Below are 144,179 nucleotides of genomic sequence, written 5' to 3'. Positions count from 1 at the left end.
ACTATTTCAGAAGCGACTAAATATTAGACAGTCATTAGCAAGCTTCTGTGCAAAATATTCTAAACAACGGTTTGAAAGAGCATCAAATGAAGTCCTGATATGAATTAACATGTGCAATCCTTACATGAAGGTGGAACATGAGTTGGGTGATTGGAGAAAAGGGGAGAAAATGACAAGAAAAAAAGAGATTTGTATTCCCACCCAAAATAATTAATCTTTGATTGTCATCTGAAAACTTGCATGTATCTATAGTACTGCATTATTCTAACAATCCCGATATAGAAGAACAATCTTTGCATCAAGCAAGAAAATCATTCCATAAATGATTTCCACCCATTTAGTGACTTCAGGCAATGTCAAAGACACTTTTCAGATTCAATTTTTACATTGGAATGCTACTGGTTGATATGAATATCGTGTCTGGTGGCTTTCAGCAAGACCTATCTATTCAGTTTATTTAGAAATACTTCCACAAACCTATTAAACTTCTGCAAACTTTTCTCAATTATACTTAAAAAAGAAAACATCCATTCAACTGGCTTCTGTCAGCTATTTAACTGTGATTTCTGCAGCTAACCCAGTCAGATGCAGGGATGAACATTTTGAAGTAGTCCCACATAAATTTCTTTCTTTTCAAGTGAAGTCCTTCACTTTTCCAGCATACAAAAAGCTGAAGAGCATGCAAAAACAATTGTGACTGCACAAAACACAAAAACACATGCATTCAATTGTTCCTTTTTCTGCTCTTACTGCTAATCAAAAATTGTAAAACCCATTGAACGAATCAATGCCTTGCAACAAAATTTCACAGGGATGCTATGTACATAATGTCCCTGGTGTGCAGGTCTCAATCTTCTGACTCTTTGTTATTATTAGAAAAAGAATTGGAATTAACTTTATTGCCACATGTACTCAAATGAGTAGAGTGAAAAGTTTATAAGTTGCCTACTTACAGCACCATCTTAGATGCAAAGGTAACTAGGTACAACTTCTTCAGCTATAACATCTAAGAAAAACAGAGAAATAAAGAATTCAGCATTGCAGAAATAAAAGTTCAGAACACTAGTCTTCCAACCCAGACCGTACGGGCACTGGGCCTTGGCTCCAGATCATGCCGAACATCACCTCAGGGTTTATGAGCTGGGAGATTGCTCTGGAATCACATTGAGACTGGGAGTCCACACTGAGGTCATGGAAGGCTGAGAGACTGCCATGTACCAGTGAGACAGTAATCAGGTGTCATTGTTATAACACAAAATGAGGTCTAACTTTACACTGGAGTCCTCTGTCATCTTGATGGTTAATGATCACTGCAAAATGCTCACTTTCCTAGCCTTCAGTAAAGTTACTAGCCTCCCCTTAACTCATACTCTTCTCCTGTGTGCAGCAGTTCAACGAAATCATGAATGGTTTTGCTTCCTACATATTTGGCTTTGTTCCACCCCATATTTTCACTTCTAATTAAAATCCATTTTTTCACTTACTTACACACAGCTTATTTCCTTGATCCCATAAATGTTTTATTAACTTGTCTGTTTTACATGAAAGCTTTGTTTATTCACCTTATATATTCTAATAAACCACACAATATGAATACTAAAAATAATTCCTTTAGAACAGACAAGCTCTATCATAATATTTTGAAATGTTTATTTTAACATAAATAAATGAATGACGTGGAATAACTTCCTTTCACAAAATTACAATTTTGTGAAAGTGTGAAGGAATAAAACACTACGTTTTGGCTAATGTTAATAATGTTTGGTAGACATTAAATTAATTTTCCTTGACGGTGTGTACTGAAAATGCCAGGATGAGGCTTTGTATCTACTTTTATTTGGATCAGGTTGTTGTGTTTTCCAGGGAAAGTACCTTGATTTCATAAAACTCTCATGATTCAGTTCCACATACTGGTAGGATTCCCATCAGTGCAAGGAACAACTGGTGGAAAACATGCAGCTCTGAATACTCCATATGACAAATAAATACAGAACTGCAGATGCTGAAGATCTGAAACAAAAACAGATGGTGTTAGAGAAACTCAACAGGTCTGGCAACATCTGTGAAGGGAGAGCAAAGTTAATGTTTTGAATCCACTGACTCTTCTTCAGAGTGCTCTGAAGGCATGCTGAGTTTCTCCAGCAATATGTGTTTTTATACCCCATATGACAACCTCCTTCCAAATTGCGCATTGTATTAAAATGCAACCAGTGTGAGATGCCGATCAGCTCATCCTGCATACTTGCCCTTTAATTGAGAAGTTTTGACCGTGTGACATGACATGAAACTAAAGATATGTCTCAACCATATGTCATTGGAGAAGGAAGGAAAATTCCTCCCAACCTCCATCCTATATTGCAGCGTGAGGTGTGAGCACAAAAATGGAAGGACATGGCGAAGGACAGCCAACAGCAAGGGATGAAAGGCACAGCCTATAATCTGGTGCTTTAATGAATAAACGTTTATACTCTAAATGAAGTCACTTGACACTCTCACATGATTCCTCAGTATTTGTCTATTTCTTTTATCCTTTGGCACCATCCAATTCCCAAATGTTTCTGAGCGTGGAATAAAAAAACCGCTTTGAGCTTTTTATGAGAAAATTGAGTTTTCAAATAAATGTTATGATTCATAAATATGAAACAAATATATATTTTTAACAGAGTTTTGAACGTTCAAGGAAATATCGTCATGCAATAACAGATCCTTCCCCCTCCTTTTATTTTACAATTCCTACATGCTCCAACCATTGTGGTTTCAGCAGAGTTGGAAGCAGGCTGCTCATAGCCCTGCTCTGAGATATTCTTGGGTGATAATTTGTGAAGGCCTCATTAAAGATAGCACAACTTACTCCTGGGCAGGGGCAGACTTGACCATCAGTACATGACAAAGAACTTGTAATGCCCTAAGAGGGTGAGTCAAGGGCCAGGAGTGGAAGTGATTTTGCAGATTCACCATTTTTATAATCATTTCTATATCTTCCCTTTCATGGCCCACTAGCCAGGACCTGGAGAGCAGTTTGATGCACTTCAATGAAGTGCTGAATGACTAAGGTGAGGTTTTTCTCAATCTGCAATAAGGTGACAGTCCGATAGCATTCATGAAAACCATCATGCACTTACTTGCTGCTCCAGAATAGTCGTCTTCAGATATCGGCCCTAACACTTAGCATCTGCATTCCACTGAGCAGAATTTGGAGGGTCCTGTCCCCTCCAGCAGTATCTAATCACTAATAGCCTGGCCACCAACACTTACCCCTGCTCACGGCTGTGTGCTACCATGAGACCCAACTGCTTACCTTGGACACCTGACCATGATGTGTGCATCTGAGCTGACAGAAGGTGCATGTGTGCCAAGTGATAGTTCTCCCTCAGAGAGAGTGATTGCTTCAAAAACTTTCATCTTCCTCTTGAACCAATCTTTGAGCGACAACTGAAGGGACCTGTGGGAGACAAGTTAGAACCAACAAGTTAGAAAGCGTTTGTCATCATTGTGCAGGTTATCACATGTCAGCGGCTGCTGACCTCAAATCAATGTGCTATGTAGCTGTATTCTATTCAATTCTGTCAGGAGATAGCTGTAAATAGGGCCATTAGTGAACTAGGCATTTTGTCTAGGGCTGCATAATTTAAGGGCAGCAGAAAACTGCTAGATTTGTTTTTAAAAACCCTACATTTGAACCAAGTGTTTTAAACAAATTAGTCGTATGACTCATCATCAGTAACCAAGGGGAAAGAAACTACAAATCCCATTATCATGAGACATTGCTCCATGTTGACATCACATCCAATGCAGTGATGCTCAATTATATTTAAACCACCTAAAAAGAGAATAAAAATGGGTCACCAGTTGCAAGTTTACCTGACAAAGGAGCAGTACTCTGAAAACTTGTGATTTCAAATAAACCTGTTGGACTATAACCTGGTGTCATGTGACATCTGTTGTTATCCACTCCAGTCCAACACTAGCACCTCCACATCATAGGAATTTAGTGGGTGTAATAGGATTGATAGAATTTAAATTTCATTGAGAGATCAGGCATGAGCAACAAGTACTCATCCAACTGCAGTCAGCATGAGCACAGATTCAGATCATTTCTGATCAGGTCAGTGATTTGTTTTTAAGGTTTACTGCACTACTACTGCACCTATTAATGACTGTGATAGTGAATTAATCAACAATTAACCTTCAATCAACTACTCACTCATTGTTTTGATGTGTTCACACCACAAGAAGATTCAGTTCCTAATTTTGAAACCCTGATCCCATACATTAATATGCTTCCAATGTTTATCCCTGGGTTTCTGTGACTTTCTTCCTCTTAGCGCACACTCACACCCTGCCTCTGTCCTTCAATGGCCTGACTTCCATTAAACCTTTCTAGAATTTGGGGTTTTAGTACCAGGATGGAGGTTCACCGAGGGCAGCAAATGCCCTTGCCTCAGCCTTGGCTAGGAACAGCTGCCTTCCCACCAACTACACACTCACCCATCCCTGCAGCCCCAAATTGGGGTTCATGTGGTTCTGGGAAGGGGGGAATGAGCCTGTGAGGTTGGGGGGTTTACAGACTAATTCACCAAGAGCATGTGTTCAAATTCCATCTTGGCAGCTGACAGAATTTACATTTAATTAATAAAATCTAGAATTGAAAGACGGTCTCAGTAATGATGAGTATGAAATTATCATTAATTGTTGTAAAACCCCATCTGGTGCCCTAATATCCTTTAGGGAAGGAATCTATTATCCATACCCTGTCCAGCCTACTTATAAGTCTCAACCCACAGTAATGCAGTAAACTCTTAAACACCCTGTGAAATGGCTTAGCAAGACATTCTGTTCAAAAGCAATTAGGCAACAGCAACAAATGGTTGCCTTGCCAATCATGTCCATATCCCATTTTATTTTAAATCTCACTATCAATAATGGCCACTTGTGCCAAAATCCAACTTATTTTCCACAGCATTCCCCTCTGGAACTATCAAACTGGAGGAAACGGAAGGTTGCTTCCGATTTCCTACCTCTCCCTAGTTTTCTGCATTTGCTTCTGCATTGAAAAAAAAGAAAGGACTTATGAATGTGAGACATTAATGTTCCGTGAGCGTGGAAAGTCAACATTTGAAGAGGGTCACTACAAGGGCTGGATGTTATAGTAAAATGAAGTGAATGTGGAGGGTCACATGCAAAATGTCCTGGCAGGAGAAGCGATGTCACCTGACAGCTATGGAAGACAGAATGAGGGGTTTTGTGTTTAAATATATCAAGTCACTTACACTCCCTGTTCTTTACTTCAGCCAATACATGAGGTGGAAATGCAATGAAATATTATAAAAAAAATAAATAAACACTGAATTGACTAATTACAATTTCCAATTTGCACATTTAAAATCCTTCTGATGTCTCTATTAGATGTTACAAGCAAATGCAATGTTGTATTTACAAAGTGCATTACAGCACTGACCTCTAGTGAAACAAAATTAGCATCCTTGTTTCCCATCCAAAGCTAATATCAGCTTGGATTAATAACAATTTATGGAAGAGACAGTGTCAGGTATTAATCATCGTCTTTCTCACATTCTCTGATGCTGTTCAAGATGTTTTGCAATTCCTATTTGTTACACTCAATTTAGAATCCACTTGACTTGGCCATTTTTAAAGATGTGTTTCATAGTTGTAACAATCTTGGATTAAATATATTGATTTCTATTCTGCATAGATAATTAGCTTAACGTAATGTGGCTTAAAGTCACAATTTTTAACAATTTATTCACAGCTGTGGTCATCACAGCTTAGGCTAGCATTTATTGACCCTCTCTAATTGTCCAGAGGTCCAGAGTCACAATTAGGCCAGACCAAGTAAGAGTAGCAGTGTCCTTCCCTAAAGAATGTTAGTCAGTTTTTCTGGCAAATAACAATGGTTTCATGGGCATTAATAGACTCTTAATGCCATATTATTTTATTGAATTCCACCATCTGCCACGACTGGATTCAAACCGAGGTCCCCAGAATATTACCTGGCTCTCTAAGTTAATAATCTGGCAATAATACTACTGAGCCACCACCTCCTCTGTACTGAAGCAGTAGAAGACACAATGCTCTACAGTAAAACAGCCAATTGTTTCATCATCAGTTAAAAAAATTCAATAACTAGTAATAACTAACACAAGTAGTAAGGGCAAAGACATCTAAAATGATAAGGGGATGTAAGGGTTTGGCTGGGGTGAGGCCTGCCAATCAGTAGGATATATTCAATATTAACTTCCCAATAAAATCTGAAGGTTGTAATCAGGAAAACAATGAAAGTAAGGAAAGCATTGAAAGTGAAGGTTCCATGAAAAAAAAATCCGTGCTCTGCACATTTTACCCATGCTCCCCCTCCTCTCGCCCACAAAATTAATGAGCCTTGTTCCTCCTGTACCTTAGCCATCACCCAATGCTCCTTCTATCTATAATGGACCAATAATGTTTTTAAACTGCTGGGCCCAAAAAAGACAATGGCACTCCTGATTCATCGTGAGACACCAATAAAATGCTTAAAAGAGTGACTTCATTGTCAAACAAGATTTGTTTGTTATGTTATGTCTCATATCTAGTATACAACATACCTTTAAGAGATATGCTCACAATATCATCACTGTATCATGGCATATGACCTGATGGCATATAGGTCTCAGTTGCCATCTTACTGGGGTCACTTACAGCATGACATGCTGAGGGAAACTGCTATACTTTATCACTGAATTGCTTAGTACTAGTCCAGTTTCAGCCATGCCTGTAATTTTAGTGGATGTAGATCCCAGAATCTATAATAAAATTCTACTGAATCTTTCTGTACTATATGACTTACTGTGTTCCAAAGCTAACAGAAGTATCACCTCACCAGGTGTGAATATCCTGCTAAAAGTAGACATCCATCACTGCATCTATGGCAGATCACGAGGGCAGAAGAAATCAAGCTTAATAGTCATGTCCAATTGTAAAAAAAACTCCCAGATCCCAGATATCACATAGAGCCTACATGGAATTGACACATTCGTTGGCATTCATGGTTTTGAAACAGTACGATAGTTACTCAATTAAGCCCAAAAGGTAAAATCCCCAAATGCTCTGAACCTGAAGTAAAAAGAAAAGTAATACTAAGAATACATACAATTCAGTCAGTGCCTGAATGCAGAGATACAGTTTTATTCCAAATAGAATTGTCACAGTTAAACCATAGAGCTGTCCTAAAGGAACAGAGGAACAGAGCAAAATAGCTGTTGAATTTGTAGGAAATACATATTGAATACATGAACAACTAAAATCATTGTCAATGATCAAACTGTTGTTCTCATTTAATTTTAGTTTAGAATCTATCAGTATGTTTTTTAAACCTGAAAAGAAATAAAACAGAATAATTAAAATGAATCCTATTTCAAAATCCCAATCCTGCTGCAACTTTTAAGTAAAACAGGGTTGCGAATATAACTATAATCAATATAAATAATAATAAAACATTACAGGTAGAAGCAAAAGGGAAAAGCATACATATTTCTCCAGCTGCAGCAGCCAATAAACTCAGCATCTAGCAACCTAAATAAAAACCAAAAGAACTGCGGATGCTGTAAATCAGAAGCAAAAACAGAAGTTGCTGGAAAAACTCAGCAGATCTGGCAGCATCTGTGCAGGGAAATCAGAGTTAGCATTTTGGGTCTGGTGACTCTTCATCAGAACTGAGAAACTGAGAAAGGTCACCGGACCCAAAACGTTAACTCTGATTTCTCTGCACAGGTGCTGCAAGACTTCCTGAGCTTTTCCGGCAACTTCTGTTTTTGTTTCTGTCAAACATCCCACCAGGACACTGATTGCAGTTCTGTACACAGCAAGAAGATTTCCTGTTGTCCTATTACAAAGACATGGTTATTTCCTACAAACTCCAGTAGAGAACGAAATAAAGGCTTTACACATTTGGAAAACTGAATGGATTTTACAAAATTATTAGAGCAATTTAATCCATTGGTGTTTCTTTACATACTCAAATTCATTGGGTTTCCATGAGTGGCTAGATGTGCAAGATTAAGGTTATCTTATACTTATTAAATTAGGCTGCGCTATGACAAAATGCACTATGACTTAATTCACCGGTAAAACAATTTAAGTAGATCTGAATGAACACTGAGAGCTCTCATGAAAGCTACATTTCAATGTATGACACACCATCAACAATTTGAGGCAATCAGGAAAATGAACTTCACTTATTGTATTTCAATTGATTTAAACAACGGCTACATACGTGGAAGATAGGAACAGGAGTAGACTATTTAACTCCTCAAGCCTGCTTTGCCATTCGGTATAACAATGGCTGATCATTAAACTCAATACCCTAATCCCACCCTCCTGCCATATCTCTGAATCCCTTAAGCCATAGTAGCGATATCTACCTCCTTCTTGAAACACATCATGTTTTGGCCTCAACCACTTTCTGTGGTAGTGAATTCTACAGGCTTCAGATGAATACATTTCTCTTCATCTCCATTTTAAACGTTTACTCTTTTTCCTTAAGCTATGATTCTAGACTCACCCACCATCAGGAACATCCTTTCTGTGTTAACCTCCCCATTCCAGTTACAATTTGATAGGTTTCAGTATGAGCCCCACCCTCATTCTTCTAAACTCCAGTGAATACAATCCTAACCAATTCAATCTCTCCTCAGACATCAGTCCTCCATTCTACGAATCAATTTAGTGAACCTGTGATGCACTCCCTCTCTAGCAAGAGCATTCTTCCTCAGATAAGGAGACCAGTAACTGCACACAATGTTCCAGGTGTTTGCATCTGTTTGGGGAGCGGGGCACAGCATTATACAAACATGATGCCAAATATTGTAGACCATAGCATCATTCCTGAAAGAGGCTATTTGGCACCTTGGAAGAGTGATTTAGCAAGGCTGCCTCATTTACTGTCCCTTTTAACCCTCCAAGTTTTGTTTTCTCTTCAGGTATTTGGGTAATGTCTTTGAAAGCCACAATTGAATTTCCCTTACCACTAGGCAGTGAATTTCAGGCCTTAATTATAGACTATGTAAAATAATTTTTCTCAAGCTTTTTTTTTTGGCTCTTTTGCCATTAATGTTTAGTATCTTTTTATTCTTGACCCTTCTACCAATGGGAACAATTCCTCTTCATCTACTCTGTCTATACCCCTCATAATTTTGAGCACCTCTCCAAATTTTTTCTCAACCTTCTCTTCTCCAAAGGGAACAACCCCAGCCTTACCAATCTATTCACTTTGATTCCTGGAATCATTCTTGTAAATCATTTCTGCACCCTCATTCAAATCTTGTCATTTTTCCTAAAATGCAGTGTGCAACATTGGACGCAATTGTCTAGCTGAAGCCCAGTGAGTGTTTTATAAAGATTCATTGTAACATCTTTGTATTTGTACTCGGTGCCTCTATTTATAAAACCCAGCATCTGTGTTTTTTTTTCTCGTGGAAGGTGAGCATCGCTGGCTGCCCAGCATTTATTGCCTGTCCCTAGTTGCCCTTGAGAGCTGCCTTCTTGAATGAGTACAGTCTGATGCTGTGGGTTGGCCCACAAGGCCATTAGGGATGGAATTCCAGGATTTTGACCCAGCGATAGTGAAAAAATAGTGATATATTTCCAAATCAGGAAGGTAAGTGATTTGGAGGGGAACTTGTAGGTGGTAGTGTTTCTGTGTGATATTTTAACTATTTGTTTTCAAAAAGCCTCTGAGTACATATACCCACAGGTTACTACATTCCTGCACCTCTTTTAGAATTATTTGAACTAGCTCATTGCCTCACAAACCTTTTCCAACTGTTACCCCATATTAAGGTTTAAAAATGGGGGCTGAACAAAGAGACCTTGGAGTGCAGCTTCATAGCTCCTTGAAAGTAGACTCGCAGGTAGATAGGATAGTGAAGAAGGCATTTGGTATGCTTTCCTTTATTGGTCAGAGTCTTAAGTACAGGAGTTGGGAGGTCATCTTGCAACTTTACAGGACATTAGTTAGGCCACTGTTGGAATATTGCATGTAATTCTGGCCTCCTTCCTATCGGAAAGATGTTGTGAAAGTTGAAAGGGTTCAGAAAAGATTTATAAGGATGTTGCCAGGGTTGGAGGATTTGAGCTTTATGGAGAGGCTGAATAGGCTGGGGCTGTTTTCTCTGGAGCGTCGGAGGCTAAGGAGTTACCTTATGGAGGTTTATAAAATCATGAGGGGCATGGATAGGATAAATAGATAAAGTCTTTTCCCTGGAGTCGTGGAGTCCAGAACTAGAGGGCATAGGTTTAGGGAGAGAGGGGAAAGACATAAAAGAGACCCAAGGGGCAACTTTTTCACGCAGAGGGTGGTACGTGTATGGACTGAGCTGCCAGAGGAAGTGGTGGAGGCTGGTACAATTGCAACATTTAAAAGGCATCTGGAGAGGTATATGAATAGGAAGAGTTTGGAGGGATATGGGCCAGGTGCTGGCAGGTGAAACTAGATTGGGTTGGGATATCTGGTCAGTATGGACGGGTTGGACCGAAGGGTCTGTTTCCCTGCTGTAGATCTCTGTGACTCTATGACTTTATGATTCTATAACCCCGAGAGTAAAAAAGTGAAGGGGAGGGATTTGTCATTAGAATTGGAGAGCTATGAGTATAGAGAGCAGCTGTGGGGGCTGATGAGTTGTGAGAATGGGGAGGTTGGGTGCTACAATAGGCAGCTGTTAGAGTGGGGCACCTGTTTAAACTAATTTCTCAGGGTGTTCAGAAAAAGGATCAAGCATCAAAGGTCAGCTAGATATGCAGTGCCAACAATGATAAAAAATAGTAAGGATTTACAAGGACTTTGCTGTTGTTAGTTCTTGGTTAGACCTATGCACTGGTTTTGACCAGTTCACACAGTTTCATTCAGTTGCTGAACAAATATGCAAGCTCATGTTGCAGTTCACCTGGAGTCTAATCTGTGGACGTAAAGTTAGACATGTGTTAAAGCTGTAGAAATTAAATGACTAGTTTCAGTCCATTACAAAACATGATTCTAAAACAGATTTCAGTCTGGAATCTGATTTGTCCAATAATAACATCATCTGGAATCATGACAACTTGATGCCAAACCTATCCAAACAGAGCAATCAACAAAGTTAATAATGTTAATCTACATAGTTCAGACAATAGAGTAGAAGTCAAAGGACCAAAAGAGATATTTAAATGCTAAGGACAATGCAGAGGGAATTGAAGGAGTCATCCTTCGTTTAAAATAACTAAACTGACGAAAGAGTTGACCAACTTAGATTTTTCAGCAGGAGGCATATGAGAGATGTCCTTATAAGATTAATGTTATAGAGGCAGTAAATCTTTAAATTGTAAGATTAGTCAAGTGTAAACTAGCAAAAGATAAGGTTGTAAGTTTGCTTGCTGAACTGGATGATTTGTTCTCAAACATTTTGTTACCATGCTAGGTAACATTATCAGTTAGCCTTTGCTTAAGCACTGGTGTTCTGTCCCGCTTTCTATTGATGTGTCTTTGTCTGTTGTGGTGGGTGATATCACTTCCTGTTCCTTCTCTGAGAAGTTGGTAAATGGGGTCCAAATCGATGTGTTTTTGATGGAGTTTCGATTTGAATGCCAGGCCTCTAGGAGATCTTGTGCATGTCTTTGCTTAACCTGTCTCAGGATGGGTGTTGTCCCAGTTGAACAGGTGCTGCTCATCATTTGTGTGTATGGATACTAGTGAGAGTCGGTCATATGTTTTGGCAAGTTAGTGCTCGTGTATCCTGGTGGCTAGTTTCCTGCTTATCTGTCCAATGTAATGTTTGTTGCAGTCCTTGCAGGGCATTTTGTATATGATGTTCGTTGTGCTGGTTGTTGGTTCAGGGTCCTTTAGATTCATCAAGAGCTGGTTCAGAACGTTGGTAGGTTTGTGGGCTACCATGATGCCTAAGCAAGAAGACACAGAGACCCTAGCCGCACTACTATTCATTAAAGACATCTTGGAGATGACAACCAGACTACTCCGGCACCTTGGCATCAACTTACCAACACTCTGGACTTCCCTCCTTAATGGTATTGTGAGTCAACCTACAGCACATGGACTGCAGCAGTTCAAGAAGGGAGCTCACCATCACCATCTTCTCAAGGGAAACTCGGGCTGGGCAAGATATAGTGGCTCAACCAGCAACACCCACTTTTCATGAGTGAATAAAAAACATTGGGTGAGAGATCAGGAGCAGAGAGTATTGGCTCATTGGTATTTTTCACGCTGGAAAAAGATTTGTAGTGGAGTTCTCCAGGTGTCAGCACTGGGATCCTTGTTTATCCTGATGTATAAAATGATCTGAGCTTTGGTGCACAAAGACAACTTCAAAACTTGCAAATGAGAGAAAAGATGGAGAATTGTAAACTGAAAGGAAGATCACGCCAAACTTCAAAAAGATATTGATACATAGCTGGAGTGGCTAGATAAATACCAAATTAAGTTCAATGTAGCAACTGGAACTAACTTGCTGAGAGAACCAACACAGATGTGATGAACAGAATGGCTTCCTTCTGCACCATAACAATTCTGTAATTCTGCTTCGCCGAGATATACATTAAAATGTGCATTTTCTCACCCAAAAACCACAATTTCAATCTCTTCCTAGATACAGAAACACAAATGAATCCCAAGGTAATACCTCCCAACTGATTATGATGAAACATTCAATTACGATACAATTAATCTTGTCTTAGTGATCTCAGGCATCAGAGAATCTCCATTCAAACAACAAAAAGTACCAGCTATTAAAGTGTGGCACAATGTAAGTGCAGTGGAAGACAAGATCAGAGTAAAGGGCTTCTTTCTGCTGTTTTGCGATAACTGCTATTTCAGATGTCACAATTGTGTAATTATAATGTTTACTTTGCAAAAAAAACCCAATCTCTCTCTAAATGGACAGAAAGAGCATGAAAAGATGGTTACCAGGAGACACGTGTCTGTGTCTCGTTGAGTTGCTTCAGTCAGAAAGACAGATAGGCTGATGTTTCATCTCAACATCAACCACTAGGGGAAATATATAGAATCCATTTAACTCTTGGACAATACAATGGTTTATTCTAAAGTGTGATGATTCAACACTTCTGAATAAAACTGGAAGCTGAAAGATTCTCACAGGTAGTTCCAACTTAAGTGATTTTGCTTTATGGAACAATGATCCTCAAAAGTTATTATAACAGCAATCTTAACTTGCAATCTGTATGAGGCAGACTGAGACACCATTTAAACTCAGCTCCCAGGAAGACTCTGACAAGTATCCTCAGAGAAACAGTTCTGAACCAAAAGGAGCTCAAGGAAAAGGGTTTTCAGTATTCGACCACACTTCCACCGAACAAGTCCAATGAGAGTTTAATCTAGATAAATGTGAGGTGCTCCATTTTGGTAGGGCAAATCAGGACAGGACCTTTTCATTTAATGGTAAGGTCTTGTGCAGTGTTGCCAAACAAAGGGACCTTTGAGTGTAGGTTCATACCTTCTTGAAAGTGGAATTACAGGTGGTTGGGATAGTGAAGAAGGCATTTGGTCCATTTGCTTTTATTTGTCAATATATTAGGTTGGGATGTCAAGTTATAGCTGCACATGTAGTGAGGCCACTTCTGGAAAAGGGTGTTTAATTCTGGTCTCCTTCCTAAAGGATAACTCGTGTAAAACTTGAAAGGGTTCAGAAATATTTTACAAGGATGTTGCCAGGGTTGCAGAGGTTGAGCTAAAGGGGGAGGCTAAATGGGCTGGGGCTGTTTTCTCTGGAGCTTCAGAGACTGAGGAGTGATTTTATAGCAGTTTTTAGTCAAGGTCTTTTCCCCACGGTAGACAAGTCCAAACCTAGAGGGCATATTAGATTAGATTAGATTAGATTACTTACAGTGTAGAAACAGGCCCTTCGGCCCAACAAGTCCACACCGACCCGCCAAAGCGCAACCCACCCATTCCCCTACATTTACCCCTTTACCTAACACTACGGGCAATTTAGCATGGCCAATTCACCTGACCTGCACGTCTTTGGACTGTGGGAGGAAACCGGAGCACCCGGAGGAAACCCACGCAGACACAGGGAGAACGTGCAAACTCCACACAGTCAGTCGCCCGAGTCGGGAATTGAACCCGGGTCCCTGGCGCTGTGAGGCAGCAGTGTTTAAGGTAAGGGGGGAAAAGATATAAAAGGTACCTAAGGGGTAACTTTTTCACGTAGAAGGTAGTGCACATATGAAATGAACAGTCAGAGGACGTGCTGGAGGCTGGTACAACTACAACATTTAAAAGACATCTGGATGGGTATGTGAATAGGAAGGGTTTAGTGGGAAGTGGGCCAAATGCTGGCCAATGGGACTAGATTAATTTAGGATATAGACATAGAACATAGAACAATATGGTACAGTACAGGCCCTTCGGCTCATGATGTTGTGCCAAGCATTAATATTAATCTAAGATCAACCCAACCTACCCACCCCTCATTTTACTGCCATCCACGTGCTTGTCCAGAAGTTGCTTAAGTGGCCCTAATGTATCTGACTCTACTACCACTGCTGGCAGTGCATTCCACGTACCCACCAATCCCTGCATAAAGAACCTACATCTGACATCTCTCCTATATCTTCCTCCAATCACCTTAAAATTATGACTCCTCGTGACAGCTATTTCTGTCCTGGGAAAAGTTTCTGGCTATCTACTCTATATATGCTTCTCATTACCTTGTACACTACTATCAAGTCACCTCTCTTCCTTTTTCTCTCCAGTGTGAAAAAACCTGGCTTACCCAACCTCTCTTCATAAGACAAAATCTCCAATCCAGGCAGCATCCTGGTAAACCTCCTCTGGACCCTCTCTAAAGCATCTACAGCCTTCCCATAATGAGGCAACCAGAACTGGACACAATATTCCAAGTGTGGTCTAACCAGGTTTTATAGAGCTGCAGCAAAACCTTACGCCTCTTAAACTCAATCCCCCATTAATGAAAACCAAAACACCATACACCTTCTTAACAACTCTCTCAACTTGGGTGGCACCTTTGAGGGATCTATGCACATGGACCTCAAGATCCCACTGTTCCTCCATAATGCCAAGAATCCTGTCTTTAACTCTGTATTCAGCATTCAAATTTGACCTTCAAAAATGAATCACTTCGCACTTCTTAGCCCAGCTCTGCATCCTGTCAATGTCTTGTTGTAGCTTGCAATAAACCTCGATACAATCTACAACACCACCAACCTTGTGAAATCGGCAAACTTACTAACCCACACTTCTACTTCTTTATCCAAGTCATTTATAAAATCTACAAAGAGCAGAAGCTCAAGAACAGATCCCTGTGGGACACCAATCTCCAGGCAGAATACTTTCCATCCTTACCACTTGCTGTCTTCTTTTGGCCAGCTAATTCTGTATCCAGACAGCCAAATTTCCCTGTATCTCATACCTCCTAACTATTTGAATGAGCCGACCATGGGGAACCTTATCAAATGCCTTACAGAAATCCATATATACCACATCCATTGCTCGACCTTCGTCAACTTGTACCATCATATTCTCAAAGAACTCAATAAGACTTGTGCAGCATGACTGCACTATTCGCTAAGTCCATCGTACCAGTGTTATAACACGGCGGTGAATCCTTCTGCTAATTACACCAAATACCCAGAAAAGCTCACCTTGCTTCATAGTCTGTTAAAATATGAGTGACAGAGAACTCCTAACTTGCACTATTTAAAGAAAAAAAATCAATTTATTCTTTAACTCTAAAAGTGAACATTAAACAACAACTTTTTACAACTCTAAGTCTTCTTTCTCCTAACGGCGTGTTATCTGCCTCCAACTCAACAACAATACACTGTTCCACTAAACCCCCTATTAAAATTACATCAACTTAATTTTCAATACCCTACAGCAGCTGTCACCTCTGATGTCTGTCTTCCTCTGTTTGTAGATTTCCCTGGGTCGGCTTCGGTCTTTTGCTGCAAAGATGTTCCATATGAAAAGGTACCTTTGACAAAGAATGTTTTGCTAGCAGTTACTCGGACGATGGGAGTTGGTTGTCTCTCTGACTAACTCTCAAAATGTCTGCTTCTTTATACACCAAACATCAGATTGTCTCATTGGTTCAATATCATCAAAAACAATAAATTCAAATTCAACTAGGTTTTAGTTTCTTGGGGCATAATTTAAACTGATTGGTTAAATTCGAACAGTTATGAAAACATAGCAACCAAAACTCAGGTATTTGTTTCACAGCCAAATGTTACATATTTTAAATTTTCCAGTACACTCTGAGGCTGCTGGTCAGTCAAATGACAGGTGCCTGCAAGCTCTCAGGGCAAAACAACTTTCACTCTCTCTTAAAGGTACAGTACACACCTTCAACTTCATAACACCAGCAACATCCAACTATTTAACTATGCAGGTATCACTGCTGCTGAATCCAAATTCATATTTGGAAAGAGCACCTGCAAGCAAGTATCAGATTGTAGTGATATCAGGCTGATCTGTAATAAACTAACATTTGATCTTTAAGTGAACAATTTTGCTGGTCATTTTTTTTTAAACAAGAGCATTCAAGAAACTGCCAGGGGCTAAACAAACTATACAAATTCAGAGCTCAGGGATCACACAGTGTGGTCATGACACAAACATCCCAATTGTGGGTAATGTTCCTCCTCCACTTCTCTGCATTATGTTGTCCACATCAAATAGCAATCTAGCCTATGGCAGTTTTGGAAACTCAGAAATAACAACAGATTCAAGCCATGTCAGGCGAACATGCTTTAAATGCAATCCATCACATGATGACGTAGATGAGACATTGGTAACAGATGGTGAGGGTGGGAGTGTAGATAGAGGGCTAGTTGAGCACACAGGACAAGAAAAACCTAGCTCCAAAGTGTTTAAGACTTCTTGGAGAGCCGATAAATATTCTAATCTGAAAGTAGATGTAGCACTTTTGCAAATCTTAGCAAATACACCTGCCCACACAATTTCAGTGTGAAATTTCAATGTGATAAGGTCTTTCATCTCAAAGCATGCCTTGTATTTGCTTCTATGCTGTTTCTTCTTAGGGATAGTATTAAATAACTGGGCTCTTAAATTGCTTCCTTTATATCAGACTTTATTTATTGCTTATAATCTTCCAGATCTCCTAATTGTCTGTGTGCTCTGGTCAACTTACGGTTTAACATTTAACCCCCTGCATATTAAAATATTGTACAAAATGTACAAATTATAATACAAATATAGACTGTAAAAATTGCATAATGACACTATTCATTGACTGCTGGTATGAGAGGTTGAAGTTTTCAAATTGCTTGTCGGGTACATATTGTTTGGATTGTTGGATGAGACATGGCTGGGCAGGTGTTTTGCAATGTAGAATGATGCCAACAACATGGGTTCAATTCCCACACCCCTGAATTCTCCTTCTCAAACTCATCATCTGTGCAAATGTTCAATATTGTTGACCAGCATAAGCATCTTTATATTATTTGCACTTTTAAATCTTGAAAACCCATGATTCAGAAGATCTGACAACAGAATGCATAAGGAGTCACATGACACTCTCCATTTTACCCTAAATTAAAGTAGCCATAATCATACCAGATCATAGGGCTGCTATGTCACCAGAGAGAGAGATGATTGGTGATGGTTTAACCTGGGGGTCACCATGCCTCGTGGAAGAGATTGACAAGGAGATCCTTCATAGTAACTGCAGGCAATGTGGGATTTGAACCAATGTTGTTGATGTCACTCTGCATTGTAAACCAGCCAACTGAGATAACCAACTCCCAAATTAAAGACCCAGCGTTTTGGGTGCTGTGGGTCTTCCGCGGCCCAGAAATGTTGTCCTGAAACTGACAGTCTGAGCCAGCAACTTCAGACCCAGCCATGCCCCATTCCCTCTCAGCTGACAGGACTGAAAATTCAGTCTATAATATTTGATGAGGAAATGCCGATGTTGGACAGCTGTGGACAAAGTAAAAGATTATATAGCATCAGGTTATAATCCAACAGGTTTATTTGAAAGTACAAGCATTCTGAGCACTGTTCCTTCATCAGGTAGCTCATGGGGCAGGATCATGAGACACAATTTATAGTGTCATGCAACTGATATGATGTCTCGAATAAACCTAAATTGCTGTTAAGTCTTTCATCTTTTAGAATGGGTTACATGTTTCAATTTATTAATATGTAAATCCCAGAACTTCTTTCAAGTCACTTTCCCAAGATAACTTAAGGTTTTATAAAAAAAAGTAACATCTCAGCTCAGACAATGTATTAAGGTGTGAGGTTAGAGTCTGTCTGTATTCCAATCTTGAGTCAGACTGGTTCTATTTCCAAAGTAGGAACTTATAAAATGTCACATGGATTGATTGCCTATAGATTGTGTGCTTTTTGAACAAAATAGAATGTATTTGCAAATACAGTTCTACAAATGCAAATTCACTCCATGATCTTACATGTCTGTGTGCATGCATGTGAGGGGGAGAGGGAGAGAGAGAGAGGAGAGAGAGAGAGAGAGAGAGAGAGTGTGTGTGTGTTTGTGTGTGCAGAGTGTAGTGTGACATAAACTCTTGATCCTGATTGAGGCCATCCTCATGGTTATCGAACTTGGCTATCAGCCTCTGCGTGGCCACTCTGCGTTATTGCGTATCCCAAAGTCCGCCTTGGAGGACGGTCACCTGAAGATTCCCTGAGAAAAAGATTCCCTTATTGATGTAAATGAGATATAAGCATAAACTTGGCTCACATTTTCATTTTTGAAGACTTCAATAACACAAGTGCTTTGATTTTAATTATTGTCTTTCATGTTGGTTTATTTTTCATTCCATTCTACATTATTAATTAAGACTTGTGCCCAGTTAAATTATATGTAAACAATATGCACTTCCTTTATAAAATTGCATTTCCTGTACAAAATTAGCAGCACCTTCCATTCTGACTCTTAGATTCTATACTGCACTACTTCTACACTATCCAACCTCCTCATGATTTTTAAAACTTCTATCAAGTGTCTTGTCAGACTTCTTCTCTCCAAGCAGAACAGTTCCAAGTTCTTCAATTCATCCTCATTCCCATTCTGGAACCATTCTTGTAAATTGCTTCTGCATGCTTTCCAATGGGTTTCTATCTTTTGTCTAATGTGACACACATAATCATATACAATTCTTCAGTGTCCATACAAATACAATCTCAGCACCTTATTCTTGTACTGTATGGCCCTATTAATAAAGCCGAGGATACTGTAGGCTTTATTAACCACTCTGTGTGTTCTGCCACCTTCAGTGATCTGTGCATATACACATACAGGTCTCTGCATCTGCACCCCTATAAAACTGTAGCTCCTATTTTATATCATCTTTCAATATTCCTCCTATCAAAGTGCAATATCCATCACCAATAGGGACTCAATAGCACCACTTCTGACCAAGTTGAACAAATCCTGAAAGACAACTGAGAAATAAGAAAGAGATGATCACCTTATTGGGATTGTATTATAGACCCTTTCATACTAAGAGGGAAATTGAGAAATAAACTTGTAAGGAGATCTCAGCCATCTGTAAAAATAATAGGGTGGTTATGGTAGGGGATTTTAACTTTCCAAACATAGACTGGGACTAGTGTTAAGAGTTTAGATGGAGAGGGATTTATTAGGTGTGTACAAGAACATTTTCTGATTCAGTATGTGGATGTACCTACTAGAGAAGGTGTAAAACTTGACCTACTCTTAGGAAATAAAGAAGGGCAGGTGATTGAGGTGTCAGTGGGGGAGCACTTTGGGGCCAGCGACCATAACTCTATTAGATTTAAAATAGTGATGGAAAAGGATAGACCAGATCTAACAGTTGAAGTTCTAAATTGGAGAAAGGCCAATTTTGAAGGAATTAGGCAAGAACGTCCAAAAACTGATTGGGGGCAGATGTTCGCAGGTAAAGGGACGGCTGGAAAATGGGAAGCTTTCAGAAATGAGAGAATGAAAATCCAGAGAAAGTATATTCCTGTTGGGTGAAAGGAAAGGCTGGTAAGTATAGGGAATGCTGGATGACTAAAGAAATTGAGGGTTTGGTTAAGAAAAGGAAGGAAGCATATGTCAGGTATTACAGGATAGATCGAGTGAATACTTAGATGAGTAAAAAGGCAGTAGGAATATACTTAAGAGGGAAATCAGGAGGGCAAAAAGGGAACATGAGATAGCTTTGGCAAATAGAATTAAGGAGAATCCAAAGAGTTTTTACAAATACATTAAGGACAAAAGGGTAACTAGGAAGAGAACAACGCCCCTCAAAGATCAGCAAGGCAGCCTTTGTGTGGAGCTGCAGAAAATGGGGGAGATACTAAACAAGTTTTTGCATCAGTATTTACTGTGGAAAAAGACATGGAAGATAGAATGTAGGGAAATAGACAGTGACATCTTGAAAAATGTCCATATTACAGAGGAGGAAGTGCTGAATGTCTTGAAATGCATAAAGGTAGATAAATCACAAGGACCTGATCAGGTGTACCCGAGAACTCTGGGAAGCTAGAGAAGTGATTGCTGGGCCTCTTGCTGAGATATTTGTATCATCGATAGTCACAGGTGAGGTGCCAGAAGACTGAAGGTTGGCTAACGTGGTGCCACTGTTTAAGAAGGGTGGTAAGGACAAGCCAGGGAACTATAGACCTGTGAGCCTGACCTCGGTGGTGGGCAAGTTGTTAGAGGGAATCCTGGGGCACAGGATATACATGTATTTGGAAAGGCAAGGACTGATTAGTGAGAGTCAACATGACTTTGTGCATGGGAAATCCATGTCTCATAAACTTGATTGAGTTTTTTGAAGAAGTAACAAAGAGGATTGATGAGGGAACAGATTTAGATGTGATCTATATGGACTGCAGTAAGGCGTTCAACAAGGTTCCCCATGGGAGACTGGTTAGCAAGGTTAGATCTCATGGAATACAGGGAGAACTAGCCATTTGGATACAGAACTGGCTCAAAGATAGAAGAAAGAGGGTGGTGGTGGAGGGTTGTTTTTCATACTGGAGGCCTGTGACCAGTGGAGTGCAGCAAGGAACGATGCTGAGTTCCCTACCTTTTGCCATTTATATAAATGATTTGGATGCGAGAAGAAGAGGTACAGTTAGTAAGTTTGCAGATGACACTAAAATTGGAGGTGTAGTGGACAGCAAAAGAGGGTTACCTCAGATTACAACAGGATCTTGATCAGATGGGCCAATGGGCTGAGAAGTGGCAGATGGAGTTTAATTTAGATAAATGCGAGGTGCTGCATTTTGGCAAAGCAAATCTTAGCAGGACTTATACACTAAATGGTAAGGACCTAGGGAGGGTTGCTGAACAAAGAGACCTTGGAGTGCAGGTTCATAGCTCCTTGAAAGTGGAGTCACAGGTAGATAGGATAATGAAGAAGGCGTTTGGCATGCATTCCTTTATTGGTCAGAGTATTGAGTACAGGAGTTGGGAGGTCATGTTGCGGCTGAACAGGACATTGGTTAGGTCACTGTTGGAATATTGCATGCAATTCTGGTCTCCTTCCTATCAGAAAGATGTTGTGAAACTTGAAAGGGTTCAGAAAAGATTTACAAGAATGTTGCCAGGGTTGGAGGATTTGAGCTATAGGGAGAGTCTGAACAGGCCGGGGCTGTTTTCCCTGGAGCGTCGGAGGCTGAGGGGTGACCTTATAGAGGTTTACAAAATTATGAGGGGCATGGATAGGATAAATAGACAAAGTCTTTTCCCTGGGGTCGGGGATTCCAGAACTAGAGAGGTTGAGGGTGAGAGGGGAAAGATATAAAAGAGACCTAAGAGGCAACTTTTTCACATAGAGGGTAGTGCGTGTAGGAATGAGCTGCCAGAGGATGTGGTGGAGGCTGGTACAATTGTATCATTTAAAAGGCATTTGGATGGGTACATAAATAGGAAGGGTTTGTAGGGATATGGGCCGGGTGCTGGCAGGTGGGACTAGATCGGGTTGAGATGTCTGGTCGGCATAGACAGGTTGGACCGCAGGGTCTGTTTCCATGCTGTACATCTCTATGACTCTCTGACATACTGCTTTACTGGGTTTATGTTAGGTGCTGAGGCAACCAGCAAGAGGGAACCAGTTGGCCTCGTCCTCACCAATCTCGCTGCTGCAGACCCATCTGTTCATGTCAATATCAGTTGGAAAAACACTCCTCATTACCTTGAGAATGCCCCCCATCATGATGTGTGGCACAACCTCATGGCATAGATAACTGACTTTGAACAGACCTAACAACTCAAAACTAGGCACCTACAAGGCACTTCAGGCCAGCAGCAGCAGAAGAACTGTATTCAGCCATGATCTATAACCCCACGGCCCATTTGCTCTCCTGATTATGTGCTGTACCTGCATGCTAACGTTTTGTGACTATTCCACTAGAGCCCTTAAATTCCTCTGCTTCTCCACTTCTTTATTGTTCCTGTCCCAAAGTGAAAACCTTCACATTTTTCCAGAATATTTGCCAGATATGCCAAATATCCACCAGATACTTGCCCACGTCCTTAAGCTATCTATATCTGTGTGCAGCATCCTTATGCCTGCATCACAAGATACTTTCGTCTCTGTCTTGTGTCATCTGCAAAGTGTGCTCCCCTTGTCTGAGTCATTTATGTAAATTGAAAAAAATTGAGGCCCAATACAGTCACCTGCAATAGTTCAATCACAACATCCTAACCAATCAGACAGACACATCCATGCATACTCTGATTTCTGCCAGCCAGCAAATCTTCTGTCCCATACCTTGAGCTTTTATTTTCATTATACCATTTGATGAAGCATGTAAACTTCTGGAACTTCAAGGATATTGCAACTACAAGTTTCTCTTTATCTACAGTGCATGTTATTCCTTCAAAAAACTCCAATAAGTTAGTTAAACATGCTTTCCCTTTGACAAGATTATGCTGACTCTCCCTGATTATCTTGAATTGTTCTAAGTATTAAACTATAATCTCTGCTAGTTTTGAAGAAGAGTCACTAGATTCAAAACATTAACTCTGTTTTCTCTCCATAGATGCTACCAGACCTGCGAAAATTCTCTAGATGCATGGATGATACTTTCCCTGTTTGGGGAGCCTAGGACTACGGATCGTTGGAGTTGTTTGATTGCCAAGATTCACCACATCAATGCAACATTGCCTCAGCACAAAGAGACTCATTCTAATTTCTTGAAGTCAAAGAAAATTTCAAGCCGAAAGATAAACTTGCTTATTCGACTTTTGGCTGATATGTTGACTTAAGGAATTCAATGGCAACTTCCTGGAGAACCATTGGGGTGTACTGACAGGTCGATATATAATCAGAGCCTCAGAAGACACATTTCTGCACTCAGCCATCTGACAGGCAGGAATGGTGGCAAGTCTGTCCACCATGAACATCTGTACATTGTCAGGAAGAATTAATTCCTCATAAGTCCTCTGGCTGCAGGAATGATATTGAGGAAGGAATGGGATGTCTGGCTGTGACTGCTGTTCAGTGACACTGAAGTGTCATTGAGATTACAAGATGGAGGCACAGCTGTATCAGTGTAGTCAGAGAAGGACTAACAGTGGTCAAATGATAAAGAGAGATATCACGAACAGGGAATGCTCCCTCCTATCTATTTATGTATACATTGTAAATGTATAATAAAAGGTTCCTGTTCAATACAGAATCCCAAGATCAGGGTGGGGGTGATAATGTGGTTAGAAGGACAGGAGTGATTAAGGGAATTATGGAGGCATGTTCGTGTTTATGAGATTGGGACTGTTGCTGATCATGAGGAGATTCAATGAGGGAGTAATAGAGAAGATTGTAGAGATGGGAGCTTGTTATTTTGGGAAGAAACTCTCCTATCCTACCTATTGCACATGCAGTGTTTCAAGACACTTACTCTATAATATAGCCTTTTTCCTCGCCTTATATCTGAGGCCCTAGAAACCAATCAACTGTAATGAAAATAGAAACATGATTAACCTCGAGGCAAATAACTTCCTTAAAGCTTTAAAAGACCAATCTGCTTCCTGGAAATAGATTGGTTGCTCACCTCATGTCCTATCTTTGGTAAAACTAGAAGCCTGTGGTTCAAATTGAGTAGAGTTTCTGTTTCAGATTCATTTCCACCAAATTCAAACCCATCACCATTACCTTCAGAACTTACCAAAAGAAGGTTTCTTAGAGGTGTCAGCTACTTACATAATTAGATTTGACGTTATATGGAGGGTGATGCTAAACTAGCTTTGAGGGGTTTTTTTTTACAGAATCTTTCAGATCTTCTACACATTTTCTGAACAGATTTCCTCATCATTCTGTCTGAGGAGTTGAGTCTGTGCAAGTGTGTCTCAAGATTGCAAAGATCTCTTTGCTTGCCCATAGACTGGAACATAGTTCATTTATAGCTATGATAGTGACAGCAGTGTTACGCACTGTTTAGCTCATAGCTGGCAGTACAAAGTAACTACAGTGTAATTTATAAAATGTATTTCTTTGTGCTTAAATACAAGCAGTACATTACGATCAGGTTACAACTGAAAAAAAAACTGATTTGCAACAAGTCATTAAATGCAACAAAACCAAGATTTGAATTTTCTGCCTCAGCTGGAAATGATCTTGTTCTATCCTGCACAGATCTCTCATGATGATCTAATGTGAAATGTCATAAGGGGATCTACTCATCCTCCTCAGCACCACACACAAACTAATTTATTCTTTTGGTTATTGCTTTCAAACAGGACAGCAATGAGTCGGAATAAAAGTTAATTTTTCCATAAATCCTGCTCTCAATTTTAGGCAAAGATTTTAACCTTTATTGGGAGTGTGTGGTTTGTTAAAATTATTGCTTTCTAGATCTGGACATCAAACATAGCCAGTTCTGGCTTTGGATACCATTTATCTAGTCCAGTTTGGCAGGTACTTATTGGTACTTAACATCCTTACGAAAGATTAATGAGATGCTTTCAAATTGAATTTTCCTTAAGTTTAAAACTAATGGTTCTGATATTTATAGGAGCTACTCTTAACAGTGGTGACCATGGTAATTAGCTCTCAGTCAGAAAAAAATGAAACTCCAGAATTGCCTGCTTCCTCAGATAGTGAGGGGTTTGGGGGATGGGGAGTGCTGCATATTATCTCAGTGGGCCAAGGGTGCCTCTGGACTAAGAATGGGGAGGTCGAATCGTAAGGAGCGTTCTGCTCATAGGGAGATCCAATCTTGAAGAAGTCTAATCTTGGGTTGTTCTGATAGTAAGGAGGAGTCTGGTCATAATGGGTTGTGACTACAAGGTTGGGGATGTGTTTACTATTAGAAGTCAGTTCCAATAACAGGGTGATCTGACAATTTTGGAGGGTGTGTTTGTAGCAGAGTGGACTAATCATGAGGTGGATATGAGACTCAGGGATTGATTCTTAGGGAGATTCTTCAGGGCTTTGATTGTGGTCTCTGGTGTTTTTGCATGTTCTCTAGGGGAGGACTCTGACCAAGGATGGCAATTTGATTGCAGGGGCCTGATGATTGGATGGATGTCCCTTCATGTGAAGACAGTTTCAACTGCAGACACGTTTGATCATTGTTTGGGAGATTCGTGATTATGAGATAGGAGTCACTGATTGCAGGAAAAGATCTTTATATTACAGAGAGTGAAGTTGTCAGAGAGGGGCATTTGATGACAGAAATGATCAGAATAGTGTGAGCAGTAGTCTGAGCATACAGGTGGATCTCAACTTGTGGGTTTTTCCGATCATAAAGGATCTGATCACAGGTTTTCATCTAATCATAAAGGCAGTAGGATCTTCGGATCAGATCGGAGGCTGTGACTTTGTTGGCTCTCAGCACGGAGGGTGAAATCCAAAGGTGGGCAGGAAAGCAGGTTAGCCAGTGGCTTGAGGTAAAAGGTGTTTAGCCTTGATCATATTACTGCTGGAAAAACAATTAACTCTTTCTTGAAGCTGTTGGGTTTCTTGAGGATTAGGAAGCCCAGCTGGCCAAGGTTAGACCTGGAAAACAAATGAGAGATGCAGCCACATTATAACATTTAAATGGCTGATCTACTTACCGTGAGCTATTGTTGTTTGTCACCACCCCTCTCATTTCTGTGAAAACCAGCAGTATGTTGATAAAAGAAACACCAATTTTCTCCAGTACAGATTTTTCAGAGCTTTATAAAACGTCTAATGCAATAGAGGTGAGTTTAAGCCATATTTCAGATGGACATTTAAGCTTGTGTTTGCTACATCTAAGTAAAAACTCACTTATTTCAGCTGATGTCTCAGTTCCCTCTGATAAACATCTGCCAAAGACTGCATCTGTGGATAAAGCTTCTTTTGTCACACTGGAATCTTTCAAGTTTACATGATCAAAATAGGAGGATAAATGTGTTTGACAGCATGTCACAAAAGTAGGGCATTCCATATCCAATGCAGTAATATCAGCTGTGGTGGAATCAAAAAAACGTACAAGAGTGAGGTATTCAGCAAACATATCCACAAGAAAGAGGTGCATAGAAGATAGGCTGAAGTTGCAAGGAGTACCACCCATATCACAGGATTTACAAACAGTGGTTTAGCTTCTGCAGTCTGCAGTGCTTCTGCCAACAGAGTCTTTCACATCAGGAGATAACAAATGGCTGCAGTCTTCAGGAAGGAGACCTGCTCACTGGCAGACACGCATTACCAGTGACTGGACATCAGGGTCACCCTCAACTGTTTTGCTTTGGGTTCCCTCCACCACAAAAGAAACATCAGCCTAAATTTTTCACTGACCAGACAGTTGTCACTTCCAGTGTAGGTGGGAGTTGTGCGAGGGGACTATGTAGAAATTTTCCACCAGGCAATTCTTCTGCGCTACGATCTCTCTGAAAGTCAGCAATTTAATCCAAGAACCCCACTCCTGGTAGCACTTTGATTGGAGGCAGATGTTCGCAGGTAAAGGGAGAGCTAGAAAATGGGAAGCCTTCAGAAATGAGATAACAAGAATCCAGAGAAACTATACTTCTATCAGGGTGAAAGGAAAGGTTGGTAGGTATAGGGAATACTGGATGACTAAAGAAATTGAGGGTTTGGTTAAGAAAAAAGAAGGAAGCATATGTAAGGTATAGACAGGATAGATCGAGTGAGTCCTTAAAGAGTATAAAGGAAGCAGGAGTATACTTAAGAGGGAAATCAGGAGGACAAAACGGGGACATGAGATAGCTTTGGCAAATAGAATTAAGGAGAATCCAAAGGGTTTTTACAAATATATTAAGGACAAAAGGATATCTAGGGAGAAAATAGGGTCCCATAAAGATCAGCAAGGCAGCCTTTGTGTGGAGCCACCGAAAATGGGGGAGATACTAAATGAATATTTTGCATCAGTTTTTAATGTGGAAAAGGATATGGAAGATATAGACTGTACAGAAATAGATGGTGACATCTTGCAAAATGTCCAGATTGCGGAGGAGGAATTGCTGGATGTCTTGAAATGGTTAAAGGTGGATAAATCCCTATGACCTGATCAGGTGTACCCGAGAACTCTGTGGGAAGCTAGAGAAGTGATTACTGGGCCCCTTGCTGAGATATTTATATCATTGATAGTCACAGGTGTGGTGCTGGAAGACTGCAGGTTGGCTAACGTGGTGCCACTGTTGAAGAAGGGCGGCAAAGACAAGCCAGGGAACTCTAGACCGGTGAGCCTGACTTTGGAAAGGCAAGGACTGATTAGGGATAGTCAACATGGCTTTGTGCATGGGAAATCATGTCTCACAAACTTGATTGAGTTTCTTGAAGAAGTAACAAAGAAGATTGATGAGGGCAGAGCAGTAGATGTGATCTATATGAATTTCAGTAAGGCATTCAACAAAGTTCTCCATGGGAGACTGTTTAGCAAGGTTAGATCTCATGGAATAAAGGAAGAACGAGCCATTTGGATACAGAACTGGCTCAAAGGTAGAAGACAGAGGGTGGTGGTGGAGGGTTGTTTTCCAGACTGGAGGCCTGTGACCAGTGGAGTGCCACAAGGATTGATGCTGGGCCTTCTACTTTTTGTCATTTACATAAATGATTTGGATGCGAGCATAAGAGGTATAGTTAGTAAGTTTGCAGATGACACCAAAATTGGAGGTGTAATGGACAGCGAAGAGGATTACCTCAGATTACAACAGGATCTTGATCAGATGGGCCAATGGACTGAGAAGTGGCAGATTAAGTTTAATTTAGATAAATGCGAGGTGCTGCATTTTGGGAAAGCAAATCTTAGCAGGATTTATACACTTAATGATTAGGTCCTAGGGAGTGTTGCTGAACAAAGAGACCTTGGAATGCAGGTTCATAGCTCCTTGAAAGTGGAGTCGCAGGTTGATAGGATAGTGAAGAAGGCGTTTGGTATGATTTCCTTTATTGGTCAGAGTATTGGGTACAGGAGTTGGGAGGTCATGTTGCGGCTGTACCGGACATTGGTCAGGCCACTGTTGGAATATTGCGTGCAATTCTGGTCTCCTTCCTATCAGAAAATGTTGTGAAACTTGAAAGGGTTCAGAAAAGATTTACAAGGATGTTGCCAGGGTTGGAGGATGTGAGCTATAGGGAGAGTCTGAACAGGCTGGGGCTGTTTTCCCTGGAGCATCGGTGGCTGAGGGATGACCTTATAGAGGTTTATAAAATTATGAGGGGCATGGATAGGATAAATAAACAAAGTCTTTTCCCTGGGGTTGGGGAGTCCAGAACTAGAGGGCATAGGTTTAGGGTGAGAGGGGAAAGATATATAGGAGACCTAAGTTGCAACGTTTTCACACAAAGGTTGGTACATGTATGGAATGAGCTGCCAGAGGAAGTGGTGGAGGCTGGTACAATTGCAACATTTAAGAGGCGTTTGGATGGGTATATGAATAGGAAGAGTTTGGAGGAATGTGGGCCGGGTGCTAGCAGGTGGGACTAGATTGAGTTGGGATATCTGGTTGGCGTGGACAGGTTGGACGGAAGGGTCTGTTTCCATGCTGTGCATCTCTATGACTCTATAACTCTAATTTGAAGGGTTATGACAAAATTAAGTAAAATTGCTACTCAGCAAAAGTTAAAGTAGTAAATGCATAATCATAATCCGGAGTAAATGTTTAACTGACCCTATACCTCGCACATCCCCAAACAACATGTCCTCTAGATCATTTACACCCTCCAGACCCTGTCATGACAAATATCTTCACCCCACCTGGACCCAACTATCCTTCATTCACTCCAGACCCAAACATCCTTCAGCCTTGGAACGTGTGTCCCATTTAACAATTCTGGTCTTCACCCCAGGGACCAATCCAGACCTATCCCTCTTCACCCTCTGGGACTGCTCTAGACTGACCAGTCTTCACCCCCTGGGACCTGACACTCCTTCAAACACTCACGTAACCCAAACCCCTTCACTCAGTCTGGATAAGACCACCTTTACCCTGCTCCAGACCCAACCATAGCTTCCCTCCAACACGCCATCCCTTCACCCCCAGGACCAGATCGCATCCACACTCATCCCCCTGAGATCCATCTCCCTTTCTCCCACCTTGGACCCCCTTCCTCTGCTCTGAACAAAACCTCAGTTCTCCCCAAGGAGTTTTGTTTTACTGCTGATTAAGAGACTTTTTCCATTAGAAGAGTTTAAAAAGTCAATTTTTGGAAAGCTTTTAGAATTCTTTGTTTTTTGGCTCTTATGATATGGTATGGAAGTAGAGGTTTGTTGTTTTCTCTCAAATCATAAGAAAGACCTGAAGAGTACAGGAGAGAACTAAAGATTTGTTCACTTTAAAAACCAAGTATTGAATAAAAATCTTGCAGATTACATTATTGATTAAATATGTTTAGCAGATGTTACATTGTTGTTTCTTACCTTGTGGAACAAGAGCATGAGGTGCTCCTGCAGATTAGAAACTCACATTGAATTTTATTTGTCAATCTAAAGTGGAAACCTTATGTTTCATGGGGTTAGGTAAACACGTGCTTTGTCTGTATGTGAATGTTGCGGACCAATTTCCACTCACAATAATGTGTTTGTTTTGGCAGAGCTTCTGCTTTTAGCATTTTTCCATTAAATTGTGATTTCTGCAGTGAATTAAAATTGGCTTAATACTTTAACGCATAATGTCCAAGACATCAATTAAATTAATAATTATAGGAGGGGACGAGAATTTAAATAAATAAGAGACCTAAGGGGCATCTTTTTCACACAGAGGGTGGTACGTGTATGGAATGAGCTGCCAGAGGATGTGGTGGAGGCTGATACAATTGTAACATTTAAGAGGCATTTGGGTGGGTATATGAATAGGAAGGGTTTGGAGGGATTTGGGCCAGGTGCTGGCAGGTGGGACTAGATTGGTTTGGGATATCTTGTCGGCATGGACGGGTTGGACCAAAGGGTCTGTCTCCATGCTGTACATCTCTATGACTCTAAACCAACTTTCAATTTTCCAAATTTTTGTGTTGCACAACATTGGGAATTATGCTTAATAATTTGTACACGTATCTAATGGGTACTTATAAGCCTGCTAAATGCATTTGACTGCACATAGAACAAGGGTGATTTACATGATTGAGGTACATTATCAAACTATGGTGTAACAGTGGGAAATTTACGATTTACCATGTAAAAATAATCTTTTTTAACAACAATCTACTATGATTGCATCACAGTTGTCAAGTACGCCCAATTCAAATTTGGTTTGAAATGAAGATTTTTTTTAATGACATCTGCAAAGTGTGCAAACAATTATTGAAAAAACAGAAGGCAACAACATGTGCCAAAACCTCTCAAAAACTAAATATGCAGGACTTTTATCAGCACAAGCTCCTTAATTCTTTAATGTTAGTTTTAAATCAAGAAAAATAATAGAAGAAACGTCAAAAACAGTTTTGATCTGTAAGCAAATAAGCAGAATGGTAAACGCCCTGAAGATACTGAGAATGCAGAACATAATATATCAATGGGGCAGATTTTGTCAACAGCAGCAACTGGATGGTCTTGGTCTTTAATTAACTGTTCAAAGATTTTTTGAAGGTTATAGAGTGATGATTTGCTATCATCAGTTACCCATCTCAAATCTGCTCACTTCTAGCTTTAACCAAAGTCAGATGGATGATGGGGAGAATGTGGCTATTTAGACAACAAAACCACTCCTAGGAGTAGGATGATCATTTTAATATAATAGTTGTAGTTATAGTGCATATATCAGATTTTAGATTAGAGTGGTGCTGGAAAAGCACAGCAGGCCAGGCAGCATCCGAAGAGCAGGAAAATCGACGTTTCGGGCAAAAGCCCTTCATCAGGAATCAGGGCTTTGGCCCGAAACATCGATTTTCCTGCTCCTTGGATGCTGCCTGACCTGCTGTGCTTTTCCAGCACCAGTCTAATCTAGACTCTGGTTTCCAGCATCTACAGTCCTCATTTTTGCTATGTATCAGATACGTCTGTCTTCCTGGTTTAAATCTGGACAGACAGTTTTCCTGGGCCTCAGAAAGCCTGGCAGGTAAAAGGAGGAAAGGAAAGTTGCACGGAGAAGGTACTGCATGTGGGTCAGGAAAAAGAGGCCAGAATTGCACAGTCACAGAATTAGTATGTAAATTAGCTCGCTGAACTTGAAGGTTTGCTTTCAGACATTTCGCCTCCATACTAGGTAACATTATCAGTGAGAGTCTCCAGTGAAGCATTGGTGGTATGTCCTACCTCTATTATTAGGTCTTGGTTTCTTAAGGTGGATGATGTCATTTCCAGTTTTTTTTCCAAGGAGAGGTAGATAGGATCTAAATTGATGTGTTTATTAATGGAGTTCTGGTTAGAATGCCATGCCTCTAAGAATTCTCATGTATGTCTTTGTTTGGCCTGTCCTAGGATGTGTTTGTTATTCCAGTCAAAGTGGTATCCTCCTTTGTCTGTATGTATATAAACTAGTAACAGTGGGCTGTGTCTTTTAGTGCCAGTTGGTGTTCATGTATTCTGATGGCAAGTTTCCTGCTAGTTTATCCTACATAGCGTTTTTTACAGTTCTTGCATGGTATCTTGTAAATGATGTTAGTTTTGCTGGTAGTATCTAATGGATCATTTAGGCGCATTAGTCGCTGTTAAAGTATGTTGGTAGGTCTATCAGCTACTATGATGCCAAGGGGTCTGAGTAGTCTCGAGGTCATTTCTGATATGTCTTTAATGTAAGGTAATGTAGCAATAGTTTTTGGTTGCATTGTATCTGCTTGTTTGGGTTTGGTATACAGTAAAACCTATAATTAACACAGGAGCTAGTGCCAACACATTGTCACTATGCGTCCTGAAAGATGTGTACTTCAGTAAGTGGCACTCCATGCTACAGTGCACAAGAGACTGTCTCATAATGTATGGTGCATCACCAGTTCTATGAACTGGCAGAATCACAATACAGTGCCACTATACAAGCTCATCTTGGTTTCTGAAATCTTCCACTTAGGAGATACCAATGGTTCATCAGTGGTAAAAGTACCAGCACACGTCAGTCTCAGTATTGTCACAATTCATGAGAGTTAAACCACACCCATTGTGGAGTAACAGATTATGGGTTTCAAATCAGTCAATAATCTCCATGGATATGGCTTTGAACTGCAACATAAACCAGATACCAGGATGATTACAGTTGCCAGACTGCCGTATTACTCAACCTACACCAACTGCCACATTACCCAACCCACAGAAAGGCCAAGTAATTCCTCTTGATCTACCTTTTGTTGCTCTAGACTATGAAGTTAAAGATGTTCTCAAGGTTGATCTGTGGCACTTTGGCCAGTGCCAGAATGAACAGTTGCAATTGACAACAACTGAAGATGAGCGACTACAAGACTTGCAAAAGATCATTATCCAGGGATGATCCGACAGTATTAAAGAAGAGTTTGGGAGAGATTTTCATCTTTTGAAAAAAGATATGTTGTTTTATGTCTTCTGGTCAGTATGACAGTCTACCTTTAAGAGCCATGCTCATGGTATTTCACTGTACCATAAAATATGATCCGAGGGTGTTAAGGTCTCATACTCCATCTTACCCCAAGATCACTTGAAACATGATATGCCTTTGAAAGCACACTGCTCAGTTTTCTCTAATAGCTGAATGTTAGCCCAGACATTTTGTGCTTGTGAATATAATGTTTCTCCATAACCATCAGCTGGAATAAATGTCTTTGTATTCTTCAACCACAATACGCCACCCTGTTTCTTGTGTTACAAGGGATAACATAGGCATTGATGCATCCAGTGAACTATCCTGCTGGAGGCAAACTAACGCCACTTATCTGACTTATTTCATAATGATAGTGAAAGCTGTTAACTTTACTTACGCAAATCAGGACCATTGTGGTTTGATTAAAAATTGCTTCATCTACATTTGGAAAAATGGCCACTACACCTCAACTGCTGTAATTTATAATTGGATAAATTGCATACTTCCTTACAAAAATGGGCATAAACGGTGTTATATTGTATGAGATGTTTAATCCAACCACCATTTATTATCTTTGACCTACAAAGGATATTGTTGAATATAATCACCATTGAGAGAATTCTGTCTGGAGAAGGTACAGAAGCCTGAACACACGCACCAGCTGATTTAGAATCAGTTTCTACCCTACTGTTGTTAGAATACTGACTGGACTCACATAATCTTAACATTCGCCTGTACCTGTATTTTTGACTTTGCCGCTATTATTTACTATCTATGCTACTTAACTCTGTGATCTACCTGTATTGCTCACAAGATAAAGTTTTTCACTGTGCCTCAGTACACGTGACAATGAATTCAATTCAATTCAATACAGACATTCACTCCCTTCAGCCTTCTGATATGACTACAAAATTTAACGACAGAACAATTTTTTTTGCATCAGGACAACATTTTCATGCCATATGGTAGAATTCACAAAACAGGTCAGTGTTGTCCATGGCATTCCCTGGCATTACTACATTTACAGGAAAACCTATTAAACACATACCAACAACAGAAAATAAAATCAGAAAACAATGCAGTTATCCCAAAACAGTCTGAAGATTAGACCAGTAAGAACATCAATACTTAATGTTACATAAATAATTTAATATACTGGAAGACTATGCAAATGTTTTTCTCAAAAAATGGTCACTTCACACTCAAACCAAAAGAAAAGTCAACGTGACAAATTGAGAATAACAATTATTGATAGGATATACAGAAATTAATTACTTTGGTGAACAAAATCAGTTTCCAAATGGCAGAAGTAGGCTTTCATAGTTTCCAATAGAATGGATGTGATTGCCCTGGAGATGTGAATTTTTTTTCCTCCGGTAAGTGGAGCAAAAAGAAAAATGTCTGGCATTAAACCTCCATTTTAATTCTTATGTTTTAAATATAAAAAGGATGTTAATTCTGAAACGATTGGCTGTACAGATCAGGTAAGATAATAAGTTGAACAGAACAATTTATACTTTCATAAAACCATGACAGCCAGCCCACGCAATCAGTCAATTCAAATGTCAGTTACACCACATGAATGCTAATTACTCGCCCACCATTTTTACAAAGAACAGATTCCCACATGTACTCTAAAATCGTTAACCCTGAAAAATTGATTTAATGGAGATTTCCCTAGAGAATGAGAGCGGATATGTGGTAGTGCTACAGAGGTTGTAGGAAAGCATGCAAATGAAGTTAAAATCCGTCATAGTTTTCAAACAACTTTCAGTTGGGGGATTAAGAACACTGGCTGTGTTGCTAACTATAAATCAGTAAAACCAAGCTAAGAAATACCTCAGACTCACAAAATAGAAATGTTCCTTTTTTGTTTGGTGGTAATAATCAGGAGTAAATCAAATCAACAGTTAGGTTATCAATGATCAATTATCATTTCAACACAATAATTTAAAAAAATCAAATATCTGGAAGTGATATTAACCCAATATGCATTGCAGAAATTTTTAAATGGACATTTAAAAATTCCTAAAGAACTGATGCACCAAAAAATAGCCAAGATCACAACTTAGAAAATATTTTAGCTTGCTAACTGGAGTTTTCCATGTCCAAAGAAATTTGAAATCTCCATCCTTCCCATCCCCTCAACTCTTCCCTTCCTGAACACAACAAATTTATTTAAGGTCTGAATGTTACAATAGCCTGAGCCTCATTTGTGTAACATCAACTGAGTTTCATACTCACCTTGCTACCCACTTGCCCAGGATTAAGATTGTTCTCCAATGTGAGAGCCAAGCGCCAACATATGGCATGAAAATGTCCTGATGCAAAAGAAATTGCTCTGTCATTAAATTTTGTAGTCATATCAGAAGGCTGGAGGGAGTGAATGTCTGTATTGAATTGAATTGAATTCATTGTCACATGTACTGAGACACAGTGAAAAGCTTTGTCTTGCGAGCAATACAGGCAGATCACAGAGTTAAGTAGCATAGATAGTAAATAATAGCGGCAAAATCAAAAATACAGGTACAGGCGAATGTTAAGATTATGTGAGTCCAGTCGGTATCCTAACAACAGTAGGGTAGCAACTGATTCTAAATCAGTTGGTGTGTGTGTTTATACCTTCTCCAGACAGAATTCTCTCAATGGTGCACCTATAAAAGTTGGCAAGGATATTTGCCGTCATGCCAGATTTCCTCAGCTGCCTGAGGAAGGATGCCATAAGAATGCTTCAGTTCATCCAGTAAAATTTGGTAAGAAAATGGCATATGCAACTTTGGCATTACATTACGAAGTGCTAAACTGTTGAATTCAAAGTACCACAGTTTAAGGAATGCATTACAATCAATGCAGGCCATTAATTTAAATAGCTTAAGCAACAGAAACCAAATTATTTACAGCTCAGTTTTAAATCTACCTATAACATCATGTTAAAATGCAAAACATTTTCCTCTGGACCTGATCCTTATATTTAATTGCCAGTCATAAACCAGAAGCATTACGATTATGGCTGAACTCCTCCTCTATCACAGGCATTTTGCTTTCCAACTTGGCTCAGTTTGCAGTTACAGCATTGCCAAACCTTAAATTTCTAAACATATTTGTCTAGTCAAGAGCCACAAATCCTCTAGTGTTTCATTTATAGTACACAATAAGCTCCAAGAATATGCAGGTGGTTAATAGATACAGTACGTGTACATCCTTTATCAGAACAATTGTGTTCTTCAGGCAGATCATTACCACCAACCATGAATTTAGGCATCCAAATCCTGGCACTTTTCCAGAGGGCAACAGATGCCTCAGAGATGACTAAGAAGGTAATGTTAAAAATACAGTACAAGCTAACAGCTAAATTTCCATGTTGGTGAGCTACTCCTGACTGCAGTGATGTATTGAAGGTAGGAAGAAGACTGAGATATGAATTCATTGTGTTATAGATCAATGAACTATGAAATTTTCTAAAAAATAATACATGTGCAGAAAACTAGAGTTTAGCATCAACACTGTAAATGAAGAAGCTGATTGGCAGTTTGTGGATGATGTTGCTAAAGAACTGCATGCAGTTGAGAAAAACAAAGACCATGCTGTTGACCATATCAAGAAGACAGAGTTGTGATAGTGCTTTACAGCCATTGTCACAGTGGATATAATTTTTGACTTTGGGTAGTGCCAATTCTGTGCAGTGGCAGGGATTGAAACCTGAATGGGGATGTTCAGAAATCGAACTGCAAGGAAGATCGCTGTGAATTTAGGAGGCGATAGCATGTACACGAGAGGAAAGGCAGGTTCGCGATGTGGTGGTAATTTCACAAAACAGATGGTAAACGGGCATTTTTGAGAAAACAATCAAGATGGGTTTTGAAACTACAAGGAGAAGTTCAAGAGGCTGAACAAAGGGAGAAACTTACAACTTGGCCCAGGAAAGAGACAGTCAACAATTTAGTGGGAATAGGATCAAAGAGGCAGGAAATGGATCTCATGAACAAATTGATCTTGGGTGGGTATCAACAGAGATCAATATAAACCAGAGGGAAAGACATTACTTTAAGGTTTAGTTGGTGTTTGGGAAGAGTGGGATGGTGGGTTGAGGTTTCATGGGCAAAAAGATGATTAAGGGGAAAGCAACAGAGGCAGCTGAGCAGCGGGTTCCTCAAAAACAGTGTAGGGACTGATTGTGGTAGGTTCAGCAGTGAAGGTGGTTACTGAATTAGCAGCGGCAACAAAGAATGTGGTCATACAATTTATGAGCTCTCTCTCTCTCTCTCTCTCTCTCTCACACACACACACACAAATAAATTTATGGGGTGAATTTGCATTTGCAGAATTTTATTTGCAGATACGTTCTAGTTTGTTCAAAAAAGGACATGATCTCTAAACAGTCAGTTAATGTGGCATTTTACAAATTCGTACTTTAGAAGTAAAATCAGACTGACTCCAGATTGAGATGCAAACAGACTTGAAACATGGCCTCACACCTAAAATGCATTGTCTGACTTGAGGTGTCACCTAATTTTTGGGCAGGGATTTACATATTAGCCAGTTGAAACCTCCATCTCCATTCTAACTGATTAAAGACTTAATAGCATCTAGGTTTGTTCAATACATTCATATAAATTGCATGACCTTTTGATCTTTTGCTTATAAATTCTGTGTCTGATGTATTCTCTCTCACTAGCCACCTGAGGAAGGAGCGAGGGCTCCAAAAGCTTGCAGTTTCAAATAAACCTGTTGGATATAACCCAGTGTCATGTGATTTTTCACATCTTTCACGATCACAAATAGTTTACACTAGGTATTGCATAGAGTGAAATTTAACAAACAACAAAAATTGATTGAAGTACAGCAACATTAAAATAGCACATACAATGATCCACATGTGCTTTTCTGATTATATTTGAGTTTCATATTTGAGTCCCATTTATCATACAATGTTATGCAATGAAAGATGTCCTTGAAATTATGTAGCAGTCAATTGCACTCAGAAATGTCTCAGTCTGCTTCATGTACACTGCCAATAATTAAATCCCCTGGGTGAGAAACAAGCTCAGTGAAAAGTTAGCCTGGCTCAGAGATGCTGGTAGCTGCCCAGCAGATTTTAACTAACAGGTCTCAGCAACAGAGAATTCCTGCTGGATGTTATTTGTTATTTTAATTTAACTGCATATCAAAAGATTACATTGTCATTAAAGTGCACTAAATACAAATTTGTATTTACTTAAAATTGCACATTAGTTGGTTAAATAGGGAGAATAAGTATGTGACTTTACATAAATAGAACAACTTCTAATAAAGCTGGCACCACATGAGCTGAACATCATTGTACGATATAAATTACCACAACATGTTCCCAGGTTATAACAGCCAACTGAAATGATTGGTAATTAGCCTATGAAAGAGATGCAGGAGAGTGAGCACTGGTACATCTTGTTCTAGATGGGCACAGCAAGCATAATAAAGCTCTACTAAAATCAAAAATTATGGGCTGCCTTTTCTTGGAAATGTTGTAAAGTACTGCTGGTGAACTTCTCATCCCATAATCTGAATGAATAATGCACAAAGATTACATTGGACTGAAACTAAATCATGGATTAACTGCTGTGCTGCCAAATTAGAAATAAGATGTTGATTTTAAATGGTTATTATTATTCTAAAAGTATCATCTGTATCACTCTTCATCTTCTGAATGTATGAATGTAGGATATAAAGTTTTAGATATCTCATTGTATTATGTTTGATTTATTTCAGTGTCTGTTCCACAGATTTGTGGCACTAAAATTCAACATTAATGTTGAATCATAAATAATTTAAAAATAATATTACACTGCTCCATTTTATGAATTGCATTATTTCCCCATTAAATATATGAATTTATAGGAACTTTAAAATCTGCACAAGTTAGAAGGGTAAGGACATTGCTAAATATCCCCAGATTCTTTAAGACTGGTCATTTCCTCGACTAATGTTATTCACAAAAAAAAACAAAGAGTAAACATAAATTAAACAAAACTTCAATTTTTCATTTTCCTTCATGTAGTAAAATATAAATATAAAAATGTTGAGAACTCATTGTTCTTTCTTATTTAGTCTCTCCATGTTCCAGGAAATGTGGTATCCATTTAGTAAAGTTTGACATTGTAATTATTTATTACAGACTGAGACTGCTAATTCATGATGGATGTTGGGCTATGTCTCAGAAGTAGTGTGATAAACTGTTAAGAAAAATGTTCATGAGGTCATCAATATATCATGACATATAACCTCAGTCTCCATCTTACAGGTCTCTTTTCTCTTGCAACATGATAGAAGACGAACAACAGAAGTTGCAACATGTTTATTTCCTCCTTCCTCACTATTAAAGGCCCCAAACACACCTTCCAGGTGAAGTAACGATTTACCTGCATCTCACTCAATATGGTCTACTTTATCTGTTGCTCACAATGTGGTTTCCTTGACAATGGGGAGACAAAACTCAAACTAGGTGCCTACTTTGCAGAGCACCTATGTTGTGTCTGTAACAATGACCCTGAGCTTTCATTTGCCTGCCACTTCAATACACCACGATGTTCTCTGGCCAACATCTCTGTCTCAGACTTGCCGCAGTGCTCCAGTGACAGGGAGCACAAGCTGGAAAAACCACATCTCGTTTTCCACTTGGGAACTCTACAGCCTCCTGTAACCAATATTGAGTTCAACAATTTTAGGGCCTGAGCACCTTCTCCCCTGCCCTTACCCCAACACCCACACACCAGACCTTGTCATCACATTGACTGCTGCCACAAACAACCCATTGTCAACCTCTCATGGCCTCCATTAGCATCTATTCATTCTCCCTGGCTAACCTTTACCCGTTCCTTTGTCTTCCCAACATGTTGCGCTCTCTCTCTCCCTAAGTTCCATCACCAACTTTCATTTACTCCTCCACCCCTCCCCCTATCCCATCTTCAGCATATATACATATCTTTTCCAAGATTCATATCAGTTTTGAAGAGGGATCACTGGACCTGAAATGTTAACTCTGCTTTCTCTCCAGATGCTGACAGACCTGATGAGTTTTTCCAACAATTTCTGCTTTTGTGGCCAATAATTTCCTCCCTCCCTTGTTAAACAGAAGTGTTACATTAGCCATTTTTCAGTCATCTGGGACCATCTGATTCCTGTGATTCCTGAAAGATCCATCACCCATATTTCTATAATCTCTTCATTTTGGGGTAGGGATAGCCCATCTGGTCCAAGTGATTTATCCACCTTCAGACCTTTTAGCTTCTCCTTATTGTCACCTCTGCCTCTGAATCTCTTGTTGTTCTTCTGTATTACTGGTGACTTTCACGGTGTAAACTGATGCAAACTACCTACTCTGTTCCTCCACCATCTCTTCACTTCCCATTATACTTCTCCAGCCTTATTTTCCAGTGGTCCAATGTTCTCTCTTGCCTCTCAATTGCATTTAATACATCAGGAAAAAATCTCTTGCAATCTTCATTTATATTACTAGGTAGTTTAGTCTCATATTTCATCTTCTCCCCACCTATTTTTCTTTTAGTTATCCTCATCTGGTGGCTTCACCACATTTAAGCAATCCCTGACTTCCTTGTTGCCTCATTCCTTAGTAAGTCATTTCTTCTTGGAATGAATTTCTGCTGTTTCCCAGAAACTTCTGTCATTGCTGTTCTACCATCTTCCCTGCTAGGCTCCCTTTCTAATGAACTCTAGCCAGCTCCTCCCTCATGTCTTTGGGGTACCTTTACTCAATTCCAATTCTACCTTCTCCCTCTCAAATTGCATGATGAATTCTATCATATTCAGGATTCTAGCCCCAAGGGGTTCGTTCATCTCAAGTTCCCTGATCAAGTCTGCCTCATTATACATCACCAAATCCAGAATTTCCTGTTGCCTATTGTGGTCAAATATAAACTGCTCCAAAAACCATCTTCTAGACATTCCATAGCTTTCTTTTCTTGAGATGCAACCATCAACCTGATTTTCCCAGTCCACCTGCATTTTGAAGTTCCACATCATTATTGTAATAATGCCTTTCTTACATGCCTTTTCTACTTCCTGACATATGTTCTCCCCAACATCTTGACCACTGCTAAGAAGCCAATACATAACTCCCAGTAGGATCTTTTTCCCTTTGCAGTTCTTCCACTCTACCTAAACAGATTCTATCTCTTCTGATTGTACATCGCTTCTTACTATCAATTTCATTTCATTTTGGATTAACAAGGTGATCCCGCCCCTTCTTTCTATCTGTCTGTCCCTTCAATAGGGTGTATCCTTGGATATTTAATTCCCAGCCCTGTTCCTTTGCAGTCATGTCTCTGTGGTACCCACAACATTGCATCTGCCAATTTCAATCTGCTCTACAGCTCATTTACATTGTTTCATATCATGCATGCATTTAAGTACAACACCCTCAGTCCTGTGTTGACCTCCTTTTCCCATAGTTCTCCTGCGTTTGCAGATGTCTAAGCTTTTCCATACTTTCTGTCCTATTACTTATTTTGAAAACTTTAATAACTCTGCTGAGTACCCTCCCTACTTTGACTTTTTTCTAATTTTCCATTCAACTGAACCTACCCCCCACTATTTAGTTTAAAGCCCTATCCTCGGTCCTAGTTATGCAATTTCCTAAGACACTGGTCCCAGTGTGATTCAGGTGGAGCTTGTTCCATCAAAACAGTTTGCTCCTTCCTCAGTACTGGTGCCAATATCCCATGAATTTGAACCTGTTTTTCCCTCATTTACCTCTTTAATCTTGTTGACCCTGTGCCAATTAGCTTGTGGCTCAGGGAGTAATCCAGAGATTACAACCTTTTAGTTCGACTTTCTAATTTAGCACCTTATTTTTGGTACCTACGTGGGCCAAAACAATTGGATCTTTCCCCTCCCACTCCAAATTCTTATGCTGCCCAGATGAGATATCCTGAACCCCGGCATCAGGCAGACAGCACAGACATCACACTTTCGATCCTGACCACAGAGAACAGTGTCTCTTGACCTGACTATAATGTCCCTGATTAACACTACATTTCTCACTTCTCCCCTCTGTTGAAATGCTTCCTGTACCACAGTGCTTTGGCCCATTTGCTCATCCTCCCTACAGCCGGCTCCACACAGGGATCAAAAATCTCAAACCTGCTACACAAGCTCAAGGGCTGAGGCTCCTTTAGCACTACCTCCTGGATCCCTCTACTGGTCTCACTTGTAGTCCTTATATTATGAGAGCCAACAAAGGTATCACAGTGTAATAGTGGTGGATATATCACATCAAATCATGTCATGGTGGCATACTATATCCACGGATGCAAGGTTCTATCTTGTTCCAAGTTACACAATTGAATTCTATTTGATATTATTGGATATTATTTGTGAATTGCATATAAAGGAAGTCTTGCAATTTAATTGCTCTTAATCATATCTGTGAAATGCTCCATATGTAATAGAATACTTTGAAGTTCACAGCACAGGAGGATCCTATTGCGAGGAAGGAGAGATTCAATCATTTTTGGGAATTATGATTGACAGACGCATGTGTTATCATAGCAGAATTCCCATTCTGATTTGAACAGTGCCAAAGAATCTTTAAGATGTCTTGAATAGATTAGGAAGATGGGCCGCAAAATAACACACCTCTTTAAAGTTACATAACCTCTGATAAATGCAAAAGACACCGAGAACAGTCAGTCTAAATTACTCACATTCTGTAATAGTAGATAGCCACCTGGTGGTGCAAAAAAGATACAATTTATCCAGGCTTTTCAGCATGTTCTTCAGGACAATTCAGAAAATAGCAATCTAAAGGGTATATCAGTATTTATACCACACGAGGGGAAAGTATTGTTTGGTTGAAAAGTAGACTCTGTGATGTAAGGTGTATGACTTATAAATACTGTAATATTGATCTACAAGATGCACTGCAGAAATTCACCCAGACGTTTCTCAGACCGGACCTTAAAAACCTATAGCAACTGCCATCTAAAAGACAGAGGCAGCACATACATGGGAACACACTATATGCAAGGTCCCCTCTGAGCATTCACTATACTGACTTGGAAATATATTACTATTCCTTCATTGTCACTGGTCAACTTCCGAGGACTATCTTGCTAATGAAATTGTTGGTCTATCGACACCAAATGGACTGCAGCATTTCAGGAAGGCAGCTCACCACCATCTTCTTAACCACCATCAACTATCGATGGACAATAAATATTGGCTTAGCCAGTGACGCTCATAGCTCATGAATGAATAAAAAAGACATTTTTAAGTTTGAATTTTTGAATTTAAATTAGTGACATAGGTTTTCTGTGTGTTTGAAAGTGTTTAATGGTTAATGTGCAAGTATTTCTGTAGCTCTGGGGATTTATTTTAAAACATGGTATGAGATAAATGTTTCCTGGACAGTAATGGTTTGTGCTTACATGAGAAATCACCAAGGAACAAAATAAACCAGTATTCAACTCCAGTTCAGAAGATCAGAACTTTTTTTCTTTTGATTGGGCAACCTCCAAAGCATAGAAAAAAAGACTTTTTGGTACCAATTTAAGCAGTTTTGCAGGGTTCTTGAATGAAGATGAATGTGTAAACCAGTTGTTCTTAAAAAAGGAAGAAGATACTGGATGTAGGTTTGCTCGCTGAGCTGGAAGGTTCATTTCCAGATGTTTCATCACTCATTCAGGAAATGACATCACCACAGGAGATGACATCACCAACCCAAAGATTATATACAAGCATATAAATAAAAAGCAGGAATTAACAGCAGTGCTTCGCCTGGAGGCCCACTGAAGATGTTACCTAGTATGGTGACTAAACATCTGGAAATAAACCTTCCAGCTCAGCAAGCAAACCTACATCTAGATCCTCAACCTGAGCTACAAATCTTCTCAAAACTTGCTAAGGAAGAAGATAGTTTTGAATTTTTTAAAGAAGAACTTCCTTGGTAGAAACTGCTTTGTTAAAGTTCCAGACCAGAAGTGCTTGGATAGAATCCTGAAGGGGTTATTTGAAACTGTAAAATTTAAGCTCAGCTACATGGATTATTAGATTCTCAAGGCTTGACATTGAAGCTACAATTGAATTATGTCTTATAGGGATGATAGTGAAGGGGATTCTCTCTGGTGGTGTGAGTAGGGTCATAGAGTCATAGGGATGTACAGCACAGAAGCAGACCTTTTGGTCCAACTTGTGCATGCCAACCAGATATCCAACCTAATCTAGTCCCATTTGCTAGCACCTGGCCCATGTTTTATATACATATAAATGGTTTGGTTTATGTTATTTAAATGCATTTGCTTTGCATAATAATCATCATTTTATTGTTAAAGCCAATCTGCAACTTTGTATACTTAAGAATCAGTGAGGCATTACCTCGCAAAACCAAAAAGAGAAACAAACCAATATCTATCATCAGATTCAGAAACAAAGAGCACAAGACATGAAACAGGCCTCTAGCTCTCAGCTCTTACACTCCCTAACACCTCATACACTCTCCATACCCCATCCATGTCAACTACGTCCTCTAGTCACCATCCATGCCAACCTATAATCCTCATTTCAGCTCTGCTTTGATTCATCCTTAGCAAACTATGCACCCCCCCCCCACCCCCATGGCCACATATTTATGTCAACTTTTATCCCCACCCATCCTCCCAAGTATTTTACAGCCCCTATTCAACATAGTGTCAATATAACACCAACACACTTAGTATTCACCCCATGCTAAGATTTTATTGTATAAAGTTCTTAATGTCAATTACAATCTTCACTACGCTGAAAAGAACACTTCCTGCATTTTCATTCCTTCAAAAAGAGGAAAGTTTATATCAACAAATGGTTCTTTCATGTGTATAATTCCTTTTGAACACAACAACTCGGGGACTGAATATTATTCAGATTGGGCACAAAAGACAAAAGAAAACTTGGACAATGAAGATTGGGGGCAACAAATCAATATGTTAAAAACATGCAAGATTCCAAGGCACTTGCAAGTCGAGGACAAAGTGGGAAAGCTAAATCTTGTGAAGTTTATACCACCACCAAATGTGAAAGGATTATCAAACTACCTGCGCATTACAGACTCTAAACCCAGAGGTAGGACGATCAGCATAAAAGTCTTTGGATTCATGCTCTAAAGCCCTGAACAGTTGGAGCACTTTTCTGAAATTATGCTCAAAACAGACATTGTTTATTAAAGCCCACAGGCATGGGATTCATTCAGTTCTTTAATACTTGACTCATTGTCAAGGCTGTGAAGTTAGGGATTCATCCTTGAAGCCACAAAAAATCAAAAATCATCCATTTGGACTGCAAAACATCAAAAGAAAAGCTTTCAGTACAGCAAAACAGAGCAGCATCACTGCTATTACTATAACATAAGGTCCCCAAGTAAGGAAGATAAATAATCACATTAGGAAGACATGGCAGAGGAAATAACATTGCCAGAAAGATTTCATTTCACAGATTGGATAAATTGAACACAGTATTGAAAATCTTGGTGGAAACAATTCTTAAGATGCAGAATAGCTTCTAAATTAGATTCTAAATAAGAAATTGAATAAATAAGTACACTTTGACCTACAATTGGGGGTATATTGATGATGTTATAGCTCATCAAGGGGTTAAGAAAATTAGATATTTATAAAGAAGTACTGAAAGACTTTCAGAATTGTTTTAATCTCGGAATAAATTGAAATCTTGAAAGGGCAAGACTTAATAGGAGAATTCAATATCTTGGTGAATCCACACATGATTCCATTGATAAATTTACAGAAGACTGGTAAAATACAGTGATCATCATTTTAAGTCAGAATTCATAAGGGACAGAACTTTTGTTGGAATTACTGATGATTCTTTGTCAGATTTATTACCATCAAAAGATGATTTGTCTATGGAGAAAGCAGTTCAGATAGTGAATACCACAGAAGTCAAGAAGTAACACAGGTCAATCCTAGGGTGAACAGCTCAACCATGGCACACAAGATCAGCAAAATTCTTTCAACTCATAATGTGAAAGACCAAACAACACCCACAAGAAACTAATACACCTGGTAGGACAGGCACTAGACCCTAAAAGTTCTTGTCAGTGCTGTGGAACAAAGAATTCACACAGACACAGGTAGTCTCCAGCAATTAAAACTGAATGATTTTTCTGTCACACAATAAAGTTGCTTTCAGAAAATGTGCCAAAATAGGACTCAATCATCAGAAAACAAGAAGCAAATTGGTTATTTACACCATGAAGATAATAAGGTCAAACAGTCTACAATTGATTCAAAACCTAAGATATTCGTAGAGGAAATAAGTGATCAGATCATGCATTTTGATAAGCAGTTGTTTATATCAATGGTCATCTCATGAATTACAAGTTAAATCCCAAGCAAACATTACTATATTATCAGACAGTGAGCCATTGTTGGTTTGATTTGGTTTGATTTATTGTTGTCACATGTACTGAGATAGTGAAAAGTGTTGTTTTGCAGGCGTTCCAGGCAGATAGTACCATACAAAGTGCATCAGGATGGCAAAACAGAGTGAAAAATTCAGTTTTGCAGTTGCAGAGAATGTGCAGAGAGAGAGAGAGAGAGAGAGAGAGAGATCAGAACTAACATTTCAGAGGTCTGCTCAACAGTCTGATAGCAGCAGGGAAGAAGCTATTCTCGAATCTGTTCATATGCATATTCAATGGTCCAGGAGTTAGGCTATGAGCAATATCCCTATCTGGGCATCAGCATATAGCAGAAATCTATTTGTACTTCACAATCAAGCATACTCAGTCTTGAGTAGGAATGTGTATCATGACATCATTCTTGTTAAAATGGCAGAGGTGTTAAATCAGATAAAGCTTATTGGTCAAGGAACAACTGCTCAAGGAGCAACCAGTCAAAGGTAAACCAATGGAAGATTTCATTGAGTTCCCTCGACAAATGGCAAAATCCAAACAGAAAGCAGAACAAATTTAGATTGGTTATGTTGCCAGAATAAACTTACTTCATAACATCAATGAGGTAAGAACCTGTGATGATACTGGACAATTTGGTAGAAATGTTTTCCACTGCTGTCAAAACTGAAGAAAATCCAGATTGCAAGAATCAAACAGTTTGTATGGAAACACAAGTAATGAGATAACCAATATACAACACATCCCACTGAAGTCAATTGACAAGTCTATACAGATATAACCAGCAGTGCAACACAGCTTTGTAAACAAAAAGCTATGGCAGATTCAAGTTTGATAATAAATGCTGAGATGACTTGGAAGTGACAAGTTTAAGCCAAATATTTGACTTCCTTAACTTATCAGGAAGCATCTTTAGTAACTGTAAGTGATAAAATACAAAAGTATCAATCTACAAATAGCAGAACTGAGGACAGGAATGTGTTGGTTTTACTAATAATGAAATCTCTGGAGTAAACGAGGATGTACAACTAAATCAACAAATTGAATTAAAGAGTCTTCATATTTCAGCACAAATCTACAGGCAAATTGACAATAAATATCTGCTTGCCCAGACTAAAGATATAGTGTGTACAGTTCTGCATGGCTTCCCAGTTGTTCCTGTCCTCTTTCACAGTGGTCTTGGACAATAGAGATGGGAGAGACATGACCATCTGTTACCTCTGGTTGAGCTGAATAAGGCCTTCAAGTGCTTTGAATAAAATAAAACTCCCAAAAATAAGGACATAGAGTCCAAGTTGTAGTCAGTTTTGTTGGACTTGATTGGCCAGGACTTGCTGGAGGTGCACAACAGAATGCTTCTGGCAGGCAGCATGTGCACATCTATGAGGAAAGGTATCATCACCCTCATCTACAAGCGCATTGGGGTGAAAGGAGGAAATCAAAAATCGAAGACCAGTCCCACTGCTGAATGCAGATGACAAAAACCTGTCTAAGGTTATCACCAACTGGGTCAGCAGAGGAAGAGACAGAGCGACGCGGGGAAAAAGGAGGGCAGCACTGCCCAAACAGGAAAAGACGATCCCTCTGAGGGGATTGGTAAAGACCTCCCCCCACCTGGTGAGAACCAAGAGGTACCCACCGGCCCACAGCTCCAGGTAACTGGGGAGTAGCGGTCCTATGACAGCCCCGCTGTCAGTTGGAGAACTGGACTGTGCAGACCCTGGGCTTGACCCGAAGATACCAGAGTGGGGAAATGGCCCCGGCGTGGAGCTGGACAGCTACCTCAGCCCTGGGAGGGTCCAGCAGTTTGCCGTCACCACAGGGATGCACACAGCTACCCCAACGAGGCAAGGCCAGCAGCAAATGGACACTGGTAACCTTGTAAACTGTTAAAATGGGGATAAGAATTGCCAGCATCAATGTGCGTAGCATCAAATCGGCTATGTGATGTGTTTCTCCGATGGCCTTCCTGGCCAATGTTAAAGCTAATGTCCTGTTTCTGCAGGAGTGTGGGATACCACACCTCAGCAGCTACAGGAGATGACTGAGCTTGTGGGCCTATGGGCCGTCAGTTTGGTCTGGGGCAACGATAGCCGCGCCTCTGACCTGGGTATCTTGTGAGGAGGCAACTTCACCATTTCTGAGGTTAAGGAGGTGGTGGGCGGGTGCCTCCTCATCACTGATGTCATGTACAGGAATGCTCCCATGAGACTGATTAATGTGTACACCCCAGTGGGTAAGAGTGAACGGTTGGCCGTCCTGCAGCAGCTTCCACTGTTGCTGGCTACGTCCAGGCTGTTCATTCTGGCCGGAGACCTCAACTGTATCATTGATGCAGATGGACGATCCAGCGGGGGGCCAGTAAACTGGACACCACGTCCAGAGCACTGATGGACACGGTAAAAGATGCCAAGCTGCACGACATCTTCAGCACCCCTGCAGATGGAGCACAGCGTAGATACACCTGGTCACAGGCAGGCGGGTCTATCTGCTCAAGGATAGATTACCTGTTTGTGTCCCAAACACTCTTGGTCAGATCCACCGACATCAAGCCGGTGTTCTTCTCTGACCACTGCCTCCTGCTGGCGGACTGTCACCTACAGGACGAGCAGCGGGCTGGTAAGGGAACATGGAAGCTGAACACAAAGCTGTTGACCCCGGGAAACATTGAGGAACTCAAGAGGGACTACGCAGGTTGGAGAACCATGAAGCCCCTCTTTGAGTCCCCAGCAGACTAGTGGGAAACAGTAAAAGGAAACATCAAGAGGTTCTTCATCCTCAAAGGTGTTCAGGAGGTGAGAGAGAGGCGGGGAAAACTGTCCCAGCTCCAGGAAAGTATGCAGAACCTGTTCCTGCTGCAGATGTTGGGGGTCGATGTCATGGAGGATCTCCAGGAGGTGAAGGGCCAGCAAGCCTCGCTCTTTGGAGGCCTCCAAGATAATCTTCCGGTCCAGGGTCTGCTCGGTGGTGCTCACGTTTCTTCTTCCAGAAGGTGCACAAAGAGAGCTCCGTGCTCAGCATCCAGAAGGAAGATGATGGCTCGATAACGTCATCTTATGCTGATGTCATGAGGATCAGCAAATCCTTCTATGCCAGTCTGTATGACCCGAAATCAACTGACAGCGTGGCCTCCCAGTCGTTCCTGTCCTCCATCACGGAGGTCTTAGATGACAGAACACGGGAGAGGCTGGACCAGCCACTATCTCTGGACGAGCTGACCAAGGTCCTTGAGTCCTTCAAAAAGAATAAAACTCCTGGAAGCAACGGCTTACCGGTCGAGCTCTATTCCGCTCTGTGGGACTTGACTGGCCAGGACCTGCTGGAGGTGTATGTCAATATGCTTTGGGCAGGTACAATGAGTGAATCCATGAGGAAAGGCATCATCACGCTCATCTACAAGTAGAAGGGGGGAGAGGGAGGAACTCAGAAATTGGAGACCAATCTCAAAGTTGATTGCAGATTACAAACTTTTGTCAAAGGTTATCGCCAACCGTGTCAGGTCTGCTCTGGGGTCGGTGATTCACCCTGACCAAACCTGTGCTGTACCAGGCAGGAAGATCGCTGAGAGTTTTGCACTCCTCAGGGATACGACCACCTACGTGCAGGACAGAGGGTTGGACACCTGCCTCATCAGCCTGGACCAGGAGAAAGCCTTTGATAGGATATCACACAGGTACATGAGAGATGTTCTCTCCAAAATGGGCTTTGGGGAGGGAATCTGCAATTGGATAAGACTGCTCTACACCAACATTGTCAGTGCAGTCTCAATCAACGGGTGGGAATCAGATAGCTTCCCAGTCAGATCTGGAGTTACGCAGGGCTGCCATCTCTCTCCTCCCTTGTTTCTGTGCTGCATAGAGCCATTTGCCGAGTCCATCAGGAAGGATGTGAGCCTACGAGGGGTGACTATTCCTGGCAGCGGGGGCCTGCAGGTTAAGGCCTCCATGACGTCGCCATTTTCTGCTCAGATCCACAGTCCGTGCACAGACTGATGTGCATATGTGACCAGTTCGAAGGGGCCTCGGGGGCCAAGGTAAACCGAGGCAAAAGCGAGGCCATGCTCTTCGGGAACTGGGCCGACCAATCCTCGATCCCCTTCACCGTCAGGACCGACCACCTGAAGGTGCTGAGTATTTGGTTCGGGGGGGCTGGGGTGTGCGCCAAGTCTTGGGAGGAGCGTATCAGCAAAGTGAGGCAAAAACTGGGCAGATGGAAGCTACGGTCGCTCTCCATCGCGGGAAAAAACCTGGTCATCAGGTGTGAGGCATTATCATTGCTGTTATATGTGGCACAGGTCTGTCCTATTCCCAGAACCAGTGCCGCTGCAGTCACCCGGGCCATCTTCCGATTTATATGGAGGTCAAAGATGGGCCGGGTCCGAAGGGACTCGATGTATAAAGATCTGGGCAACGGGGGAAAACATACACCCAATGCCACCCTCACCCTGATGGCCGCCTTTGTGTGTGGCTGCATCAAGCTGTGCATGGATCCCAGGTACACAGACACCAAATGTCACTACGTACTGAGGTTCTACCTGTCCCCGGTGATGCGAAGGGTGGGCCTGGCCTCGCTGCCGTGGAACGCTCCAAGTAGTTGGACCGTTCCGTATCACCTGTCCTTCATGGAGAAGTTTATGAAGAAAAACACCTTTGACCACAAGTCCACCAGGACGTGGTCAGCACATAGTGTCCTTGAGACTCTTCGGGAAAAGGAGAGGATGGATCCAGTCGAGCGATTCCCTGAGCAGACTGTCAAAGTTATTTGGCAGAATGCCTCATCGCCAGAACTTTCCAACCAGCACCAAGACATGACTTGGCTGGTGGTGACAAGGGCTCTGCCGGTGAGATCCTTTATGCACGCCTGGACTCTCTGCCGCACCGCACGCTGCCCTCGAAGCGGCTGCGGGGGGACGAGGCTGTCACACACCTCCTTCTGGAATGTGCCTATGTAGAAGAAGTCTGGAGAGGAATGCAGTGGTGTTTTTTGAGGTTCGTCCCGAGCAGTGCCGTGACGCAGGACTCCGTGCTCTACGGCCTGTTCCCTGGGACGCACACCGAGACGAACATCAACTGTGCCTGGAGGATCATCAACTCAGTGAAGGACCCTCTCTGGGTGGTCTGAAACCTGTTGATCTTTCAGCTGAAGGAGTTGACCCTGACTGAGTGTTGCAGACTGGCACATTTCAAGGTCCAGGCTGAAGCTTGGGGCAGCTACCGCCAAGGTGCGGTGCGGAAAGACCACCGTGTAACATCTGCCTGCCTTAGAAGAACAGGGGGCCCACACAATCATTTGGGCTCCACTGACGCCTCAGCTAAAATATATGGATATATGACTGATAAATGTACAGACCTGTATAAAAAAATGGTAAATTCTGATCTCTGTATGCAAATATTTACATATGTATGGCATGACCAACTGTACAGACCATCAAATTATTTAATGAATAAAGTATATTTTTGAAATTAAAAAAAATCACCAACTGGGTCAGCACATAGTGTCCTTGAGATCCTTCAGGAAAAGGAGAGGGCGGATCCTATCAAGTGGCTCCCTGAGCAGACTGTCAAAGAGTGCCTCATTGCCAAACTTTCCAACAAGCACCAAGACATGACTTGGCTGGTGGTGAGAAGGGCTCTGCCAGTGAGATCCTTTATGCACGCCCGGACTCTCTGCCGCACCGCACGCTGCCCTCGAAGCGGCTGCGGGGGTGACGAGACTGTCACATACCTTCTTCTGGAATGTGCCTATGCAGAGGAAGTCTGGAGAGGAATGCAATGGTGTTTGTCGAGGTTCGTCCCGAGCAGCTCCGTGACGCAGAACTCCGTGCTCTACGGTCTGTTCCCCGGGACGCACACCGAGACGAACATCAACTGTGCCTGGAGGATCATCAACTCTGTGAAAGACACTCTTTGGTCTGTCTGAAACCTGTTGATCTTCCAGCTGAAGGAGCTGACCCCGCCTGAGTTTTACGGACTGGCACATTCCAAGGTCCAGGACTATGTGTTGAGGAACACGCTGAAGCTTGGGCCAGCTGCCAAGGTGTGGTGGGGAAAGACCTCCGTGTAACATCTGCCTGCCTAACAAGAACAGGGGGCCCACCCAGTCATTTGGGCTCCGCTGTCACCTCAGCAGAAGAGCTGGATAGTAAATGTACAGACTTGTATATAGGAAAAATAAATTTTGATGTCTGTATGTAAAGCAATATAATGTGTGCACAAGAATGGCATGACCAATTGTAAAGAGATCCAAATAATTTTATGAATAAAGTATAGTTCTGAAATTTAAAAAAAATCACCAACTGGGTCAGGTCTGCTCTGTGATTGGTGATTCACTCCGAACAAACCTTTTGTTGTACTGGGCAGGATAACCTCAGAGCCTTGCCCTACATGCAGGACATTGGTATGATGCCCAGCTCATCTGCCTCGACTAGGAGATGGGCTCTGACAGGATATCACACACCTATATGTGGGACATGCTCTCCAAAATGGGTTTTGGGGAGGGAATCCACGAACGGGTCTGACTGCTCAATACAAACATTAATAGTGCAATCTCAATCAATGTGTGGGAATTAAAAAGTTTCCTCATCAGATGTGGAGTCAAGCAGGGCTGCCCACACTTTCTTGCCTTGCTAAAGTGTTGTGTAGAGTCTTTTGTCAAGTCCATCAGGAATGACACAGAGAGGTAAAAACAATGACTGCAGATGCTGGAAACCAGATTCTGGATTAGTGGTGCTGGAAGAGCACAGCAGTTCAGGCAGCATCCGAGGAGCAGTAAAATCGACATTTCGGGCAAAAGCCCTTCATCAGGAATAAAGGTTTGGAGAGGTGTCTATTCCAGGTAGCGGAGGCCTGCACATCAAAGCCTCCACATACATGAATAATGTTGACACTTCCTGCTCAGACCATTGTTAGTATCTGCAGCCAGTTTGAATTAGTCTCGGGAGCTAAGGTGAATTGAGATGCGAGCAAGGTGATGATTCTTTGGGAACCGTGCCCACCAATCCTTTATCCCCTTCACTGTTACACCAGATAACTTGAAGCTGTTGGGAGAGGCCAGGGCACAAAACTTGGAAGAAGTGCATTGCCAAGGTAAGGCAGAAACTGGGTTTATAAGAACATGGTCATCAGGTTTGAGGTATTGTCTGTGCTGTTGTATCTGGCACAGGTCTGGCCCATTCCCAAAGCCTGCACCACTGCAGTCACTTAGCCATCTTCCACTTCATCTGGATGTCTAATCCAGACCATATCCTTAGGGACACCATACAAAAGTCTAGATAAGTGAAGGACAAACATAACCAATGCTGCTCTCATCCTGATGGCCAGCTTTGTATATGGCTGCATCAAGCAGTACATAGTCCGTCAGTACAGAAACACCACATGTCACTTCATACTGAGGCCCGACCTGTTCCTGGTATTACAAAAGATGGGTCTGGCCTCAGCACTGCAGAATGCTCCAAGTAGTTGGACAGGTCCAAGCCCCGTATCCCACATTGGGAAAGTTGTAAAGGAGAGTACTCTTGACCACAAGTCCATCAGGAAGTGGTCAGTACATAACATCCTCAAGACCCTGCGGCAAAATGAAAAGATGAATTCTGCATGGTTGTACCCTAAGCAGACTGAGAAAGTCATTTGGCAGAATGTCAAATCACCAGAACTTTATAGATTGCATCAAGGCAATGCTTGGCTGGTGGTGAGAAGGGAACTGCCTGTGAGATCCTTCATGTATGCCCAGTACTTCCATGCCACTGCACGTCGCCCTCAAAGTGGCTGTAGGGTTGGTGGGAGGGGGGTAGCGATTATCACACATCTCCTTCTGGAATGTGCCTTTGCAAAGAAGATCTAGAGAGAGATGCAGTAGTTTTTGTTGAAGTTTGTCCTGAGCAGGTCTTTAACATAGAACTCTGCATTCTACACTCTGTTCCTCGGGATGATCACCAAGACAAACATCCACTACACCTGGAGGACCATCAACTTGGTGAAAGATGCTCATGATCTGCCTGAAACTTGTTGGTCTTCCAGAGCAAGGAGGTGATCTTAACTGAGCATTGCAGACTGACACAATCCATGGTCCAGGGCTATGTACTGCGGAATGCACAAAAGTTTGGGGTAGCTGCCACTAAGGTGCAGTGGGGAAAGACCACAGTCTAAGGTCTTTGTACTGAAGAAAAACTAAGGATTAGTTCATAGAATAGCTACGGTGTGGAAACAGGCCCTTCGGCCCAACATGTCCACACTGACCCTCCAAAGAGTAATCCACCCAAACCCACTCCCCGTTTACCCCTGACTAATGCACATAATCTACACACCCCAGAACACTATGGACAATTTAGCATGGCCAATTCACCTAATATGCACATCTTTGGACTGTGGGAAGAAACCAGAGCACCCGGAGGGCACCCCTGCATACACAGGGAGAATGTGCAAACTCCACACAGACAAACACCCAAGGCTGGAATCAAATCCAGGTCCCTGGCGCTATGAGGCAACAGTTGTAACCTCTGAGCCACCACGTAACCCCAATGACAGTTTAGTCATCAGACTCTCTCATTCCCTCAAAACGAACATGAATAGTTTCAGGCATAAATACAAAATGCTTTCATTTTTGCAACTGTAGGGAAGCTCTGAGAAATGTCAAAATTCCAATGTTTTATGTGCTTTTTTTCTCATTGCAAAGGCTGTATAGAGCTGGCTTAAAACTTCTGTACATACCTTTAGATGAATTTTTAATGAATAAATATATTTCTGAAATTTAAAAATCGCCAGTTTATTAAGTCACTGGTTACAGGTAAGAACAATCTAATGTAGTTCAGTCAATAAAGGTGCATTTATCCCACATTACAACAATGGTGAAGTGTAATTTAAGTTCACACCACAGTAGTTACATTTTTGAGGCCCTAGCACCTGAAAACTCCTTGCACACAGCAGCTGACAGAAGGTTACGAACAACATGCTTGTGATTTACCTACAACTTTTCTGTTACATGTGAGGCCCTGCCAGTGGCATACAGTCTCAGGAGATTTCTCCCAATAGGCAAATGAAAATTCAGTCCAGGATAAGAACCAATATCAAACATGACGTGGAGGTGCCGGTCTTGGACTGGGGTGGACAAAGTTAAAAATCACAAAATCAGGTTATAGTTCAACAGTTTTATTTGGAAGTACAAGCTTTCAGAGCGTGCTGCTCCTTCGTCAGGTAGCTAGTGGGGCAGGATCATAGGACACAAAATTTATAGTAAAAGATCGAAGTGTCACATAACTGATGCAATCTAGTGCATAAACCTGATTACTGTTAAGTCTTTAATCACTTAGGATGGTTTTGATTCATTGGTGTAGAAATTCTAGAACGTCTTTCAAGTCACAGTCCTGAGATAACTTAAGGTTTCATAAAACAAAAGGGTGACATCTCAGCTCAGACATGCATCAAAGGTGTGAGGTTAGAGTCTGTCTGTATCCCAGCCTTGAGTCAGACTGGTTCTATTTCCAAAATAGGAATTTATAAAATATCACATGGACTGACTGCCTACAGATTATGTATTTTTTGAGGAAAATAGATGTATCTCCAAATATAGCAAATGCAAATTCACCCCAAAGACTTGTGTGTGTGTGTGTATGTGTGCATGTGAGGGAGAGAGAGTGAGTGTGTGTGTGCACGCACGCATATGTGCATATTTGTGGGACTGTATGTGCATGTGTGTACCTATATGCATGCTTAATAGAATGTGTGCACGAGTGTGAATGAGTATATGCCTGTGAAAGAGTGTGTGCATGTGTGTGTGTGCCTGAGAGAGACCATGTGTATGAGAGAGAGCCTGTGTGTGTGTATGAGTGTGTTAGACTGCATATGTGTGCTTGTGTATGAGTGTGTGTGAGTGCATTGTGCCGTGGGGTCACCTGTAGTGTGACATGAACCCAAGATCCCTGTTGAGGCTATCCTCATGGGAACTAAACTTGGCTATCAGCCTCAGCTTGGCGATTCTGCATTGTTGCATATCACAGAATCCGCCTTGGAGGAAGGTCAACCAAAATCCGAGGCCGAATGTCCTTAACCACTGAAGTGTTCCCCGACTGGGAGGCAACATCCCTATCAGGTGATTGTTGTATGGCGTCCATTCATCTGTTTTCGTAGCATCTGCTTAGTCTCATCATGCACGTGCACAGCAGGTGCTCATGTGACTCGGCTAACGTTGTCTATTTCATACGCTGCAGGCAAAGATGCCCTGAGGCATGGTACATTGTCAAGACCAAGCAGATGCTACAACAATGAATGAATGGACACTGTGCAACAATCACCAGAGAGGGATGTTCCCTCCCAATCGGGAAACACTTCAGTGGTCGAGGACCTTCGGCCTCTGATCTTCAGGTGACCGAGGCAGACTCCAGGATACACAACAATGCAGAGTTGCCAAGTTGAGGCTGATAGCCAAGTTCGCCACCCATGAGGATGGCCTCAGCCGGGATCTTGGAATCATGTCACACTACAGGTGACCCCACTACACTATAAACACACACACACAGACACACACACACTCGCAAAGACCCTCTCTCACATGCACGCGCTCTCAGACATACACACATTCCCAAACTCACACTCATGCACACACCTTCTCAGACTTATACTCCATCACATTCACGCGCACACACATATACACACACACATAAGTGTATAGGGTGAAGTTGCATTTTCAGATTTGTATTTGCAGACACATTCCACTTTGTTCAAAAAGCACACACTCTGTCGGTAGTCAATTCACGTGACATTTTATAAATTCCTACTTTGGGAATAGAACCAGTCTGACTCAAGGTTGGGACACAGACACCTTTAATGCATGTCTGAGCTGAGATGTCACCCTTTTTCTCTGGGATTTACATATTAATGAATCGGAACCTGCAACCCCATTCTAAGTGATTAAAGACTTAACAGCAACCTAGGTTTGTTCAATACATCACATCAGGTATATGACACTTTGATCTTTTACTATAAATTCTGTGTCCTATGATCCTGTCCTGCTAGCTACCTGATGAAGGAGCAGCGCTCCAATATCAAACATGTGGTTTTCAAACAAATTGGCTAATGTTGATCTTCAGCTGCATTGCTTTAATGTGGTGTGAATATGTGTGCCCAGTTTAAAAAAGTTAAAAATCTTCAAAGTAAACCTTAATCTGCTACAGCATGGCTATAAATTCCTTTGATTCTAATTGCTCTTAATGAATCCATGCATGCGAATATAATCCATTTTGAACTTTTGACCCATCAAAAATGGGTCAATACATTAAGCTTGGATTGCAGCCCGCACACATGATTTAGTTCTCCATGGTAATATGAATTTTGTTTGTGCAGTTCAGTCCTGGAAAAACAGGTCTGCTTTGAGGACAATGGAGTCAGGGCTAAGTTGTTTACAACAGAATTTGGCTCGTGGCTGTTTTGAAAGGGATCCTGGCTTCTGTCCACATATTAATCTTTTGCTTGAAGGCATCTTTGGACAAACAGCTCACTGCTGATCCAGCAGTAATTAGGCAAAATGCAAATGTTACATTTAAATTCTCCATTTTTTTGTTATAGTACATGAAAGCCTCTTCAGCGGTTTTAGGCATTCAGAATATAACTGGTGTAATTTAAGAGTTACAACTGGAGCAGGATTGAGGCTGGCATGCTCTATCCAAAATCAATCCATCAAATATCACATCAATAAAAAGGAAACTACAGGGAGCATTGTCCTGATCTCTGAAATAAATTCAATTGCACATCATTTAAAACGATCAGAGGAATATAAAATATCATTTTGTCAACACATAAAAATGGTCTAATTAAATAATATAGTAGGAGGCAATTTTAACTCCCCTCACATGCAGCAAGCAGGCAGGAGAACAAATAAAATGAATGAGTGGAATAGCCTCCTCTGCACCACGGTGAGGCAGCTGCATGCCTGAGCCTGGGAGACGTTTATGCATTCATTACACCAGTGCAGTCATGAGTAGGGAGACAGTAAGAAACCTACAGCATCCACGCCATTGATAAGATCTAAATTAAATGAGTGTAGAGGCTATTCCAGGACCATTTCTCCAGGCACCAGAGGAAAGAATAGGCCTCTGTCGCCCTGCGCGTACTTTTCTTTCCTGGCTGGCTGGCCATTCTGCAATGCCTGTCTGCACACTTTCCATTTCCTTCCTGTTGATTCACAGTTGTTTTGATCCGACTTTTGAAATTGTCTAGGTGTCCCACTGTGGTTGCTGCTCATTCACAGGAATACTTTCCCTCTAGTGTCTACTGCTGTCCCCAGCAACACAAATACAATAACTTCACTTCAAAGGAGATTTTTTTTCTTCACTTTTGCTGTGCTTTTTTTTCTGAAGTCAGGAAAGAACCTGCTTAGAATTTCAATTTGTACATTTGCATTTAAACAGGATTTCAACTTGGGTAATTTGTTTAGGATGACAAACTGCCTTTTAAAAACATCCACCACTGTTACCAGTTGGGAATATAAGAATAGCAATGGTGAGGTCAGAATTCTATTATTATTTGGCTCAGCTGCCAGTCTCTAGATGTGGAGAAGGGTCTGAGAGATATCCAATGATTACTCCCCCTGCCGAGACATATCTGACCTCTGCCCAGCAACTCCCTAATTAGCCTAGCTGAAATTTTAAGAAATCACTATTTAGGAAGTCACAGGTGTAAAATTATATGCAGCATTATAAAGAGCCACATTTTATTCAATCAGCCATGTTTTGTTGGTTAGAAAGCAAGACAGCAAGTTCTATGCTGTTAGGCCCAGATTTTCTCGTGGTGTGACAATCAGTAAGCCGTGGGCGGCACGGTGGCTCAGTGGTGAGCACTGCTGCCTCACAGTGCCAGAGACCCGGGTTCAATTCCCGCCTCAGGCGACTCTCTGTGTGGAGTTTGCATGTTCTCCCTGTCTCTGCGTGGGTTTCCTCCCACAATCCAAAAATGTGCAGGTTGGGTGAAGTGGCCATGCTAAATTGCCCGTAGTGTTAGGTGCAAGGGTAAATGTAGGGAAATAGGTCTGGGCGAGTGCGCTTCGGCAGGTTGGTGTGGACTTGTTGGGTCGAAGGGCCTGTTTCCACACTGCTCCACACATAAATGGGAGCTGTGCACAGGGACCCTGCAGAATGCCCATTGTAACACACAATGAAGAAATTGCACTGCAAATTGACGATTCCACTAGGTAATTGCCCTCTACTTAGAACCCTCCAAAAGTCTCCATTTAAATCAAAGAATTCAGAGGATTCCAGTGAAATTAAGTAAATAGTCACTCAGGAAAATTGGACAAGTAAATATTCTGAGGTAACCTTCTTTGCTGTCCGCTACACTGCCAATTTTGATGTTATCTGCAAATTTACGAATCATACCTTCTATATTCACACCCAAATCATTACATAAATGACAAAAAGCAGTAGGCCCAACACCAATGCCTTCTGTACACTGCTGGTCATAGGCCTCCAGTCCAAAAAGCAACCCTCCAATGCCACCCTCTTTCTCTGACCTTCTAGCCAATTTTGTACCTAAATGGCTTGTTCTCCTTCTATTCCATGTGACCTAACCTTGTTAACCAGTCTATCATACCTTGTTGAATCCCTCACTGAGGTGCATATAGCTCATGTCCACTACTCTGCCTTCATCAATCCTGTATATCACTTCTTTAAAATACTTAATCAAAAATCTACGTGTTGACTGGGCAAATCAAGGCAGAACTTACACACTTAATAGAGTCATAGAGATGTACAGCATGGAAACAGACTCTTCCGTCCAACCCGTCCATGCCGACCAGATATCCCAAACCAATCTAGTCCCACCTGCCAGCACCTGGCCCATATCCCTCCAAACCCTTCCTATTCATATACCCATCCAAATGCCTCTTAAATGTTGCAATTCTACCAGCCTCCACCACATCCTCTGGCAGCTCATTCCATACACATATCGCTCCCTGCATGAAAAAGTTGCCCCTTAGGTCCCTTTTATATCTTTCCCCTCTCACCCTAAACCTATGCCCTCTAGTTCTGGACTCCCCAAACCCAGGGAAAAGACTTTGCCAATTTATCCTATCCATGCCCCTCAATTTTGTAAACCTCTTTCAGGTCACCCCTCAGCCTCCAAGACTCCAGGGAAAACAGCCCCAGCCTGTTCAGCCTCTCCCTGTAGCTCAGATCCTCTAACCCTGGCAACTTCCTTGTAAATCTTTTCTGAACCCTTTCAAGTTTCACAACATCTTTCCGATAGGAAGGAGAACAGAATTGCACGCAATATTCCAACAGTGGCCTAACCAATGTCCTGTACAGCCGCAACATGACCTCCCAACTCCTGTACTCAATACTCTGACCAATAAAGGAAAGCATACCAAACGCCTTCTTCACTATCCTATCTATCTGCGACTCCACTTTCAAGGAGCTCTGAACCTGCCCTCCAAGGACTCTTTGTTCAGCAACCCTCCCTAGGACCTTGCCATTAATTGTATAAGTCCTGCTAAGATTTGCTTTCCCAAAATGCAGCACCTCACATTTATCTGAAGTAAACTCCATCTGCCACTTCTCAGCCCATTGGCCCATCTGATCAAGATTTTGTTGTAATCTGAGGTAACCCTCTTCGCTGTCCACTACACCTCCAATTTTGGTGTCATCTGCAAACTTACTAACTATACCTCTTATGCTCGCATCCAAATCATTTATGTAAATGACAAAAAGTAGAGGGCCCAGCACCGATTCTTGTGGCACTCCACTGGTCACAGGCCGCCAGTCTGAAAAACAACCCTCCACCACCACCCTCTGTCTTCTACCTTTGAGCCAGTTCTGTATCCAAATGGCTAGTTCTCCCTGTATTCCATGAGATCTAACCTTGCTAATCAGTTTTCCATGGGGAACCTTGTCGAATGCCTTACTGAAGTCCATACAGATCACATCTACGGCTCTGCCCTCATCAATCTTCTTTGTTAATTCATCAAAAAACTCAATCAAGTTTGTGAGACATGATTTCCCACGCACAAAGTCATGTTGACTATCCCTAATCAGTCCTTTCCTTTCCAAATACATGTACATCCTGTCCCTCAGGATTCCCTCCAACAACTTGCCCACCACCGAGGTCAGGCTCACTGGTCTATCATTCCCTGGCTTGTCCTTACCACCCTTCTTAAACAGTGGCACCACGTTTGCCAACCTCCAGTCTTCCGGCACCTCACCTGTGACTATCGATGATACAAATATCTCAGCAAGAGGCCCAGCAATCAATTCTCTAGCTTCCCACAGAGTTCTCGGGTACACCTGACCAGGTCCTGGGGATTTATCCACCTTTAACCGTTTGAAGACATCCAGCACTTCCCCCTCTGTAATCTGGACATTTTGCAAGATGTCACCATCTATTTCCCTACAGTCTATATCTTCCATATCCTTTTCCACAGTAAATACTGATGCAAAATATTCATTTAGTATCTCCCTCCATTTTCTGTGGCTCCACACAAAGGCCGCCTTGCTGCTCTTTGAGGGGCCCTATTCTCTCCCTAGTTACCCTTTTGTCCTTAATAAAACCCCTTTGGATTCTCCTTAATTCTATTTGCCAAAGCTATCTCCTGTCCCTGTTTTGCCCTCCTGATTTCCCTCTTAAGTATACTCCTATTGCCTTTATACTCTTCTAAGGATTCACTCGATCTATCCTGTCTGTACCTGACATATGCTTCCTTCTTTTTCTTAACCAAACCCTCAATTTCTTTAGCCATCCAGCATTCCCTATAGTTACCAGTCTTCCCTTTCACCCTGACAGGAATATACTTTCTCTTGATTCTTGTTATCTCATTTCTGAAGGCTTCCCATTTTCCAGCCATCCCTTTACCTGCGAACATCTGCCTTCAATCAGCTTTTGAAAGTTCTTGCCTAATATTGTCAAAATTGGCCTTTCTCCAATTTAGAACTTCAACTTTTAGATCTGGTCTATCCTTTTCCATCACTATTTTAAAATGAATAGAATTATGGTCACTGGTCCCAAAGTGCTCCCCCACTGACACCTCAGTTACCTGGTCTGTCTTATTTCCCAAGAGTAGGTCAAGTTTTACACCTTCTCTAGTAGGTACATCCACATACTGAATCATAAAATTGTCTTGTACACACTTAATAAATTCCTCTCCATCTAAACCTTGAACACTATGGCATTCCCAGTCGATGTTTGGAAAGTTAAAAATCCCCTACCATTACTACCCTATTATTCTTACAGATAGCTGAGATCTCCTTACAAGTTTGTTTCTTAATTTCCCTCTGACTATTAGGGGGTCTATGATACAATCCCAATAAGGTGATCATCCCTTTCTTATTTCTCAGTTCCAACCAAATAACTTCCCTGGATGTATTTCCGGGAATATCCTCCCTCAGTACAGCTGTAATGTTAACCCTTATCAAAAATGTCACTCTCCCACCTCTTTTGCCTCCCTTTCTATCCTTCCTGTAGCATTTGTATCCTGGAACATTCAGCTGCCCATCCCTGATCCATGTTTCCGGAATTGCTATGATATCCCAGTCCCATGTTCCTAACCATGCCCTGAGTTCATCTGCCTTCCCTGTTCAGCCCCTTGCATTGAAATAAATGCAGTTTAATTTATTAGCCCTGCCTTGTCCCTGCCTGCCCTAACTGTTTGACTCACTTCTGTTCTCAGCTGTACCCGTCTCAGATCAACCTCTTTCCTCACTATCTCCCTGGATCCTCCCACCCCCCCACCTTACTAGTTTAAATCCTCCCAGGCAGTTCTAGCAAATCTCCCTGCCAGTATATTAGTCCCCTTCCAATTTAGGTGTAATCCGTCTTTCTTGTACAGGTCACTTCTACCCCAAAAGAGATTCCAGTTATCCAAAAATGTGAATCCTTCTCCCATATACCAGCTCCTCAGCCATGCGTTCATCTGCTCTATCCTCCTTTTCCTGCCCTCACTAGCTCATAGCACTGAGAGTAATCCAGATATTACTACCCTTGAGGACCTCCTTTTTTAAAATTCTACCTAACTCCCTGTAATCTCCCTTCAGAGTCTCAACCTTTTCCCTTCCAATGTCATTGGTTCCAATGTGGACAATGACCTCCTGCTGGCCCCTCTCCCCCGAGAGAACATTCTGCACCCTCTCTGAGACATCCTTGATCCTAGCACCAGGGAAATAACACACCATTCTGCTTTTTCTCTGCTGGTGACACAAACGTCTGTCTGTACCTCGGACTAGAGAATCCCCTAATACAATTGGAACCTGACAAACCCCCTCGTTGCATTAGAGCCAGTCTCAATACCAGAAACTTGGCTGTTCGTGCTACGTTCTCCTGAGAATCCATCACCCCCTACATTTTCCAAAACAGCATACCTGTTTGAAATGGGTATATCCACAAAAGACTCCTGCTCTAGCTGTCTACCTCTCTTACCCTTCCTGGAGTTAACCCATCTATGTGACTGTATCGGAGACTTTCCCCCCTTTCTTATAACTGCCATCCATCACTCGATCTGATAAGATTCGCATCCAACAGCATTTATGGCAGATATAATCCGCAGTAACCCTTAAACTCTCTTTAAACTCCCACATCTGACAAGAAGTACATATCACTGCAAAGGCCATTTTTGCTCCTTCACAATCTACAGACCCAGAAAATAACACCGTCTTATTCCTCTACAAACACTGCCCCAGGTTAAATTAATAGCTATGGCTTATATTTTAAGTTTAATCAAGAGACTTATCTCCAAAAACATATAACCAAAAAAGAATCCACTGTACCCACTACTGCAGCTTTTCTATTGGACAGACTTAAAACAATAATAAACTTATCCGACTCTGTGCTGTGAACTTCGCCCAACAGTTCCTCGAAGATTAGTTGTGAATTTCACTGCTTGTTCATTTTCCCAGACACATTCCGATGTCCAGCGATACACAAATTCAAAACAGCAAAGGCAGTAACTGTGCAGGTTCTTTCTTTTTTTTTCCTTTTCCTCTCCCTATCCCTATCCCTCTCCCTCTCCCTCTCCCTCTCCCTCTCCCTCTCCCTCTGTCTCTCTCCTGCACTGTCCTCACCATGTGCTTCCTTTGTCTGCTCTTCTCTCTTTTAAACTGCTGTTGTTTTGACTTTTTGTTTCCAAAGTTCCAAAACAATGCAACAGCATACAAAACAGTAATTGCTGCTCCTGGAATTCGAGGAAAACACCTCCAACACCTAAAATACCTCAAAAAAAGGAGCAGCTCTTTCAGTCAGAAATTTTTCCCTTCCTCTATCTTGGATTACCCAGAATCCTCTTCCCTCTTCCTAATGATAAGGTCCTGGGGAGTGTTGCCGAACAAAGGGCCCTTGGAGTGCAAATTCACAGTTCCTTGTCAGTGGAGTCATATACAGACAGGACAGTGAAGAAGGTGTTTGGTACGCTTGCCTTTATTGGTCAGTGTTTTGAGTATAGGAGTTGGGATGTCATGTTGAGACTGTACCGTACATTGGTTAGGCCACTTTTGGAATATTGCGTGCAATTCTGGTCTTCATCCTATCAGAAGGATTTAGTGAAATTTGAAAAGGTTCAGAAAAGATTTCCAAGGATGTTGGCAGGGTTGGAGGGTTTGAGCTATACGGAGAGGCTGAATAGGATGGGGCTGTTTTCCCTGGAGTGTCAGAGGCTGAGGGGTGAGGTTTATAAAATCATGAGGGCCATGGATAGAATAAATAGGCAAAATCTTTTCCCAAGAATAGGGGAGTCCAAAACTAGAGGGCAGAGATTTAAAGTGAAAGGGGAAAGATTGAAAAAGGGACCTAACGGGCAATTTTTACATACAAAAGGTGAGTGTATGGAATTAACTGCCAGAGGAAGTGGTGGAGACTGGTACAATTACAACCTTGGAAAGGCATTTGGATGTGTATATGAATAGAAAGGATTTAGAGGGATTTGGGCCAAATGCAGGCAAATGGGACTTGAATTTTTTAGGATATCTAGTTGATAGGGATGAATTGGACCGAAGGGTCTATTTCTATGATGTATATCTCTGTGACTCTGTGAAATACATAGACTCATTCCTGAGTTGCTATTTAGCTGTCACCACGCTTTGCTCACACACCCCTAACGACACCTTCCCTGGATTTATGTAGCCCTCAGACCCTGACCAAGATCAAACACCACTTTATCACATTCTGCTTCTGTGTCCCCTCCTATTCCCACTGCTGGGTATGCTACCCCCACCCATTCCCAATTCTATATCGGACCCCATTTCTCTATTTCTAAATCTGACCCCCATCCAGTAATGCATCCCTTTCTCCTGCTCAATACCTGATCCTCTTTCCCCAACACTGGACAAAATCACCTCTTATTCTGTGTCGCACCAGACAGTCCCCACCTTGGTACCACCACCAAACCCAATACCCATCTTCCCCACCCAATAGCCAGATCCAAATTCTCTCACCCACCTTGACCTACCCTAAACACTATACCACTTGCCTGGTGCTCTTGCCTCCATGTACTTTGACACCCTACCCGTTTGGCATCCTGTGCACTTGTCACCCTATTTCTTGGCACTCTACACCATACACAGTGACACACTACTCAGCTAGCACCCTACTTACCTGCACATTGGCTTTCTACTCACTTGGCATCCTAACCCTTACTCATCTTTATCCTAACCTCTAGTCCCCTATCGTCCACCCAGCTGGCGCCTCAGTTGCCTAATACCTCATCCACCTGGTAACCTACTTACCTGATACCCATTCCCCCATTCAGTTGGTACCTAAACATCACACTTTCCTTACATGCATAGTATTTGACAGCAACTGTCAAAGTGGCTGTCAGTGGTACCACACCTTTAAATTTCACAATATGACAGCCGACTGCTAGTTCTGTGCTATGAGAGAACAGTCAGAATGGAAGTATAGCTCCACATTTTTGCAGGAACTTTGATTAGAATTTTCTCTCAGAAGTGCAGAACTCCCTTGTTTCATAAAAATAAAGTGTGACGTGGCAATTTGCATAAAATGGTAAAAACAATGACTGCAGATGCTGGAAACCAGATTCTGGATTAGTGGTGCTGGAAGAGCACAGCAGTTCAGGCAGCATCCAAGTAGCTTCAAAATCGACGTTTTGGGCAAAAGCCCTTCATCAGGAATAAAGGCAGTGAGCCTGAAGCGTGGAGAGATAAGCTAGAGGAGGGTGGGGGTGGGGAGAAAGTAGCATAGAGTACAATGGGTGAGTGGGGGAGGAGATGAAGGTGATAGGTCAAGGAGGAGAGGGTGGAGTGGATAGGTGGAAAAGAAGATAGGCAGGTAGGACAAGTCTGGAGTTACTGAGCTGGAAGCTTAGAACTAGGGTGAGGTGGGGGAAGGGGAAATGAGGAAACTGTTGAAGTCCACATTGATGCCCTGGGGTTGAAGTATTCCGAGGCGGAAGATGAGGCATTCTTCCATCCATCAAAGTTTTACTTGTTCGCATTAACCAAATCATCCGCCGACATTTCCGCCACCTCCAAACAGACCCCACTACCAGGGATATATTTCCCTCCCCACCTCTTTCCGCCTTCCGCAAAGACCGTTCCCTCCGCGACTACCTGGTCAGGTCCACGCCCCCAAACAACCCACCCTCCAATCCTGGCACTTTCTCCTGCCACCGCAGGAACTGTAAAACCTGCACCCACACCTCCTCCCTCACCTCTATCAAAGGCCCTAAAGGAGCCTTCCACATCCATCAAAGTTTTACCTGCCACATCCACTGATATCATTTATTGTATCCGTTGCTCCCGATGCGGTCTCCTCTACGTTGGGGAGACTGGGCGCCTCCTAGCAGAGCACTTTAGGGAACATCTCCAGGACACCTGCACTAATCAACCACACTGCCCCGTGGCCCAACATTTCAACTCCCCCTCCCACTCTGCCAAGGACATGGAGGTCCTGGGCCTCCTTCACCGCCGCTCCCTCACCACCAGACGCCTGGAGGAAGAACGCCTCATCTTCCACCTCGGAACACTTCAACCCCAGGGCATCAATGTGGACTTCAACAGTTTCCTCATTTCCCCTTCCCCCACCTCACCCTAGTTCTAAACTTCCAGCTCAGTAACTGTCCCCATGACTTGTCCGGACTTGTCCTACCTGCCTATCTCCTTTTCCACCTATCCACTCCACCCTCTGTCCCTGACCTATCACCTTCATCCCCTCCCCCACTCACCCATTGTACTCTATGCTATTTTCTCCCCACCCCCACCCTCCTCTAGCTTATCTCTCCACGCTTCAGGCTCTCTGCGTTTATTCCTGATGAAGGGCTTTTGCCCAAAACTCCGATTTCGCTGCTCCTTGGATGCTGCCTGAACTGCTGTGCACTTCCAGCACCACTAATCCAGAGTCTTATGTCTGTGGTAAGCAAAGTACCGGAAAGGATTCTGAAAGGTAGGATTTATGACTACTTGGAAAAACATAGTTTGATTTAGGATAGTCAGCATGGCTTTGTAAAGGACAGGTCATGCCTCTCAAGACTTATTGAGTTCTTTGAGGATATGATAAGACAAGTTGACAAAGGTCGAGCAGTGGATGTGGTACATATGGATTTCAATAAGGCACTTAATAAGTTTTCCCATGGTAGGCTCATTCAGAAAGTTAGGAGATATGGGATAGAGGGAAATTTGGCTCTCTGGATACAGAATAGGGTGACTGAAAGAAGACAGTGATTAGTAGAGGATGGAAAGTATTCTGCCTGGAGGTCTGTGACCAGTGGTGTCCCACAGGGATCTGTTCTTGGGCTGCTGCTCTTTGTAGGCTTTATAATTGATTTGGATGAAGAAGTGAAAGTGCTGATGACACAAAGGTCGGTGGTGTTGTAGGTAGTGTCGAGGGATATTGCAGGTTACAACAAGACATTGACAGGATGCAAAGCTGGGCTGAGAAGTGGCAGATGGAGTTCAACCTGGATAAATGTGAAGTGATTCATTTTGGAAGGTCGAATTTGAATGCTGAATACAGGGTTAAAAATAGGATTCTTGGCAGTGTGGACCAACAACAGGATCTTGAGGTCTATGTATATAGAATATGGTGTTTTGGCTTGCATTAATGGAGGGATTGAATTTAAGAGGCGCAAGGCTTTGCTGCAACTCTATAAAACCCTGGTTAGACTACACTTGGAAAATTGTGTCCAGTTCTGATCACCTCATTATAGGAAGGATATAGATGCTTTAGAGAGGGTGCAGAGGAGATTTACCAGGATGCTGCCTGGATTTGAGGGCTGTCTTATGAAGAGGGGTTGAGTGAGCTAAGGCTTTTCACACTGGAGGGAAGAAGGAAGAGAGGTGACTTGATAGATGTTTTAGATTAGATTCCCTACAGTGAGGAAACAGGCCCTTCGACCCAACAAGTCTACACCGACCCTCCAAAGCGAAACCCAACCAGACCCATTTCCCTTTAACTAAAGCACCTAACACTATGGACAATTTAGCATGGCCAATTCACCTGACCTGCAGGTCTTTGGACTGTGGGAGGAAACCCACACAGACACAGGGAGAATGTACAAACTCCACACAGACAGTCACCCGAGGCTGGGATTGAACCTAGGTCCCTGGTGCTGTGAGGCAGCAGTGCTAACTACTGAGCCACCATGCTGTACAAGGTAACAAGAGGCATAGATAAAGTAGATAGTCAGAGACATTTCCCAGGGCAGAAATGGATCTCATGAGGAGTCATAATTTTAAGGTGATTGGAGGAAGATATAGGGGAGATATCAGATGTAGGTTCTTTACGCAGAGAGTAGTGAGTGCGTGGAATGCACTGCCAGCGGTGGTAGTAGAATCAGATACGTTAGGGACATTTAAGCGGCTACTGGACAAGCACATGGATGGCAATAAATTGAGGGATGTGTAGGTTACGTTGATCTTAGATGAAGATAAATGCTTGGCACAACATCGTGGGCAGAAGGGCCTATACTGTGCTGTACTGTTTTATAGCTGAAAAATGCGTTGCTAGAAAAGCGCAGCAGGTCAGCCAGCATCCAAGGAGCAGGAACATCGACGTTTCGGGCATAAGCCCTTCTTCACTGTTCTATATTCTATGTTCTAATTTGAAGTTAATGAGAAAACCAAATACTTTTGACAACCAAAAGTCAAAAGCAGGCATGTAACTTGTGCTAGGACTCTGATGGGAAGAGTGCACTACTCATCAAGCCCCACTAACACAGAAGCTGCACCAAAAGAGTAAGTGTATAATGTTATCACCAAAATGCTCACTTATTGAAATAAATTTAATATTTTCCTGAGTGCCAAAACTGGTTAGCAACTAGCTACTATTCAGAATTAAACTATATCCTGTTAGTCCTAAACAAACACAATTGTTTACAGGACAAGACAACACAACTGTGATGATATCGGATTTTTATACAAAAAGAGAAATGGGAAAATATTCCATTGGACCCAAGGCTCCAAGCTCAGAAGATTATAAAAGAACAACTTCTTGTTGGCCAGACAATTTCCTGTCATCAAGATTTCAATGCTGTCAGTTGTAAAATCAATGAGATTTTCATATCAGAATTCAGTTCAGTTAATAGTTAGTTAGGAATCTTGAGATTTGACTTTACCAGATTCTCACAATATTTCAGCAAAGCGGAAGTTGATTGTGCTATAGCATTTTCTGCTATTTTTCACAAGTGTCAGAGAATGCTCTTTCCAACTTAGAGATTTTCTTCAACTGACTCAATACAGTTAACTGGAAAATACAATAACTGCAGACCAGTTGCTGTTGCTAGGCAACATTCAGTAAAAGTCAAAATGTGTGGTGCTGGAAAAGCACAGCTGGTCAAAGCCAACACCACTGAGCCCAAATCAGGTTGGGCCAGATCCGTATCCGATGAGACGTCCAACCATTCTTAAATGATCCAATGCCCTGCACCTGAAGTGCTGGAAATCTGCTTGTTTCTGATTGGTCAGCATCTCTCTCAGTTGGGATTCTGTGATCTAGAAGGTCCTGCTTCCAGCTTTTTAACTGTCAATTAAACTTTAAATGGCTGCATGACACCTTCCAAACCCATGACCACTTCCATCTAGAAGGACAAGGGCAGCAGGTAATTGGGAACACCACCGCCTGCAAGTTACCCTCCAAGCCACTCACCACGCTGACTGAGAAATATACCCCATTTCTTCACAGCCGTTGGGTCAAAATCCTGGAATTCCTTCCCTACCAGCATTGTGGGTCAACCCACAGCAAGTGGATTGCAGTGATTCAAGAAGGCAGCTCATCACTACCTTCTCTGGCTAGCCAGAGACATCCAAATCCCACAAGTGAATAATAAAAAAATTACAGTCAGTATTCCCCTCCTCATGCTCCTCCCAATCATGAAACTTCACCTAGTGTCGTTCAATCATTTGAAACTATTCAGCTAACACCTATGTTGATAACTAACAAGCTGAAACGTTTTATAAATTCCTTCACAAGATGTGAACATTACTTTCTCCACTGACATTTTTATGTTCGGCCCTAATTGCCTTTGAGAAGATGACAGTGAATGTTTAAGGTGATGTCAATCAAACAGCTGCTTTGTCCTGGATGGTGTCAAGCTTCTTGAATGCTGTTGGAGCTGCACTCATTCAAGCCAGTGAGAAGTATTCCATCACCTCCTGACTTGTGCCTTAGACAAAATGGTGGACAGGATTTGGGGAGTCAGAAATGAGTTACTTGTCACAAAGCTCCCACATCTGATGTGTCCTTGTAGCCATGTATTGATATGGCTGGTTCAGTTCGGTTTCTGGTCAATGGTATCATATGTTCAAATGCAACAGTAGCAGTATGTGGTATGCCAATTCGGTTAGTTTGTTGCCACCTATCTTTCTTTCACTGTACTGACTACCTAATTATCGGTGGTAAAGGACAGAACACAGATGAGGCAAAATAGAGGAGGCACTTATTTAACACAAAAAACTAGTTTATTGCATGACAGCAATTGGTATAAGTTTATAATACCAGTCATCAGGCATAGTTTTAAGTACAAAATACATCTGTTCCCTTCTAGTAAATAGGCAGAACTCAAGAATTCAATTGTCTCCACCCAAAGACCATGAGATATCATCAAATTAGGTAGAGTTCAACGTAACATGAACATTAACTCCTTCAGAATCATTTCCTAAAAGAATGAGTATTAACCTCCTCTTCCAGAATTAGTTAGTGGGAGATTCTGTGCTGGCAATGCCATCTAATGCAAAGGGGAAGTGCTTATATTTTCTCTTGTTGGAGATGATCATTGTCTACTTCATGTATGGCATGAATGTTACTTGACACTTAACATCCCAAGCCTCAACGTTATCCAGCCTTGCTGAACATTGACACAGTAGCTGAGGAGTCGTAAACGGTACCAAACTTCATGCAATTGTCAGTGAACATCCCCATTTCTGACTTTGTGATGGAGGGGAGATCATTGGTGAAGCAGTTGATGATGGTTAGGACCAAGGCATTACCCCGAAGAACTGCCACAGCAATGTATTGGAATTAAGATGATTCACCTCCAACCATAGTCTGCTTCCTTTGAGCAAGATATGTCTCCAATCAGTGCAGTGCTTTTCCTCTGATTCCCATTGTGAATTCAAATAAACTAGACCAAAGTGCAAATGCTATAAAGCTGATGATTTTAATTCCAAGCTGCACATTATAATGAATTATTTTATGACATAAATGATTAACGTTCAATAACAGAAAACACTGAAAACCAGCTTCTGATGAAGGACAGATCTTGTTTCTGTTCAAAAATACTGCCAGTCTTGCTGAGCATTTTCTGTCTATATTTTATTTTTTAGAGAAAAGGAACAAGGCAGTAGTTCTGAAAGGCTAGATGGTGGCAGATAGAAAACTTACAAAGTGAAGCTGTCTAACAGTAGGTTTTTACTGTGCTTCATGAAATGATGCCAATAATGTTCATAGAACTTGTTCAGATAAGTCCTCAGTCTCAAATCTTTCAACTATTACTGCTCAAGCGCCATTGATTTTCATTGCTTGCAGCTCCAAGTGAAACAGGTTCATAATGTTACTTGATCCTCCAGTCTTAGTCATCTCTCACACGTTGTTTGAAAGTGAGTGAATGTCTTCTGTAAAGGAAAATGCAACGTGCAGGGAATCTGCTTGTTGTGACATGCAGTGTATATTACCAATTAGAAAATATAGTTAGAGATCAAAATGAAAAATAATACCCAAAAGTAAAGTTTAAGTAAGGTTTAAAAGAGAGACAGGAAGCTAGTTGGGAAGGCAAGTTGTAAAGATAACAATAGGTGGCTACAAAGAAATATAACTGGGTTAAGGAAGTGGGTAAAGATCTGTCAAATGGAGCATAGTGTAAGAAAATATGAAATATGCTATTTGACAGGAAGAATGTTTTAAAAGCATATCATATAAATGGAAAGAGATTGCAGAGTTCTGAGATTCAGAGGGATCTGGATGTCTGAGTGCATGGATTGTAAAAGATTAATATACAGTTACAGAAAGCAATTGTGAAAGCTAATAGAATATTATCATTCAATGTGAGAGGAATTGAGTATAAAAGTTATACAGGACACATGTGAGGCCATACCTGAAGTTCTCTGTATGTTGCTGGTCTCCTCACTTAAGAAGGGTTTAAATATGTTAGAAACAGTTAGAGAAGATTTACTAGATTAAAACATGGAATTGGCAGGTTATTCTTATCAGGAAAGGTTGGACAATCTAGGCTTCTACTTGTCACAGAGTAAGAGGCAATTTGATTGAAACATACAAGATCTTGAGCAGTCCTAGCAGGATAGATGTGAAAGCATATTTCCTTTAGTGGAAGAATCTGGAACTGGGTATCATTTTTAAAGAGAAAATATTTCCTTATGGGGTCTTGTGAGTCTCTGGAACTCTCTTCCTCAAAAGGCATTGAGAATATAGTCTTTGAATATTTTTATGAACAAGGTAGATAGATCCTTGAGAAGGGGAGTGAAAGATTATCAGCGATAGGTGGGAAAGTGAAGTAAATAGATCAAGAATGATCATAGTGAATGATGGATCCAGCTCAAGGAGCCTATTTCTGCTACTAATTATATGTTCTTAAAAGTTAAATGACAAAAGACTGTCAAATTAAATTTTCATTAGCCTGAGGTGCTTTGCTAAAATGAAAAACATGGAATGGTTAGCTTTAGCCTGGATGGCTATCAACATGATTAATGCCAAGAATGATTTCCTAGTGCTTTCTAATCACACGAGAAAAGCACAATCTTGCACCAGTTTGGCAGGAAATGAAGAGTGTTTCTCTCACTTGGAGGATAGGGATTTTGTTACAACTCATGATCAATACTTAAAGAAGTTAAGTCTTCCTTAGAAAATTTTATATAAAATAATGTGGGCTGTAACATGAAGAAGGAAGAAATTCTCAGAGCAAAATTCAAACCACAGCTGCAAGTTATTATTGTCACAGGGAAAAAAAAACTGCAAGGTGGAAACCTTCTCTTTAAAAAAGGCTGAGGATTGAATCAACAAACAGGAAGCCTTATGGAGGGTGAAAATGTATATGCATTTTATTTCACAAATTTGTGAGCCAAGAGGAATCTATTCCTTTGCAAGTAATACTGCTCAAAGCCACACATTTTCTGTATGTCTTTTTTATTATATTGATTTCCTATTAAAATCTGATAATGAATGGTTCTATTTTGGCACTGAGCGACTGGCACCTGAGAGAGAAGGAAGATTAAATTCCTACATTCCTAGATATAAAACAGTAAGTCATCACTTGCATTATACAGTAAGTCCTCACTCACAGTTACAGTTGCATTCGTGAAAATTGTGACAGTAAATTAAATGACATGTGTGACGTGTTTCCCATAGTTATCAATGTTATTTGTTACCTGTTCAGTATATTTATTTAGTCATTATTGTTTATTTTTGTTTTGTTCAAGTTTTTATAATAAAGAAGTTTTGCCATTTCAATCCAACCCTGGAATCCTGCTGCTTATTTTCTTCCATTTGATCCTTCCATGCATATTATTCTTTCGATTATTTTGTTGAGAGTGTGGTGATGGAAAAGCACAGCCCGTCAGATAAAACCCGAAGAGCAGGAGAATTGATGTTTTGGGCAAAAGCGCTTCATCAGGAAGAAGTCTTTTGCCCGAAACGTCGATTCTCCTACTTATTGGATGCTGCCTGACCTGCTGTGCTTTTCCAGCAACACACTCTCGACTCTGATCTCCAGCATCTGCCATCTTCACTTTCACCTAGTTTAAATAATTAGTGTCTATCAAATCAGATCATAATGCAGGTCCTGATTTGTCCATTATTTTCATAATTAGAATCATAACAACATTCTAAATATTTTGCTTTTGAAATATTATACATGTTAACAAAACAATTTTTCACAATCTGATCCTTATCCATTTGAAAGTTCTAAATATTCAAATTCATTAACTACAACACAAATTGTAAAATGTCCTAAGAAGATGAATACATTGCCATTTCACAATACACTGCCTTGATGCTTGTGAAAATGTAAAAACTTTGACCACATATTAAAAGTGCTGCTGCAGACCCTATCCTATGCAGTCATCCTTCCCTATTTCCCATATGAGAATGACAAATTGCATGTTGACAGCATATTTTGTACTGGCAGTTCACCGTTCATATGGCGATAATGACATCAAAGCAAAATGTTTCAGGTCCTCTCGCTGAGTTTTCCAGGCAGGCACCATACACACTCTTCTATTACCTGCTTAACTTCTGGAAATCTGCCCATACTACGTCCAAAGGACAATTTTAAAAATGGCAATACACATAGTGAGAATTCCTTCATTTTGAACACTTTTTTAAAGCATTTTTAATGTTAGCACATAGTTCTTACAAATTGTTATGTTTATAAGCATCAAGATATTGGCTTTCAGAAAAGTGAAAGCATAAAAACTGTCACAAATTCCTGAAAACATACCAACATAATAACCTGAGGATTTCTAATTGGCACAATTTTATCACCCTCAGAGACATAATTTTATTCATTTATAGCATAACACAGTTCCTTCCCTGAATACTTATGCAGTAATACTTGCATTTTATGGAAACAGAGACATCTACTGGAGTTATCCAGAAACAATAGTTTTGAATAAAGGTTTATTATGATATAATAGCCTGACAAAATTCACAGTAAACATTGATTACATTGATTATTTTGTTCTAATGTAGTAATTACTGAATTCACAAGACTAATATCTGACATCCACAGCTATTGTCATTTACAAAATTATGATCTCATGTGAAAGTTTTTAAGCAAATTTCTTGCAGTCTCAGACAGTGAGCAAAGATTTGAGTATTTGTACAGGAGAGGTCATATTAATAGATTAATAATCCAGAGTCCCGAACTAATATTTCAGTGCATAATACTCTAAATTCCAAAATGGGAGTTTGACAAATCAAATTCAGTTTAAACATCTAAACATAAAAAGGTTTGTTTTGATACAATAACTGTATATAATTGCTATACTGTTATAAAATCCCAACTGTTAATTAATGAGCTTTAGTGTAGGAAGCCTGCTGGCCTTTCCTGCTATACATGATTCCAGTTTGCACTAATGAGGTATGAAATGGGTATGAAATCACGATAAAGAATAAGAAAAGGGCCATCTCAGCCTGCTGAGGGTCTTTTTCACCAACTCGTAATGTTGCCTATATCCCAATAACTTATTTGTTAAAATATTTATACTGAGCCTTACAGGCTATCAATCATACACACTGTCCTGAAATGATACCTTAAAGTAGGATTGTAAAGTAAAATTATCTAAAATAAAATTTATTCAAAAAAAGTGGAATGCCCGTATAAAAGTTAATTAAAACGACATCTGGAAACTCAACTATTATTTGATAAACTTTTGATTTCCTTTGTGAGTCTGTAGGATATTAATGTAAATATTTTCTTGTGGGGTGGGACAAAAAGCATGGTCACTCAACTTAGCCATAATATAATGAGTGTTGAAAGTAGTTTGGTTATAACTACATAGAACAGTTCATTAACATCTGCACTGAGAAAACTTCCTGCTTTTGTTTCTGATTGTAATGATGCCCAAATGCCCACCCTTCCTTCCTTTGCAGATTTTGAGAGCAGCAAAGTTGAAACCAGAGACAAGCTACAATATGCTGAGAGATAAAACAAACTTCTTTCTCAAGGACCCTCAAAAGAAACTAGGGTAAGTTTAAACCTTATTTTTTTTCCAAAAATATCCTTCTCCTGAGGTATGTTTGTGGCTTTCTGATCTGTTTGTGGATTTTAAAAAACTTCTCCCAAGATACGTTTGTGGGTTGCTGATCTGTTTGTGGATAACTGTAATAAACTTCTGAGTTTTGATAGATTTAGAGCCAGGTTCCAACTGTCTGAACTGACAGGAAGTCAAATAAACCTGTGTTTTTAGTTGATTATCCTGTGGAGGATGTGGGGAAACAGAAGTGAAAAGCCTCGAGAGATGAAAGCATGCACCATTGAGAAAAATCATATTACAAAATAAAAATATCTAATTCACTTTGATTAATGGTTACCACCTAATGTTAAGAAAAAGCTGTCTATTGCTTGGTAACAGCTTAATTTATTATTTGCATTTCTTGGAAAGTTGTGCTCTAGAATTTGTAAAATTAGGTTTACCAATACCTGCCAAGTAGATTATTTGTATTTCAACTTTTACAATATATTCTTGAATTCAGTATAAAGCTGAATTGTAGGTGAACATCTTTATTTCAGGGATTGTTTTGACTGCAAGACATACCTGTGTAACTAGCACAGATTAAAAGAAAATATTTTTCTTCCTGCATTCAATGCCATAAAACACATTTAATACGATTTACAATATAGTGTCCAGCTATTCGGTCCAACCAGTTCTGGTTCTTTCTCTCTATCTCTATCTCTACCTGTCTCTCCTATTTGATTAAGCCACTCCTTGTGCTTCCTCATTTTCACCTCGCTTTGTGTTAAGACGTTTCTTCTGAATTCTCTAGTGGAGTTCTTACAATTTATTTTAACAGCCTCTCAAAATGCTCTTACCCACAAGGGAGAACGTTATTTCAGTAAACATTTGATCAAAAGCTTCATGATGTTAAATGCCTATTTAGAGATTCCTCCATGTTTCGTCAAGAGAATCCTGAAGGAAAAACCAATGAAACTTGTATTGATTGTAACGTGGTCAGCCAGGTGGACCTCAAAGAATATGTTACCTAACATGAGCTGTTAATCTGGTCCAATCAGAGAGCTATATGGCTGACAGATATAAATAGGAGTGTCAGAGGTACTATTCACTCTGAGAGCTGGCTCTGAGGGAGCTTGATCAGTGTAAATAAAGGGTGACTTGGTGATCGGATACTGGCTAATGTGGAGTTATTTCACTTGTGAATGACATGTACTGGTTCAACAAATATTGTGCATTTTAAAATTGAGCTCCAGCAGGACTGGTATGTTCATTCCAAGTATTATGGGTTTTTACTGGTAGAGGACTAGCCTGTGGTGTTATCCTTGTAATCTTCTCTAGTCCCTTTCTGAAATATGATGGGCAGAAATATATACAGTACTTTAAGTGTAGACTAACAACAGTTTAGTACAGATAAATTACCATTGCCTACTCTCTCAACTCTTCATTAAGGCTAATCAAGCAAAACTTTCTCTTTTGACCTTCATATTGTCTAATTATTTTTAGATTTTTGTTTTTAGATATAAGGTAGTTTTCTAATTTTATCAGATTTATCTGATTTTACCTTCACAATCATTCTAAATATGAAGACATTACAAATACTCAAACAGCTAATCCAGTACTTTCACCTCTTCTTGCGCAACAAGTCAGACAAGGAAGCTTCTGGTAATGAAAATCATTCATCCAGAAGAAAAACACAGGGTCCCTTACACTGGGATGGTGTGGTGTGTGGTGGCCTCCAGCATGGAATGGCATCCTCTCAGCCTGGTGTGGCAGTCTCTAAGCCTGTCATGGATTTAGCATGATCTCCCAGTCTTGAGGTGATACCGGAACAATCTCCCGGCATTGTGAACCTCAAGGTGAGGCCCTGTGCGGTCTGGAGCCAAGGCCCAGTGCGGACTGGAGTCTAGGTGCCAGCATGATCTGCATTTGAAAACAGCTGCTCTGGACTTTTATTTCTGCAATGCTGACATTTTATCTCTCTATCTTCTAAGATCTTGCAACCGAAGAAGCCGTACCTGGGTATCTTTGTACCTAAGATAGCACTACAGGTGGTGACTTATAAATGTTTCACTGTTCTCATTTGAGTACATGTGACAATAAAGCCAATTCAATTCAATTTACCATCCAACTATTTCTCAAATGACTTTGGGGATTTTCACCTTTACTAGCCACTTCAAATTATATTCTTACGTTGAGTGCGTTTATTCTTTTGGTCACAACTTGGACATGTGGGATTTGGATGGTATCAGCTCACTTCTTTAGTATAACACTCTCCTCAGCATCAGAATGTTACCAGCTCAACCTCAGCACATGGTTAAGTGTACAAGACAAATAGAATATTTATCATCCCAGGTGCAATGCATGAGCGGCACCATTGCAGCCTCCCTGCTGCAATGATTTTAAATGTACATTGAGTCCATTGCAGCATTTGAATAAGAACAGGTATGTGAGGGGACATAGGCTTAGGATTTTCATTAGAGGAAATGCTTTAATGGAAAAAGTTATTAGAGCATGGAAATATAAGGACTTGAAAATTAAGAAGTTTTAGAATCTGGGGAAAGGACAGGGGAACTATTGTAAAGTTTATATGATTGAATTCAGTCTATTCATCTGCAGAAAATCAGGTGGAACAGAAGCAGCTCTAAGGGATTTCCTGATCTATTTTAAGCATTTAACTGCTAAAGAATAAGAGGATTCTGCAGTTAAAAATATCATTGCAAAATGCCTTCATGAAAATAGACCTTGCGGATACCATAAACTGAAAATACTTTTATTATAAATATTTCATATAAAATTGAGTACAGGCAATAATGTCATTTAAAATTGTCTGCAATTAGCTGAGACAAAATGATACTGCCTCTGTTTTTAGCAAAATGGCACATCAGGCTTTCTAGAGAAGGCCATTAATTTTGTGGGAGACACAAGACTTGTTTTGCTGTTGTGGTTCGATCAGAAAAGAATCATGTTAGTTTATTTGGCCAGTACACATGGGCATCAATTTGCTGCTCACATTAGCTATTAAGAATAGATTACATTGTAACCAAATGTCAGGACAAGAACCTCCGAAAAGGTTTTTACCATTTAATAATTCATTAGAGATTCGTAAGATTATGGGGAAAAAAACATGAATTATTTATTATTTTGGAACAGTTTAAGTCTTTTTTAATTTGAGTACTGAAATTATGTTCCGTGTTGTACATTTCCTTTTCCATGTAATTGGCTTGCTCGCAAATAAATTCGGTTTAATTTTAGCTTGGATAAGTATGTTTGACAAGCTCATACTTAACTACAATTTGAAGACAGAAGAGTGTACTAAGTATCCTGTTAAGAGCAATCCAACATACTTTGGTATGTGAGGCAATTCTTAGACTTGTGATATATAAGCCTTTTCATAACATTTACAAAATTATAAATTTCAGCTCATATGAGACTTGGGTCTGTTTATGCAAAGCGGTGCTTTAAGTTCAAATGCTGATTGGGAGTGGAATGTTTGCAAGTAATTGGTCAGCTAGAAAATGGGAAGTCTTCAAAAATGAGATAATGAGAGTCAGAGCGACAGTAAGTTCTTGTTAGTGTAAAGTCAAGGCTGGTAAGGAATACTGAATGACTAGAGAAATTAAGGTTTTGGTTTAAAAAATGAAGGAAGCATTTGTCAGGTAAAGACAGGAGAGACCAAGAGAATCATTAGAAGAATATAAAGGCAGTAGGAGTATTTTTAGAGGGAAACGAGGAGGGCAAATAGGGTTAAGGAGAATCCAAAGGGATTTTATAAGTATATTAAGGACAAAAGGGTTGCTAGGGAGACAATAAGGCCTCTCAGAGATCAGCAAATTAAACCGAATTTATTTGCGAGCAAGCCAATTACATGGAAAAGGAAATGTACAACACGGAACATGGTAGCCTGGTTAGCAAGGTTAGATGTTATAGAATACAGGGAGACCTAGCCATTTGGATATAGAACTGGCTTAAAGGTAGAAGACAGAGGGTGGTGGTGGAGTGTTGCTTTTCCAACTGGGGGCCTGTAACCAGTGGAGTGCCATAAGAATCAGTGCTGGTTCCCCTGCTTTTCATCACTTATTTAAATGATTTGGATGTGAACATAGCAGGTATAGTTAGTAAGTTTGCAGATGACACCAAAATTGGAGGTGTAGTGGACAGCTAAGATGTTTACATCAGAGTACAACGAGATTTTGATCAGATCAGCCAATGGGCTGAGGTGTGGCAGATGGAGTATAACTTAGATAAATGCGATTTGGAAAGCAAATCTTAGCAGGACTTATATACTTAATGGCAAGGTCCTAGGGAGTGTTGCTGAACAAAAAGACCTTGGAGTGCAGGTTCATAGTTCCTTGAAAGTGGAGTCGCAGGTAGATAGAATAGTGAAGAAGGCATACTTTCCTTTATTGGGCAGAGCATTGCGTATGGGAGTTGGAAGGTCATGTTGCAGCTGTACAGGACATTGGTTAGACCACTTTTGGAATATTGTGTGCAATTCTGGTCTCCCTCCTATCAGAAAGATGTTGTGAAACTTGAAAGGGTTCAGAAAAGACTTACAAGGATGTTGCCAGGGTTGGAGGATTTGAGCTATAGGGAGACGCTGAATAGACTGGGGCTGTCTTCCCTGGAATGTTGGAGGCTGAGGGGTGACCTTATCGAGGTTTACAAATTTATGAGGAGCATGGATAGGGTAAATAGACAAAGTCTTTTCCCTGGGGTGGGGGAGTACAGAACTAGAGGGCATAGGTTTAGGGTAAGAGGGGAGAAATTAAAAGGGACCTAAGGGGCAACTATTTCACGCAGAGTGGTGCATGTATGAAATGAGCTGCCAGAGGAAGTGGTGGATGCTGTGGTATGGTTACAACATTTAAAAGGCAACTGGATGAATATATGAATAGGATGGGTTTAGAGGGATATGGTTCAAGTGCTGGCAAATGGGACTGGATTAGGCTGGGATATCTGGTCGGCAATGATGAGTTAGACTGAAGGGTCTGTTTCAGTGCTGTACATCTCTATGACTCTAGTAAAATTGAGTTAATGTTGTCCTAATACGTTACATCAGTAAGAGTCATGTTTTTGGGTTGGGGGTCTTGATTCTCTGCAGTTCCATCACATGTCATTATGGAAGGCAAGTACATTTGCACACAAAGCAAGGTAAACAATCAAACATAGAGCCATACTGCATGCTCTTGCAAAATGTATCTAATATCTGGTTTCAGAGTCAGTTTGGCAGATGACTGCAAGCAAGTCATCAATCCTAACAGCATGGATGGCTCATAACATTAGAGAACACAAGTGAAAAGAAATGTGCAAATGATTTTTTTATTAACATCTAAATCTGTGGTTTATTGCTCGGGAGAACATACAAATATTTTAATGAAGGTGCAGGTGAGTAATGAAGTTGAGGAATAATCACCCTGCATAAAAGAAAACTATTTACTGGATTAGAATCAAAATCCATTGGCCCCAACATTGTTTTATGTGTGTTTGGAGCAAATAGAAAGAGATAGAGAGAGAGAGATAGTGTGAGGGGTAGTGAAAGAGCACAAGAGACAACGATGTAAAGAGAAAAATAGAGAGAGTGATAGACATTGAGCAAGAGATTTAGGGTGAGATCTTTGACCCAGCAGGGACATGTCAGGATCAAAGAATATAACATCACCAATACTCACCAGTAAGCCTGTTGAGGTCAGAGAAACCAAATACTGTAGGAGAGAGTGCTGACTGTATGATCACAAGATCAATGGCCAGATAAGCTCAGCCAGTGGAGACTGAAGTGGTTTGCAAGGAGGGGAGGCGATGGTCTAGTTGTATTATTGCTGGATTGTTAATCCCGAGACCCGGGTAATCTTCTGGGGACCCAAGTTCAAATCCACCGCAGCTGATGGTGGAAGTTGAAGTCAGTAAGAAAATCTGGAATTAAGATATCAGTGATGATCATGAATCCATTGTTGATCGTCAGGAAAAACCATCTCGTTCAATAATGTCCCTCAGGGAAAAAAGACTGCCTTCCTTACCAGGTCTGGCCAACGTGTGACTCCAGACCCACAGCAATGTGCACTCTGGGCAATAAAGGATGGGCAACAAATGCTGTCCTAGCCAGTGATGCCCACATCTCATGAATGAATTTTTAAAAATTTTATTCAGGACACCAAATTGGACTCAAGACATTATTGCTGTTGCTTTATCCACAGCTGCTGCCAGACCTGCTGAGTTTCACTTTTATTTCAGTTCTCCAGCATGAACAGTACTTTGCTTTTATTTACTAGATATACTAACTCAGGCTGCTCACACTGAAACTGAGGCAGAAGCAGTTCCTGAAAGCTACTACTTTGAAAATGAGGTGCTTATGAGGAAAGGGAGACCCCATCACAGCCCTACAAATGAGGTTTGGATAGTGAGTGGTGTCACCAGGATTTTGTAGAGAAATATTGTGGTCAGTTCACAAGATTCCAAAGGCTGGGCATGTGAATAGGCTTGGCCTTTGAAACACAAGCCAGTATTCTTACTGGCCACAACTTCACAAGGATGGAACATAGAAACATGGGAAAACAGAAATTAGGAGAGGCACTAGGCAATTCAGCCCTTTAATACTGCTCTGCCATTTAACATGATCATGGCTGATCATTTCCTGGACTCAACTCCACTTTCCTGCCTGCTCCCAACAGCCATTTATCCTGCTTTTCATCAGAAACATATCTATCCATTTCGTTCTTGAATCTGTTGGTCGGTTTTACCTCCACTACATTCTGGGGCAGAGGGTTCCACAGATTCACAACCCTTTCAGAGAAGTAGTTTCTCCTCATCTCAGTTTTGAAACTACCTCCTCTCAGTCCATAACTCTGACCTCTTGTTTGAGACCATCCCCTGAGAGGGAACATCTGATGTCACGAGACCATCCCCTGAGAGGGAACATCTGATGTCACGAGACCTTGCAGAACCTGCCATATCTGGAAAAGCCTCAACCTGTATTAAGATCTGCACTTCTATGATTCCTGGTCTAATTTTGGAGAACTGTTCAGCAAGGTGTTAGTGGCCTGTGTGGGATACCTTATCATTATAGATGTGGTATCTATTTATCAGGAACTGCCTGTGAAACATATCTGCCAAAGCAGTGCTGAGGGAACTGACCCAATATAAGTCCCTCCCCACCCCTATCTGCATTCCGCACAGACCATTCCCCCGTGACCCTCTTGTTAAGCACACACCTCCCATCAACTCACCCTCCACACCTGGCACCTTCCCTTGCCACCGCAGGAGATATAAACCTGCACCCACACCTCCCACCTCACCTGCATCCAAGGCTCAAAGGATCTTATCACATCTGGCAGAGATTTTCCTGCACATCCACCCACCTCATCTACTGCGTCCATTGTTCTTGATGTAGTTTCCTCTATACTAGGGACATTGGACGCCAACTCCCAGAGAGTTTCAGGGAACATCTCTGGGACACAGACACCAAACAATCCCACTGCCCTGTGGCTGACCACATAAACTCCCCCCTCCCACTCCCCATGGACATGCAAGTCCTGGGCCTCCTCCACCACCAAATCCAAGCCACCCAACAACTGGAGAAAGAACACCTCATCTTACGTTTTGGGACCATTCAATTACACAGCATCAACATTGACTTCACTAATTTCCAAATCTCCCCTCCTCCTACCTCATCCCAGATCCAACTCTCCAACTCAGCACCACCCTCTTGACCTGTCCTACTTGTTCATCTTCCTTCCCACCTATCTGCTCCATTCTCCCCACCGATGTATCACTATTACCCCCCACCTGGATTCACCTACCACCTTCCCAGCTACCTTATCCCCCACCCCTACGCCACCCTCCTATTTATCTCTCCGCGTCCTTCCCCTCCACATTCCTGATGAAGGGCTTACGCCTGAAACGTCAACTCTCCTGGTCCTTGGATGCTGCCTGACCTGCTGTGCTTTTCCAGAGCCACACTTTTCAACTCTGACTCTCCAGCAACTGCAGTCCTCACTTTCACCCAGTATGGTTTACCCACCAAACTCCAGTTGGATTAGGGTTCAAATACCATGTCCAAAATATCCCAGGATTTTATGGATAAAACCTGGGCATGATACAACAAGGGTCACAGTGGAATGCTAGAATGTTTCTAGTAGACCCTAAAAACAACAATCAGGACATATTGTCATGAGTACCTTAATCACTGGATGGAGGTCTTGAGTTTGTTCTGTTCGCCAGCAGGAATTCATCCAATGAGTCCATTGGTCTTATTCCATTTGAAGTAGGTTACAAGCACCATATGCTTGGGCCTTTGAAACTAATCAAGGCGAGGTTTTTAGAACAGAAAGAGAATGTCTCCACATTAGACTACACCCCAAGAGGGACTGTCCTATGAACACCTGGAAATCTCCCAGACAGTAATAAAGGAGCAGGCAGACATCATTCCAAATCCCACACATTTCAGCTCTGAGACTGTCAGTAAGTACTTCTATCAATGACAGAGGAAGCTTTAAACGCCTGATGTCAGAGGTTTGGATAAAATAAATATAATGCTCAGGGAAGAGAATTATCTTTTTGAGGCACCAGATTGGGGAGTAAATCAAAGGGTGTGTCATGTCAACATGAGGAAAAAAAAACACCACAACCAAGAGAACAAGTAGGTAATGATCTGTCCCATCACACTGCCACTAACCTATAGAATGAATGCAGCAGAAGGGATGAGTTGGAAGGAAAGTAGGTGAGGCCCATGTTGAACTCTTTCCCCCTGCACCTTAGGGGTGGCTAACCAATATAGAAATAGTGGCAAATGTAGATTCCGTATTAGCTTACCTAGGTGCAGATCAGTGAATTGACTCAATGTTGTTGCTCATTACATTTAAGGCCATTTGCTCAGACAAGTCAGGCTATAAAACCCTCACTCCACATAATGTGGATATGAGAAGGCCCCTCCCATAAAGCGAAATCCCTGGTGTTTTCAGGGCAAGGCCTAAAAGAACTGGTCCAGTTCTGGGAGGAGATTAACTACATGCTAATGTACCAACTAATAATGCTTCTGAGCCGCAGAGGGAGTTGCCCAGTTGTGCTTACGCTCAAGCTGGATGGCTTCACACAGCTCTGCATTTCCCAGTGAAAATTTAATGGAACCAATATCACAGAAAAGGATTTATTCAAGAGGTATTGGCAAGTTCCTTTGACTGTTCATGCAAGGGGATTTATCATTGTAACTCGGGAAAGATTATACGAGTGTCTGGTCATGCCATTTAGATTGTGAAATGCCCCAGTCACCTTTCAAAGCCTGATGAACCAGATAGTAACAGGATTATCTAACTACATGGTGAATCTAGATGACCTCCTCATCAATATCTGGGAAATGCATTGCGGCAACTGCAAGCCCTCTTCCAAAAAAAACAGTCAATTGACTGAGTCATCAATCTGGCAAACAGCAAGCTCTTTAATGCTCAAGTGACCTCTCAGGTGACATTTAATTAAAGGACAAGTAATGCTCAGGGCCTGAAAGGTAGTAATAATACCATTGTTCCCAATTCCCACAACGGAATTGGAAATTGTGAGGTTCTTGGGAATGTATGGAATCTACCAAATGCTTGTCCCAAACTTAAGAACAGTAACTGTGCTGCTGACAGACATATTACAGGAAAAAGAGAAGATAATATGGCTGAGAAATGTCAGATAACTGTTGGAAAGCTGAAGATTATTTGAATAACTGAGTCTATGCTAGCTGCTAAATTTTACTGAAATTTTTAAGATTCAGAACATGTGGTTATTCTATTAGGATTTATTCCTTAAACTATACCACTTTTAAAAAACACAAATATTGCTGGGAAATCAAACATAATTGCAACTGTCCTGTCCAGAACTTAAAGGGATCTACTTAGAACTGAAAAGATAGTATTGACTGAGGCTAGGAGAATGAATGTGTCTGTGAATATGGGTTTTTAAAGTATATTTTTCCCTTTGTAATGAACCATGAATGATTCACATTTCATTTGTCATCTGGAGTAACTGTCAAGATGATGGAGGAACTCTGAACTACCTAAAGACATATTGAATTTTAATAAAACATTTGTTTCTTTAATAAATGAACATGTAGCCAAAATATGACCACTGATCCAAATTCATTGGCTTTCTTGAAAGAGCGAGATCTTGGAATGTCAAATATGACAAGATATCAATGAACCTTCAAATAGATGGACTTGAAAGAAGAGAAATGCACTACAAATGAAACTATAACCTCTTGGAAGTTAACTCAGATATGAACATGATGAGAGAAAGGATAGCAGTCTGGTCACAAGATATTTTATGTCTTCCCCTTTCAAGAATACATGTGAACAGGGGTTGAAAGCCAGTTCAACTCTCGTCTGTATGTGCTGGTGGAAGAAAGCATGCTAATGAGTTGAAGTATTTGGGTGAACTAGCCTCTGTTCAAGTACCACTGTGCTGTGAAGGTCACAGTTAAAGAACCACCCTATATTGGAGGAAAATGACTCTATCATGGAGCGCCAGAACCAGCCAGTCAGCAAGCCAGTCAAATGGATATAGGTGAAAAGAATTTCAACTAATCTTCCTAAGTGGGGATCCTGAGAGCTCTTGTGATACAGTGTTCGTGTCCTATCTCTGGGCCAAGAGATCTCGGTTCAAAAGCCCAACTGCTCTGAAGGTATGTAATAACATCTCTGAACAGGTTGATTAGGAAATATTCAAGCCAGGAATCCTGAAACCAGCTGTCCCACTATCTGTGCCACCTTTGTGCTCTCACGAGGAGGTTGAACAATTCATCACACCACCTCATGCTCCCACATGGAGGTTTAACAGTTCATCAACTTCAATAACATGTTCAACCCTGACCTTATGTTCATCTGGACTATCTTAGAGACCTCCCTTCCCTTCCTGGACCTCTCCATCTCCATCAATGGTAACTGACTCAACAGGGACGTCTTCTACAAACCCACCAACTCCCACAACTACCTGGACTACCACCCTGTAAAAACACTATCCCTTATTCCCAATTCTTCCGCCTCCACCACACCTGTTCCCATGAGAACCATTATTATTATTTCCGACATTTAACAACTCACTCCTATGTTAAATAACACATGTGATTAACATGGCTCCTTTTAAAATTAAGTTTATTTGGTTGGAGAGAAAGGTATTCACATCAGAGGGCGTCCTCTGTTCTGAAGACCTATAGAGTTTACCGTACCCTTAGCCAAGCTGTTCCAGCCATAACTACAACAGTAGCATTTACCCAACAATGTGGAAAATTGCTCAGGTATGATCTGTACACAAAGAACAGAACAAATCTAAATTGACCAACTGCCACTCAGTCAGTTTACTTTCATCATCACTAAAGTGATGGAATGGGTAAACAACTGTTCAATCAAGTAGCACTTGCTTAGCCATAATATGCTCACCAACACTCAGTTTGGGCATTCAGCTCCTAACTTCATTACAGCCTTAGAAAAAGAACTGAATCCAAGTGGTGGGGTTAGAGTGATTGCCCTTGATATCAAGGGCAAGTTTAGTATTAAGAGACCTGAGCAAATCTACAGTCAATGGTAATCAGGAAAAAAACTCTCAACTGGTTGGAGTCATGCCTGTTGCAAGAGAAGATAGTTGTGGTTGTTGGAGGTCAGTCAGCTCAGCTCCAGGACATCTCTGCATTTACCTATCACATTTCCAACACTCCTCCCCCAAGTCCCTCCTCCCTACCTTTTATCTTAGCCTGCTTGGCACACTTTCCTCATTCCTAAAGAAGGGCTCATGCCGGAAACGTCGATTCTCCTGCTCCTTGGATGCTGCTGACCTGCTGCGCTTTTCCAGCAACACATTTTCAGCTCTGATCTCCGGTATCTGCAGTCCTCACTTTCTCCTAGTGTGGTAGGCCCAGGCATCTTCTATTGCTTCATCAATGACCTTCCCTCCATCATTAAGTCAGAAGTCAGATGTTTGCTGATGATTGCACAATATTCAGTATCTCTCATAACTGCTGAACATTTGAAGCATTCCAATTTCGAATGCAGCAAGATCTGGACAATGTCCAGGTTTGGGCTGACATACAAGTGCAGGGCAATGACCATCTCCCAAAACAGAGAATCCAACCATTGCCTCTTGGCATTCAATTGCATTTCTATGCTCAGTCTCCCACTATCAATATCCTGGGTGTTACCATTGATCTGAAATGGAACTGGACTAACTCCATAAATACTATGCTACATGAGCAAGTCAGAGACTGGGATGCAGTGAGTAACACACTTTCTGAAGCTCCAAAACCTATTCATCATCTACAAGGCACAAGTCAGAAATATAGTGCAGGTGTTAACAACTTGTCCAGGTATTAACAACTCCAACAAAAATCCAGAAGTTTGACACCAAAGACCAAAACAGCCCATTTAACTAGCTTAACATCCACAAACATTCACCCCCTCCACCACTGACATTCAGCAACTGCAGTGTGTACCATCTACATGAGGCATTGCAGAAATTCACCATAATTCTTTCGACAGCACCTTCAGCAAATGTGCCAAATCCCATCAGTTGAACATCAAAAATTACAGTCACACATAGATCTCTTCTTTCCCCTTTTGCAGGAGAGAAAGAGAGATTTAGAGGTGAGCCACCACTGAGTTCCCAGTTTACAGCTTCAGAGAAGACATTGAAAATCAGTGATATTTCAGAGTTATTGAACATCAGAGGCAAAGAGCTTACATTACCTGGTGACAAAATTAAATATCAGCAACTTAAATGTAACATTACACTGAATCACATTGATCTAATTACAGTAGCGTGTGAAATACAATCATCTTCATAACGCTAACTTACAATAAAGTTATCCTGCCAATATTAATGTATATGTTTCTCCTCCATTGGAGCCTGCATCTCTGCAAGGTGAATAAATTCTTAGAGAAGCTGATTTTCCCAGGAGTGAACGATTAGATTGCTCATGCCTACCAAGTGCTATAAGACATGTTCACTTTGGTTGGTCTAGTTAGAGAAATAATTGGAATTTCACCTGGTGAGATATACTTCACAAAGGAGCAAGAAGAATGGTGGTAGCAGAGACAGTGAAGGCAAGTCCATTTCAGAGGGGGCAGCCTTTTTCAAATGTTTTCAAACTACTTAATATGAAACAGGTGCTGCACGCCAAAACCAGAAAGTGAAGGGTTAACCGTCAGGGGGATTTGGAAAATTCATAATGTACTAATAAGACTTCTATGCATACTGTCTACAGTTACAGGAATCTAACTCAAGCATGAATGGTTGACTTTGAAAGACACTGTGAGGATGTCTTCTTCCATGGATAATTATTTAGCTCCATGAGAAATTAATTGTGGAATTAAGGGATTCATAGCAGCTTCGACCACAGCCATGCAGACACTTATGCCAACATGCGTCTGGCACATTTAATATAACAATAAACATCTTAGCTTTGGCCCTCCAGCATATTCCAAACTGCTCTCCAGTCAAGTTCACTGAATGTGACAGATCCATAAGAGGGATGATGGCATTGGACACTGAAGCGGGGTTTCCATTCAAAACACACACACTGGTTACCCATTGCCCAACACCCTTACTGCCACCATCACAGTGCCCAATATGGTGTGTTATCATCTAATGACCTAGTGCATCCCTGAACAAACACAATGTCAGTGAGTGAGATGGGTGGGTGGATTGGGTAATTGGGATAATGTCTGATGATGAAACAGGATGTGAAGTTCTCCACTCCTCAACCAGAGGTCAGCCCCTTGGCCATGAGTGGGACCCTGATCGCTGGAAGACAAGGCGAGAGCTGCCCCTTCCTGTGCTGCTCTCTTCTCATCGACGAGTCAGGGTAGTTTCAAGGGGAGAGATGGCTCGCTCAGCGCAGTGGGTGAATCACCAGGGTTTGGTTTGTAGACATCTGTGTGCTCCTCACACTGCCCACCATGAACAATGCTCTGCTTCTGCCCGAGGCAGGAGGGTGACTCCTTGCCAGTGATTGGTTGCAGTTTGGACTGGCAGTCAAAGGCTGAAAATGGATACAAGCTAGGAGCTGCAACCAGCCAATTTGTAATTCAGGATTTGCCAAACCTGGAGTATTGCATGTGATTTTGGGGTCTCTTTCTATGAGGAAGGATGTTCTGGCTTTGGAGGTAGGATAGAGTCGGTTTGCCAGACTGCTTCCTGGGATGGCAGGACTGACATATGAAGAGAGACTGGCCTGGTTTGGACTATACTCACTGGGAGAACAAATTACTGCAGATGCTGGAATCTGTACTGAAAACAACAAGTGCTGGAGATCACAGAGCTCTGATGAAGTCATCAAGATTCAAAATGTTAGCTTGCTCTCTCTCCGTGGATGCTGTCGAACCCCCGCTGTAGTCTCCAGCATTTGTTATTTTCAGTATTATATTCACTCGAGTTGAGAAGAATGAGGAGGGAGGGACCTCATAGAAACTTATAAAACTTTAGCAGGAGTAGACAGTGTAAACGTAGGAAAGATGCTTCCGATGACCAGGGAGTTCAGAACCAGGGGTCACAGTCTAAGGACGTGGGGCATGACTGACATGAGGGGAAACACTTTCACCAAAAGAGTGGTGAGCCTGTGAATTCACTGCCACAGAAAGCAGTCATGGCTAAAAACATTGAATGTTTTCAAGAAGGAGTTAGATCTAATTCTTAGAGGTAAAGGAATCAAAGGGTATGGGGAGAAAATGGAAGAAGGGTTGGACGATCAGCCATGATTATATTGAAAGACAGAGCAGGCTTGAAGTGTCAATGAAGCTTGAAGTGTCTACTGCTGCTCCTATTTTCCACGTTTCCCCAAACAAATCCATGCTGTCTTCCCTTAAGTAGCCTGCATTGACCCAAGCAACTGTTAATTTTATCCCAAATTGTCAATAAACTAGCTAGCCTGTAGTTGCTGGTCTTCCACCTTAATTTTTGGTCATGGGAGCAAGTGAGTCTTCTGTCTCTCCTTTTACTCTTACGAGATATGAATGGGCTGCCCAAGAATTCCACTCTTGCGCTCTAATAAGGTCTCATCAGAATTTTCAACAGCTAAGTGTTGACATGTGTTCCATTGAGATCTATGAAAAGCTCCTAGAAATGAGAGACATAGGTAAATGAGCCAGGAAGGCATTAACTACAAATAGTCATTTCACAATATCACAATATCAATTAATCATTGAACAAAATTAAAGCAAAATACTGTGGATGCTGAAAATCTGAAACAGAAGAAAATGCTGGAGAAACTCAACTGGTCTGGCTGCAGCTGTGGAGAGAGAAAAGAGCTAACATTTTGAGTCTGTATGACACTTCTTCAGAACTGAAAGAGGTTGGAAAATGTTTTGGTTTTATATTTTTGACAGAGGTGAACGAGATGTGATACAATCCAGCAATACCTGTCACTTCGTGGGGTATGTGGAACGTTCCTTGTACCAGTGCTAATTAGGCTCCCACCCACAACTCTTTCTCTTAAGTATCGATGTTGTCTTCAGTACTGCCTGCTGCTCTCATCTGGAACTGGAATAATTAATCAGCTTCACTTCTGATTTCCACCCTTCCCTGACCTTTATCTCATCCATCCCTGACACTTCCTTTCCCTTCCTTGACTTCACTGTTTCCATTTCTGGGGATAGGCTATCCATTAATATCCCTTACAAACCTACGGACTCCTCTGTTTAACTCAACTACACTTCCTCACACTCTGCATCCTGCAAGAATCCCATTTCATTCTCCCAGTTTCTGTCTTTGCTGCATCTGTTTCAATGATACCACTTTCTACTGGGTGCCTCCAATGTGACTTTTTCCCTCAGTTGAAGACCCATCCCCCCACCACACTGTGAGTGGCCAGACCCTCAGCCACGTCCAATCCATCTTATGCACTTCTGCTTTCAGCCTTCTCCTTCTTCTCAGAACAATAGCAGAGTTCTCCTTGTGCTCACTTTCCACCCCACCAGTCTCTGCATTCAAAGGATCATCCTCAACAATGTCTGCTATTTCCAGCAGGATACCTCCACCAAACACATCCTTCCCTCCCTTCCACTGTCAGCATTCCACAGGGATCATTCATTCTGAACACTCCTTACTTCCCGTTGGCATTATGTCACATGATTACAGAAGATGTAACACTTGCCCCATTCACCACTTCTGTCCTCACTGGCCAAGGTTCCAAATGATGAAGCAGCATTTAACTTATATTCTTTCAATCTAGTCTACCATATTTATAGCTGACAGTGCGATTCACATTGTGGTCTGTGGTCTGAGTGCCCGCTTTGTGAAATACCTCCACTCTGTGCTTAGGAATGACTCCACATTCCATTTGCTTGCCATTTCAATAAACAATCTTGCCCACATGCTAATATTCTGGACCAGCTGAAATGTTCCAACAAATCACAACATAAGCTTGGATAACAACCTCATGTTCTGCGCTGATATTTTATAGCCTCTATGACCAATAGTTTAATGATGTTTGTTCTCCAATTTACCTACATTCTCTCTTCACCCCCTCAGAACACCCCCAACCCTGCAGCTTTGTTTTGTCTGTGGCTTTTTTCTATTTTCCTCTCAGCAGCATTCTCTCCCTTTCACACCTTAATTTATACCCATTTTACATCTCTTTTTCTCTTTCACCACTATTAATAACTTCTTTGTCCTTTGTACCTTGCCTCCACATTATTTGTCTCCTGCACCACCTCTCTGCCTCTCACAAAAGTACATTAAAACAATTTCCAATCCCCTTTCACTCTGAAGAAGAATCACACTGGACTTGAAGTGTTCACTCTCTGTTTTAAATATACTCAATGACGTGGCCTCCACAGCCTTATGTTGTAATGAAAGAAGTTTCTCCTCATCTCCATTCTAAAGAGTCTTCCCTTAACTCTTAAACTGTGCCCTCGGGTCTTCGTCTCTCCTGCCAATAGAAACATCTTCCCATGTCCACTCTGTTCAGACTGTTCAGTATGCTGCAACTTTCAATCAGATCTCCCCTCATCCTTCTAAACGTCATGGAGTATACTCCCAGAGTCTTTAAACATTCCTCATGTTAAGCCTTTCATTCCTGGGATCATTCTCGTGAACCTCCTCTGGACCCGTTTCAGGGCCAATACATCCATCCTAGATCAGCATTTTCTATGCTTTCAGGAGGACAACAATCAACCATATTAAAATGAGGCTTGTGAGAGAAAATGGTACAAGCCTCAAGGCAAAAACATTATAGACTTGCTGCCTGCCCTGCATGCTTGAATTATCCTCAAGTTAAAACTGATGAACCTGTGAGCAATCTACTAAGCAGAATGAGTGACATAACAAATTAAATCTTCATTTGCCCAAGTGATGGCTAATCTTGTCTGAAATTATTGTTTCTGGAAGCTTACCCACCCCAAGTTAATCTTTCCAGATTTAATTACAATTATATTTCCAGAAATGTTTTTCATTATATATGAATGACTCTGTTCAGTAAATGAGTTTGAAATTTAGAAAGAGTGCTTTATCTGCCCACGGGTAAGTACCACATGTCTTAAACATTGTACATCTGCATGTATTCAACACACACATTTCACATATCCCACTGAATATATATATATGTTCTCACAAGTCGTCTGCCTGTCTGTTTTTGATCTAGTTTCATTAACTGTGTTGCACAATCATTCGTTTGTGAAATCCAGTAACATGGTAGCTAAGTTTAAAGACATAATTCTAAATAAATAATATAAACAAAATGATAGGCTTTTAAAATTTTAATTGTACTTTTCAAGGTAGCCCTGTTGAATAAAAAACTGTATAGTCTTTTCTTGTCCACTAAACTCAATCTCATTGACATTTACAAGCAAATCAACAAAGCAACTGAACTCATGAAAAATGTACCACAAAGGGAAAAAATAATGTTTTAGGAATGTATATCAGGTATGTAAACAAAAAATAAACAGGGGTAAATCAAGTCAAAAAGAAACAAACTAATGGAAACTGATATTGTGACAAATTCTCATTATCTCCAGGGTTAGGGGAATAGACTTTCTACAGATAACAGAAGATGCCAAACTGCTCCAATGTAACTCTCTTAAGCATTGTGAAGAACAGATGATCCAATGAGAAAAGAAATCAGGTCTGTGATTGAGCACACAGAGCTGCAAATAATTAATCATTGGAAAATGAGGAGTGAGTGTATGGATACTGCATGAGTACGGTATTAGTTTGCTTGCTTAGAGAAGGTTGTAAATGTGTTATAAGCAGTTCAGAAAAGGTTTATTAGATGAAGACCTGAATGGGCAGATTGTCTTATAAGGAAATGATGGACAGGCTAAGCTTGTATCCAGTGAAGTATAGATGGTAAAGAGATGACTTGACAAAAAATAAGTCATGAGGAAAATTGACAGGATGCATGTGGAAAGGATAGTTCCTCTTAAGAGACAATCTAAAACCAAGGGTCACTGTTTAAAAGTAAGCGGAAGACCTATTTAATATAGGCATAGGGAGTAATTTTTTCCCCACTAATGGTTACGAGTCTTTGAATCCTCTTCCAGAGAGGTGGGGGAAACAGAGTTCTTGAATATTTTTATGATAGAGGTAGAAAGATTCTTGATAAGCAAGAGATTGAAAGATTATCAGGGTAAGCAGTTAAGTGGAGTATTCTGAACAGCCACAATTTTCATGAATGATGGAGCAAGCTTAAGAAGCTGAGGGGCCTTCGCTGGTTCATATTTTAATGCCCATTTAAGGCTCTCCAGTTTGTTACAGTTCCAAAGGTATATCCAAAATTGTTAAGCTCTCAAGTGAGAAAGGATGAACTGGCTTCATTGCTTTATTCATGTATCCACTCAGTTGTTCGCAAGAAGGATGATTCAAATTAATCCTTTCCCTGGAGTAAATATTTTCCCAGACCCAAATGAATTGATGCTTTTAAAGGGAGCTAATTTAATCAGGCTCTCCTGAGTGAAAAAGAGTATATTTATTAATAAATAAATGTGAGTGCGCGCACACACACACACACACACACACAATACAGTTGTATTGGTAGTTGAACAATCAGTTTATCAATTCTTAGTTTTGCGGATTGATTGAGATTCTGTAAATTTGATTCTATTCACGATTGAATTCTAGCATTCAGGATGAGACAGAAAGTCCTTTTGTGACCTGCTTCTCTTTTACTGGCACTCAGAGTGATACAGTTGTTATTTGCAATACAAGGTGACTAGGGGATACTGCGACTGTCACAGCACACTAACACTCAAACCCAGGCTGGTATACAAGAGAACATTCAGAGAGAGAGCATTTTATCGTGTTGCTCACCTCTTCTGGGTTGCACTGAGGGTGCATTTGCAAGAAATAGAGCACATCAAATAGGGTCATATCAGATTGTAAGTTGTATGTTTCTACTGGCTACTGATTAATGGAGTAGCATCAGCCCATAGTGAAGCACTTTTCTTTGTATTCTCACAGCACAGCTCTCTGTGTCACTTTCTTTTGTCCATTAATATTATAAAAACAGCAGGTCTATGCTCTCACTTCCAATTACATGTGGGTAAATTGGAATATTTCTCCATTAACCAGCTAAATGTCAAATCTAAACTACATATCACATTTCACAATCAAACCATCAGTGTGGACCTATGCACATTAGCTCAGTATGGCCACTTTTATGATGTGATTTTGCAGCAACAGCTGCTGTTATCACATTACTAGCAGTACCAGTGTACACAGAACCTGACTATTATTTTATTCTCTTTGCCATGATTGAAAACTAACTGTATGCTAGACATTTGTTTTGTGGCATTAACATTGATGCAAATTTCTTAAGATAATTACTAATATCAGGTTTTTCAACAGATACAGAGACAGACAGATAATAAAGAGTGTAGAAGCAAGTCCATTCACATTTTCACAAAAACTTAACTGGTAAAAAGATGGAATCTATTTAAAATACATTCGTACTTGCTAGTTCTTATTTTATTATTTTCCTTTTCCTACTGCTGTGTGGGTGTTCTTGTGGTGCAATAGGTAGCATCCTTGCGTCTGAACCAGAGCTGTGGATTCAAATCCCACTCTGGGGTGCAATGGCCAAGCAAAGTGCATGCATTATATGGCCATAATATCAAACAGCACAAAAGAGGTCGTTCAGCCCATTGAGTCTGTACTGACCTATCTATACTAGTCCCACTTTTTAGCACTTTGTCCTTAGCCTTGAATGTTATGACATTTTAAGTGCTCACCCAAGTACTTTTTGAAGTTATGAGATATTCTGCCTCCACTGCATTCTGCATTCTGGATTCTCATCTCTCTAGGTGGAACCGTTTTCCTCAAATCCCCTATAAACCTCCTACCCTTCACCTTAAAATTATACACTCTTGATTTTGACTCTTCAACTAAGGAGAGCAGCAGCTTTCTATTTACCTTTCTATTATACCCTTATAATCTTAAACACCTCAATTAAGTCCCCTTTGAACCTTCTCCGCTCTGATAAAAACAACTCAAACTTCCATAAGATCTCTTCATAGCTAAACTGATCAATCCCCGGCAACATCCTAGTGAATCTCCTAACCAAAGTGTTGTACAGCTACAGCTCCAACATAACCTCACTACTCTTATAACCCATTCAGTGACTGAAGTCACACAACACCAAGTTATGGTCCAACAGGTTTATTTCAAATCACAAGCTTTCAGAATGCTGCTCCTTCACCCGATGAAGGAGCAGCACTCTGAAAGTTTGTGATTTCAAATAAACCTGTTGGACTATAACCTGGTGTCATGTGACTTCTGACATTGTCCACCCAGTCCAACACCAGCACCTCCACATCATATGCGAGACCGATAAAGGCAAGCATCCTGTATGCCTTCTTAACATCCCTATTAACCTGTCCTGCAATCTTCAGGTATCTATGGGCAAGCATCTCAAGATCCTTATGTTCCTATGAGTTTCCTAGTGTCCTGCCATTCATTGAGTACTCCCTTGTCTTTTTACTTCTTCCAATGTGCACCACCTTACACTTTTCATGGTTAAATTCCATCTTCCACTGATCTTCCCATTTGACCAATCCATCTATATCTTCCTGTAATGTAAGACCTTCTTGCTCACTATTAGCCACCTAGTCAATCTACTTGTCATCCCACAATCTGACTGATCACCCACCCCATGTTTTCATCTATATCACTGAAATATATCACAAGCAATATGGGAACCAGCACTGATCCCTGTAATACACCACTGGAAACCAGCCTCCAGTTACACAAACAGCCATCAAACAACACCACAGGTTGAGTAATTACTTACAAATCCTTCCAACACACATCAATGACAGGCACCAAGAAAGGGAAACTCCAGGTCAGCCATGTAATAGAAATAAAGTGGAGTTTCCACCACCATTATCTGTAGTGCCAGGTTACAACATGCATGCCAAAATATATGTTGCAACAGCAAGTTAGTCTCCTTGGGGGACTAATTGGTTGTGTAGTCAGTGTGGATCAATCCTTTTTCTAGTTGGGATTCAGGACATGCCTCCCTTCTCTACCCAACATGGAGATTGTGATGCTCTGATGGACATGACTTTAGGCGAAAACTGAAGACGATTCATTTTGGTTCACCAAACAGAAGACACAATCTCAATATATCATTGGTTGTTTGATATTCAACTTGGAGTTTTTTTTAACAGGATCATGTCATATTAAGATAATAAACACTCATTCTAGTACATTATTAAGTGTAAATGTTATCTTTGTTTACATATTTTATCAGTTTCTCATAACATATATAATTATAGATTACAGATCATTTAGTAAACACAACACATCAATTTCCTCTTCTCAACCCTCTCTCACCCATACAGGCAGCACAACACATGCCAGTGACAGAAATGGATGTTTTTTGTAGATTTCTGCTGTCGGGCTGATGGTTAGACACACAGTGGTGAGGTATTCCAAACATACCTGTCATGGAGCAGGCCTAGATAAAGCCACAATTGGGGTTATAAGTATTTGCGTCACATGTCATCAGCAAGCAAAAACTGTAGCAAACTCTGGGCATTCAACAAACAGCTGAGAATTCACTCAAAACATGTTACACGGCTGTTACCACTTTACAAAAAAACTCTGTAACTTAGAGGAAATCGTGTGGTGCAGGGATAGTGTCACTCACTTTGATCCAGGAGGGCCAAGTTCCTCTACCCATAGGTGTGTCATAACACATCCAAACAGGTTGATTAAAAACATCTACTGGCAGGATGGCTCAGTGGTTAGCACTGCTGCCTCACAGTGACAGGGATCTGAGTTCAGTTCCCAACCTCGAGTGACTGTCTGTATGGAGTTTATGCATTCTCCCCCTGTCTGTGTGGGTTTCCTTCAGGTATTCCAGGTTTCTCCTACAATCCAAAGACATGCAGGTTAGGTGAATTGGCCATGCTAAATTGCCCATAGTGTTCAGGGATGTATAGATTGGGTGCATTAGTCAGGGAATGGGTCTGAGTGGGTTACTCTTCAGAGGGTCAGTGTGGACTTGTTGGACCAAATGGCCTATTTCCATACTATAGGGATTCTTCTATGTTAGTGATTAGACAACTACAGAGACTGACACAGAAGTTTCATAAATCTGATGTTTTGATTCCTTTTGGTGCAATCACTGCTGTAAGTATCTGAATTGCTTGGAAAAGACTGTTTAGTTTGCACTCTTCAGCAATAAACCCAGCGGTGATCAGGTAAAAGAGGAGGAGTGCTTCATTTTCTAATTGCTTTCCACCAAAATGCCTAATCACTGTCCTCCCATTTCAAGAGAATTAAATTTTCAAGAATCAGTTTTCATCTGGTAAATTTACACTTGTAAATGGGATAGCAGCAAAATGAAAATTGAGGAAAGAATTTGCTCAATTATGACATTTGGACAGACTTCACCTTGATCAGCACTCCTGCCAAGGCTAGGTACTGCCCAGTTAAAATAGTAAGTAGATGTTTACTCAAATAATTAACCGCCAATACAAACATATGAACTAGGAGCAGGAATACTTCATTCAGCCCCTCCAGCCTGCTCCACCATTAAATAAGATCATAGCTGTTCAGATTGAGAGTTCAAATCCACATTTCCACCTTTTCCTGGCAATCTTTCAAGCCCATGCTTAACCTACCTTGAAAACCTGTCAACAAAGACTCCATGCTGTGAAACTTGAAAGGGTTCAGAAAAGATTTATGAGGATGTTGCCAAGGTTGGAGGATTTGTGCTATAGGAGAGGCTGAATAGGCTGGGGCTGTTTTCCCTGGAGCATTGGAGGCTGAGGGATGACTTTATAGAGGTTTATAAAATCATTAGGGGCATGGAGAAAGTCTTTTTCCTGGGGTGGCGGAGTCCAGAATTAGAGGGCATAGGTTTAGGGTGAGAGGGGAAAGTTATAAAAGGGAACTAAGGGGCAACATTTTCACGCAGAGGGCTATGCGTGTATGGAATGAGCTGCCAGAGGAAGTAGTGGAAACTGGTACAATTGCAGCATTTAAAAGGCACCTGGATGAGTATATGAATAGGAAGGGTTTAGAGGGATATGGGCAAAGTATTAGCAAATGGGGCTAGATTGGTTTGGGATATCTGGTCGGCATGGGCAAGTTGAACCGAAGGGTCTGTTTCCATATTGTACATCTCTATGACTCCACTTCAACCAGCTTTTCAAGAGTAGAGTTGCATAGACTCAGGATTCTCCTGGAGAAAAAGTCACCTATCTCTATTTTAAATAGCAAATCTGATTTTTAAATGGTTATCCCTAGATCTAGATTTCCAAAAAGCGGAAAGCTTCTCCACATCTGCTGTGTAAGACCCCTCAGGATCTTATGTGTTTTAACCAAGTCGTCTTTTGCTCATGTAAACTGCAGTGTGGATACAAGACTGGCTGTTCCAACTGTTATTTACATTTCAATTAGCGTTGTCATTGCTACTTGCTCAACCTATCCGCAAACAATGGGTACTACAGATTGGAAGACAGTTATTACACTACTGATTAAAATCATCGATAGCTGTTGTCAGGGAAAACTGGTAACAGTGGTAATTATTTATTTTTCTTCATTTTCTTGAGAGTTTTGAGTGGCTATTCTTTTCATAAATTCACCATTCTTGCAGCTATGAATATACATTAAATTTCCCTGCCATTTATATCTTGCTGTGTTTAACCACCAAAGATCTCTGCTGCAGACCATGTTAAATTTCATATCCTCCCAAAGGTCAACCTACCTATCAACAGCATGATAAGCAATGAAAATTAGTCTGTTGCATACAATGACCTCAATTCTGAAATTCTAGTTGGTCTCTCATCGAAGTTATTGTACAGGTGGAATGGACACTCAACCTGGCACCTAACTGAGCAGCTTTCCAAAACCAAAGTGAACCACAATCGCTTAGGCTAGGTTATGAGGCACTCCAATTGCTGACAACAGCCAGGAACAGTGTGCTCTGAAAAGCTTTAACTTTTGGCTGGAACAAGGGCAGGTGCAATAATTGCGGACTATCAAAGACTTTTATTTTTCTATAGCTGTAAAATTACAAATACAATCTGTTTTTATGTGATAGGCTTGTGCCTGTTATTCTAATCATTGGGAATTGTAAAAGTTCTAAAATTTTCTAATCTATTTTCATGGATACTGCATTTTTCTATTTGGTCACTGTGTCTCACTGTAATGTCTTTTTCAAAATACCAGGCTTGCTGGAGCCAATTAGCTTAGTTGGCTAGATGGCTTGTATTTGGCTCAGAATAAAACCAACAACATAGGTTCAATTCCCATTTTGTCTGAGGTAGATTTGGGACCTGACTTATTGCCCTGCAACTGCGACTAAAAGACAATGGCAAACTGCCATGACAAAACCTATCAACAAAACAGATTGGGATTACAGAATCAGCAGACAATTAGCAAAGGACCTGCCTTCAGGCAGAGCACAGATGAATGAACAGCTTAATATTCATTGTATTGTCCCTCATGATACAGACATCATTGCATTCAATCCAGTGATATTGCGTGCTATCAAAAAGGAGTTGAAGCAGTGTGCCACACATGACATCATCTATTAATTAGCTTGTCCCTGTTGGAAAATATAACAAAGGAGATTCATGAACTATTACAGTATTACATTTATACAGTCACTGCTTTGGTTTTATTCCACAAACTGGTGAGAAACACAGTGATTTCCTGTCTCCAACTCTTTAGCTGTTTTCCCACTGGCCCTCATTGTAAACCAGAGCTCTTAATCAACATGAGGGAGCTTAAGCCACAAAGTTTACTTTCCACATGAGCAATAATTGTTGCACAGAAGCACCTGTGTGCCTCAATACGTTGCTATGGATTCTCCGGTCAAGACCAATCAGAAAACCTGTGTAGGATGGGACTTTAAATCATAATGAAACTGCAGGTTTATGGTAGCAAACTGGTGGTTCCTAATAAAAATATTGTATCAAATAATCAAGCAACAACTTATGGGTTATGCTTTATAAGCATAATCCATTAAGGGAGATGAGGATGAGAAATTGGCAGAGTATTGCCTGTTACATGACTAAAGTCCCTTAGCTGCAGAGAGATTGCAAAACTCTTGAGTCTTTAAACTGGTCTGTTCTAATGGATTTCAGGGATTTTCCCTTCAATAGGTCCCTGCGGCACAATGTGATTTCCTCCTCTTCAGTGAGATATACTAGTAGTCGTTCCGAGCCTACGATGTTTCTGTGGTCCAGGCAACAACACAGAGAGCAACAAGGAAGGTAAGAGCCAATTACTGTCTTTCCTCTTTCCTGTCATGTAAATCAGTGTGTGACACAATAGCGTTTTAAGGGAACAGTATCTCAACAAATTTCAAAACTTTCAAATATCTATCCCTTTTACAAGTTTAATGGCATCAAAATTCACTTCCAGCAGATTCTGCAAAGAACATCTTTCTGTCTGAAAGCTTCTGTCAGGTTAATCAGATTAAGAGGTTTACAGTTTACAAGTACAATTTAAAGTTGCAGAGTAGATATATTTAGAAATTCTAGGCTGGATTTTGATCTTCAGGATCTGAGGTGGAGGCATACTTGCTCTCCAACATAGTCCCAACTCCTCACCATTTTTTCAGCAGGCATTTCAACAGTTTAGTGCTTAAGTTTGGATCTGAGGCAATCAACGGCCAATTAAAGGACCAGAAGTGTTACAATGCCTGGTTGGAACCCCAAAATACTATGGGTATTTTTAGCCCTTAATCCTATTTTTTTAAAAGAGGACTGCTACAGAAACAAAATGACTGCTGGTGTAAAACAATATGACTCTTGAATGCTGGAATTCAAACACGGTCAGAACTACAGAATCTCAACCAATCTGCAAATCTAAGGATCATGAAACTAATTGTCCAGCCAAATGTGAAGATGTGGCTGAGCTGCTTAGATTTAAGATGAAAAGCAATGACAAGTAGTTCATGCAGTAAGTACAGGTCAGTGGCACTGAAGTTTGCAGAGGTGATTGGCAAACTGGTGGGACAGAACAAAGGCAATATCTTCTAAAAAGGTTATAACAACTACAAGTTTGCTCTCTGAATCTAGAAGGGTATCAAGGTAAATGGTAGCAGAACTGGATGTAGTGATGAAGGGTCATCACTTTTTAAATTCATTCAAAGGATGTGTGTACCACTGGCTAGGCCAGCATTCATTGCCCATTGTGCAGAGGATAGTAAATAGATAGGTAGACCGGGTAAGGTTTGGCACATTTCCTTGCCTTTAAGGACATTATTGAACTAGATGACAACAATTGACAATTATTAGACTCTTACTTCTAGACATTTTATTGAATTCAAATTCTACCATTTGAAGTGGTGGGACTTGAACCCAGGTCCCTAGGACATTATCTGGGTCTCTGAATTAATAGCCTAGTGACAATAACACTATCCCTAATATTATAAGCATGTCCTGCCAGTAATTCTCAACATGACCATGGCACTGAAATACATTGCCTCTGGTTCGTTCCTTTGGGCAGAAGCTGATCACACTGCATGTCTCAGTCAGATGACCACCACAGCCAAAGTAATGGATACCATGTGGATCGGGCACCAGGTCACATTGAGTTAATCACCAATGGCACTACATAGGTACAGCAATCACTAGGATTTACCTTCATCACAGTACTTTCTCAAGTGGAAAGAACTGTCAAGCAGGCCCAGGACATCAGGGCCCAATATCCAGAGCATTCAGCACTAGGGGGTCTACTGTCCTCAAGTTCTTAGGATTTAGGTGGAGCAGTTGTTCTTGGGTTGGGGGAAGGGCTGGGACCAGAAACAGTACAGAGTCCATTATTTCTATCCTTGTACTTGCTGTCAACTGAATCCATGTGGCCATCAGGCCCACAGGCAAAGTAGCCAGGGCATTCAGTGATAGGAAGGAATTCCACTCTATCGATTTTAGCCAGAAGTGTCTCCTCCAGATCCATGCATGGCATTCAGCAGCTGCCATGATTCCGTTCTCTCGAGAAAATTGCAGGTGTTGTATCTTTTCATGCCCCTTGATAGACTATATGGATGAATATGAGGGGCAAAGGGAATTGAAGAGAATCTGTGACAGGTGATTTAAACACATGTTGCACAAAGATTATAAAAGAGGAATTCTTTATTCCACTGTCAAGAATTATTTTCATAAATGTTTTTAGAAAAATGTAGGTTCGAGGATGAACTATTTCTAATGAATATTCCCTGGATACTACAGATCAATCAAATTATGGTTTTAGAGTTTAATTCCTGATCCCTGAGTAGCCTGGTTGAGTTGGAAGAATTTCTAAGATTAACTTTTCTCACGACCATGTAACACTGCTTCCTTTACCTCTTAAACAGAAAATGAACCTTTCTCACAGCTTCTTGAACTAATTTCGCCCAGAAAGTCACCTGCAGCTGTTGGCTCACTTCACAACCACTTGTCAGCTTTCTTGTCACTCTCAGTGATTATGATCTGTGATATCCATGGCCCTGGCTCTTCAATGCTGACCAACAAGTTCAGACTCTGCTTCAACTCCTAGCTGCTGACCTGCTGTCTGTGACTTCTGCAGCTTAGGGGTGCTGCCAGTCAATCTGGCTTGGTATTCAGCAACTGCATGCTTGTTCTAATCCTCTTCCTGGTTCTCTAGCCATAGGCTTCTTACACATGTGATCATACTTTCTATACCTTCTTTCTTTGCATCTAGCCCAAAGCCTTTGTTTTCCACACTCACCACTCCCCTCCCTCCCCCCCACCCCCCTCCACCCCCACCTCCCCGGCAGGCCAAAGTCATTGCTTCCTTCAGGAAGGCCTCAGAGGAACGCTGATGCACTCCCCTACCAACACCATCTTCTGTTGGAGGCTCACTACACTCCACTCTTAATGCCCACACACAATCCTATGATCAAGGCACAGAAGCAGTGCAACTATTGGTATCTCCGCTTAAAGACTACAATTGAGTAAGTCATTGAATTGCTCAAGATGCAGTTCAATACTTTGACCAATAAGGGAACACCAAAATGTCAATTCTGCTGCTCCTCCGATGCTGCCTTAACTGCTGTGCTTTTCCAGTGCCACATTTTTCGATTGCTCTCAGCATCTGCAGTCTTCACTTTCTCTCAACTGGGGAACAACCTCCCGTATGTTGTCTCAAATGTGACTACAATCATCATTACTTGGAGGTGCCGGTGTTGGACTGAGGTGGACAAAGTTACAAATCACACAACACCAAGTTATAGTCCAACACGTTTATTTGGAAGCGCTAGCTTTCGGAGTGCCGCTCCTTCAATCACCTGATGAAGGAGCAGCACTGCAAAAGCTAGTGCTTCCAAATAAACCTGTTGGACAATAACCTGGTGCTGTGTGATTTTTAACTTTGTCCAATCATTATGTTATGTAGAGATCCAGTTCAAGCTTCAAAACACCTATCAGAATGGAAAGATGTCCAAACACATTTCTTCTTGAAAGTTCTTCATTCTGTGAGAATTGTAGTTCATAACCTCATATTTTCATAAAAAATAATGTGAATCCACCACATAGATGAGTCATGAAGGTTTCACTGCTCCCCATAATGGAAGAACAGTCTCAAACGGTCACACTATGAGAACCAACACATACACATGCACCTGTTCCCTATCTCATAATTAATCTACCTTTAATTTATCAGTCATGCTCATCATGGCTGCTATTATGATTCTGTTATTTGAAATAAATTGATTTGTTTAAACATATAAAAAGTATAAAATGGTCCCCTAATGAGCAAATTATAAGATTACCTTGCAAAGGCTGTATGAGTAGGGAGTTACCTGTATGACTGAAGTCAAGTCATGAGTGCAGTTGAGATGGTGATGCCTATGGCAGTCATCCTAGATGTTGGGATAGGTGCCTCATCAGGTTTCCCACTTGCAACAATGTACAGGGAGCTACTACCACAGGGTCTTTAAGCATTAATTCATTCATCACTGATTGAATGCTACTTTATTGCATTGACCAGTGTTTGGCAAACAGGGCGCTGCAACATTGACCTTGATGCTTCATTTGACTCTCTTAGATGTTGACCTTTCTGTCCATGGATAAACATTTGTTCAAATTCTGAGACATGGTGGTGCAAATTGTGACAAAACTGTTCCTTTAACAATGTTATTTTGTCCTTCTTTTGTTCAGAGAAGTCATAAAAGAGAGATGCTGAAAAGTCTAAGTTGAAGTGTTTTAGGGCCAGTTTGATTATAGCTAATAGATACTGCTTCATGCAGCAGGCTTTCAAGTTCTTGAGAAAAAAACACTTGTACAATGAAAGGGCCAGTTCTCCCAGCTCAGCTTGTCTTTGGATTTGATTTAATTTTAATAGTAGAGTAGAAAGAAGATGCTGGACCCAAAGAAGCAGATCCAGGCTGGTCCTCTCTCCCTGACTTCTCTCCTGTGTTTGATTTTTACCTTTTGTGCAAGGAGTGTTTAAGGGGATCACTGCAAATATTTGGAACAGCATCATTATGTGGGAATAGTCTGTTGGGTTTTCAGATAGGTTGTTGTTCTATATTCTGTGACCTTTCGTTTGGGTTTCAATTGGTAACCTTGTAAATAAGTTCTATTTTGTTTAAAACCAGGTGATGTGGCCAGCTGCCTCCCTCCTGGAATATCCTTGTTACACCTGCTTAAAACAATTAGCAAAGTTAGGGTTTGGGTTACTTTCTTGATATGTTTTGAGGGGGTCTGGCTTGTACAAAAACAGCATCTCATAAAAAGCTTTGAAGAAAAGTAATATGGACTCGAAGAGTTAACTTTATTTCTCTCTTCACAAATGCTGTCAGACTTTTTGAGTTTCCTCGGCACTTTTCTGTTCTTATCACACATATTTGAATGTTCTGGAGGACTATGCCCCTCAGGTTACATATACTTATGACTGTGGAGTAGAAATCTATCATCTGGGTGGGGTGCTGCACTTAACTTGCCAGTCTACAAAAAAGTGTTTTAAAGCCGTACTTAGAGTCATAGTCATAGTCATAGAGATGTACAGCATGGAAACAGACCCTTCAGTCCAACCCGTCCATGCCGACCAGATATCCCAACCCAATCTAGTCCCACCTGCCAGCACCTGGCCCATATCCCTCCAAACCCTTGCAAATTCCTTGTAAATCTTTTCTGAACCCTTTCAAGTTTCACAACATCTTTCCGATATGAAGGACACCAGAATTGCATGCAATATTCCAACAGTGGCCTAACCAATATCCTGTACAGCCATAGCATTTGTATCCTGGAACATTAAGCTGCCAGTCCTGCCCATCCCTGAGCCATGTTTCCGTAATTGCTATGATATCCCAGTCCCATGTTGTAACCATGCCCTGAGTTCATCTGCCTTCCCTGTTAGGCACTTTGCATTGAAATAAGTGCAGTTTAATTTATTAGTCCTACCTTGTCCCTGCCTGCCCTGACTGTTTGACTCGCTTCTGTTCTCAGCTGTACCCATCTCAGATCGATTTCTTTCCTCACTATCTCCCTGGGTCCCACCCCCCCACCTTACTAGTTTAAATCCTCCCAAGCAGTTCTAGCAAATTTCCCTGCCAGTATATTAGTCCCTTTCCAATTTAGGTGCAATCCATCTTTCTTGTACAGGTCACTTCTACCCCAAAAGAGATTCCAATGATCCAAAAATGTGAATCCTTCTCCCATACACCTGCTCCTCAGCCATGCAGTCATCTGCTCTATCCTCCTATTCCTGCCCTCACTAGCTCGTAGCACTGGGAGTAATCCAGATATTACTACCCTTGAGGACCTCCTTTTTAAATTTCTGCCTAACTCTCTGTAATCTCCATTCAGAATCTCAATCTTTTCCCTTCCAATATCATTAGTTCCAATGTGGACAATGACCTCCTACTGGCCCCTCTCCCCCGTGAGAACATTCTGCACCCTCTCTGAGAAATCCTTGATCCTAGCACCAGGGAAACAACACACCATTCTGCTTTTTCTCTGCTGGCCACAGAAACGTCTGTCTGTACCTCTGACTACAGAATCCCCTAATACAATTGATTTCTTGGATGTCAACGTATCTCTTGTTGCATTAGAGCCAGACTCAATACCAGAAGCTTGGCTGTTCATGCTACGTTCCCCTGAGAATCCATCACCCCCTACATTTTCCAAAACAGCATACCTGTTTGAAATGGGTATATCTACAAAAGAATCCTGCACTAGCTGCCTACCTCTCTTACCCTTCCTGGAGTTAACCCATCTATGTGACTGTATCTGAGACTCCCCCCTTCCTATAACTGCCATCCATCACATACTGTTGCTGTTGCAAATTCCACATCGCTTCTATCTGTCTCTCCAACCAATCCACTCGATCTGATAAGATTCGTTACTTAATCCATATCCTCTTTAATAGGCTATATAGAACATAGAACACAGATAAATACAGCGCAGAACAGGCCCTTTGGCCCTCGATGTTGCGCCGACCTGTGAACTACTCCAAGCTCGTCCCCCTACACTATCCCATTATCATCCAAGGATTGTTTAAATCCTTGTGCTTATCCAAGGATTGTTTAAATCTCCCTAATGTGGCCAAGTTAACTACATTGGCAGGCAGGGCACTCCACGCCCTTACCACTCTCTGAGTAAAGAACCTGACTCTGACATCTATCTTAAATCTACCACCCATCAATTTGTAGATATGCCCCCTCGTACAAACTGACATCATCATCCTAGGAAAAAAACTTTCACTGTCTACCCTATCTAATCCTCTGATCATCTTGAATGCCTCTATTGAATCCCCTCTTAGCCTTCTTCTTTCCAATGAGAACAGACCCAGGTGTCTCAGCCTTTCCTCATAAGACCTTTCCCCCATTCAGGCAACATCCTGGTAAATCTCCTCTACACTTTTTCCAATGCTTCCACATTCTTCCTGTAATGGGGCGACCAGAACTGTACACAATATTCCAAGTGTGGCCGCATTAGCGTTTTGTATAGTTGCAGCATGACATTGCGGCTCTGGAAATCAATCCGTCTACCAATGAAAACCATATGCCTTCTTAACAGCACTATCAACCTGGGAGGCAACTTTCAGTGATCTATGTACATGGACTCCAAGATCTCTCTACACATCCACACTACCAATAATCTTTCCATTGACCCAGTACTCTGCCTTCCTGTTATTCTTCCCAAAGTGAATCACCTCACATTTAGCTGCATTGAACTTCATTTGCCACCTCTCAGCCCAATTCTGCAGTTTATCCAAGTCCTTTTGCAACCTGTAACATTCTTCCACACTGTCCACTACTCCACCTACTTTAGTATCATCTGCAAACTTACTAACCCATCCACCTGTGCCTGCGACTAAGTCATTTATAAAAATGACAAACAACAGTGGGATATTTGTGGCACACCACTAGTAACCAGACTCCAGGCTGAATATTTTCCATCATCCACTACTCACTGCCTTCTTTCAGAAAGCCAGTTTCTAATCCAAACTGCTAAATCAACATCAATCCCATGGCTCTGCACTTTTTCTAACAGCCTAACATGTAAAAACCTATCAAAGGCTTTATTGAAGTCCATGTTTACCATGTCAACAGCCCTACCCTTGACGAAACCATGTTGACTATCTGAAATCAAATTATTGCTTTCTAGATGATTATAAATCCTATCTCTTGTAATCCTTTCTAAAACCTTTCCTACAACAGAAGGCTCACTGATCTATAATTAACTGGGTCATCTCTACTGCCCTTCATGAATACAGGCACAACATTTGCAATTCTCCAATCCTCTGGTACTAAACCTGTAGACAATGACAACTCAAATATCAAAGCCAAAGGTTCCGCTATCTCTTCCTTAGCTTCCCAGAGAATCCTCGGATAAATCCCATCTGGCCCAGGGGACTTGTCTACTTTCACTCCTTCTAGAACTGATACCTCTTCGTAACTAACCTCAGTCCTTCCTAGTATAATATCTCATATCTCATTCTTCTCCTCTACAATATTCTCCTTCTCCAGAGTGAAAACCAATGAGAAATGTTCGTTTAGTGCCTCTCCGATCTCCACAGGATCCACACTCAACTTCCCACTTCTGTCTTTTATGCTATATCTACTCATTTTCTCTGCCATTTCGAGCCAAGACTGTTTGGTTTGACTAAAAGGCCTTTTATTGATGCTCAGAGGAGATGAACTGTTGTAATGTATTGACACTGTCTCATGGAGAATCTCATCACTAATGCTGCCCTGGCATTAGTGCCTACCATCCAACATGCACACTGGCCCTCTCCTTCTGCCATCACTTCCTAAATTAGTACCAAAGTAATGGGTACTGGATTCTTTTCAAACATAGCTTGCCTTTGATACCCCACTACCTTCCCACTTCCGCCCCTCCCCCCCCCCCCCCCAATTGGGAATCCAATATGCCCACTGGCCACCAATTGGTCTGTTCTTTTCAAATGGTGACTTACACAGACTTGATATGGGGCTATGACCCTGAAGATGAATCTATTTCCAGCTCCCCAACCCCGAAATAAAAATTCAGCCATTGCGTGAGCACTTTTTATTAAACTATTAAGCCATAAAAGCCAAGGAATAAATACATTGGATAATTGCAACGTTAAATATCATTACACTGTAACCTCTGAAATCCAGAAATGCCAGTCCGGAACATGCCTTGAGCGCTTGTGCAACTCTGGGACCGGCCACTTGTGGCGCTGCAGGAGGGAAGCTGGGGAGCTTCAGGCTGTTGATGGGAAATAGTGGGAGAATTTTTACAGCCAGCACTTTAATAAATTTTCTCAGGTACCAGGCTCTCTATCATCTCCATTCAGGACAAGAAGAAGGTGCTGTCAAATATGTATGTGTTTAGAATGTTTCTGAAGATGGGCTTGGTATTTAAAAACTAATTTCAGGGTTGACAGTTGTACCCAGTTATGTGAGGGTCTGATTACCTTTAACTCACTTGGAAAGGCCATAATTGTTGGCTGAAAGTTCAGGCCTCGGTCCACATGGAGACTCGTCGAGAGGCGGCAGTCAGAAAATCACGGGGCGTCGAAATTGTTGCCTAACCGGTTGTTCTGTCGAAGTTTCTGACGGATAACCGTACCCTGAGTGGACTATTAGACAGACAAATTCAAGTCAACGTGACTGAAATGATGTGTAGAACTGGATTAAATCTGCCCTGATGTTAAAAGCGTGTCCTATTTTCACCTTCGGCTCTTCTTGTTCTGATTTCCCGCTACAACAAATTGGCCTGAAATTGCCAGCCTGTTTTAATTCGTCAGTTTCAAGAGTATATACTGCAATTCCCAAATACTTAACCTACAGATCATTATATACGAGAGAATATGTATTCATAATGTAGCTAAATCATGGTCTGAAGATTTGTTGTTTGATTTGGCATTAAGGTATTAGTGTGACAAATGATTCATTTCTCAATGTGATAAGGCTTATCAGCTTAAAACTATCTATCGTACTGTAGTAACGTTCAGCGTTGTAAGCACTGTATGATTGTGGTTTTCATACCCATCTGAACAGTAATTGGAGGTTTATTTATTAGATTAGATTACTTACAGTGTGGAAACAGGCCCTTCGGCCCAACAAGTCCACACCAACCCGTAACCCACCCAGACCCCTACATTCACCCCTTTACCTAACACTACGGGCAATTTAGCATGGCCAATTCACCTGACCTGCACATCTTTGGACTGTGGGAGGAAACCGGAGCACCCGGAGGAAACCCACGCAGACACGGGGAGAACATGCAAACTCCACACAGACAGCTGCCTGAGGTGGGAATTGAACCTGGGTCTCTGGCGCTGTGAGGCAACAGTGCTAACCACTGTGCCACCGTGCCGCCCAAATTTTTTGTAACATCTCACCTGAAAGATAGCATCTCTGATACTGCAGCATTCTTTTAGTGCTAAACAGAAATGTTAACCTGGGTTATATGATCCAAATCATATTACACTTTGAATCACTAACTTCTCATTCAGAGGCAAAAGTGTTACCATGATGGATCCAAACTCTCATTGGTTATTTGCCTTGATAAATAGATGGTGAAGAAAACTAAAATTCTTGATAATTAGATGTGAGATTCCACAATGCCTGTTGTGTGAGATGGCAATCGTAGACATTAAAAACATTTCTTAATTGACTAATTTTAAGTGAGAAAAACAATTGAGTTAATTTATAAGTAAAATCCTGTTGTTGCTGGAAATCTGAAATAAAACTGTAAAGTGCTAGAGAATCTTAGCAGGACTGGCAGCATCTATGGAATGAGAAACATTTCTTCAGAATTGGAATTAATTTACTACACACAATACTTTCACCAGTCATAACCTGGTAGGAATTTATAGCATTGTACTGCTACATTAATTTTCTCATTCATAATAGCATAAAATATATCATTTTGGGTTTGCAAAATCTCTTATTTGTCTCTATGTAAGCATTGCCCTTAATGAAGTGCTGCTGAGTTTATCACATGGCATAGTGGCAGCTATGAATAGCACAAATGATTTTCATCTTTTGTTTGCTGTCAGTAATGAATTCACTAGGATATGTAATGCACTGTTAGTGCAATCTTGGCAGAAGTTTATTAGAATAGTATTTCTATGACAGAAATGCAAAATAAATCTCCCCCTTGTTTTAGAAAAAGCAGAAACAAGGTAGTTTTATTTCAGTTTTTACCCTGAGACAATAAATGCCAGAACTGCACGCTTTGTAGATTCAAATCCCTTAATAGACTAGAGGAAACCAGATAGAGTAGCCAGTCATCCTTCACATTGCAAGTACTTGAGGTTTCTTGTAACCTGGTTTCAAGTAGGGAAAATGTGCTTTGCTTTCTCTGGTAAATCAACCACCATGACACAGCAGACATGTTTCCCAGCAAAACCTTCAATTAGTAGGAAATAATCAAACCAATCAAACTTTTATTACTTCATCCTCGGATATGAATGTCGCTGGCTAAGCCAGAGTTTATTGCCTATCCCTATTTGCCCTTAAGGTGTTAATGAGCTGCTGTTTTGAATCGCTGAATTCCATTTTGTCATGACAACTGATCACAACCCTTCATTATGTCTGGATACATTGAACTTTAATTACAACATTTTTGTTTAAAAAGAGGACATACAATTAGTAGTAAATTCCGTTCCTTTCCTGAGAGGAACCATGTGATGTCACATTTGAAAAGGTGCCAATGGAAATTCAAACGGCAACCCTTTAGAGGAAGAGGAGCATTTCAAAACATGCTGAATGGTGATCTCCTGTGGCTGCAGAGATAATAAAAGACTGACTAAGCCTTTCAGCAGGAACCATCTCCTTTGGATTTTAAGCTTAATTGCAGACATGGTTTGAGCTTTATCCTTCGCGGAATATACGAAAAGGAAACTAAAGATCAGCAGCAACCCCTTTCCTCTATATGTCAGTAAGCTGACGTTCAAGTGTAGAATAGTGTGCTGTGAAGTCACAACTTAAGGAGAGTTGTTAGATACCCCACATTGCATGTTTTAAAAAAAAACAAATGGGGAGAAATCAGATTTAATATTTTGGATCGAGTGACCCTTCCTCAGAACTCAAGAAGGGTCACTCGATCTGAAACAAACTTCAATTTCTCTCCACAGATGCTACCAGACCTGCTGAGCTTTTCCAGCAACTTCTGGTTTTTGTTTCTGATTGATAGCATTCCCAGTTCTTTTGGTTTTTTTTCCAAAGAAGAGTGCTAAAAGCCAGGCTAGCTAGTGAAGTTGGTGTCAAAATGGAAACAGGACAAAATTTGCAAAGCTAAGAATCTCAAAATACATTGCCTTGTTACCAATGACATAGCTACCGGAATCATTCACCTTCCTGGCTGCAATGTTCTGCTACCTACTTTTCAGAAAATCCGTAGATTTATTCATATATCTTTTCAACATATCTTTTTACTCAATTCAGATCTCTAATTTGTGTCTATGTGTGTAGTGTTATGTTATCTTTCCTCATGTTTAATAACAAATAAACTCACCCTTTCTTTAAGTCAAGAAAGCTGGTTAATTTGGCTTCTTTTAGAATATAAACACATTTAGACTGGAGAAAGGTATCCATGAGGAAAAGGATACTTTCTATGACCAACCAAGGAAGGAGTTGAATTAAGACGGAAGAATAGTTTGTTCCTTCCCACCTAGGAACATAGCTATTTAGGAATAACAATAACAGGATTGGACATGGTGTTGGGGGGGGGGGGGGGGGGCGGTATTTGCAATATTTTGACCCAATGACTAGTTCCAAGTCAGGATATTGTGCAGTTTAAAGGAGAATTGTTGGTGTTCCTGTTCATTTTATTCACAGGGTATGCATGTCACTAGCTGGGCTCACCCCTAGTTGGCCTTGAAAAGGTAGTGGTCAGCTGCATTCTTGAACCACTATAGTTCATTTGGTGTAGGTATACCTACAATGCTGTTAGAAAGGGTGTTCCAGGATTTTGACCTAGTGATACAAAAGGAATGGTGAGTGGCTTGGAGGAGACATTGCAGAAGGTAGTGTTGCCATATATCTGCTACCCTTGTCCTTCTTGGTTGGAGACATCATGGGTTTGGAAGGTCCTGTCGAAAGATGCTTAGAGTTATCGAATCATATAACGCAGAAACAGACCTTTTGGCCCAACTCATCGGTGCTGACCAAGTTTCCCAATCTGAACTAGCTCCATTGCCTGCATTTGGCCCATATCCCTCTAAACCTTTCCTATTCATATACATGTCCAAATGTCTTTTAAATGTTGTAACCATTCCTGCATTAACTGTTTGGGAGTTCATTCCACAGATGAACCACTCTGTGTAGAAAAGGTTGCCTCTTAAGTCCCTTTTAATCTTCCTCCCCTCGCCTTAAAGTTATGCCCTCTAGTTTTGAACTCCAGAACCCTCGGGAAAGGATCTTTGCAATTCACCTTATCTATGCCACTGATGATTTTATAAACCTCTAAGGTCACCTCTCAATCTCTTATGAAAAAAGTCCCAGCTTATCCAGCAACTCCCCTCCATCCTTGTTAATCTTTTCTGCACCTTCTCCAATTTAATAATATCCTTCCTATAGCAGGCTGACCCAGAACTGCAACAGTATTCCAAAAGCAGCCTCACCAACATCCTGTACAACCGTAACATAACATCCGAACTTCTGTACTCAGCGGTCTGAGCAATGAAGGCAAACATGCCAAATGCCTTCTTTACCACTCTGAAAGTTGCCTCACAACAAGACAATGAACTATGTACCTGAATCCCTAGGTCTCTTTGTTCTACAGCACTCCCCAGGATCCAATCATTAACTGTTAAAGTCCTGCCCTTGTTCATCTTGCCAAAATGCAATACCTTGCATTTAACTTTCTGCCACTCCTTGGCCCATTGGCCCGATTGATCAAGGTCCCTTTGTAGTCTTAGATAATCCTCCTCACTGTCTATTATACCACTAGTTTTGGTGTTGTACATCATGTCGAAATTATAGACTTCTGCCACAGTGCATTTAAAGTGGAAGGAATGAATGCTGAAGGTGTGTAATAGGATATGTGATTAAAGATGTATAAATAATATGTATGTTGAGATCATTTTTGGAGTTTAGCTTTCAAAATAGTAGCATATGATGTTGGTTGCTTTTGTGAAAGATTCTTTTAAAATAAAAACAAGGGAAGAGTCCTGCTGGAACAGACCATAAGACCATAGGAGTGGAAGTAAGGCCATTCGGCCCATCGAGTCCACTCCGCCATTCAATCATGGCTGATGCGCATTTCAGCTCCACTTGCCAGCGTTCTCCCCGTAGCCCTTAATTCCTCTAGACAACAAGAACCTATCAATCTCGGCCTTGAAGACATTTAGCGTCCCGGCTTCCACTGCACTCCGTGGCAATGAATTCCACAGTGCCCTATTAGAATATTTGTAAGTGAACGAGTGACTGCAACCTCTGTGGTGTTAATAGAAAAATGGTGCTTGCAACAGATCATTCATTCATATAATGTCATTAGCTTTGTTTTCAGTGAAAGAGAAACCAGAATCTAGAATAAGCAAATTTTGCTTTCCTTAGTTTAGAGGCAAGCTTTTCTAATTCATTTCAGAAGCAAATCTAGTTTCTCACCAAGAAGCAGTTGAGAAAAAAAGGTGCCTCAGCAGAAGGATTTTAATTAGTGAAACATTCAAGCCAGGAGAGTTTGATTAGAAATCTACAGGTTGATAGCACTCAGAACATTTACACTCTCTCAGATTTGTGGAAAGTTCATGTTGACAGATTTAGAAAGAACTCATCAAACTGTGTCCATAGGAAAGAACTAGGAAGAGTCAGTTGACTAGATCCATAAAGAAATGCTGAGAGCACAATCTCTCTGGACTTTCATATCTGATATGCATAGGAATCAGGTGAACATATTGTTTTGAGATCATTTTTGGTTTTATTTATATTCAGATAACTTGGTTTTTTTGTGATTCTTCTTATGTATAATAAACTTTGTTCAAGAAAATCTGCAGCCTCATACCTCCAACTAACTGCAGCATTAACGAAAAGTCTCATGAGCCATGATTTATTCTAGGACCTAACTTATCTGGTAGTGCCAACAATTAGGATCTAAACAGGTGTCAATTAGCAGATTGCTTTAGTCTAGATGGAGTTGTCTTGGAGCTACTCTCATCCAGGCAGGTGGAGAGTCTTTCACCATATATCTGACTTGTCTTGTAGATAGTAGGTAGACTTTAAGAAGTCAGAAAGTGAGTTACTCTTGCAGCATTCCTAGCCTCTGACCTGCTGTCGTAGTGACACTACTTAGAGTCATTAGAGATGTACAGCATGGAAATAGACCCTTCGGTCCAACTTGTCCATGCTGACCAGATATCCCAACCGAATCTAGTCCCACCTGCTAGCACCCGGTCCATATCCCTCCAAACCCTTCCTATTCATATGCCCATCCAGATGCCTTTTAAATATTGCAATTGTACCAGCCTCCACCACCTCCTCTGGCAGCTCATTCCAAAATATCCCACCCTTTGCGTGAAAAAGTTGCTCCTTAGGTCTCTTTTATATCTTTCCCCTCTCACCCTAAACCTATGCCTTCTAGTTCTGGACTCCCCAGGCCCAGGGAAAAGACTTTGTCTATTTATCCTATCCATACCCTTCATGATTTTATAAACCTCTATAAGGTCACCCTTCAGCTTCGATGCTCCAGAGAAAACAGCCCCAGCCTATTCAATCTCTCGCTATAGCTCAAATCTTCCAACCCTGGCAACATCCTTGTTAATCTTTTCTGAACCCTTTCAAGTTTCACAACATCTTTCCGATAGGAAGGAGACCAGAATTGCTTGCAATATTCTAACAGTGGCCTAACCAATGTCCTGTACAGCTGCAACATGACCTCCCAACTGTACTCAATACTTTGACCAATAAAGGAAAACATACCAAATCCATTCTTCACTATCCTATCTACTGGTGACTCCACTTTCAAGGAGCTATGAACCTGCACTCTGAGGTCTCTTTGTTCAGCAGCACTCCCTAGGTCCTTACCATTAAGTGTATAAGTCCTGCTAAGATTTGCTTTCCCAAAATGCAGCACCTCGCATTTATCTGAATTAAACTCCATCTGCCACTTCTCAGCCCATTGGCCCATCTGATCAAGATTCCTTTGTAATCTGAGGTAACCTTCTTCGCTGTCCACTACACGTCCAATTTTAGTGTCATCTCTTTTATGGCTGATTCAGATAAATTTCTGGCTAGTGGTAACAACCAGGATGTTAACAGTGGGTAATGTCATTGAATGTCAAGGAGAGATGGTCAAATTCTCCCTTGTAGGATATGGCCATCGCTCGGAACTTGGGTGACACAAATGTTACTTGCCACTTATCAACCCAAGTCTGAATGTTATTCAGATCTTGCTGCATTTAGACACTGACTGATTCAGTATCTGAAGAGTTGGTAATGGTGCTATACGATTATCAGTGAAAATCCCCACTTCTGACCTTACAACAGAAGGAAGGTCACTGATGAAGATAGTGAGGCCGAGGATACTGCCACAATTATGTTGATGGACAGTTAACTCATGTGCTTAGAGCAAATAGCTAATAAAGCCAAGGTTCCAGGTTCAGTCACTATAGCAACTAATGTTGCTAGCTATGACCAACTTTAATTCCTGGGGTTCTTGTGGCACAGTGATAGGCCCCTATCTCAGAGCATGAAAGCCTGGGTTCAAATACCACCCGCCCCAAATGGCCTGTCTGAGTAGGTTTATTGAAATATCTAAACTGTCTGTCCAGTCAAAAGAAAACAAAAACTTACCACAATTATCTTTGTGTTAGATATGACTCCAATCAGTGGAGAGTTTGCCCCCCCCCCCCCAATTTCCATTGACTCACTTTTGATTGGGCTCCTTAATGCCATACTTGGTCAAATGCTGCCTGGATGTTAAGGGTAATCGGTCTCACTTGCCCTCTGGAGATTACTTCTTTTTCCATTTTTATCCAAGGCAGCCATGACATCAGAAGCTGAATGGTCCAGGTGAAACCAAAACTGAACATCAGTGAGCAGGTTATTATTGACTAAGAGCTGCATGGTAGCACTACTATCAATCCCTTTCATCACTTTGCTGATAGACTAATGGCATAGTAATTGACCAGATTGGATTTGTCCTGCTTTTTATCAAGGGGACATTCCTGGGCAAATTTCCACATTGCTAGGTAGATGACTTCTTAAAGTCATTGACATTTTCCAGCATTACTATGAAAAGTTGTGACTTTTTCCACACCCGCCCACACAATAAAGAAATGAAAATAGCATTCACGGTAGATGTATTTCAGAAATTGCATCTCTTATGAAAAAAATTAATAACAACAGGGTAAGCTTGCCAATTGGATAAAAAATTCAGTTAACAGCAGGAGACAGGATGATAGTGGAGGGTTGTTTTTGGACTGGAGGGCTGTCACCAGCACTGTTCCACAGGGATAGATGGTGGGTACACTTTTGTTTATTATTTTATATAAAATGATTCGGATGTGAATATAGAAAGCATGGTTAGTAAGTTTACTGATGAAAACAAGATTGGTGATATAGTGAACATGAAGAAGGTTGTCTAAAATTACAACGAGATATTGATCAATCGAGTCAGTTGGCTGAAGAGTGCCAGATGGAGTTTAATTTGGATAAATGCAAGCTATTGCATTTTTGTTAAACTTATACAGTCGTTCACCCTGTACCCATGGGGGATACGTTCCAAGACCTACCACGGATAGGAGCGAACCCATTTATTTCAATGGAAAATTTACCTTCCCAGCTACCTCCTAGTTCCTGGTTCCAGAAGGTTCTCTATAATATGATCAGGCCATGGTAAACCGTGGGTAACTGAAACCGTGGAAAATGATTCCACAGATATGGGGGTTGCCCTGTATGTTTAAATGTAGGGCCTTGGGCAGTGCTGTAGAACAGAGAGACCTAGGGTTCAGCCACATAATTCTTTGAAGTTTGCGTCACATACAGTCAGTTCTTCTATAATGTGGTAGTTCCATTCTCGTGCAATCCTGTGTTATAAGAAAATCACATAATAGCAGTATCATTTAAACTAATGGGACCAGAATCACATTATAACAATACATGTTTTAAAAGTTTTGCACTTTAGAAACAGTGTCCCTAATTTGTCAGTCATGTTATAGCGAATTTGTGCTAACAATAAGCTTGCTGTAGCAGAACGGCGTGTGTAGATAGGTTGGTTAAGAAGGCATTCAGCAGCTTGTCTTCATTGCTTATACCTTTTGAGTGTGGGAGTTGGGCGTTATGGTGAGGTTGTACAGGATGTTGGTGAGGCCTCTTCTGGAGTACTGTGTCCAGTTCTGGTCTCCCTATACTAGGAAGGATATTATTAAGTTAGAAAGAGATTTACCAGTATGTTACTGGGATTGGAGGGTTTGAGTTATAAGGAAAGATTGGATAGGTTGCGAGTTTTTTCACTGGAGTCTAGGAGGTTAACAGGTGACCTTCTAGAGATTTATAAAATCCTAAGAAGAATGGCAATTGTCTTTTCACAAGAATAGGGGATTTCAAGACTAGAGGCCATATTTTTAAAATGAGAGGAGAATGTTTTTAAAATGACACAAAGGGCAACTTGTTTTTACACAGTGGTTCATGTGTGGAACGAACTTTCAGAGGAAGTGGTGGATGCAGGTACATTAAAGTTCAAAAGATAAGTACATGAATAAGAAATGTTTGGGTGGAAACGGGCCAAGCACAGGCAGGTGGGACTAGTTTAGTTTGGAGTTATGGTCAGCATGGATTGGTCGGACAGAAAGGTCTGTTTCTGTCCTGTATGACCCTGTGACTCTATGACTGAGGTGTAGTCAGGCATATGGAGTCATAGAGTCACAGAAACAGACTCTTCGGTCCAACTCGTCCATGCTGACCAGATATCCCAACTCAATCTAGTCCCACCTGCCAGTACCTGGCCCATATCCCTCCAAACTCTTCCTATTCATCTACCCATCCAGATGCCTTTTAAATGTTGCAGTTGTACTAGCCTCTACCACTTCCTCTGGAGCTCATTCCATACACGTACTATCCTCTGAGTGAAAAAGTTGTCCCTTAGGTGCCTTTTAGATCTTTCCCCTCTCACCCTAAACCTATGCCCTCTAGTTTTGGACTCCCTCACCCCAGGAAAAAGACTTTGTCTATTTATCCTATCCATGCCCCCCATGATTTTATAAACCTCTATAAGGTCACCCCTCAGCCTCTAACGCTCCAGGGAAAACAGCCTCAGCCTGTTTAGCCTCTCCCTATTGCTCAAATTCTTCAGCCCTCGCAACATCTTTGTAAACCCTTTCTGAACCCTTTTAAGTTCCACAATATCTTTCCGATAGGAAGGAGATCAGAATTGCACGCAATATTCCAACAGTGGCCTAACCAATATCCTGTACAGCCACAACATGACTTCCAACTCCTGTACTCAATACTCTGACCAATAAAGGAAAGCATACCAAATTCTATCTTAGCGACTCCACTTTCAAGGAGCTATGAACCTGCACTCCAAGGTTTCCTTGTTCAGCAACACCCCTTTAGGGCCTTACCATTAAGTGTATAAGTCCTGCTAAGATTTGCTTTCCCAAAATGCAGCACCTCGCATTTATCTGAATTAAACTCCATCTGCCACGTCTCAGCTCATTGGCCCATCTGATCAAGAACCTGTTGTAATCTGAGGTAATCTTCTTCGCTGATAACTACACCTCCAATTTTGGTGTCATCTGCAAACTTACTAACTATCCCTCTTATGCTCACATCCAAATAATTTATATAAATGATGAAAAGTAGAGGACCCGAGCACCAATCCTTGTGGCACTCCACTGGTCACAGGCCTCCAGCCTGAAAAACAACCCTCCACCACCACCCTCTGTATAAACCAGCATATCCAATGCCATTAATATGGTTAGCAATATTTCCATAGTAACTAGGAGCTACAAAGGTTTTAGAAGTAAAGCAATGACTTGCACTGCTTCATTTATAAAACGAAGCTTTGTTTATCAAATATTGCTTTTAGTGACAAAAAGTTGAGCTGCAGTGTGGCATACCATGAACAGAAAGGATAAACTTCAAAAGAAGAAAAAGTGTGACGTTTCACATGTTTCACACACAACATTGTCTGCAGGAATTGCTAGTTTAGTTCTCTTGTTTATAATTGAAGGGAAAGGATTATTACAATCAGGTGAAGAGTGAAAATTTGCTCACCCCTTTTTAAACTCCTCTCTGTTGGTCACAGCAAATATTTATTTCTTTTTGCACAGTTTATGAATTAAAAATGTAGTTACTCCTTCAAAATGAAGGAGCCAATTAAAAGGTTTTCTTGAGAGAAAGAGAAATATTATCTACTAACCCTGAAAATAGTAATGTGACATCAAACACACCGATAAGCGAAGGTAATAAGCCTAAAAAGATCAATGTCTGGTATAGCTAGGGACAGTAAAGGTTGTACATTTTAAAATTCCTTTGAATTCTTGAGCTGTTGGGTTTTTAACTTCAACTAACCTTTAGTTGTGTAATTGTCGACTGATGTCAATCCTTAGCAGATTTGCAGTTTTCAGTTCTCAGTGGATGGTTGTTTTCTCAATTTGTTTCTTTTACCAGGTATTCTCTTTAAAAAGATGAAGAATCAGGCACAGACAGCATCTTCCAGGTCTTACAAATCCATTTTCCTTCTCAAAAGCAGTTGATGAAACATAGCCCAATGTATATTTCTGGAGTTAGGTTCCATTATGTTTCTAAACTGGCTGACTGATAGAAAGCCTTTGGTCTCCCTAATGTTTTAAACTATTATACACGGGTGATTTAAAAACAGGAGATACAAATTTCTTGATGGTGACTCAGTTGCCTGATTTCAATGTATATGGATACAAATGGTAATTTCAGTGTAGAAGATTTTGTTTATTCCACATGCGTCTTATGACATTTGTCTGAATCTGTGGTCGAGTTACCACTGCAGCCATTTTAGATCCATGTCTATTCCTTTCTAAAAATTATTTTTGCCCATGTAATGTTATAACAATTGGAAATTAAAATTTGATAGCTGGTTATTTACTGCAATTGTAACAACATTATATTTAAAATATGATTTTTTTTGTAGGGGCTTGGTTAGCTCAATTGGCTAGATGGCTGGTTTGTGATGCAGAGTGATATCAACAGCATGGGTTCAATTCCCACACCAGCTGAGGCAATCATAAAGGACACTCCTTCATAAGCCCGTCCTTCTCCTCTGCTGTGGTGACTCTTCACCCACCATCAGATCTCTGGAACCATGGCAACATTTTATTTTTATATACCTTTATTCAGTCATTTTGTTAATGGTATGTCCATATAAGCTTTTCACTAAGCAAAAAGGTTTAGTCCTGGTTATCAGTCAAATTGATTCCTGATTAGACCTCATCTTCCACTCTTTTTAAATAATTAACTGAAGTGGCTCTGCAGAATGTTTTCCTGCTAAATAAACCTTGGAAAAATATATACAAGGTAGATAAAATCTAATGTAGAATACTGCATATATGAAAGAAAAATGCTTGTGACATATAATCCATGATAGTGCAATTGCTAAAGATGAAACAAACGTTTTGACTCCGGGATAAAGAACTACACAGCCAAGATGCTAGAAATTAAATCAGAAAAAGTAATATTAAAACTGTATAGCTCTATGGTCAGACCTCACCTCCAATTCTATGTTGGTCTAGACACTATGAAAAAAGGGAGACATTCAAATGCTGGAATCAGCACATTGAAGTTCCATGTGGTGGATTCCCAGTGACAAGGAGCTGATGTATAGGGAAAGATTGGGTAGACAATTTAGTCTTTTCAGCTTGGAAAGGAGAACTCTAAGAGAAATGGTTTTTGTGCAGCTGGCTAAGCAAGTTAGAGTTTGAAGTCAAAATTGACAATCCATTCAAAGATTTCATTGTTGCAGACAGAGGAAGAATGATTGTGATGCTGCAGGAGTGGATCTATCAGCATACAAGTTCAGTAACTAGTCACAGTCACAACTTGAAATGTTCATTGTGGATGCGTCTGTTCTCTAATTACTGAGGATTGTCCACATCCTCTGTGTAGGCTTGAAACCTGAGAGTTTATCACTCAGATCAGTTACTGTGTTGTGATATTTGGTTGGTGATATTTGCAGTCAATCATGAGGAGCACCATTAAGACTTCATCAATTTGTTGGGCATGGATTGTGCTTTAGTCGGGACTGCAGAGTTTCAGATGGAGTTTCTGTTTTTTTTTGAAGATGTGTTAGGTAGAGTTCTTTATTAACTCCCAGCAGAGGTGTTCCTCAAGGAAAGTTTTTCTTTTCCCGCATGGGAGACCGTTTGTATTTTGCTGCATTCAACATTCCATGTTCATGACCCTGGCAGTGGTTGGGCAGTACAGTCTTCAGAGCTCATCCTCACAGCTACAATGAACAATATCTATCTCCATAATTATACTGTTCCCCAATATTACTATGTCTTTATTTCCTACCACAGCCCCACCCCCTCTCCACAACTGAATTTTTTTTGCACCTTGGTGCTGTGGTCAGTTTGCTCATCCTCCCTGCAGTTCCCACTATAATCTTTCAAGAAACTCAGAAATGTTGCACAGTTATATGGGCTGAAGCCCATTGGGTGCTGCTACCTGGGTCACAAGATTCCTTTACCTGCAGTTACACCCTCCTGTTCCTGATCACTGACAAAATTAGGATGACTTAATCTGAGGGGTGTGACCACTTCCTGGCGCAAAGTGTCCAGGTAACTTCCCCACTCTCTGATGTGCCGCAAAGTCTACAACTGAGCTGCAACTTCTCAACTCAGGATCTGAAGTTCCTTGAGGTACAACACTTAACACATATGTGTTTACTCTGGATCATCGTGGTATCCAACAGCTCTCACATGCTGCAGCAGTAACACATCCCCCATCCTGCCATCACTATTATATTTTACTTAATTACCCTGCTTTTTACACTTTGTCAATATTTTTATACCAGTATCAGTCTTTTATGAGTAGACAGAAAGAAAAACTGGAGACCTAAACACAAACTTAAAGACCAGAAACAATCACCAATCAGTTGCTTTCCCCCACTAACATGACATTGTGGTGTCTGATGTCTCTCAGCTACAGATTTCACTGTAAGTAGACGTCTCTATCTATGATTTTTATGTTCTCCTACCCACCACTCACTCAAGATATACTATTTTGAGCCTTAGAGGTAGAATAAACCATAATCGCTTACTAGATACTGATGAACCAACCTCTTCTGTAGCTGGACAAGGACTAATTCTTGGAAGTGGATAAAGCTCAGGCAAATGCAACCAAATACCCCTTTCCCTTCTTGCCCGAACATCTGAAGCACTCAACTCGAGCATTCTCTTGTAAATTGGAATCGAGTGCTATGTTGCATCAAGTTGCCTATTTATATATGCTGCGAACACAACGTAGCGATTTGAGTCACTCTGAGGACTCCATTCATCTGGTCCTCTGGCTCCCTGTGGAAGCGGTGGCCTGGTCATATTATCGCTGCACTGTTAATCCAGAAACCCAGTTAATGCTCTGGGAACCCAGGTTCGAATCCCGCCATGGCAGATGGTGTAATTTGAACTCAGTAAAATCTGACCATGAATCCATTGTCAATGGCTAGAAAAACCTATCTGGTTCACTAATGTCCTTTAGGGAAGGAATCTGCAATCTTAACCTGGTCTGGCCTACATGTGACTCCAGACCCACAGCAATGTGTTTGACTGTTAACTGCCCTCTGGGCAATTAAGGATGGACAATAAATTCTGGCTTGGCCAGCAACTCCTTCATCTGAGAATGAAAAAAACATATTGAGCTCCTCTATCTCTGGCTCAAACTGGCAACTGCAGAATTTAGAATAATAGATTCCCTACAGTGTGGAAACAGGCCCTTCCGCCCAGCAATTCCACACCGAAGAGTAACCCACCCAGACCCAATCCCCTATCCTATTACTCTACATTTACCCCAGATTAATGCACCTAACCAGAACACCTGAACACTCTGGGGAATTTTGCATGGCCAACTCACCTAACTTGCACACCTTTGGACTGTGGGAGGACCCGAGCACCCGGAGGAAACCCATGCAGAAAGGGGAGAATGTGCAAATTCCACACAATCGCCTGAGGTGGGAATTGACCCCAGGTCCCTGGCGCTGTGAGGCAACAGTGCTAACCACTGAGCCACCATAGAAACTGTAGCTTGCAGGTTAATACCAACCACAAAGTACAAACCAAATTAGAATTATGCAAAATAAACACTTAAACTTTCTCACCCACAATGCATGCACACAGTCTTTGGTTAGCCTGGGTTTGCTCATGTAAGCCTGAAACAACAATTTACCAGTATTTGGATGAAGCTTCCATTTTCTGAAGTAGGCTTCTGGAGAACATTGATCTTTATTGAATCTTCTTCGAATATCCTGAAGGTGTTTAAAAGCAAGGGTCAAATCAAGCATTTATAAAAAGCTTTCCCTTTGCGGGACAGGGTCATGTGTATATGAAGACAATTGGAGATAGGACTAAAATGTGATTTTACACACATTTTGCACATTTGGACAGCGACTCCTACATCCTGTGAATGAATTAAAAATATTGAGCTAACCTATCACTGGCTAAAACTGGCAACCACAGAATTTAGAATCATAGATTTCCTATAGTGTGGAAACAGGCCCTTTGGCCCAACAAGTATATTAAATTGTCAAAGTTATAGAAAAAATTGTTGGAATATGTGAGGGTGAGGATTTGGATGGAAGTGGACTCAAAGCGCAGCAAAAGACAACTAAGGGGGGAGATTAAAGGATCAAGGGGTTGGAAGAGGAAAAGAGAAGGGAAAGAGGCTGAATAAGCTCAGATTGTTTTGTTGGAGCAGAGAGTGTTGAGGAGAAACCTGACAGACGTGTATAAGATTATGGGGGACTTTAGCAGGGTGAATAGAAGGCACTTGTTGAGTTGAAGGGTCAGTAAGAAGGGGTTGTAACTTTCAAGTGAAAGGCAGGAAGTTTTGAAGGGACTTAGGGAAAACATTTTACTCCCATAAGGTGATGCAGGATCTGGAGTGTTTTGCCTGGGAGGGTAGCTGTGGTGGGAAATTTCCCAACCTTGAAAGATTACTCCAATGAGTACTTTAAATTTTAAATTGAAGCATGGGAGGATATAAGAGGTGTCACAAGTTCAAACCAGTAAAAGGTGATTTTTGGACCCATCTTAAGAAAAGTTTGTCCAAACCATGACAAATTTGTGCAATAACCTTCCAGGTAGAGCAGTGGAGGCAAACATGCCTGATTACTTTTAGAATCCATTTATGCTATTGGTGGAAAGTGTACCATCATACTGTGTGGATGAATTTGAATTAATTGGGGTTTTTGAAGCAGCAGTAAAGATAAAAGAGCAGGGTGTAGGCTAATATTTGCAGAGGTGAGGAAGCTGACAGTGCAAGCAAACAGATATAGGGAAGGAAGTTCAGCTTAAGGTCAGGCTGCCAATCATACCTATGGGCTAAGCTTGAGCTGGCATCTAAGAAGGAAGATAAAATTAAACAAAAGGTGCATCCAGGTGTAATCTAAAGAGGATAGTTGAAAAACAGAAAATTCTTTAATATTAATCTGAAAATATTATTTTCTGACTTACTGTCAATATTACACTTTATCTGTTTATATTGGCAGTGATGTAACTATATCCAGACGTGCAGAATTACAGAGTTGCCACTGCACAGTAAGAGGCCATTTGGCCCACCGTGTTCGTGCTGGTTCTCGGTAGGAGCAATCTATCTATATTCATATATTCATTTAAAGTAAAAAGACTTAATTTACCATTAAATCTATCAGACAATATTCAGAATTGCGACCTTCATATACATAAGCTTTTCAGACTCTGCAGAACTATGGGAAGGCCAAAAAGGCCAAAAAGTGGCCTTTGCCATCTGTTTGGAGTGTGATATTTTCTTTCTTCGTTCATGGGAAATTGACATTGCCAGCTGGATGTACATTTATTGGCTATCCCTCATTGTTCCTGAGAAGGTTGTGGTGTGCTGCCTTCATAAACACTTCATAGTCAGTGTGGTGTAGGTACTCCCACAGTGCTGTCAGGAAGGGAATTCCAGTGTGTTGATGTAGTGACCGTGAAATAGCTGTGATATGGTCCCACATCAGAATGTTTTGTGAGGAATGCTTCGAGGGAAACTTGCAGATGATGATCTTTCCATATACTGTCTATTGCCCTTGTCCTTCTAGATTTTACAGATTGTGGGTTTGAACGTTGCTGTCCAAGGAGTCTGAGATGAGGAGAAACTTCTTCAGCCAGAGGGTGGTGAATCTGTGGACCTTATTACCAGAGAAGGCAATGGAGGCCAAGTCATTCTCTGTCGCTAAGACAGAGATAGATAGGTTCTTGATTATAAGATGATTGAGGGTTACAGGGAGAGGGCAGGAGAATGGAGTTGAAAAATATATCAGCTATGATCAGAAGGGTGGAGCAGACTTAATAGGCCAAGTGGCTTAATTCTGCTCCTGAATCTGTGGTCTTATGGTCTTGAAAAGATACGTCTATGTTGCACACTGCCACTGTGCATTGGTGATCGAGTAAGTGAATGCTTAAGGTTGTGGATAGACTGCCAATCTAGTGAGTTGCTTTGTTCTAGATGGTGTCAGGTTGTTGCGTAGGTTGGAACTCCACTCATCTTGGCAAGTGGAGAGGATTCCATCACACTCCTTTTTTGTGCTTTGTAGCTGGTACAGACAAGTTGAATTAGGAGTCAGGAGATGAGTTAATTGCTACTAAATTCCCACAGCCTCTGACCTGCTTTTGTATTATGCAGTATTCATTTGGCTGGTTCAGGTCAGTTTCTAGTCAATGTCATTTATGAAGCAGCTGAAGAAGTGCCAAAGCTGCAATTCTGAGAAAGCCCAGAGGGTGATGGCCCAGGACTGAGCTGCTGGACTCCAACAGCCACAAAAACATTTTTTTGTGCTAAGTATGACTGCAACTAATGGAAAGTGTGACCCAACTTCCATCAAATTCAGTTTTCTAGGGCTCCTTGGTGCTACACTCATTTTTATGCTGCCTGATATCAAGGATGCTTTGATCTTGTCTCTTGAGTTCAACATTTGTTCATGTTTGAAAAAAGTCTTGAGTGGCATTGGCAGAATTAAAATTGAGCATTAGTGGGCAAGTTATTGTTAAGCAAATGCCACTTGATAGCACTATCAATGACACTTACCATCACTTTGCTGATGATCAAGAGTGGACCGAGGAGGCAGCAATTCTATGAAGACATTATAAGCACAGTGGACAACAGGGACCCAGTAGCTATGGTGTATCTCGATTTCCAAAAGGCATTCATTCCTGATGAAGGGCTAATGCCCGAAAAGTTGATTCCCCCTCCTCCTCGGATGCTGCCTGACCTGCTATGCTTTTCCAACATCACACTCTCAACTCTGATCTCCAGCATCTGCAGTCCTCACTTTCTCTGCATTCAACAAAGTGCTGCACAAAAGGCTGCTGCATAAGATAAAGGTGCTTGGCATTACGGGCAATGTATTAGCATGGATAGATGATTTGTTAACTAACAGGAAACAAAGAGTGGGGATAAATCAGTGCTTTTCTGGTTGGTGATCCCTGACTGGTGGTGTGCATCAGGGATCAGTGTTGGGACGTCATTTGTTTACAATTTATATAAATGCTTTTGAGTTGGGGACCATGTATAGTGTCTCAAAGTTTGCAGATGACACAAAAATGAGTAGTAGAGCAAAGTGTGCATAGGACTCTGAAAGTTTGCAGTGGGGCATAGATAGTTTAAGTGAGTAGACAGAGGTCTGGCTGATGGAGTACAATGTTGATAAATGTGAAGTAATCCATTTTAGTAGGAATAACAATAAAAAGGACTATCATTTGAATGGTAAAAAGTTGCAGCATGCTGCTGTGCACAGGGACCTGGGTATCCTTGTGCATGAATCGCAGAAGGTTGGTCTGCAGGTGCAACAGGTAATTTCGAAGGAATGGAATTTTGTCCTTCGTTGCTAAAGGGATTACGCTTAAAAGCAGGGAGGTTATGTTGCAGCTGTGTAGGGTGCTGGTGAGGCCACACCTGGAGTACTGAATGCAGTTATGGTCTCCTTACTTGACAAAGAATGTACCAGCACTGGAGGGGGTGCAGAGAAGATTAATTAGGTTGATTCCGACATTGAGAGGATTGGTTTATGAGGAGAGGCTAAGTAGACTGCGATTATATTCATTGGAATTTAGAAAAATGAGGGGCGTTCTTATAGAAACATATAAAATTATGAAGGGAGTAGTTAAGATAGAAGTAGGGAGGATGTTTCCATTGGTGGATTAAACTAGAACAAGAGGGCGTAGCCTCAAAATTAGGAGGAGCAGATTTAGGACTGAGTTGAGGAGGAACTTCTTCACCCAAAAGGTTATGAATTTGTGGAATTCCCTGTCCAGTGAAATATGAGGCTTCTCGTCAAATGTTTTTCGAGCTAAGATAATTTTTTGAAGAGTAAAGGAATTAAAGATTATGGTGAGAGGGTGGGTAAGTAGAGCTGAAGCCACGAATGGTGGAGCAGCTCGAAGGGCCAGGTGGCCTACTCCTCCTCCTGGTTCTTATGTTCAAATGTTTGTAGTTTCTTTCCTAACAACGTTGTAGTTGTACCTAAACCACATGGACTGCAGCAGTTCACAAAGGTTGCTCACCACCACCTTCTTGAGGATAATCAGGCATGTGCAATAACGCTGGCCTAGCCAGCAATGCCAACATCTCACAAAAAGAATTGTTTAAAAAATTGGCTGGGTTGTATTTGCCCTGCATTTTGTGGCTAGGACATACCTAAGCAATTTTTCACATTGCTGGGTAGATGCTAGTTTTGTAGCTGGCCTGAAACAGCTTAACCAGTGGGCATAGCTAGTTCTAGAGCAGAAGTCTTTATACTGTTGCCAGGGCCCTGCCTTTGCGGTATCCAGTGCCTTCAGCCATGTCATATAGAGTGAATCGAATTGGCTGCGCATCAGTATCGGTGATGCTGAGGACTTCAGGAGGAGCTGAGAAAGATCATCTCCTTGCCGTTACTGGCTGATAATAGTTGCAATTGTTTTTGTTTTGTCTTTCACAATGATGTACTGGGCATTCCCATCATTGAGTTTGGGGATAATTGTGCAGCTGATCAGGTATTGGGTTCGCTTGGTAATTTTTCTGAGCAGTGTCCATCATGGACTCTCATAGAATCATAGAATCCCTACAGTGTGGAAAGAGGCCATTCAGCCCATCATGTCTGCACTGACCCTGTGAAGAGTATCCAACCCACACCGAGTTCCCATCCCATCCCCATAACCCCTTTTCACCTTGGCTATCCACCTGGCCTACACACCCATAGATACTGCAGCCAATTTATCATAGCCAAGCTAGCTAACCTTCACATCCTTGGATGACCTGTCCATCCACATCTGCAGGATAGCAGAATTAGGAAAGAAATAGCTGTGAGAAGGCTTTTAATTTCCCAATTTCCAACCTAGAAAGAGGGAAATCAAGTGATATAGTGAGGGAGAATGTGCATTTCAATTCACTTGGGTGGCCTGCACCCCAAAAGTGCTTTGCTTTATTTTGTGGTCTCATTAGAACAAGGACTGATTCACACATTCTGGACAACAGTTGGAATGGACGAAGAGGAAAGAGAATGTTATCCAAATTTTCCTCCCCTCATCTCCAGCATCTACCAATTGTATCAGTACCCCTGGCAGGAGTCTGAAATGTACCTTTCCTTCTCCCCTGCATATTTTGGTGAGGTCAGCAGTTGGTGAATCTTGGAATTTATGTTTGGATTGCTTGGAATCGCTGTCCATTTTGTTCCTTATGTCTCATTGATGTGTTAATTTTCAATTGACTTTTTCAATTGCGAACCAAAACTCTGATCTTGCCTTCCTATATTTGTGGCTCAACAGATAATAATGCAAATCTTCAGAATGACCCTCACCCAAAGTTTTTACTTAAATATTAGATCATCAATACTAACACAGTTGGTTTGCATTTCAGAAATTACAAAAAAGCAACAGGACGAGAAGCTCAGGAGAAATGTAAAATGGTGTCTGCCCTGAAAGCAGGAGAGGACAGGGCCATATTTCTGGGCCTGGGAATGCTGGTCTGCTCGATAGTGGTTGCATTCCTTTTAGGATCAAGAGTAGTCCAATCCCGCAAGGACAGGTACTGGAGAAATATCTATTTTATTATATATGTATATATTGATTTATTGTGTTTGAACTAATAAATATAATTTGTCGACTTTTGAACCAAACAAGCTAAATTATTATATTTATTTTTAATTAAAATGTCATTTAGAAAGGAGTTCTAGGATTTCAACAGTGGTACTATAGAAACAGCGGTATATTTCTAAGTCAGGATTGCAAGTGGTGTGGAGGGAAACTTTCAGGTATTGGTGTTCTCATGTACTTGTTGCCCTTGTCCTTCTAGATGTTAATGGTCATGGTTTTGGAGGGAGCTCTGTAAAGAATCTTGCTGAATTTCTGCAATGCATCTTGAAGTTGGTACATGTCACTGCTAATGAGCATTGGTTGATGGAGGGACTGAATGTTTGTGAATGCAGTGCCCATCATGTGGGCAACTTTGTCCTGGATAGTGTCAAGCTTCTTGAGTGTTGTTGAATCTGCATTCATCCAGGCAAGTGGGGAGTATTCTATCACACCCTTGGCTTGTGCCTTATAGATAACGAATAGGCTTTGGGCTGTTAGAATATGAATCACTTAGAGCAGAAATCATAGTCTCTGCCTTCTTCTTGTAGCCACAGTATTTATATGGCCAGTCCAGTTAAGTTTCTGATTAGTAGTAACCCCAGGATGGTAATGCCCTTGGATGTCAAGAGGGAATGGTTAGATTACTACTTATTTTAAATGATCTTTGTCTGGCCTTGTGTAGTGTGAATATTACTTGCCTCTTGTCATCCTAAACCTGGATATTGTCCATGTCTTGCTGCATTTGGACATGGACTTCTTCATTGTCTGTCTGAGGAATAATGAATGTTGTTGGACATTATGCAGTTGTCAGCAAGTAATTATGACTTTATGATGGTCATTGATGAAGCAGCTAGAAATGATTGAACCTAGGACACTCTGCCTGATGAATTCCTGCAGAGATGTCCTGGAGCTAAGATGACCGACTCCTCTGACATCCTAAGGATGAATGAAGTTATAATGGTCAAGTATTGCTCATTTTTCACAATGACTCCTTGACTATAAATAGCCTCAGATGTGAGGAATGCTTGATCTGTAACTTTGATAACTCCAGCCAAGATGTTGCATTTTAATATGGACAACATGGAGGTTGAGGCAATCTTTGCTCTTTCTGGGATCACACTCATTGATCCCATAAAGCTTGATCCCCTGAATCTACATTTCCAATTTCCAAGGGACATTTTTCTGGGTCAGGTTTGTGGAGCCAAGAGTTGTCCCAATTCAGAATTCCCAATCCAAGAGTGAAATTTCACGCCTTTAATTGTGTTTATCATTATGATTTGCAGAATGACTGATTTTTAAAAATCATTGAAAATTTCAACTCTGACTATTTCGTTCTTAATGAACCTATAAATCCTGAAATAAAAGCTAATTTTTACATGTTTTACAGTTAGAAAAACTCTGGGAATTATTGGTGTTGAATATGGTTTACAAGAATGAAGTGAAGAAGTGGATTTACAATTTCTTACTAAAAGCATGACTGGAAAATAATATGGTTCTTAAATCTGTATTTTTCTCACAGTCAACTTCTTAAAAATTTTCTTTCATATTCCTAGTGTTTGGACAGAAGAATCAACATGTACTGTCCTTGAAACCAGAATTGCAAATTGTAAGAAATGCATACACAACTGCATATCAAAATGTTGGAAGCCATCAGAGTATCCTTGCGTGCAGATATATGTCAATCTATCCTCAACAGGGTCAAGGGTTCTGCTATACCACACACAAGAAAGTGTACGTTTTAATCCTGAGGTGAGAAACTGTAGTATGGAATTTCGTTCCTATAATAATGAGGCAGCCAAATGCAATATGAGTGACAAAGTTGCTGGGGGTTTATGGAGACAGATGGTAACATGGCAGTGAAGAGATCTGGGCCTAGAATTTGTGATGCTTAAATCAAATTAATGGGGCGTATAAATAGCTTCTTTACTGAATGTAAAGATATTTTTATTTCATGTCATGAATCAACTTATAAGTAATAACTCATATCTAATTGCCTAATGTCACACCACCTGTAAATACCAGAAAGTTTCCACCCATTAGGATTAATGCTTGGAAAGTCATGTACAATATTCATGTTCATTAGTGAGGGTAATGCTGTTGATGTTCTGTATGTAGACTTTCCAAAGCATTCGATAGAGTGCCGTACAACAGATTAAGGAGAAACCTTATAGTTCATGGAATAAAGTAGCAACATAAATACAACATTAGTTGATGATTATTAGGAAACAGAGACTAGTTGTCAATGAATATGTTTCAGGATGAAAGAAGGTTTGTAGTGGAGTCACCTGAGAGTCAGCACTGAGACCCTTGCTTTTCCTGATATGTGTTAATGATTTAGATCTTGGAATGAAGGAACAGTTTCAAAGTGTGTGGATGAATGAAAACTTAAAAGTATTGTAGATATTTTCAGTCAGCCTTTTCAGAAATGTTATTACACATCTCTGGAGCATGTAGGACTTGAAGCTGGGATTTCTAACTCAAAGATAGGGACACTACCACTGCACCACAGGAGCCCCTAAAATGCCCATCAGCCTAGGTCTCTCACATGGCAGATAGGAATTCAAACCAAGTATTGTAAACTGAAAGGAGGGCAATGTAGAACCCCAAAAGAATACAGAATTAATGAAGTGAACAGATAGGCTGCTGGTGAGGTTCAGTGCGGACAAGTGTGACGTGGACAGGGAATACAAAGTAAGGGGCACAATACTTAAGGAGGTGCAGGAGCAGATACACCTAGATGCATATGTGTACATTGAAGTTGGCAGGACAGGTACAGAGAGCTGTTAATAAAGCGTACAGTGTCCTGGGTTTTATTAATAGGGACATAGTGTGCAAGAAACAGATATGATGTTGAATTTATATAAAACATAGAGCTAAGTGGTAATATTGCTTGGAGTTCTGGATACCACATTATAGAAAGGATGTGAATTCATCAGTGAAAGTACAGACGCAATTCACAAATGTTTACAGGGATGATAAATTTGAGACATAAATAGATTTGAGGGGTTTGGACTGTTCTCCTTGGAGAGGAGATCCGGTAGAGGTTTCCAAAATCACGAGAACTACTCAAGCAGTTGTTACTGTTCTTAAAAAGCTTGAGAATGGGAGGGCACAGATTTAAATTGATTTTCACATATAGCAAATGTGAGAGGAAAAAGAAATGTTCACACAACTGTGCCTGGAACTGTGATGGAGGCGTAGTCAGTTGAGGCCTTCAAGAGGGTATTGGATGATTATTTGATTGTTTTCCCCTGAGGCTTGAACTATTAGCTGGCTTGTCATAAGTACAGAAGTGGGACTGATTGTTCTTGTTGAGAGCCAATGAGTTGAAAGATTTCCTTCTGTACTGTAGCTAATATGTGATTCTATAATTTTATGACCCATAACGATTGGTAAGCTGCAGCATTTTGCATCTAAAGCTCATGAAATGACATTCCACTGACCTCCAAATCTGAAATTGGTTCAGACTCCCTAGCACCACATCTGATCTAGTGATAAGGGAGGTGCAGATAATTGCAGAGCTCTGATGAAGCTTGCTTTCTCTCTTTGGATGCTACCTGAACTGTTATGATCTCCAGCATTTTTTTGTTTAGTGGCCTAGTGATGAAACAGCTTTGCCAACTTAATATCCCTTTGAGAATATAGGGCAATGGTATGGATTGGCAATTCTGCATTTGCAAGTAACATACATTGTTCTAGAGGGTCAGTTGGACAACTGGTTTGCAATTTAGAGTGATACCAACAGCTTGGGTTCAATTTCCACACTATTTAAAGTTACCATAAAGGACTGTCCTTCTGAAACTCTCCCCTCACCTGAGGCATGGTCACCCTCAAGTTAAACCACCGCCAGTCGCATCTCTGTTCGTAATGAAAGAGCAGCCCTGTGGAGTGCAAAGACTGTAGCAATTTTAACTTTTTATTGTTGTAAACTGTTGTAGATGTTCTGATCATCATGTTTGCTAAAAACTCACAGGATAAAAGTGAGTCATCTTTCTTTTTGTTTTTCAGTGTTTCTGTGCTACAAAATGTAGTAGGAATCGTTCAGAAACTGAAAGGCTCATAGCTTCTATTACAGACAATAGCACACAATTCCAGCCTATTTCTTTTCCTTGTTACTATGACCCAGAAGGACGACAAACTAATGTTCTCTTGACAAGGTTTGATTTGTCTAAAGCTGTGTTACATTCATCTTTTTGGCCTTCTTGTATATTTCTTGGTGGAATTGTAATTATTGCCATGGTAAAACTGACACAGTATCTGTCTCTGCTTAATGAACAGTCACAGGTGAGAAAAAAATGCTAATTTTCTCCAAAGTTCCTTAAGAATTTACATGTCAAAATGTTACCAGAAAAAGAATTTATTTTCTCTGTTACACATTATTAAATACATTTTACTAGAATGTCTGTTGATTAAATATGTAAAGTACACTTCAAGTATTTCCATAATTAAATAATAATTTAGAAATGTATTACTAATTTACACAGTAATAACGGAAGTCACAGATACTGATTAGCAAAACAAGAGATGTTAATACATGAAAAACTGTCACATTCTTAGAATGAGCTAAGGTGAAAGCAGTGCCTGCAAACACTGAGTTAAAGCTAACATGTTAAACCTAATAATTATCTGTCTGTTTACTCATGATTATCATGTGGTTCCTGAACTTTCACAGGGGAATAGGGGATTTTTTAAACTACATATTTTTAAATAATATAGCTGCCACCCATTTTGTTTCTTAGGCTGAAATATAAAGTATATTTTTATTTGAATAACTGATTTTTATTAATCAGCTGAAGTAGGTAGAGAAATCCGTGAGACTATAGCAGGAAGTAGTGACAAGATGCAGTCTTTTTACAGACGTTCAGGTGCATTATGTCAACCGAGTATGAATAGCAGGGTGTAATTTCTTTTTAACGGAAACTTTATAGTTTATTTTAGAAATTCTGCCTTTTTAAAAAGAAAGTTAGTGTGTTAATTAGGCAAATTGCTTTGTCCTGAAGGGTGTGCTAGGACTGAGTGCTGTAGCTGTTGCACTCATCTAAGCAAGTGGACAAATGCCATCACATTCACTGTGTGCCTTCGAGCTAATGGAGGACATTTGGGGAGTCATCGGCTGAGCCATTCAACAATGAATACCCAGCCACTGACTTATTCTATTGAATGTGCCAGGAGGTGGTTAGGCTCACTACTGTTAGATGGTCATTACTTGTGTGATGTGAATGTTACTTGTCACTTGTCAGACAAAACCTGGATATTGTCAAGGTCTTGGCAAATCCAGGCATCAACTACTTCGTTATCTGAGGAATTGTTATTGAAACTGAAAACTGTAATTATCAACAAATATAACCAATTCTGACCTTGCATTGGAGGGAAGTAACAATGTTGAGCTCCAGTGCTATCCTGAGAAACTCCTGCACTACTGTTCTGGAGTTTAGGTGATCTTCCTCTAGCAGCGACAATCATGACCAAAAACAATGCAAATAATTACTGCTGCCATAGATTTAAGATCATGACAAAAATGAAAAGAGAGGTTAAAAAATCCTTTTTTTAATGCAGTGGATTGCAGAGAAATGGAATATCCTCTCTGAAATAGAGATGGAAGCAAAATTACAAACAAAAGAATTTCCATTTCTGTAATGTTTTTAATGATCATTGAATATCAACAATGCATGACAGCCAATGAAGAACCTCTTTTTCAAAACTGAGAGAGGATGGATAAAGAGGAGTTGAAGTGAACAGTCTGTGCAGACACCTGCACAGGCCTGATGAGCTGCAAAATTATACAGGTCAAAAGCAGACCAATTCATTGTGTATCCTGGTAAAGATTTTCCTGTAAACATTTGGCTCAAATATTCTTTGTTACTGTAAACTTCTGGAATAATGAGATGGTAACAATATGGCAACAAAGTATTTAGGACATTAGTAAATGACAGCATCAATAAGGTATCACCTTAGCACTTGAGATTTAAGAATTGAGAATTAAACTGAAAGTACTAAGAAAGAGATTGTATTAGAATGAATGTCAAATCAAATACAGAAGAAGAAATAAAAGGAGAATAATTGGATTAAACATGAGGGGAAACTGAAAGGAAAAGTAATAAGGCCTGTTTTCAAATTTAAAAATCTCCAGTAACAATCTTATTAAAGGAATGAGACTCCATCCTTATAATTTTCCCTTTCTGGACCAAAAAGGTTAATTAGCAGCCATTAATTATTATCATAAGGTAAAAGATTACTGTACCCTATTTTTACAAATACAGAAGTTGGATGATGGAAATCTGAAATAAAAACAAAGAAAAACTGATGTGCATCATTCACTTGTTACTGTTTTCAGTAAATTTCAGCTTATTGATATAATGCTCCTGCTTTCAAATTTCTAGTAACTCTTTAAGTCAGAGCTTCTGAAAAATTGTAATTCATAATTATATTATTTTGCAAAGCATTGAAACTTTTAACACTTTCCTCAGATTAGAGTGAATCCACTTTACATTTCTTTTTACTCTGTAATTGGCATAAGAATTACTAGTACGTTCCTTTATGTTTCAAGTTTTAGCAAATTTTCTTTGGACATTCATGCCCTTTCATTTTAAGCACAACAAGAAAGGATAACTTAGACATACAGCATGGAAACAGACCTTTCAGTCCAACTCGTCCATGCCGACCATGTTCCCAAACCAAACTAATCCACTTGCCTGCATTTGGCTCATATCCCTCCAAAGCTTTCCTATTCACGTAATTATCCAAATGATGTAACTGTACCTGCATTCTGTACCAGCACCTGACAGTTCATTCCACATACAAACCACTGTCTGTGTTGTAAAAAAATAGTTGCCCCTCATAACCTTTTTTAAATGTTTCTGCTCTCACTTTAAACATATGCCCACCAGTTTTGAACTCCCCCACCCTAGGAAAGAGATCCTTGCTATTCACTTTATCTACACCCTTCATGACTTTATAAACCACTCTAAGGTCACCCCTCAACCTCCTACGCTCCAGTGAAAAACGTCCCAGCTTATCTCACCTAATTTTATAACTCAAATGTTTCATTCCCGGCAACGTCCTGGTAAATCTTTTCCTGAATCTTTTCGAGTTTAATAATATCCTTCCTACAGCAGGATAACCAAAACTGTGCACAGTACTACAGAAGAGGTCTCAACAACTTCCTGAACAACCTCAACATGACAACCCAACTCCTATTCTCAAAAGGTCTGCGAAGCTAAGGCACTTGTCCTGCCTTATTTCCCAAGAGACGTTCAAGTTTTGCTCTTTTTCTAGTAAATAAGTTTATGTACTGATAAGGAAAATTATCTTGAACACATTTAATAAATTCCTCACCATCCAAGCCCTTAACGCAATGGCACTCCCAGTCAATGTTTCAAAATTAAAATCCCCTATTATTACAACCCTATTATTCTTATATATTATCTGCAATCTCTCTACATACATGCAAATATCTCTACAATTTCCCTCCAAGTATTGAGAGGCCTATATTATAATCTCATCAAGGTGATCATCCCTTTCTTTGCAAGTTCTACCCAAATAGCTTCACCATCAGAAATATCCTATGAGTAATAATGTTTTCTTTCATCATAAATGCCACTCCCCCTCCTTGCTTGCCTCCTTTCTACCCTTCCTATAACAGCTAAAATTTGGAATATTGAGCAGCCAGTCCTGCCCTTCTCTCTGCCAAGTTTCTGTGATAGCTATGACTTCCAGTCCCATGCTCCTATACATGCCCTGAATTCATCAGTCTTACCTGTAAGACTTCTTGCATTGAAATAAATACAGTTTAATTCTTCAGTTACATCGTTCTCTGACTTGCTCTTGTTTGTCTTTTCTAATTAACTTCCTCTGGTCTGATTCAGAAACATCCTCATCTGTTTTTCAATTTTGACAGCTATGCAAGAACTCTCCACCACATTTTCCTACTAGTTTAAAGACTCCCAAAATAGCACAAGCAAATTTCCTCACCAGGATATCCTGTAAACCTTCCACAACATTAAACCTCAACAGAAGCAGCTCTTAAAAGAACCTTAGATATTAAAAACAAGTATTCTTCCTTACCCATGTATTTTAATCTTAAGCATGTAAAAGAGAAAAATAAAATTAAACATTTAAAATCTTTAAAAAAACAAGTCAACCACTTAGATGAAACTCCCATCAACCGGAAAAAATCCTCCTCTTCAAACCTTCCATCAGTTAACTTTCAAATCTCTGGGTCTGAGAAAAGAAATGCTGATCCTTGTCATTATTTAAGAATCTACAACAGACAAGTTCAAAAGGAAAATCTTCAGTTCCATCCACACAAACAGGGGGAAAAAACTCCCTCTGGAGCTGTCAACAATCAATAAACGTGTGGACAGGCCTCTCAAAAACTCCTTGTAAAAAGCAATCTCTCCTTTCACATGCTTTTTTTTTCAGACGACATAAGTCCTAAAAATACTTTTGAATGAACATTTTCTGCTATGTAAAAACCAGGGAAAATTCAAAGGAAAAACTGCAACTCAGGTTTTAGAAGTAGCTGCAAGTTTCACACTACTTTCGTTTCACCATTTTTTTTAAACTTGTGTGGCCAAGATCAGGTAACACTGACACCAAAATAGCTGTCCATTTTGTCCGATACCTAATGAAAAAAATTCCCCTCAATTATATTCAAGATTGTTATTTATCAGATTGTTTAGAATTGGAGGTGATCTTTACAAATGTAACTTTCGCTTTTGTCAATATCGGCTCTTTAAAGCCTCTTTAATCTATTAGGCCTTCAAACCTTACGTCAGCATTCCTGGCTTGCAGAATATCTGATTTAAACAAAATTTATAGGTGAGTATCCTGAGAAAGGGAAGTACTTTAATTGTGAAACAATGCTAAAAAGAGCTAAGGTTTCTTGCCCAGAGGATGGATTTCCACTTGGCTTAATCCAAGTTTTTTAGATTTGCTATGTTAGGTCCCATAGCCCAAACGTACTTGGCTTGGGAGAATTATTAAATTGGTCTATTCAGTTACTTAGTGTGATAAACAAGAAAAGCTTTCCCTTGTTCTCAGCTGCTAAGTTTTAATCCTCAAATGCAGGTTTCATTTGAGAAGATGACAGGAAATGTATTTTATTTACCAGTACTTTCTTGGAATTGACTTGAGGGGTGCCAGTGTTGGACTGGGGTGTACAAAGTTAAAAATCGCACAACACCAAGTTATAGTCCAACAGGTTTATTTGGAAACACGAGGTTTTTAAGCGCTGCTCCTTTCTCAGGTGGTTGTAGAGAGTAAGATCTTAAAACCCAGGATTTATAGCCAAATGAGTAGTGTCACATCTCCATGACTCATAAACCTGGTGTGTGATTTCTAACCTGCTTAGAATTGTTTAAGATAACTACATTAAAGAAACAGTGCAAAAGTTTGATTTTAATTTATTGTCAAATAAAACAATAACTTGTCCTTTTAATTGTTATGAAGATATGGGTGTATGTACCTTTAAGAGGTAGCAGAACTACCTGACACAGCACCAAATGTTCTAAATAAGATAACAATGTAATACTTAGTCGAAAGCTAGATTAGATAGCTGGTTGCCTGGAAACGACAAAACAGATTCGAATTAGGCCACTCAGTTTAAATTATGCCCCAAACAATACCAAATTCCAATCAAATTTGAATTTAGTATATTGACAATTGTAAAAGCCAATGACATAATCTAATGCTTTGGGGGCATAAGACTGGGGAAAATTGAACAGTTGAACAGACCTGCCAAGCCAACAACATCTGCAAATTGCCTGGAGAATAGCTCTCTTAAAGGTACCTTTATCGATCTGTAAACAGAAATCCCAAAGAAAAAGAAAAGAAGATTAAACATCTTGCTGGTTTTTGAAAAGTCGAAGTTTGGTAAATCTTAATCGGGGTTTTATCAGACTAATATCATAGAAGGGAAAGTAAAAGATAGGTTAGAGGAAGGAGTTGTAAATAGTTGTTAGTTAAGTATTCTCTGTTATTCTTCAAGAAATAAAGCTGTAAATTTTACTTAAACAGTCCTTGGCCTCTCGAATTTTCACAGATTACTGCACAGGATGAATCTTTTCTATGTTGCTGGTTTAAATTAAGAAGGAGGGTTTACCCTGTGTCGTAACATAATGTTTGCTGGTTTGGCAGGATCCTGTCAATGTAATCTGAACTCTGACTAATCTAAAGAAAATCCATGGGAGTTAAAATTGAGAGGAATGGTTAATGAATGGCTAATCTTATGTCATCCTTTTAATGCAACTATATTGTCCAAAGTCAAAATAACCTATGTAGACTCATGACCCACTGTTTGCTTCAAGTGAATTGGATAAAGAATGGAGAATAATTGGATCAGAATACACAGATGTAATTCAGTCCAAATGTTAAAATAATGTATTGCATTGTTGAAGGAGATGACTTATTTCATTATTTATGGTTTAATTGCAAACCTCACACTAATATGGAAAAAGTATTTTATGACAAATTGTGTACGGATCCAAGGATCTACTGGTTCAATCAGTGGAAGATTTAGAAATGTTGGTTTTCAAACATTTCTGGAGGTTCTTGTTCTTGAATCACAATGTTAAAATGCAAATACAGAAAATCAGGAATAGTAATATGTTGGTCTTTATTACAAAGTGACTGGTGTATTAAAGGAAAATCTTCCTACAATTGTATAAAGCCTTTGAGACCATATCTGGAGTACTGTGTGCAGTTTTTGTCTTCTAGTATGGAAGGATAAACTTGGCTCAGAAGGAATACATCAAAGATTCACTATTATTGAATTGAGGGATCGTTCTACAAAGAGTGATTAAGTAGACTTGGCCTCTATTCCCCAGAATCTAGTAAAACAAGATATGATCTAATAGAAACAAATGTGATTCTCAAGGGATATAACAGAATAGATGCTGGGAACGTAGGGTAAAGTACTTTGGGTCACAGTCTTAGAATAAGGGGGCAGTATTTAAGATTAACATAATGTTCAATTTGTTCACTCAAATGGTTGTGAAACTTCGGAATTCTCTAGTAGTACACGATATTTAATTCAGAGTGACAGATCTTCAATACAAAAGAAAACGAGAGTATGTGGGGTTTTGGAAATATCATGGACGAGTAACCCAATGTCTGGAATAATATCAGTAACCTGGAGATGTGGGTTCAAATCCTACTACAGAAGATGGTAGAATTTGAATTCCATGAAAAAGTAGAAACATAGAAAATAAGCAAGAGTAGGCCATTTGGCCCTTCAAACCTGGTTGTCGACTACAAGATTATAGGGAACATAATCCCTGCATTTACCCTGTCCAGTCATGTTATAATTTTAAAGGTTTGTAATGAGATAGCCCTTCATTCTTCTAAACTCCAGTGAACACAGACCTAACTGATCTAGTGTCTCCTCCTATGTCAGTGCTGCCATCCTAGCAAACAGTCTGGTAAAAAGTTTGTTACATTCCCTCCATAGCCAAAATAGATTTCCTCAGGAAAGGAAACCAGAACTACAGAAAATACCCCAGGTGTGGTCTCACCAAGTCCCTGTGCAATTGCAACAAGACAATGCTGCTCCTGTGCTCCAATCCTCTCGCTATGAATGCCACATAGCATTTGTTGTCTTCACCACCTGCTTTACCTCCTTGCTTACTTTCAGTGACTGGTTTATGAGGACAGTCAGGTCTCATTGCACCTTCCCCTTTCCAAATCTATTGCCATTCAGATCATAATCTGCCCTCCTGTTTTTACTATGAAAGTGGATAACTTCATTTATCCACATTATGCTTCATTCGCTATACATTTGTTTGCTCACTCAACTTATCTAAAACACTGAATTATCCCTGCATCCTCTTCACAGTATTCTGTCTCACCAGGCTTTGTATCATTTGCAAACTTCGAGATATTAGATGTAGTTCCGTCTTCTAAATCATTGGTGTATATTGTAAATCTGGAATGTAAAGCTGGTCTTAGTAGTTGTGACCATGAAACTATAATCAATTGTTGTAAAAACTCTTCGAGTGTAGTAATGTCCTTTAGGGAAAGAAATCTGCCTGGTCTGGCCTACGTATGACCCACAGCAATGTGATTGACTCTTCACTGATCCCTGAAATGGCTCAGCAAACCAGTCTGTTTGAGGGCCAGTTAGAGACCATCAACTGCTGGTTCTACTGGTGATGCTCTTATCCACAAAAATAAGGAGAAAAGGGGATATTGGAAGAAGGTGTATCTGAAATGGAAGAGCAGCCAGTTTTTTTTTTCATTGAATGGTGGTGGGGCCTTTCTCTACTCCTGTTTCTTATGTTCCAGTAATAATAGTGTTTGCTGGACAACTTTGAAAGCTGAGAATTAATAGATGATATGTAAAATGTCCTAGTTGAAACATGGTATTTAGCAGTTCTGGGTAGGGACCTTTGCCATTCTAGTGAAGGAAAACTTAAAGTTTAGCTTAACCTGTGGTTGCATGTGAAAATTGCATTGTGCAGGTTCTTGAGGATAGATTTAAATTCCTTGCAGGAAGCTAGGGTGTGTGGTTTAATGCTACAATTTGAGCTGGAAACCCAATAAATTATAAATGCCAGAATGCAATTCAACTGAATGCTGGTGGTAAGCTTTCTCACTTTTAGTGCAAAGTGACAGCTGGAAAGTGTTGGCTACAACAAGGCTGCAGTTCCCTGCCCCACTAAGGAGAACCGTGCAATTTTAGCTACACCCC

At 40.7% G+C, this 144,179-nt stretch overlaps 1 protein-coding gene across 4 annotated transcripts; it reads left to right on the top strand.

Annotated features, from left to right (window-relative positions):
- The first annotated feature begins 76,301 nt into the window (after positions 1-76,301).
- On the top strand, positions 76,302-142,155 carry s100p (S100 calcium binding protein P). Of its 4 annotated transcripts, none has more exons than XM_072572583.1 (6): positions 76,302-76,399; positions 101,956-102,066; positions 126,916-127,005; positions 131,277-131,444; positions 133,045-133,240; positions 135,500-142,155. In XM_072572583.1, the coding sequence occupies exons 1-6, from the start codon at positions 76,347-76,349 to the stop codon at positions 135,791-135,793; spliced, it is 912 nt and encodes a 303-aa protein (XP_072428684.1). In that variant the 5' UTR covers positions 76,302-76,346; the 3' UTR covers positions 135,794-142,155. The 4 variants fall into 4 exon arrangements, with proteins under 4 accessions (XP_072428684.1, XP_072428685.1, XP_072428688.1 ...); XM_072572587.1 differs by lacking the exon at positions 76,302-76,399 and adding an exon at positions 121,851-121,899 and having other exon boundaries at positions 101,955-102,066; XM_072572584.1 differs by lacking the exon at positions 126,916-127,005.
- The last annotated feature ends 2,024 nt before the right edge of the window (positions 142,156-144,179 follow it).

Source organism: Chiloscyllium punctatum, chromosome 6, assembly GCF_047496795.1.
Source record: "Chiloscyllium punctatum isolate Juve2018m chromosome 6, sChiPun1.3, whole genome shotgun sequence".
Taxonomy (NCBI): Eukaryota; Metazoa; Chordata; class Chondrichthyes; order Orectolobiformes; family Hemiscylliidae; genus Chiloscyllium; species Chiloscyllium punctatum.
Note: the sequence above shows the minus strand (reverse complement) of the source record. Positions and strands in the feature narration are given on the sequence as shown.

Excerpts from the sequence above, each read along its gene's own strand:
- s100p (XM_072572583.1), top strand. The coding sequence starts at position 76,347 with ATGCTGAGAGATAAAACAAACTTCTTTCTCAAGGACCCTCAAAAGAAA. Across the intron at positions 76,400-101,955 it reads GACCCTCAAAAGAAACTAGG|GTCCCTGCGGCACAATGTGA; the intron begins GTAAGTTTAAAC and ends TCCCTTCAATAG. Across the intron at positions 127,006-131,276 it reads CGTGTTCGTGCTGGTTCTCG|AAATTACAAAAAAGCAACAG; the intron begins GTAGGAGCAATC and ends TTTGCATTTCAG.